This window comes from Stomoxys calcitrans, chromosome 1 (genome assembly GCF_963082655.1).
Source record: "Stomoxys calcitrans chromosome 1, idStoCalc2.1, whole genome shotgun sequence".
Lineage (NCBI taxonomy): Eukaryota > Metazoa > Arthropoda > Insecta > Diptera > Muscidae > Stomoxys > Stomoxys calcitrans.
Genome location: NC_081552.1, coordinates 263,403,044 through 263,547,222, shown reverse-complemented (window position 1 = coordinate 263,547,222; position 144,179 = coordinate 263,403,044). Strand labels below are relative to the sequence as shown.

The 144,179-nt window shown below is 38.0% G+C and overlaps 5 protein-coding genes and 2 long non-coding RNA genes across 11 annotated transcripts in view; 3 read left to right on the top strand and 4 right to left on the bottom strand.

Annotated features, from left to right (window-relative positions):
- LOC106085248 (phosphatase and actin regulator 1) overlaps positions 1 to 54,943 on the top strand; it is a 784,344-nt gene extending 729,401 nt beyond the window's left edge. For 4 of the 5 annotated variants that reach the window (XM_059360062.1, XM_059360063.1, XM_059360064.1 and 1 more), the window contains 7 exons: positions 2,564 to 2,818; positions 6,513 to 6,788; positions 12,578 to 12,935; positions 13,519 to 13,548; positions 47,283 to 47,632; positions 47,711 to 47,987; positions 54,041 to 54,943. In XM_059360062.1, the coding sequence (XP_059216045.1) occupies positions 2,564 to 2,818; positions 6,513 to 6,788; positions 12,578 to 12,935; positions 13,519 to 13,548; positions 47,283 to 47,632; positions 47,711 to 47,987; positions 54,041 to 54,056 (1,562 nt within the window). In that variant the 3' untranslated portion in view covers positions 54,057 to 54,943. The remainder of the gene's footprint in view (positions 1 to 2,563; positions 2,819 to 6,512; positions 6,789 to 12,577; positions 12,936 to 13,518; positions 13,549 to 47,282; positions 47,633 to 47,710; positions 47,988 to 54,040) is intronic. The other variant, XM_059360060.1, reaches the window with a different exon arrangement.
- An 18,241-nt stretch (positions 54,944 to 73,184) lies between these two features.
- On the top strand, positions 73,185 to 74,346 carry LOC106092340 (peptidoglycan-recognition protein SB1). The gene is made up of 3 exons (XM_013259172.2): positions 73,185 to 73,542; positions 73,658 to 73,999; positions 74,066 to 74,346. The coding sequence occupies exons 1-3, from the start codon at positions 73,503 to 73,505 to the stop codon at positions 74,245 to 74,247; spliced, it is 564 nt and encodes a 187-aa protein (XP_013114626.1). The 5' UTR covers positions 73,185 to 73,502; the 3' UTR covers positions 74,248 to 74,346.
- A 12,377-nt stretch (positions 74,347 to 86,723) lies between these two features.
- On the bottom strand, positions 86,724 to 89,911 carry LOC106092338 (uncharacterized). Its single transcript, XR_001222140.2, has 3 exons — positions 89,750 to 89,911; positions 88,660 to 88,840; positions 86,724 to 87,871 (listed from the first exon to the last, which is right to left on the bottom strand). It is a non-coding gene; the product is annotated as an uncharacterized LOC106092338 (long non-coding RNA).
- Positions 88,867 to 89,743, bottom strand: LOC106092337 (uncharacterized). Its single transcript, XM_013259170.2, has one exon. The coding sequence runs from the start codon at positions 89,649 to 89,651 to the stop codon at positions 89,052 to 89,054; it is 600 nt and encodes a 199-aa protein (XP_013114624.1). The 5' UTR covers positions 89,652 to 89,743; the 3' UTR covers positions 88,867 to 89,051.
- Positions 89,912 to 105,095: 15,184 nt separating the features above from the next.
- LOC106092334 (transient receptor potential channel pyrexia) lies at positions 105,096 to 128,919 on the top strand. The gene is made up of 8 exons (XM_059360065.1): positions 105,096 to 105,467; positions 113,134 to 113,914; positions 121,021 to 121,365; positions 121,422 to 121,657; positions 121,731 to 121,988; positions 122,040 to 122,123; positions 127,510 to 127,775; positions 127,841 to 128,919. The coding sequence occupies exons 1-8, from the start codon at positions 105,441 to 105,443 to the stop codon at positions 128,718 to 128,720; spliced, it is 2,877 nt and encodes a 958-aa protein (XP_059216048.1). The 5' UTR covers positions 105,096 to 105,440; the 3' UTR covers positions 128,721 to 128,919.
- On the bottom strand, positions 113,847 to 114,361 carry LOC106092341 (uncharacterized). Its single transcript, XR_001222141.2, has 3 exons — positions 114,229 to 114,361; positions 114,089 to 114,160; positions 113,847 to 113,902 (listed from the first exon to the last, which is right to left on the bottom strand). It is a non-coding gene; the product is annotated as an uncharacterized LOC106092341 (long non-coding RNA).
- A 3,485-nt stretch (positions 128,920 to 132,404) lies between the features above and the next one.
- LOC106092336 (uncharacterized) lies at positions 132,405 to 135,832 on the bottom strand. The gene is made up of 2 exons (XM_013259169.2): positions 135,695 to 135,832; positions 132,405 to 132,822 (listed from the first exon to the last, which is right to left on the bottom strand). Exons 1-2 carry the CDS (start codon positions 135,723 to 135,725, stop codon positions 132,509 to 132,511), a joined length of 345 nt encoding a protein of 114 aa, XP_013114623.2. The 5' UTR covers positions 135,726 to 135,832; the 3' UTR covers positions 132,405 to 132,508.
- Positions 135,833 to 144,179: the final 8,347 nt, after the last annotated feature.

The following is a 144,179-nucleotide window of genomic DNA, read 5'->3' as shown; positions in this document are numbered from 1 at the left end:
ATTTTTAATCCGATTTCACTGAAATTTGACACAGTAACTTATGTTAGGCTTTTCGACAGCCGTGACGTATATGGTTCAGATCGGTTTATATTTTGTTATACACAATTGAACAATGACTTGTTCTTATCACAATTTGCTCCAAATGGGAAAATTTTTCGATATAGCTGCTATGGGGCATAGGTATGCATTTTTCATTTTGACGATAGGTGGTTTACATATATACCCGAGGTGGTGGATATCCAAAGTTCGGCCTGGCCGAACTTAACGCCTTTTTACTTGTTCAGTTAGGACTTCCTCCATTTTTTATTTGGGCGTTAGTACCTAAAAAATTTGGGGCCTTATGACCGTTGTTTGGGCATTCATAACACCCAAATTTGATTTTGGGTGTTTTCACAGGTTGCCTAAAATATTCTTCTCTTAAATTTGTTGGGACTTTTCATGTACCGATGTAGAGGTACCGATTTTCCTTGTAGACCACTTTGAGGACGCTATTTCTTTCGAATTTCGTTAAAAATTCTTTTGTGTTTTTCACTTATAGGTCCATTACACGATATGGCGATTTGCCCTCCAACATTCCACAGCGACATTTCAATCTGCATGACATAAATGCAAATTTTGCCCATGAACATTCCACTAAGGAACAGGGGCAAACTTCTCACATATCTATGAGTGCAGTCCAATTCAAGTTTTTTTTAGCTCAATGATAAGGGGCCACCTTTTTATAGCCGAGTCCGAACCGCGTGCCGCAGTGCGACATCTCTTTGGATAGAAGTTTTACATGGCATAGTACCTCACAAATGTTGCCAGCATTAGGAGGGGAAATCCACCGTTGAGAATTTTTTCTGATGGTCTCGCCAGGATTCGAACCCAAGCGTTCAGCGTCATATGCGGACATGCTAACCTCTGCGCTATGGTGGCCTTCTGCATGACATAGTATCTCACAAATGTCGCCAGCTTGGGAGGATATCACCGCTGCTGAAAATTTTTTTCTGAAGTTCTCACCAGAAGTGGAATCTAAACCTTCAGCGTCATAGGCGGTCATGCTTATGACTGCATCACGGTAGTCACCATTACAAGATATTACCGTCATATAACCTGCAATGGAATCTCAATGCGATTTTTATTTATATACTAGCTGGACAGCTGGACCGCTCCGCTGCGCCTCTCTCACTCACTCTCTTAATTTATCTGAGCCCTATACTGGCATGGTCAGGGTTAAGTTCTGTTTTTGGGGTGCTGGTACGACCTTTCAGATATTTCGCCCCAATGTGGATATCATTTTCGTGTTCTATTCCCAAAAACCTTTCATTTGAGCCCCACACTGACCTGGTCGATAAGTATGTCCGATTAAGGCGTGTTTTGGGGAGTTGGGTGGTCCCCCAAACACTTAGCCCTGAAAATAAGTCAGCATCGTTCTCTACTCTCAAATATCATTTATTTGAACCCCATATTGCCATTGGCCTCGAAATTGGATATTAAATTCGTTTTCTAATCTCAAATACCTTTCATTACCTTAAACCTATAAATATCGAGCTCCACTCTGTTTAAAACCCAAATTGTCATGGCGAGCAAATACATATTATTTGGAGATTGTTATGGTGGTGGGACGTCCCCTAGACAGTTGGTGCCAAATATTGAGTTCAGATTCGTGGTCTACTTCCAAGTACCCTATACTTCCATATTCTGCAGACATGTTCGGTTTAAGGCTGTTTTGGGGTATGGCCGGCCACTCAGTGACTTGGCTCTGATTCGTGTTCTACTCTTAAATACCTCTTAATTGAGCCCAATATTGCAATTGTCAGCAAATACGTCCTATTTAGGTGGTGTTATGGGGGTGGGATGGCCCCATAGACACTTTTTCCTGAATATTCTTTCTAAGGGATAAAACCCGGTTATTTCAAATTATATATTGGATTGCCCAAAAAGTAATTGCGGATTTTTCATATATTCGGCGTTGACAAATTTTTTGTGACTCTGTAATTGCATTCTTTCTTCTGTCAGTTATCAGCTGTTACTTTTAGCTTGCTTTAGAAAAAAAGTGTAAAAAGTATATTTGATTAAAGTTCATTCTAAGTTTTATTAAAAATTCATTTACTTTCTTTTAAAAAATCCGCAATTACTTTTTGGGCAACCCAATAGGTGATGGCTCGCTCTTCGGACTTGGCATTTGCCATGTTCAATAATAGAATTTATAATGACAACTGAATCCCAATAGCAATTTGCCAACTCATTTTTACAAATACAATGGCAAAAAGTTTTAAAAAAAAAAAAAAAAAAATTTTATCTATATCTGGCATGACCCATGGATTTGGCGAAGAAATTCGTTTGTCGCAGCATAAAACAACACTTAATACATATTTTCAATTAGATGTTTTCGTAATGTCATACTCATAAAAACATATCCATCGCCCATTATTTGAGTTGTCACTTACAATTGAAATTGTTCACCCGTTTTTGTCACATTTGATGGCATTTATTTTTATGCGATGGCGCTCTTTTTTGGCTGCATTAACTAATGGCTCTCTTTCGTTTCGCTTTCTTTTTCAATTACGATTATTTGCAGAACCCAGAAAAGACAAGACTGATGCACAGCACGGTGGTAATGGTACCCTGTCCCCAAATACCGAACAGCCACCATGTCAGGGCTCCATGTTGCCTCCACCAGGGGGCGGCAGTGGAGGCTCTCAGCAGAATCACTCGCATATGGTTAGTGGCCGTGATCAACATGATTCCCATACACAAAATTCCAAAATGGAAAGACCCAATACACTGGGCACCAATAAATTAGCCAGGCGTGTCAACGTCTGCTATGAACACTGTAAGTACATACAAACGAATTTTCACCCATACCCAAATATTCTCTCCTGAAAAAAAAAACACTCACTCACACTCACTTATACATGGAGCCAAGGCAACAGAAAATGTATAGGAACAGCTGAAACAAGAAACAATCGCACACATGCATAAATATATGATAACAACATCCACACCACACCACACCACCACTAAAGCTCTGTGGTATGACATGGTTGGCAAGCATAAAGTTTTTAAGTAAAGGATCAAAAATTCTTTAAAATAACAAAAAAAAATTAAAAATAAAATGTTTGACTAAAAAATCGAAGTTTTTATTTTAATAAACAGAAAATCATTTTAGTTATACCAAACCTCTAAAATGGTATGTGAAGTTTAGCTCCCCGCTATAAAGCTATAATACTCTCCAGTTTTTGTTTTTGAGAAAGAAACTCATGTTTATGCCGCAAGGACGACGTGTTTATACCCTCCCCCATAGGATGGGGGGTATACTTATTTCGTCATTTCACTTGTAACACATCGAAAAATTCATCTGAGGTCAACAACGTATATATATTCTTGATCGCCTTGCCATTCTAAGTCGTTTTAGCCCTGTCCGTCCATCTGTCAAAAGCGCTCTAACTTTCGAAGAAATCTTGACCACCTTGCCATTCTGAGTCCTTGTAGCCCTGTCCCTCCGTCTGTCAAAAGCGCTCTAACTTTCGAAGGAATAAAGCTACCCATTGAAAATTTGCATGAATACTTCCTATTAGTGTAGAACGGTTGGGATTTGAAATGGGCTATATCGGACCATGTTTTGATATAGCTCCCATATAAACTGATCTCGCATCATGACTTCTTCAGCCGCTAGAGGGCACAATCCTTATCCAATCTAGCTGAAATTTTTCACAAAGTGATTTGTTGGGACTTCCAACAACTGTGCCTAGTATGGTCTAAATGGGTTCATAACCTGATATAGCTGCCATGTAAACCGATCATGCATTCGTGAGCCGCTAGAGGGCGCAGTTTTTTCCGGTTTGTCGGAAATTTTGCATGAAGTGGTTTATTTGAACTTCCCAAAGCTGTGCCAAGTATGGTCCAAATCGGTTCATAACCTGATATAGCAACCATATACACCGATCTACTGATTATGCTTGTTTAGCCCCTAGGGAGCGGAATTTATATCCGATTATATGGTATTAATCGATTCATAACCTCATATAGCTCCCATACAAACAGATCTCCAGATTTTTATAACCACCACCGAAGTATGGGGGTATATTCATTTTGTCATACCGTTTGCAACGCATCGAAATATCCATTTCCGACCCTAAAAAAAAATCTAAGACGATCTAGCCACGTCAGTCCGTCTGTCTGTTGATTTGGCCCAGATCGGTACAGATTTGGATATAGCTGCCATATAGACCGATCCGATTTTTGATTAAAGTTCATTCTAAGTTTTATAAAAAATGCATTTACTTTCTTTTAAAAAATCCGCAATTACTTTTTGGGTAACCCAATAGCTGCCATATAGACCGATCCGCTGATTGAGGGTCTTAGGCCCATAAAAGCCACATTTACTATCCGATTTTGCTGAAATTTGGAACAGTGAGTTGTGTTGTGGTCACTCGACATCTTTCTTCACATTGGCCCAGATCGGTCCAGACTTGGATATAGCTGCCATATGGACCAATCTCCCGATTTAAGGTTTTGCGGCCATAAAAGCCACATTTATTATCCGATTTTGCTGAAATTTGGAACAGTGAGTTGTGTTGTGGTCACTCGACATCTTTCTTCACATTGACCCAGATCGGTTCAGATTTAGATATAGCTGCCATATAGCCCAATCTTTCGATTTAAGGCTTTGGCCCATAAAAGGCGCATTTATTGTCTGATGTCGTCGAAATTTGGGACAGTGAGTTGTGTTAGGACCTTCGCCATCCCTCTTCAATTTGGCCCAGAACGGTTCAGATTTGAATATAGCTGCCATATAGACCGATCTCCAGATTTAAGGTTTTGGGCCAATAAAAACCGCATTTATTGTCCGATGTCGCCGAAATTAGGGACAGTGAGTTGTATTTAGCCCTTCGACATTCTTCTTCAATTTGGCTTAGATCGCTCCAGATTTGGATATAGCTGCCATATAGACCGATCTCTCGATTTGAGGCTTTGGTCTCATAAAAAGCGCTTTTAAGGTCCAATTTTGCCGAAATTTGGTACAGTGAATTGTGGCAGGCCCTTCGACATCCTTCTTTAATTTGGTCCAGATTTGAATATAGCTGTCATATAGACCGATCTCCAGATTTAAGGTTTTGGGGCAATAAAAGCCGCATTTATTGTCCGATGTCGCCGAATTTAGGGACAGTGAGTTGTATTTAGCCCTTCGACATTCTTCTTCAATTTGGCTTAGATCGCTCCAGATTTGGATATAGCTGCCATATAGACCGATCTCTCGATTTGAGCCTTTGGTCTCATAAAAGGCGCATTAAATGTCCGATTTCGCCGAAATTTGGGACAGTGAATTGTGTCAGGCCCTTCGACATCCTTCTTTAATTTGGCCCAGATCGGTCAGATTTGGATATAGCTGCGATATAGACCGATATCTCGATTACAAGTCTTGGCCCTATAAAAAGCGCATTTACTATCCGATTTCGTTGAAATTTGACGCAGTGACTTATGTAAGGCTTTTCGACATCGGTGTCCTATATGGTTCAAATCGGTTATATATAGCTGCCAAAAAGACCATTATTTTGTTCTTCAAAATTGAACAGTGACTGATACTTATTAGACCTCGCAATGTCTGTGCCAAATTTGGATGTTTAAGTTATCCAATGTTCACTGGATTCTGACGAAAGGGGGCTTACATGCCCGAGGTGGTGGGTATCCAAAGTTCGGCCCGGCCGAACTTAATGCCTTTTTACTTGTTTCAAATTACTTAAGAATGCTCCCACAATGCTCTCAATTTTATATAAACGAAATGTCCCCATAAAACGCTGTTTCGCTCCCAGTTGGCGAATGAACAAAAAATTGACAAAGAAGTCAAATAAATCAATAATGCAATTTCCTTCCGCTCCAGTGTTGAGTCAATAAACGGATATGGACACATGAATTAATGAGACCACTGCACACGTAGTCGATGTACTTGTATGTATACGTTTCAGCTTTTGTGGTTTGAGTGTTGTTTCGGTGGTAAAAAAAAAAAAATATTCACTGTAGTGAATTTTTTTATCTTAAAGTTGGCACATAAATTTTAAGACCTGTCATAAAAAGAATTAAAAACAATTCGTTGGTTTTTCTCTTTCTCGCATAAGTGAATCGTAGACAGCATTGAAGCATTTTCAAAGGCTCTCCTGCTGCAGCTCCCCTCCCTTGCCAGGAATGTGAATGTGATGATGTCAGTCCTTTGGTATCTTTTTTTGTTTTGTATTGCAATTCAGAGAATGTAAAAACTTTTTGCTAACGGAATGTTTGCCCTGCTACTGCTTCAGTCCTCTCTAGCCAGCATGCTGGTCGCATGCTTGTCATGCATACAGCCAGTGTCAGTGCTGGTGGAGGCAGTGGCAGTGGTTGGCAGCGCAACGTATTGGAGAAAAGTTTTTCCATGAAAATGCCTTTATAAACCAGCAATAAAATTGTGAAAATCAAATATGAAAGAAAGTCAGATTTATTTGTATACACTTTGGATTTACGTTGCTCTCTTTCGTCCTTCTTTTTCTTTGCAGATCCTGATGGTTCTTCGGGAAATTCCATGATGGGTGGGCCACCGGGCAGTACGCCACCCCCATACGCTGATGCATCGGGCCACCATCATCATGGCGGCAAAATGGTTGGCAATGTTATGCTATCCGAATTGCCGGAACCTCCTATACCGCTGTCAGAGATTGGCCCCATCCCACCGCCTCCCATGTTTTCGACGCCATCGCCAACATTGGTGGCTGGACGACCGCATGGCCCGGGCGCTGTCAATGATAAAGATTATCAGCCATATGATGATTATGGTAAGTTTTTAATTAGTTTCATCAGCTATGATGACATTGTAATGTCTTTCATATGCAAATTTGTAACAAGCCACAAAGTAACTTTAATCCATAAGGAAGATGTTACAAAAATCAAACAAATATTGTCATGGAAAGTCGCAATGCGAATAGAATATGGAAATATGGACAAACTTGAAAAACAGTCTTTTATAAAAAAAAAGAAAAATTTAACTTGTGCTTTGTTGCTTTCAAAGTTTAAAAGTAAGAAAAATCATTTGGCTGCCAGTTTATGTTGGAGAAAAACAACAAAACAAAGAATATTGAGTAAGAATATGCTATTGTGTAATATTTCAGTTCATTTGGATACGAATTGCGCCTTGTAGGGGCTCAAGAAGCAAAATCGGGAGATCGGTTTATATGGGAGCTGTATCAAGCCATCGATCGATTCAGACCATATTAGACCCGTATGTTGAAGGTTATGAGGGAAGCCGTTGTACAAAATTTCTTCCAAAACGGATGAGATTTGCGCCCTCTAGAGGCTCAAGAAGTCAAGATCCAAGATCGGTTTATATGGCAGCTATATCAAAACACGGACCGATTTGGCCCATTTACAATCCCAACCGATCTGCACTAATAAAAAGTATTTGTGCAAATTTTCAAGTGGCTAGCTTCATTTATACTAAACGATCGGCTCTGCCGTCGTCATTCGATGGTTCCCCAAAATCAATATTTTCCATACACCTACTACTAATGCATACAAATATTTCTTACATCCTAGTTCTTTGTATAAAATATGCATCTAGAGCATTTATGAAGTCCGTTTCTTTATAAGGTCAATGCCTTTGCATTTTCCCTAAAAGTGTATAAGAATTGTAGCAATGTCAGCGAAAGTGTTTAGCGGCCTTGACAATAAAAGGAGTTCGCTGGCCACCATGGTTGTGCATTTTCACATTGCTGCTTATGCTTAACTGTCGATTAAGCATTCGCTCATGTTGGCCGTTGCTTAGTGTAATTTGACACTCTCTTTGCTTATAGTTGATTGGTTGGCATGAATGCATGACTATGCTACATCTGACTGAGTATAAAAAGCAGTACACAAACTCGATGGTGTAGGGTATTATATAGTCGGCTCCGCCCGACTTTTGCTTTTCCTTGCCGGTTTTTCCTTCTCGCCGGGATTTGAACGCAAGCGTTTGGCGTCATAGACTAATATGCTAATCTCTGCGCAATGGTAGCTTTTATATATCATTTAATTCAATTAAAAAAAAAACTTTTGGCCTTCCCTTAAGTATACTTTTTCCCGCAGTACATCATATTTGCCTAAAAATATGCACTAAATTTAACCATCTTATCTATCGTTTGATACCAAAAAATTTTAAACAACTTTAGTCCATCCCAAAAGTATAATTTTCTCCCATATAAAATCATCATCTGCCTGAAAGTATGCAGTAAATTTTATATTTCGTTTTATATCCAATTTCAGATACGGTTTTCTATTAATCGTTTAATTAAATGTCATACCAAAGTCTAATTTTTCCTCCAGTACACCATCTTCGCCTGAAAGTATGCAGTAAATTTGTTGATTTTATCTATGTGCAATCTAAAAGGAAAAGGCAAAAAGCATTTCCTTGAAATAGGCAGCACTTTGTTGTTGTGATTTTACTTTTGAGCCATAATTCCTCTATTAAAAATGTTTATCTTCTTTTAATAGCTTTACACCTCAAAGTTTTTAATTTGTTCCAAATTTATTACAGCAAGCAATTTTATCAGTATCCAATAACAATTTATGGAGGCACGTTATTACCTTTCGGCATAATTTTTCATGCCTTTTTCCACAACTTGATCTATTTTGTGTGCCATAACTTTACGCCTATAGATTTGGCTCTTAATTCTGCGAATTTTAAAGCTTTATTTATGAAAGACATTCTCATTTGTGGCACATAGTATCAAATTTTGAGTTGCTTTGTTTTGTGGCGTAGAAACACAAGTGCCATATAAACTCTATTCTCTCTCTCCTCTTAACCTAAACAAACCAACAACTTAATTAATACATCATCCTTTTTGAGTTGTTGTTCATGCGCATCCTTTTGGTGATATGCCATTACGTTACAAGTCTCGTTTTTTGCCTTAGGCCTCAACATCATTTCAATTACTCGTGAAAACATTTCGCCCAAGCAAAGCTACCACCATCCTCAAAGTCCAGCATTCATTTTATTTATTACCGCGCGTATAATATTTAATTTTATGATTATTCACTCCCCTCTCGTACCACAAGAGAGCTTCAGTTAAGGAAAAGCTTAGCTGTTATCCTGCAATCTTCTTAAGATTTCTACAACAGACAAATTGCTTGAGTGGCAATGCTACAAATAGCAGATCCCTTCTGCCACTTGCAGCGGCATCTTCTTCAAACAGTTGATAGAAAAAATACGAAATGAGACCGTAGAGTTGGAGTGGACTCGCTGTGTGTTCCACCTTAAAACACAAACCTTCACCTACAAAGCAAATGGAACTTCTTTTTCTGCGAAAAAAAAAACTTTGATAAAGCAATAAAATTTGCAATTTTCTCAAGTTGAGATTTTTCAAAGATTTTCAAGTACACTTTTTTGGATTGTGATTGAAATTTGCTTGCTCGGCGGCATCCAGGCATAGAGACAAAGTTAGAACATTGACAGCACACGTTTTGTGGTTGCTTTTTTTTTTAAATTTTATAGCTCAGCCGCCTTAATTATGCTATGTCGACGAAAAAAGTGTAATTAAAAACTTTATTACTACAATTTCAAACATTTGAGCACTTTTTGGCGTTATTAAAACCGTTGGGAAACATCAAACAATTTTATAGATACATGTGTGTTCTTGTGATTTGCATTTTAGTTTAATTTTAATTAAAGTTAAGCAACAGTGTTTGTAGTTTCAAGGTTTTGTAAGGCCAAACCTTAGGATAACTCTTAGACTCATAGAAATTTGTTGGTGGAAACAGCAGAAAGTCTGCTAAAAATGCGGGACAGCAGTAATTTGTTGCTAAAACGGCAAACATTTTCTGCTGTTTGTTGTTGTTGTTGGTAGAAACAGCAGAAAGTCTGCTAAAAATGTGGGACAGGAGCAATTTGTTGCTAAAAACAGGTTCATAACCTGATATAGCTGTCATATAAACCGGTCTTGGGTCTTAACTTCTTGAGCTTTTAGAAGGCGCAATTCGTATCCGATTTGGCTGTAATTTTGCATGAGGTGTTTTGGTATCACTTCCAAAATTTATGCGAAGTATGCTCCATAACCTGGTATAGGTGCCATATAAACTGATCATGGATCTTGACTTCTTGAGCCGCTAGAGGGCACAATTCTCATCCAATTAGGCTAGGCTTTTGTGTGAGGTGTTTTGATATCACTTCTAACAACTGTGCTAAGTATGGTTCAAATTGGTTCATAACCTGATATAGCTGCTATCTAAACCGATCTGGGGTCTTGACTTCTTGAGCCACTAGAGGGCGCAATTCTTATTCGATTTGATTGTAATTTTGCATGAGGTTTTTTGGTATCACTTCCAAAATTTATGCGAAGTATGGTTCAAATCGGTTCATATCCTGGTATAGCTGCCATATAAACTGATCTTGGATCTTGACTTCTTGAGCCGCTAGAGGGCGCAATTCTCATCCGATTAGGCTAAAATTTTGCATAATTGTTTTGATATGACTTCCAAAAACTGTGATTAGTATGGCGTAAATCGGTACATAACCTGATATACTGTCATATAAAACGATCTGGGATCTTGACTTCTTGAGCTTTTAGAAGGCGCAATTCTTAACCGATTTAACTGTAATTTTGCATGAGGTGCTTTGGTAACACTTCCAAAATTTATGCGAAGTATGGTCCAAATCGGTCAATAACCTGGTATAGGTGCCATATAAACTGATCTTGGATTTTGACTTCTTAAGCCGCGCCGCTAGAGGGCGCAGTTCTCATCCAAAAACTGTTATTAGTATGGCGTAAATCGATACTTAACCTGATATAGCTTCCATATAAACCGATCTGGCATCTTGACGTCTTGAGCCTCTAGAGAAAGCAATTCTCAGCCGATTTAGCACAAATTTTGTACAACTGCATCTCCCATGGCCTTCAATATACGTGTGCAAATCGATCTATAGCTTGATACAGCTCCCATATAAACCGATCTCCCCATTTTGCTTCTTGAGCCCCTACAAGGCAGTTCTTATTCGAATTGACTGAAATGTTATACAATGACTAAAAAGTTCAGCATTCAATTCATTTATAGTACGAATCGGACTATAACTTGATATGGCTCCAATAGCATAACAATCCTTATTCATTATTCTTTGTTTGTTGTTGGTTTAACCAGCATAGACCAAGGCGTTTTTATTTCTTGTTTCTACTTCAAAACAAAACAACAAAAACACCTTAAAGAGTCTCAACATTTGTGGTGTGTTAAATGTATCAAGGGGCGGGCTGCAATAATCGCGATTTCGGCCTTTGCCAGGGGCCTCATCAGACTGCTATGCCATCACAAGATTACAAGCTTCCACCTACCCACTAATTAGTAAGCAGTGCAATGGTAGAAGCATGCCCACTGATTGAAATGTTGGGTCTTGTTATTCAACCTTTTCTTATAGCGCAGTAGGAGAAAGTTCGAATCGGACTATAGCTTGCTATAGCTCCAATAGCATAACAGTCCTTATTCATTATTCTTTGTTTGTTGTTGGTTTAACCAGCATAGACCAAGGTGTTTTTATTTCTTGTTTCTATTTTAAAACAAAACAACTAAAACACTTTAAAGAGTCTCAACATTTGTGGTGTGTTAAATGTATCAAGGGACGGACTACAATGATCGCGATTTCGGCCTTTGCCAGGGGCTCATCAGACTGCTATGCCATCAAAAGATTACATGCTTCCATCTACCCACTAATTACTGAGCAGTGCAATGGTAGAAGCATGCCCTCTGATTGAAATGTTGGTTCTTGTTATTCAACCTTTTCTTATAGCGTAGTAAGAGAAAGTTTAAATCTAACAGTCAACAGAGACATCTATCATCAACAACCCATACAAAGCTAAAGACTTGTTATCCAGACAAACTTCGCTTGCCATAGAATAACTTTTCAATATGTGCATATTAACTACATATTTCTCGACGAGCTGATCTTTGTTTGCCAAAAAGGAGATACTGCGCATAGAACTCGACAAATGCGATTCATGGTGGAGGGTATAAAAGATTCGGCCCGACCGATTTTAGCACGCTCTAACTTGTTTATAGGAATATTGTTAATCCCATCAATTCCAGAGACCTTCGAGATCTTGAGATAGGAAATAAGCAATTTGATTTCACCAGCAGATGTCTGAGGAAGAGATTCCTCATTCTTCTAATATTCTAACTGTAGAGTTGAGCCTGTGTTCCATTGGACTATACATGGCTGGCTGTGGTGGTCATGTGGAACCACTCAAACTGATCAGCAATAAGATTATCCTTTTCTTGATTACTGCAGACCTCTTTGCCATCTACGATCAAACTCCTCATTGCATTACTACCTCCTTTCAACCGCTTTGTTAGCTTCCAAAATTTCCTGCTCCCCACAGGCAGATTCTCATTTGTATCAAAGAAGCTTATTGAGTTCCCTTAAAATCGCCTTATATGTGACTCTGAACATCTCCGAAAAAGTCGCCTGCATCTATTCCTTGTTGAAATCACTAATGTATATTTCATAGAATTTTTTTTCAGAATACCAGTTTTGGGATGAACTTTTATTCAATAGCAATTCTTCATTATGGTTGCTCTTTATCATATTTTTTATTTTTTTGTATTGCAGATAATGATCACGATCACGATGATAACGATTCTGATATTGATTATAATTATCAACATTATCCAAATCATATCGATACACAACGCATTGAGGAAATTCCAGCCAAAGAGCCCAAACCAAATGCAGTTCCTCTCAAATCGGCCCTCAAAAAGAAGCCCGGCCACAATGTCAACTCATCGTCATCGCCGGCCACGCCCATACAGGATCACACAAATGCCAATGGCAGTTTGCCCCAGGGCATGGGTGGTGGCGGTGGCGGCGGCGGTGGGGGCAGCAGTGGCAACAATGCCTCACATACCTCGACCAGTCATCAGCGTCCATTGGTGGTGAGGCAGGATGCTACCAATAGTTATAATTTAAAGTAAGTATTGATGGAATGGATTGAATTTAAACATAAAGCCAGAGGAAACAACATTGCAAAAGCATTTAGCAAATATTTTAAATTTTAAAAATAATTTTTAACATTTTGGGTTTGAATGTTTCCATTTTTTTTTTTCAATTTAGAGAGTAGTTTTTTTTTCTTTCACAATGATAAAAGAATCAAACCAAATATGATTAAACAAAAACAAGTTTTGTTTAAGATTTTTTCCATAACAAAATTTGAAATAATGTTTCAACTCTAACTTTTAATTATACTTTTTTCTTTCTTTCTTCTTTCCCTCCTCACCCCACGGTATTTTATTGGAAATTTTGTAAACTTTCCCATATCGAAATGAAAACACACTCACCATGTGTATTATTATTCTTTTTTGGGTTTACAACCATTTTTTTTTGGGTTTATTTTGTTTCATTTTTGGAAAATATTTGAAACCTTTTTCCACTGTCGCCACCAACCACCATCACAACCGTCACCACTATAACGACAATGAATACCTTTATGTGTTCCTTCTGTGTATCCTTCCTTCTGGTTATCATTTTCTTTTTCTTCTTCCTTAATCAATTAGGCCCATACTACGACCACGGATTAGAATATGGTAATAATTTAGATTATGTTTTTCTATATATCCAAACCAAATCAATGAAAAAAAAATAAAGAATATATCTAAAGTATTTGGCAAGCCATATCAAAAAGAAAACACCCTATCTTTGTATTCTATGTGATGTTTATTTTCTTGTCTTTTGTTGCATTTTGGTTTTCTGGACTTTATTATTTTAAAAACCTTGAATACCAAACACCAGCCAACAACACCAAAAACCTTCATAACACCACCACTGCTCATAGATTACCCCAGAACAATCACTGGCACCAAGTCACCTTTGAGTTATACTCCAATATCCTGGTTATATCTGAAAAAAACCAATTTATGTTATACACTTGATTTGTTTTTCGTTTCGTTTTGATTTGTTTTATCTTCATTTTTAACACAAATTTTGCTATTGGAACTAATTACACAATGTCTCAACATAGATGTTAGTTTGCATGCAAATTGCTAGTTTAAGTCATATCAATACATATATCACATAATATATTAACGAGCTTATTTACACAACCTAATGAAGCCTTCACAAAACTTAATGCGGTAAGGTTTATTTGACAGATTTCCTTAATAGAACTGTCAAATAAACCTATTTTAAGTCAATATTAAGTTTTGTGAATACCAATGTAATTTAGATTTGTGTAGTAAAACACAGCTTGAAACATAATGGTGTTCAAACAGCTGTCAAGCTATTAGACAAGCGAAGATTCAAAATTCTGTAAAATATGAAAAAAAACATTTGTATACCCTGCCCCATAGGATGGGGGTAAACTAATTTCGTCATTCTGTTTGTAACACTTCGAAATATGCGAAATATGTCATGACAATTTAAGTCGATCTAGACATGGCCGTCCGTCCGTCTGTCTGTCGAAAGCAGACAGACGGACAGACAGTCTGCCCGTTGCTAACTTTCGAAGGAGTAAAGCTAGGTGCTTGAAATTTTGCAGAAATATTTTTTATAAGTGTAGGTCGGTTGGGATTGTAAATGGGCCAAATCGGTCCATGTTTTGGTATGGCTGCCATATAGACCGATATTGGGCCTTGACTTCTAGAGGGCGCAATTCTCATCCAATTCGACTGCAATTTTGCACGTGGTGTTTTGGTGTCACTTCCAACAACTGTGCTGAGTATGGTTCAAATCGGTTCATAACCTGATATAGCTGGCATATAAACCGATCTTGGGTCTTGACTTCTTCAGCCGCTAGAGGGCGCAATTCTCATTCGATTTGGCTGAAATTTAGCATGAGGTGTTTTGTTATGACTTCCCATAACTGTGCTTAGTATGGCGCAAATCAGTTCATAACCTGATATAGCTGCCATATAAACCGATCTGGGACCTTGACTTCTTGAGCCGGTAGAGGGCGCAATTCTCATCCGATTTGGCTGAAATTTTACATGAGGTGTTTTGTTATGACTTCAAACAACTGTGCTTAGTATGACCCAAATCAGTACATAACCTGATATAGCTGCCATATAAACCGATCTTGGATCTTGACTTTTAGGACGATTTGCATGTAATTTTGCACGTGGTGTTTTGGTATCACTTCCCACAACTGTGCTGAGTATGACGCAAATCGGTTCATAACCTGCATGAGGTGTTCCGTCATGACCTCCAACAACTGTGCTTAGTATGGTTCAAATCGGTTCATAACCTGGTATAGCTGCCGATCTGGGATCTTGACTTCTTGAGCCGCTAGAGGGCGCAATTCTCATCTGATTTGGCTGAAATTTTCTACAACGGCTTCTGCCATGACCTTCAACATACATGGGAAAACTGGTCTGAATCGATCTATAGCTTGATACCGTTCCCATAAAACCGATCTTGCGATTTTACTTCTTGAGCCCCTGCGAGGCGCAATTCTTATCCGTCCGTCTGTCGAAAGCAGACAGACGGACAGACAGTCTGTCTGTCGCTAACTTTCGAAGAAGTAAAGCTAGGCGCTTGGAATTATGCACGTTATACGTTTTATTAGAGTAGGTCGGTTGGGATTGTAAATGGGCCAAATCAGTCCATGTTTAGATATAGCTGCCATATAAACCGATCTTGGGTTTTGACTTCTAAAGCCACTAGAGGGCGTAATTCTCATCCGATTCGACTGAAATTTTGCATAAGGTGTTTTGTTATGATTTTCGACTACTGTGCTTAGTATAAACCGATCTTGGGTCTTGACTTCTTGAGCCGCTAGAGGGCGCAATTCTCATCTGATTTGACTGAAATTTTGCACGTGGTGTTTTGGTATCACTTCCAACAACCATGCTGAGTATGGTTCAAATCGGTTCATAACCTGGTATAGCTGTCATATAAACCGATCTGTGATCTTGACTTCTTGAGCCTCTAGAGGGCGCAATTCTCATCCGATTTGGCAGAAATTGTACAACGGCTTCTCCCATAACCTTCACCATACATGTGAAACATGATCTGAATCGATCTATAGCTTGATACAGTTCCCACAGAAACCGATCTTCCGATTTTGCTTCTTGAGTCCCTACAAGACGCAATTCTTATCCGAATGGACTGAAATATTACACAATGACTTCCACAATGTTTAGCATTCAATTCATTTATGGTACGAATTGGCTAAACTTATTATTAAATTATTCTTTGTTTGCCTAAAAAGAGCTACCGCGCAAAGAACTCGACAAATGCTTTCCATGGTGGAGGGTATATAAGATTCGGCCCGGCCGAACTAAGCACGCTCTTCCATGTTTGTTTTTCTTTTGTCTAATGTGTTTGTCTAGATCTTTAAAATCTTTTGGTGATTTTTCGAACACCTTCCATCTCGAGATCATGTTCAATGCTTTCTATTCAAAGAATAGCATAGCAAAGAACTTATAAAAGTTAAGCAAGTGTGTGTTGTTATTCAAAATACTTTAAATGGCTAGTGTATCATGATTTCTGTTAGACCATGCAACTTCATCAGCACCTTTGTCAAATTGATTAAGGTGCCCTGTTTCAAATGGCATATTTTTTACTATTTTTTTTTCGATTTTCTCCCACTTTGGTTCATATTTAGGTATAGCTCCCATATATATGTTCGTGCCAAAATTTGGCACAACTTCGACAACTACCAAATTATCTGAAGAGTTTGCTCGAAATCGGTTCAGTATAAGATATAGCTCCCATATATATGTTCGTCACATTTTGGGTAATTAGCAATAATGTTGTTATTTGTCAGCCGTATTACAGTTCGAACATATTTGCCCTTCCTCACTGGTTTTTTATTATTAAAGACCTTTTAATTACAAAGTCTTTAACTTATCTCAAATTGTGTTAATGGAAAACATTCTTTATTCTTCAAACTTTGGTTAATTGAAACGTATTTCAATTATCCGGACTTTGCATAATTGAAAACATCGGATAATTGAAACAAAGCGGATTCGAAGGTATATGCCTTTTTTTCATAAAATGTTTCTTATGGTTTATTTATTTAATATATATATTTTTTTTTGGGCTCATGCTTCGTTGGCAATTATTCTCTTTTTGATATTTGAAAAACAACAAGAACAAATAACAATATTGTAATTATAAAAAATAACACAGAAACAAATGAAAAATTAAAAAAAGGAAAGAAAAAAACTTAGCAGAAGGGAAGAAAAGCAAAGAGCTCTTGGTTTAATGTACTCGCAAGCACTCAGTTATGCATAAATGCGAATGCGGGCAAGTTTGCCATACAGCACAGCCTTTGAATTCGAATTCGAATTCAAATAAGCCAAGGAATACACCCACACACGCGCGCGCCAATAACAGCTCTACACACACACACACACAGAGTTGCATAAGCAGTTTCTGCGCTCTTCCGAGTTTACACAAGGCAAACAACAACAGCAACCAAACACATGGTTTCTGCCAAGTCTCCCCATACACTCGTACACACGCCCACCTTGGCTACACTTTAATTTCATCAAAAGAAGAAATTGTTAAATAAGAAAAACAAAACTGAAAAAAGCAAGATTTGATTGTTTTACTAAGTACGCCTGGTGTACGAGTGGGCGCTTTTTATATAGCCAGCCAGCCATCCAGCCAACTTTTCACACCGTGAGCTCAGCAGCTTAGACTTAAATGCAATGCCCACACAAAGGATCAACTATAATTGCGTATAAGAGTGAACTTATTTTGCACTTTCTTTCGCTTCTTTCCCCACCTGCAGACATTTGCCATATTATGGCGGAGGTTAATTTCCGAGTTGTTTTTTATATGGGGCGTACAAACTTGAGCACAATAACAATTAGTTTTGGTGGTGGCATACTTAAATATTCGAGAGTTTACTCTTGAAAAGCTTTGAGCAGTTTTCCGTGCAAACTCCCACACACCCGCTCTTTGAGGATAGCGGTGGATTACGGAAAGTATGTTAAATATTTAAACAATTAAAACAGGCATTAAGTTCGGCCGGGCCGAACTTTGGAGACCCACCACCTCGAGTATGTATGAAAACCCCCTTTCGTCACAATACGGTGAAAACTGGATAACTTATGCACCCAAATTCGTCACGGATATTGAGTGGTCTAATACACCGTAGCGCAGAGGTTAACATGCCCGCCTATGACGCTGAACGCCTGGGTTCGAATCCTGGCGAGATCATCAGAAAAAATTTTCAGCGGTGGTTTTCCCCTTCTAATGCTGGCGACATTTGTGAGGTACTATGCCATGTAAAACTTCTCTCCAAAGAGGTGTCGTACTGCGGCTCGCCGTTCGGACTCGGCTATAAAAATGAGGTCCCTTATCATTGAGCTTTAACTTGAATCGGACTGCACTCATTGATATGTGAGAAGTTTGCCCCTGTTCCTTAGTGGAATGTTCATGGGCAAAATTCTGCGCTACGGTGGCCTCCGACCTGAAACTACTTACTGTTTCAAATTTCAGCGAAATCAGTTCAAAAATAAAGCTTTTATGGGCTTTAGACCCTTAATCGGGAGATCGGTCTATATAGCAGCTCTACCTAAATATGGTCCAAGTTGATTCATATTTAGGTCAGATATCAGGAGGCTTAAGATAACTCTCTGCTTCAAGTTTCAGGGAAATCGGGTAACAAATAAAGCTTTTATGGGCTTTAGACCCTTAATCGGAAGATCGGTCTATATGGCAGCTATATCTAGTAATGGTCCGATCCTAACCATATTTAGGTCCTATATTAGGAGGCTTAAAACTAGTCACTGTTTCAAATTTCAGCGAAATCGGATGGAAAATAAAGGATTTATGGGCATTAGACCCTTAATCGGGAGATCGGTCTATATCGCAGCTATATCTAAATATAAACCGATCTGATCCATATTTAGGTCAGATATCAGGAGGCTTAAGATAACTCTCTGCTTCCAGTTTCAGCGAAATCGGGTAATAAATAAAGCTTTTAAGGGTCTAACCCTTAATCGGAAGATTTGTCTATATGGCAGCTATATCTAGCTATAGTCCTATCCTAACCATATTTAGCTCCTATATTAGGAAGCTTAAAACTAGTCACTGTTTAAAATTTCTGCGAAATCGGATGAAAAATAAAGCATTTATGGGCATTAGACCCTTTATCGGAAAATAGGTCTATATAGCAGCTATATCTAAATATAGTCCGATCTGAACCATATTTACGTCAGACATCAGGATGCTCAAGATAACTCACTGTTTCAAATTTCAGCGAAATCGGGTAATAACTAAAGCTTTTATGGGCTTTAGACCCTTAGTCGGAAGATCGGTCTATATGACAGCTATATCTAGATATAGTCCGATCTGAACCATATTTACATCCAACATCGGGAGGCTCAAGATAACTATAGTTTTCAAATTTCAACCAAATCGGGTAATAAATAAAGCTTTTATGGACTTCAAACCCTTTATCGGCAGATCCGTATATATAGCACCTATATCCAAATATGGACCGATTTGGCCCGTTCAAGAACTTAACTAGCGTGCATCAAAAAGACGTATCTGTGCCAAGTTTCAGCTCAATATCTCAGTTTTTGAATAGAGTGATTACAACAGACGGACGGACAGACGGATAGACGGACAGACACACGGACATCGTTAAATTGTCTTTGAATTTTACAACGATCCGAAATATATATACTTTGTGGGGTCGGAAATTGATATTTCGATGTGTTGCAAATGGAATGACTAAATGAATATACCCCCTATCATACGGTGGTGGGTATAAAAATGAACCTTAACATAAAATCCAAATTTTAAGATTTATTTGAATTAAACTCTCTTATGTTGTGAATAACTTTCATAGCCTTCTTCACTTTTGGGGAATACTATTTTCTGTTAAATCAGCTTTCCCAACATAATTAGTTTCTAATCATGCTCAATACATGTTCCTGGCAATTATTTATCTTTTGAATTGATAACAATTTCTATTTACCGATGATTCAAACTCCTGCTTCAGAATTTTTATTATTCCTTCCAATTAATAAAATGCCAAGGGAAATTAGTTTGACCCTTTCTCCCATTTGCTGTGGAAATGTTGTAGTGTCAACATTCTGGCTCAATATCAATTCCTTTCTTCATTACCAATCTAATTAAACTCAACAAATTACCTTATCTTCAAAGTTATTTACTTTTAAGAGGATACTTTAAAACCGTACCTCATCCACCACACAGACCAACTGCAATGCGGGCAAAAATTCAAGACAAATACGAGTAGCCTCCCAAGGGCCAATGAATAACAATGTGCCAGGATGTTACTTTCCATACAAAAATGAGCGTCTTGGGTTCCATTTCGTTAAGTTTGTTGCCTACTGCTACTGCCAGCTCGGTTTGATATTAATTTAATCAATAAATCTAATTAAACATTATTTGTTAAGAGAGAGAGGGGGGGACTTTGCGGGCACATGAACAGAATTTCTGACTAGCAAATGAATTTGTTTCCTGTTGACTACTTCCTGAGGGCAACTCCAATGTCCTCCCTTTGTCTTCTTAACTTGTTTTGTTACACAATTTGATCATTCCTTTTAGCAATTTGCCACTTAATTTAAGGTCATCTATTTATTTTGTTTTAATAAAAAAGTCAGAAAAAGGAAGGAGGAAGGAAGTATGAAGGAAGTATGAAGGAAGTATGAAGATTATAACGGGGATTGATAGGAATACAGTTTAATGGCTAATTTATCAAAAACGAAATAAATAATGCAATATGAAATGCAAATTATTCGGCGTTTGTCTTTTTAAGTATTTGGTGGTAATTTACGACTGTTTTCTTGTAGGCACAAAAATGTTTTTCTGAACAATAAACAAGTAAGAGCGGTTGACATTTGGCTGGGCCATATCTTATATACCCATAGGTCATAAAGTTTTCTTCAAACAAATGGGAACCTAAAGTGTCACTTCTTCATATATATAGTTTCTTCCTTGACGTTCTCAAGGATTTCAGCTGAAATCGGTACTTGAAACCTTACGTTTATTAAGTCGTCCTCCAATTAGACATTTATCTGTCATGCACGACATTATGAGTGAGACTTGAGTTTTAAGCAACGACAGGAAAGCAATAGATTTTTTCGAGTTTAGTTTTTGAATTCATCAATAAGCTCATGAGAGATTGCTCATAGAGAGGTTGCCTGGCTATATGAGATCCCCTTATTATCTCCCACTTCTTTTATTGCAAGGATCTCCGCTTGATACACACTACAGAGATCACACACCCAATTTTAGTTACTTGAAAGTCCTCATGGTCCTCATGGACTGGAACCATCCATGCAGACATTTTTATACCAGGCCTATTATTTGTATCGCCACCTCCGAAAGATGGGGGTATATTCATTTTGTCATTCCGTTTGCAACACATCGAAATATCCATTTCCAAACCTATAAAGTAGATATATTCTTGATCAGCACTAAAATCTAAGACGATCTAGCCATGTCCGTCCGTCTGTCTATCTGATGAAAGCACGCTACAGTCTTTAAAAATAGAGATATTGAGCTGAAACTTTGCACAGTTTCCTTTTTTTTTTTTGTTCATAAGCAGGTTAAGTTCGAAGATGGGCTATATCGGACTATATCTTGATATAGCCCCTATATAGAGCGATCCGCCGATTTAGGGTATTAGGATCATAAAAGTCACATTTATTACTCGATTTTGTTGAAGTTTGGGACAGTGAGTTGTGTTGAGCTCCTCGACAATTTGGCCCAGATCGGTCCAGATTTGGATATAGCTGTCATATAGACCGATCTCTCGATTTAAAGGCGCATTTATTGTCCGATTTCGATGAAATTTGGGACAGTGGGTTGTGTTAGGCCGCTCGACATCTTCCTGCAATATGGCCCAGATCGGTTCAGATATGAATATAGCTGTCATATAGACCGATCGCTAGATTTAAGGTTTTGAGCCTATAAAAGCCGTATTTATAGTCCGATGTTGCCGAAATTTGGGACAGTGAGTTCTGTTAGGCCGCTCGACATCTTCCTGCAATATGGCCCAAATCGGTCCAGATTTGAATATAGCTGCCTTATAGACCGATCTGTCGATTTAAGGTCTTGGGCCCATAAAAGGTGCATTTATTGTCCGATGTCGCCGAAATTTTGGACACTGAGTTGTGTTAGGACCTTCGACATACCTCTGCAATATGGCACAGATCGGTCCAGATTTGGATATAGCTGCCATATAGACCGATCTCTCGATTTAAGGTTTTGAGCCCATAACAGACGCATTTATTGTCCGATCTCGCCGAAATTTGGGACAGTGAGTTGCGTTAGGACCTTCGACATCCTTCTTCAATTTGGCCCAGATCGGTTCAGATATAAATATAGCTGTCATATAGACCGATCTCTCGATTTAAGGTTTTGGGCCCATAAAAGGCGCATTTATAGTCCGATATCGCCGAAATTTTGAACACTGAGTTGTGTTAGGACCTTCGACATACTTCTGCAATATGGCACAGATCGTTCCAGATTTGGATATAGCTGCCATATAGACCGATCTCTCGATTTAGGGTTTTAAGACCATAAAAGACGCATTTATAGTCCGATGTCGCCGAAATTTTGACCACTGAGTTGTGTTACGACCTTCGACATACTTCTGCAATATGGCACAGATCGGTCCAGATTTGGATATAGCTGCCATATATACTGATCTCTCGATTTAAGGTCTTGGGCGCATAACAGGCGCTTTTAATGTCCGATTTCGCCGAAATTTGGGATAGTGAGTTGTGTTAGGCCCTTCAACATCCTTCTTCAATTTGACTCACATCGGTTCATATTTTTAGCTGCCATATAAACCGAACTCTCGATTTAAGGTCGTATATGGTTGAGATCGGTCTATATTTAGTTATGGCTACCAAAAAGGCCAGTGGGTTGTGTTAGGCCGCTCGACATCTTCCTGCAATATGGCCCAGATCGGTTCAGATATGAATATAGCTGTCATATAGACCGATCGCTAGATTTAAGGTTTTGAGCCTATAAAAGCCGTATTTATAGTCCGATGTTGCCGAAATTTGGGACAGTGAGTTCTGTTAGGCCGCTCGACATCTTCCTGCAATATGGCCCAAATCGGTCCAGATTTGAATATAGCTGCCTTATAGACCGATCTGTCGATTTAAGGTCTTGGGCCCATAAAAGGTGCATTTATTGTCCGATGTCGCCGAAATTTTGGACACTGAGTTGTCTTAGGACCTTCGACATACCTCTGCAATATGGCACAGATCGGTCCAGATTTGGATATAGCTGCCATATAGACCGATCTCTCGATTTAAGGTTTTGAGCCCATAACAGACGCATTTATTGTCCGATCTCGCCGAAATTTGGGACAGTGAGTTGCGTTAGGACCTTCGACATCCTTCTTCAATTTGGCCCAGATCGGTTCAGATATGAATATAGCTGTCATATAGACCGATCTCTCGATTTAAGGTTTTGGGCCCATAAAAGGCGCATTTATAGTCCGATATCGCCGAAATTTTGAACACTGAGTTGTGTTAGGACCTTCGACATACTTCTGCAATATGGCACAGATCGTTCCAGATTTGGATATAGCTGCCATATAGACCGATCTCTCGATTTAGGGTTTTAAGACCATAAAAGACGCATTTATAGTCCGATGTCGCCGAAATTTTGACCACTGAGTTGTGTTACGACCTTCGACATACTTCTGCAATATGGCACAGATCGGTCCAGATTTGGATATAGCTGCCATATATACTGATCTCTCGATTTAAGGTCTTGGGCGCATAACAGGCGCTTTTAATGTCCGATTTCGCCGAAATTTGGGATAGTGAGTTGTGTTAGGCCCTTCAACATCCTTCTTCAATTTGACTCACATCGGTTCATATTTTTAGCTGGTTGAGATCGGTCTATATTTAGTTATGGCTACCAAAAAGGCCAATATTTGGTTCTACAAAAATTTAACAATGACTTGTACTTAATATACCACTCAATATCCGTGTCGAATTTGGGCCAAATTGGACCATATTTCGATAAAGCTGCTATGGGGGCATACATTATGCCTTTTTCATGGGATTATGACAAAAGGTGGTTTACATACAAATATACCCGAGGTGGTGGGTATCCAAAGTTCGGCCCGGCCGAACCTGGTAAAGTGAGGTTAGGAGGTTTCAAAGACTGTGATGAGTAGTACTTATATAGATGTTTCTGGGAAAATGCGGCTTAGAAACGAAAAGGACTAACCAAGTTCGTGTTTTTGTCACACTATAGTGTAAAAAAGATGCGCAGATCCTTAAACGTTCGCATTTAAGTGCGACATCGCCCACAAGAATTATGCACGCTGGAAGCAACTTTGTATGCTAATGTCACCACGGATATATAAGTTACGCTATTGCGTCCGGGGCTGCAATATTTTCTGCTGGGTAGTAGTCACTTTCCAAAGCATTCGCTATTAAAACATTGTACATGGTTGTGCTTGTAAGGCCAATAATCAAAAGAGCGGGCTGACAATGCATATACGAAAAATAATCAAAACCAATTAAAGTGTCCCGAGTTTAAACTAATTTCTAATTGAATTTAATGCTTTCAACTCAAGCTTATTTTCTCTCTGTGTATTTCTTTTGCTTTACTCCTTTACAACTTTAGCCTTTGTATTGTCAAAGGTTTCGGAAATACAAAAAGATTTTCAATATGTATGACTGTATGCAGCATTGCTATGCATGGTATGAATAAATGGAATAAATTTGAATAATATGATGGATTTGAAAGGAAGCACATCATCGTGGTGTGCATTGTGTGATTACTAAAGGATGAATCCTTTGTTATGCCCCAAATAAAATCCATGACATGCGTGTGTTACTAGGATGATGTGCTGTGAATAGTTTCCGCTCTCTGCCAGAGTGTCAAAGTCAAAATGTGTGGAAAAGTAATGTAGCGCATACGGATATAAATGTAAATTTTTTGTGGAAAGCAAATAATGCAGGGATTTAAAAATGAGAAAAAAAAATCGAAAGGAAAATGGTAGAAAACGATGGGTGAAGACTTTAGTATGAATATACCTTTTTGATATAGATGCCTCAACATTCCGGTTACTTGTGGTAAACCAATAAGTTCATATGGCTGCCTCTTCTCTTTCCACTTGCCATCACTGTCATATTTGCCGGGAAAATATTTTACTAATATGAAAACCTGTCAAACCCTTTCCTTTTGGGTGGGCCTGGTTTTAATCCGCAAGCCGGTTATCAAACCGGAATGTTGTTGTAACAGTGAGTTGTACTCTTAGACGGCAGCTCTTGCCGATGAAGGTCTCCGTCGGGTCAATCTGGTTCGTGCAACCGTCTGCCATGGAAACGGAAACTGCGACCTACCAAGAAAATTTGCCCTGTGATTTCTTGGGCAAATTTTCTTGGTTAATACTCGCATTTTAAAAACCAGTAAGGAAGGGCAAAAGTCGGGCAGTGCCGACTGTATAATACCCTACACCTACCATATAAGTACAATGTGGGAGATATATTCAATTCTGAACCAATGTTGATGGACTTCGGCGGATGTTTTCGGATGGGTTATTAAACAAACGAACTGTAATAAATACGGCTGACAAATAACAACATTATTGCAAATTGCTGACGAACTGACGAACATTTATATGGGAGCTATATATAATTCTGAACCGTTTTCGTGCAAGCTTCTCAGATAATGTGATAGTCGTCGCACAGTGGGCCAAATGGCAAAAAAATTGGAAATAAGTCTACAACTTTTTATCTGTTGATTTTAGCCATACAAAATGTTCTAGACATTTGTAGAGGAGGACATAGGCTTTCAGAAAAGTGCTGTTGTTGGTCCATATCTTTAATACAGGGTGAGCTACAGGGTGTCAAAGTTGACCACTTTTGACTTCTCCAAGCTTCTGGGGGCCATAACTTTTGATCTACTCAACCGATTTACATGATTTAGGACTCTAGAGAAAGAGCTTGACAAGATCTAAAAAACTTATGCATAAAGTACCATGCCATCGTGTACTGTTAAGGAGTTATGAATTGTTTAATTTTAAAATATGAAAATTTGGCCTTGGTTTTTTTCAGTGTTTTTTTAATAACTCCGTCAATTTTAAAGCTATAAACTTCATACTTCACACAAATTATGCCAGCATATGTGTGCATAAAATACAAAAGGAATCACGTGAATATCTTTGGCGGTTTAAAAATGGCATCGTTTTCAATATGAAAAATATTTTTTTTGTCAAAAAATTGCAAAATTTTTCAAAAAAGATACTCCCATTTCCTTTAAGTTTTCGCAAACTTTGGCCGTCAAAGCATTATCATTTCTTTCCATTTTCACAAAGTCGAGGTATTAAGAAAAGTTTTAAGTGCTAATTTGGCTAATTTCGATATCAAACAACACCGTTATCTTAAGACCAAAATGGCCAATTTTTTTACTAAACTTCAAAAGTTTCTCACTGGAAAAAAAGTTCCACGGGGATTTTTTCGCTTTTTTTGAACTTAAATGAAAGCTTAAAATGTTCCCAACATTTTAAGGTATGTCTCGCCATATCCTAGCCATAAATGAGATCGTAGCGATCAAAATACTGAAAAAAGTCAATTTTCAAGTAGTGCTATATTCATTGCTAAAAAACAAGTATTACGTCACATTTTATTGCAAAGATGTTAAATAAACTTTTATTTGGTAACACTTCTTCTACAAAACACAAAAAGAATCATGGAAATATCTCTATTCTATTCCATTTTATGGAACCGGCAATAAAAAAGTCAATTTTTCAAAAAAGTCGAATTTCCCAAATTTTGTTTTTGTTGTCCTAATTGCACATGACACACTATAGCCATATTTACGCAACATACCTTATCGTAAAGGAAATTTTCATACCTTTCCAACGATGTATAAAACATTTCTCAACTCGGATTCTATCTACTCTAAAATTCATTTACACTTCATTAAACTCTATATAAAAATGTCTATTTGTGAAATGGAACCTTATATGGGGCCTACACTAAAACATTGATAGATTTGCCCAGGGTTTACAATACAAATGTGTTAGAATAAAAAAAGGTCTCCTGCCAAAGTTTAAAAAAATTGGAATAAAAATATGTGTTTTAGAGCGAAAACACTTCGCATCGGCGTGCGTTTATATGTATATTAGCTACTCCCAAAATAAAAAAGCATTTTAGTTTTGTATTATTTGATTTTATTCTCTACCAAATAATCTAAGGTATCAAAATTTAAAAGCTCTTTAATTTGAATGGCATCGGGATCGTCCTTATCTATATCGTCACATATTTTTGGTAGCCATTTAGTTCTGATGCTGTATAGTACCGGATCAGACGATAACAATAAATATTGAAGTAAATCATAATTTTGGTTAAATTTGGTGCTCTTTCGGGTATTGAAAAGCCGGAACTGTTTAACATCTCTATTACGGGATTCCTGAGCTTCTTCTGTAAGTTCTCCTAACGGAAGTATGTTGTATTCCACAATTTCCTTGCCATGATGTAAGACTTTATGTACTGTCGGTGTTAAAGCTTTCCACGAATATAAATCAGATAAAATGTTTTTTGTGTCATTACTATAAGCTTCAAATTTGGTTGAATTTATCATCTTTTTGCTATTGATTACAGCCAAAATCACTTTGAATCGTCTTAGCAAGTGTTCATCAAGACCGGTTATTTTAGATGTCGATACGGGGTCCTCAAAAAACCGCCTTGCCGAGTTGCCATCATTTGTGCTTCCGTATCCGTAAAGAGGTTTATCTATTATAAGTCCCTTTTGTTTAAACTCCAACTGGATTCGATTCTTCTCTTCCTGCCTCATTTTGTGAAGATCTTGGTTGTTTCTAGCAGAGACATCGCGGTTTCCAGGGCTAGTCCGATATTTAAGGTCATACGATAAATGCAAACAATACTCCATGAATCGAATTCTACAGTGCAGGGGCGAAATACCGAAATTGAGCGCATTTTCGTTTACTAAATTTTCATCAGACTTGTCCTCGAATTGCCCATTCTTCTTGCCACAAATATTGCATCTCCAATTGGACATAACGCCAGTTAATGCGTTTGCCACCTTTCCATCGATCATAGTGAGTTGTAGTTGAAACGAAACTTTTATATTTCTTCCCAATTGGTTTATAACAATCATGGGTAATGCAGCAATTTCTTCCTTTATTTCGTTCACCAAAGATCGTGTTGTGTTCCGGTCTTCCTTTGTATACTCAAACCGAATTGGGCGACATAAATATTTTGACCCAGGTGTTCTATTTATCCATATATCTTGAAATGCATTTTCTTTCGATGATGAAGATTGGTCCTTGTACAATCTCATTCTCAATGGTACTAATGATGCCATGAAAATTGATGCGAAGTTGGTATCTATTTCTGTTTGTTGCTTATATTCGGAAAATCCAGATGATCCATCACAACCCCATTTGCTGATCAAAACCACTTCGGAATTATTACATGTGTTCAACTGTTCTTCAGTAAAATTAGAAATAATTCTAACAGCTGTATTTTCAACAAGATCAGCAAGTTTCACTCTTGCTTTTAATTCGTCCACGTATATATTTGATGGCACCATTTTCGTCCTGGTGTTGTACAATTTATGTTTTGAGGGTAAACAACCCCATCCTTTTTCACGAAGAGCCTTCCTCATTGTTGAGTATTTGTTTCTTGAGAGGCCTAGGTTCAAAATCAGGGCCAGTGCATCTTCCTCCGTGAATTCTGTAGTCGATTTTGGAGTTGGAATACTTTCTACCATTCTCTTTACCCTTTTCGGAGATGCTAATGGTAAAACATCGACAATTCGTCCAACATTTTTTGGTTGTGTTTTTAACAATGCTGTTTTGAACGTATCTTTTATTAAATTTGGCGGATGTGCCGCCAATAGTTCCTCTTGTTTTTTCTTTTTGGTTTTCTCCGTAACTTCGTCGTATGCTTTGCTAGGCCGGCCGGGAATCAGATACGGTGGATTTCCTGGGAATTCGACATAGCGAAACAGGTAACATTTGTCTGCATCAAATCTTAACACAAATATATATATATATGCAGGTATATTTCTAGGTTACTTTTTATTCAAAAATCATCAGCTTACATTAAAAATAGATGTAGGTACTATACAAACGCACGCCGATGCGAAGTGTTTTCGCTCTAAAACACATATTTTTATTCCAATTTTTTTAAACTTTGGCAGGAGACCTTTTTTTATTCTAACACATTTGTATTGTAAACCCTGGGCAAATCTATCAATGTTTTAGTGTAGGCCCCATATAAGGTTCCATTTCACAAATAGACATTTTTATATAGAGTTTAATGAAGTGTAAATGAATTTTAGAGTAGATAGAATCCGAGTTGAGAAATGTTTTATACATCGTTGGAAAGGTATGAAAATTTCCTTTACGATAAGGTATGTTGCGTAAATATGGCTATAGTGTGTCATGTGCAATTAGGACAACAAAAACAAAATTTGGGAAATTCGACTTTTTTGAAAAATTGACTTTTTTATTGCCGGTTCCATAAAATGGAATAGAATAGAGATATTTCCATGATTCTTTTTGTGTTTTGTAGAAGAAGTGTTACCAAATAAAAGTTTATTTAACATCTTTGCAATAAAATGTGACGTAATACTTGTTTTTTAGCAATGAATATAGCACTACTTGAAAATTGACTTTTTTCAGTATTTTGATCGCTACGATCTCATTTATGGCTAGGATATGGCGAGACATACCTTAAAATGTTGGGAACATTTTAAGCTTTCATTTAAGTTCAAAAAAAGCGAAAAAATCCCCGTGGAACTTTTTTTCCAGTGAGAAACTTTTGAAGTTTAGTAAAAAAATTGGCCATTTTGGTCTTAAGATAACGGTGTTGTTTGATATCGAAATTAGCCAAATTAGCACTTAAAACTTTTCTTAATACCTCGACTTTGTGAAAATGGAAAGAAATGATAATGCTTTGACGGCCAAAGTTTGCGAAAACTTAAAGGAAATGGGAGTATCTTTTTTGAAAAATTTTGCAATTTTTTGACAAAAAAAATATTTTTCATATTGAAAACGATGCCATTTTTAAACCGCCAAAGATATTCACGTGATTCCTTTTGTATTTTATGCACACATATGCTGGCATAATTTGTGTGAAGTATGAAGTTTATAGCTTTAAAATTGACGGAGTTATTAAAAAAACACTGAAAAAAACCAAGGCCAAATTTTCATATTTTAAAATTAAACAATTCATAACTCCTTAACAGTACACGATAGCATGGTACTTTATGCATAAGTTTTTTAGATCTTGTCAAGCTCTTTCTCTAGAGTCCTAAATCATGTAAATCGGTTGAGTAGATCAAAAGTTATGGCCCCCAGAAGCTTGGAGAAGTCAAAAGTGGTCAACTTTGACACCCTGTAGCTCACCCTGTATTAAAGATATGGACCAACAACAGCACTTTTCTGAAAGCCTATGTCCTCCTCTACAAATGTCTAGAACATTTTGTATGGCTAAAATCAACAGATAAAAAGTTGTAGACTTATTTCCAATTTTTTTGCCATTTGGCCCACTGTGCGTCGGGGAAAGCGTTATGCAAAATATTGGCAAGATGGATCAAAAAAGGCGCTTCCAGTGGCTCTTGGAGTGAAAATCGGGCCATATACATATATGACAGCTATATTTGAATCTGAGCCGATTTGTATGAAATTCACCGGTAATGTCGAGGGTCAAGAGAAAATCCTTCCTGCCAAATTTCAAGAGAATCGGTTAACAAATGACCTTTTAATTGCATTATAACAGCAAATCGGACGAACATATATATGGGAGCTATATCTAAGTCTGAACCGATGTCGGGCAAACTTTAAATACATTATGGAAGACGTCGAGGAAAGCGTTGTACACAATTTTGGGAAGATTGGTCAATAAATGCGCTTGCAGTGGCTCTAGGAGTGAAAATCGGGCGATATATATATATGGGAGCTATATTTAAATCTGAGACGATTTGCATGAAATTTACCAGTAATTTCGAGAGAATCGGTTAACAAATGACCATTTTATTGCATTATTACTACAAATGGGACGAACATATATATGGGAGCTATATCTAAATCTGAACCGATTTCGAGCAAACTTCTCAGATAATGTGATAGTCGCCGGGGAAGGCGTTGTGCAAAATATTGGCAAAATTGATCAAAACAGGCGCTTGCAGTGGCTCTTGGAGTGAAAATCGGGAGATGTATACATATGAGAGCTATATATAAATCTGAACCGATTTCTATAAAATTTTCCGGTAATGTTGAGAGTTGTGAGAAAATCTTTCGTGCCAAATTTCGAGAGAATCGGTTAACAAATGGCCATTTAATTGCATTATAACAGCAAATCGGACGAACATATATATGGGAGCTATATCTAAATCTGAACCGATTTCGACCAAACTTCACCGACATTATGGAAGTCGTCGAGAAAAGCGTTGTACAAAATTTTGGGAGGATTGGTCAATAAATGCGCTTGCAGTGGCTCTAGGAGTGAAAATCGGGCGATATATATATATACCCATATACATATATATATATATATATATGTATATGGGAGCTATATTTAAATCTGAGACGATTTGCGTGAAATTTACCAATTCACCAATGTCGGGAGTCATAAGAAAATCCTTCCTGCTAAATTTCGAGAGAATCGGTTAACAAATGACCATTTTATTGCATTATTACTACAAATCGGACGAACATATATATGAGAGCTATATCCAAATCTGAACCGATTTTTTCCAATTTCAATAGATTTCGTCTCTAGACCGAAAAATATGCCTGTACTAAATTTAAAGACGATTGGATGAAAATTACGACCAATACTTTGTACACAAATCAACATGGACAGACGGACAGACAGACAGCCCGACGGACATAGCTAAACCGAATCAGAATATGATTCTGAGTCGATCGGTATTCTTATCTCTCTTCCTTCTGGGCGTTACAATCAAATGCACAAAGTTATAATACAGTGTACAACAGTAGTGGTGTAGGGTATAAAAAATCGTCCTCAAAAAGTTCATATATCCAATTTTTAGACCCTCCACCATAGGATGGAGGTATACTAATTTCGTCATTCTGTTTGCAACACCTCGTAATATTCGTCTAAGACCACATAAAGTATATATGTTCTTGATCGTCATGACATTTTCAGTCGATCTAGCCATGTACATCCATCTGTCCGCCTGTCCTTCCGCCCGTCCGTCCACCCGTCCGTCTGTCTGTCGAAAGCACTCCAACTTTCGAAGGAGTAAAGCTATCCGCTTGAAATTTTGCACAAATACTTCTTATTTGTGTAGGTCGGTTGGGATTGCAAATGGGCGATATCGGCCCATGTTTTGATATAGCTGCCATATAAACCGATCTGGGATCTTGACTTCTTCAGCCTCTAGAGGGCAGGATTCCTATCCGATTTGGCTGAAATTTTACATGACGTGTTTCGCCATGACTTCCAACAACTGAGCCGAGTATGGTTTAAATCGGTCCATAACCTGTTATAGCTGCCATATAAACCGATCTTGAATCTTGACTTCTTGACCCACTAGAGGGCGCAATTCCGTACATCCGTCTGTCTGTCGAAAGCACGCTAACTTTCGAAGGAGTAAAGCTATCCGCTTGAAATCTTGCACAAATACTTCTAATTAGTGGAGGTCGGTTGGGATTGCAAAGGGGCCATACCGGTCCATGTTTTGATATAGCTGCCATATAAACCGATCTGGGGTCTTGACTTCTTGAGCCTCTAGAGGGCGCAATTATTATCCGATTTTGCTGAAATTTTGTGCAACGGCTTCTCTCATGACGTACAACATACGTGTCGAATATTGTCCGAATCGGGTTTTAGCTTGATACAGCTCCCCTATAAACCGATCTCCCTATTTTACTTCTTGAGCCCCTAAAATTTTTATTTGATTTGGCTGAAATTTTACACATGGGCTTCTACTGTGGTCTCTAATTCAATTAGCATATCAAATATTTTCTTTTATCCTTTTTTTGTCTAAAAAGAGATACCGCGCAAAGAACTCAACAAATGCGATCCATAGTGGAGGGTATATAAGATTCGGCCCGGCCGAACTTAGCACGCTTTAACTTGTTTCTTCTCACCCTGTATCAAAGCCTAATTTATTAAACATGATTTTGAAAAAAGTTGCACTTTCCCAAAATATCCTCAAATTCTGTTTGAATTTGTATGAATTTTAAATTTTCTAATTTAAAATCCAACAGACTATGGACCATTCAACGCCATATATCCAAGTATGGGTAATGAACATACCCCATATTATTATTATTCAAGCGACGTGACCATAAGGATCCCATGTTTGAGATTGTAAAACGAGGCAAACAAAAAATCTCATAACTTTTTTATAGAAAAAAAAAGAGAACACAACGAAAAACGTGTGCGACCTCCCAATTGTGTTTGACACCTTTGCAAAATGCAGAAAGAAAACGAAATAGGTATAATACGCTCTCTTAGTTTTGCATAAATTCTAATATCCCTATAAGGATTTCAGCTACGTGCAAAAAGCAGTCATCTAAAAAGCACATAAAGACAACCTAGACAACATATGGACTGCTACTCACTTGTATGGATTTTTAGTGTCATATTCACATATAAAAGATAACAAAAACGCAAAAACTTTCTTGCACAATGCTCAAATTTCATTTTTAGCCAACAAAAGAGAAATAAAACTATTTTGGGTTTTTTTTTTGTTCAACAAAAAAATGCTGTACAAAGAAATGGCAGTGTCTAATGCAGATTACTTTCGTTCTCGTTTCGTTCTATTACTAAATAAAATGGAAAGAGGCGAGACAGTCCTTGTAAGCCATATGCTTTTGTTGTTGTAGTCTTAATGCAACAGCAAGGCAGAAGTGCAGCATTTTATTGTGCTCGAACACGAGACGTGTATTACATTTGGAAAAATCTCAAGAATTTTCCAGCTAAACACAAGCTCTACGTAGTTTGGTTATATGTGATGTGTGGGTGTCAGCGAGCCAACTTTCATATGTGTGGTGCGATGCATTTTTTTTTTTGGTAGGGGGTTAATGCAACATCTGTAGTAATATTGCTACGTGACACTGCCGCTGACTTTGACAAGGCTACAAATATGTTAGCAGCGTTGCTAGTCACTTGCTGCTGACTGACATTCGAGAAATTGTTGAAAATTGTAAAACTTGTGAATTTGCAAACATTTTTTCCCTTCTTTTTGGGAACAATAAATGTAAATGGAAACTTTTATTGATATTGTTACGATGAGAATAGTCTTTAAATTGAGTTCAGTGGGAGTTGCACTGCATGACATGTAAAATATTTTGTGTAGCCCTGGGCGACCGACCCATTGAAATCTATTCGCAGAACTATTTTGAAACTCAATGAATAAATTTCAATTATCAAATCATGTTGAGCAACTACATAGCAGTTAGATAGAGGCCTGGTGTACATTTATAACAATTTGGGCCAAACAGGGAATGAAGAATAGACTCCATCCAATTTGTAGTTGGAAAGAAAAACTTCAATGGTTTTATAACAAAGTCTTATTTTAAGATTTTACAAATACTTTAGTTACTATTTTTATACCCACCACCGTAGGATAGGGGGTATATTCATTTAGTCATTGCGTTTACAAAACATCGAAATATCAATTTCCAACCCTACATAGTATATATATTTCGGATCGTCTTAAAATTCTAAGACGATTTAATGATGTACGTGTGTCTGTCCGTCCGTCAGTCAGTTGTAATCACTCTACAGGCTTCAAAAATTGAGATATTGAGCTTAAATTTGGCACAGATATGTCTTTTTGACGCACGCTTGTTAAGTTCGTGAAAGGGCCAAATCGGACCATATTTGGATATAGCTACTATATAGACCGATCTTCCGATAAAGGGTCTAAAGCCCATAAAAGCTTAATTTTTTAACCGATTTCGCTGAAATTTAACACAGTGAGTAGTTTTAGACCTCCCAACATCTGACCCAAATATAGCTGCTATATAGACCGATCTCCCTATAAAGGGTCGGAAGCCCATAAAACTTTATTTTTTAACCGATTTCACTAAAATTTAAAACAGTGGTTTATTTTAGGTCTCCCGCCATCTGATTTAAGTATAGTTCATATCGGACTATATTTAGATATAGCAGCCATATAGGCCGATCTCCCGATAAAGGGTCTGAAGCCCATAAAAGCTTTATTTTTTAACCGATTTTGCTAAAATTTGAAACAGGGAGTAGTTTTAGGCCTACCAACATCTGACCCAAATTAGGTTCAGATCGGCCTATATTTAGATATAGCTGCCATATAGACCGATCTCACGATAAAGGGTCTGAAGCCCATAAAAGCTTTATTTTTTATTCGATATCGCTGAAATTTGGAATAGTGCGCAGTTTTACGCCTCTCAACATCTGACCTTAGTATGGTTTAGATCGGCCTATATTTAGATATAGATGTCAAAGAGACCCATATGCCGGTTAAGGGTCTGAACCTCATAAAAGCTTTATTTATTACCCGATTTTGTTGAAATTTTAATTACAAAATTCAACAGTGACTTCTATTTATAAGACCACTCAATGTCCGTGCCGAATTTGGATGCATAAGTTATCCAATTTTAATCGGATTGTGACGAAAGGGGATTTACATGTATACCCGAGGTGGTGGGTATCCAGAGTTCGGCCCGGCCGAACTTAATGCCTTTCTACTTGTTAAAGTCTGTAGCGTGATTTAAACAGACAGATGGACAGATGGACGGACATGGCTAGATGGTCTTAGATTTTTACTTTGATCAAGAAAGTATATATATTTTATAGGGTCGGAAATGAATATTTCGATGTGTTGCAAATGGAATGACTAAATGAATATGCCTCCATCCTTCGGTGGTGGGTATAAAAAAACATAGTAATTTTTGATCTGTCTCTCTTGGGTATCTGACAGGATTTGATGTGATGCAAATTTCTGGTCTATGTTGAATTGGCCATGTCTTAAGCCGTCTTAATAAGGTCAGTTTATATTTAAGTTTCACTTTAAGTAGTGTCGCTCTGCAGCATGCTGTTCGGATTCGGCAATAAAAAGCAGGCTTAAACTTGAGTGCTGTCATACTCATTATATGAGATAAGCATACTGGCTGTCCCCTTTTGGAAAAATTTTAAATATTCATCCAGTATATCAATATTCCTAAAATTTATCCTAATAATAAATTTTCGATAATTTTTTATAATATAAAGAAAAACACCATCTCTGTTTTTGTTTGTATACTTTTGTTGATTTCAAACTGTGACAAAAGAAAACAATATTAATTTCTTTACCATCACCAAGGCTAGGAAATGACAATTTGTCACTTTCAAGGAAGTGCCTGCCTGCCAAAATAAACACATTGTTGTTTGTTTGCTAAAGATTTAAGGTTTCATTTTCATAAAAACCTACCTTAGCTTTGACCCAAATTTCTTTCTTTTTTCGCCTTAAATCTGTTGAATAAACAATTTTTGGTTTTCATATCCCAGGCACAAAATTTCTTTGAATCAACCTACCTCCCAAGAGGCAAAGGTGTTAATATCCGTTTTTTTTTTTTTTGGTGTCTGCGTGTGAAGTAAAAAACATCCTCAGAGTCCATATTTCAACGGCCTAATATGACTGACTGACTGAGCGAGTGAGCGAGTGACTCTTCATGACACCACACCTAATTGAAATTGTCCCAAAGCTGGATGGATGGCAACATATGTAGTCTTTGGCTCATTCATTTGCTACCAAAGGAAATGCTCAACATACCTCAAGGTTTGCAAATATTTGGGAACATTTTAAGGATTTAGGTCGTAAAAGAAAATCTCAACCATTTTAATATTTAAAGATTTTGAATTTCGTTTTCTTCATTTTTCCGCTCCACTTCTAAGGCCGAGGGCAACCTGCACTTTGTGCCCTTCCGTTCTGATGTGGTTGCTTGCTAGGTTTAAGGCACATCATAACATTTAATATTTAAAGTAAATTTCCTTTATCAACACCATAAGTGTAGGAGGGTGAGTTCGTTTTGGCGTAAAAACGACAACGAACGAAAGATATCCGCACATTACAATGTGGAAGCGCATAATGCTTTTGGTGTTTATCTTGGCGCTGGCAATGTTTGCGGTTGATCCTTTAGAGATTCTTGCTTTGGCATGTGTGTATGTGTATATGCGTGCACTACTCTACTCATGCACACACATATGCTACGTGCCATTCTAAGCCACATCATCTCCAACAACAAATATGACATTCAGGGTCACCCAAGGAAGCCATGTGACAACGCCACTAACACCCCCATTAAGGTGGTCACATGTACACCATTACAATGTGACGACTTAAATGTTCATTTAAGGATATGTGGGTTTCAATACCATTCGCTGCATTTGACTGTGGTCTCATTTAGGCATCAGAAAATGGAGAACATTGAAATTTTCTACAAAAACAAAATGTTAAAAGAATCCAATCTAAAACCGAAATTACAAAAAAAAATTTAACATCTAAATACCAAATTTCAATGAAATTTTCTTTAAAGGTGATGAATTTCAATGATATTTTCTCTAAAGAAAAAAATTTCAATGAAGTTTTCTCTAAAGACAAAATTTTCATGAAATTCACTCTAAAACCGAAACAAAAAACAAAAACAAAAGAAAAACAAGTAAAAAGGCATTAAGTTCGGCTGGGCCGAACTTTGGATACCTACGACCTCCGGTATATATGAAAACTCCCTTTCGTCACAATCCGGAGAAAATTTGATAACTTATGCGCCCACATTCGACACGGATATTGAGTGGTCTAATTCACTGTTGAATTTCGGATAAAAAATAAAGCTTTTATGGGCTTCAGACCCTTTATCGGGATATCGGTCTGTATGGTAGCTATATCTAAATATAGTCCGATCTGAACCATATTTACGTCAGACATCAGGAGGTTCAAGATAACCCGCTGTTTCAAATTTCAGCGAAATCGGGTAATGAATAAAGCTTTTATGGGCCTAAGACCCTTTATCGGCAGATCGGTCTATATGACAGCTAGATCTAAGTATAGTCCGATCTGAACCATATTTAGATCAGATGTTGGGAGGCTGAAAATAACCCACTGTTTAAAACTTCAGCGAAATCGGGTAATAAATAAAGAATTTATGGGCTTGAGACCCTTTATTTGGAGATTGATCTATATAGGAGCTATATATAAATATAGTCCGATATGGACCATATTTGGGTCAGATGTCGGGAGGCCTAAAACTACTCACTGTTTCAAATTTCAGAGAAATCGGTTAAAAAATAAAGCTTTTATGGGCTTCAGACCCTTAATCGGGAGATCGGTCTATATGGCAGCTATACCTAAATATAGTCCGATGTGATCCATATTTCCTATTTTCCTACTCACTGTTTCAAATTTAAACGAAATCGGATGAAAAATAAAGCATTTATGGGCATTAGACCCTTTATCGGAAAATCGGTCTATAAAGCAGCTATATCCAAATATGGTCCGATTTGGCCCGTTAAAGAACTTAATTAGCGTACATCAAAAAAACGTATCTTTGCCAAATTTCAGATCAATATCTCTATTTTTGAAGGATCTAGAGTGATTACAGACGGACGGACGGACAGACACACGAACATCGTTAAATCGTCTTAGAATTTTACGACGATCCGAAATATATATACTTCGTAGGGTCGGAAATTGATATTTCGATGTGTTGCAAACGGAATGACTAATGACTAATTTTATCTAAATATCAAATTTCAATAAAATGTTCTTTAATGGTGATGAATTTCAATGACATTTTTCCTAAAGACAAAATTTAAATTAAACTTTCTGAAACACAAATTTCAATAAAATTTTCTCTAAAAACAAAATTTGGTTTAATGTATCGTTCATTTACGGCTTTAAACACCATTCCAAACATTTTTCCCAATAACTTCGTTTGCCCACTGAATTTTCATCATTAGAATTTCATTAATCAAGATTTTGTTGTTTTTTGCTCTCAGAAAATATAAAACTGATTTCACTTTCCCATTGTAAGACTTAAAAAAATTGTTGTAGCAGCTGACACCTGGACATTAGCATTAATAATGTCCCTAAGCACAAGCAACAGCAAAAACGCAAAAGATATCTTAAATCGCCTTTTTTGTGTCGTGTCTGGTCCTCCATAGGGTCCATTTGGAACACCACTGTCCATTGTGTTGTAAAAGTACCACGCTATTCTTGGTGTTAACTTGGGACAAGCACACCAACTGTATCCTCGAAAATACACACCTAATTGTAAAACATTTGTCTTCCAGTCACTATATCCCTTGTCTTCTCCATACATTCTTCGCCATTTCATTCTTACAGTGGCCTTCGATTGAGGCCGCCTTCTTTCTTCATCACCCAACAACCCTACTTAATTTTTAAAATAACAAAGAAAATGCTGCTAAAATTATTTCAATATTTTACCAATGCCATCATCTGGAAAACATGCAGCATGAGACAAAAAAAGTTACGCTGCTGAGACGAAACAACAAAGGAACGAAAGACCGAACGAACGAATTTGTACGAGTATGTGCCAATTATTCGTAAAATTTCGAGTGAACCGAAACCAAGAACAATAAAAGCTACCACAGCAACAACACAGCAGCAGTAAGATGAGGAGAATGAGAAGAATGGGAAGAGAAACTATAGCGATATCCGAACATGATACGGCCATGTCCTTGTAAAGCTGATGATGCTTCAAAAAAATAAAGCCAACAATTTCCTTCACTGTTACTGCTGATGTCTCAGCACCTCCCGCCTCACTGCTATCCACTAAGGTCCAATGCCACATTTTCTGGCTGGCATAGCAAATGAAGTACAGCAATAACAACAAAGACAAAATCAGTTTCGGCTGGCACATCTGTTAAATTTGTAATGGTATTAGTTTTGTTATTCTTTTTTTTTATAAAGAGCAGCCAAGATTTGTGTACCCATTTGTCCCCTTTGGGTCCCTCCAGGCCCCACTCTCAACTCGCCTGCTGCCATCAACTATAACCCCCTTTTGAGTCCTTCACATTCGCATAACATTCTATCTACCGCCATGCTCTTCATTATTTTATTGTTAAAGAAGGACGTGCGTGATAAATTACAATCAAACGTTTTATTTTTTCGTATTTCAAGCATTGCTAGAAATCCGTGAATTCTCTCTCCGTTTTTTTTTTTTGTTTTTTGAAACAGTATTCGTTTAGTGGCCTCAAGTGCGTATGTGGATGGGTATGGGTATGGTTGGGTGAGGAAACCTTGAAAACTTTCTATTGGGCATCGCATTGAACATCAAGGTTTCATTGTAAAAAAATTTAAATTTTGGCAAATCGTTCAGTATTAGGACTTTAAAGCATACATTTTATGAAATATTTATTCCAATTCGTTATATAATAGCACCCACCATTGAGGGCAAGCTTTTAAAACTTACCAATGATTTTGGCCGGTAGGTATGTTAAGATAGTTAATGCTTAGTACCTTACAATGTTTTATGACTCATTACAATGCCTTACCATACCTTACCATTAGATTAGGTTAGGTTGAAAAGAGGGTGCAGATATTAATCTGCCTCATGCCACTATAGACATACACCTTAGCCAGTAATCGGCTTGTTGTGCGCTCTAAAAACTAAAACGTAACCTCAAAAAAGAAAATCTACGATAGGAATTCCTTGCTACTTACAAAATCCTTAATCGTTTTCCATGCCACGCCCCTATGTTGGTTCATGTCTGGTATTGTGTCCCCACCTAAGTGCCGGTATCTGCTAGACGCGAAAGCCGGGCAATGACGTCTCATCATCTTCCCCGCATGCCCTACACATGCTATCACTTGCCGCCCCGATTTTACATAGCTCGTAGTCCTGTGTGTCCCGCTATGATTTCAATAGCTATACTGACGTCCTTCTTACTTCCTTTTAGTATTAACCTCGTCTTCTCACGATCTGGATCCCCCCATAGGATTTTCGCCATCCTACCGACCATTTCACGGTTCCACAGGGTTGCAAGCGCATTCATCGCCCACGCTAACTTAACCTTACCCTACCATACCCAGCCCTACCTTACCATACCCTGCTCTATCTTACCATACATTACCTTACCAACCTGACCATATCTTAGCATACCATAACTTACTACACCTTACCATTCCTTACCATACCTTACCATACCTTACCATACCTTACCATACCTTACCATACCTTACCATACCTTACCATACCTTACCATACCTTACCATACCTTACCATACCTTACCATACCTTACCATACCTTACCATACCTTACCTTACCATACCTTACCATACCTTACCATACCTTACCATACCTTTCCATACCTTACCATACCTTACCATACCTTACCATACCTTACCATACCTGACCATACCTTAATACCTTACCATACCTTACCATACCTTACCATACCTTACCATACCTTACCATACCTTACCATACCTTACCATACCTGACCATGCCTTACCATGCCTTACCATACCTTAATACCTTACCATAACTTACCATAACTTACCATACCTTACCATACCTTACCATACCTTACCATACCTTACCATACCTTACCATACCTTACCATACCTTACCATACCTTACCATACCTTACCATACCTTACCATACCTTACCATACCTTACCATACCTTACCATACCTTACCATACCTTACCATACCTTACCATACCTTACCTTACCTTATCTTACCTTACCATACCTTACCATACCTTACCATACCTTACCATACCGTACCATACCGTACCATACCTTACCATACCTTACCATACCGTACCATATTTTACCATACCTTACCATACCTTACCATACCTTACCATACCTTACCATACCTTACCATACCTTACCATACCTTACCATACCTTACCATACCTTACCATACCTTACCATACCTTACCATTCCTTACCATACCTTACCGTACCTTACCATACCTTACCATACCTTACCATACCTTACCATACCTTACCATACCTTGCCATACCTTACCATACCATACCTTACCATACCTTACCATACATTACCATACCTTACCATACCTTGCCATACCTTACCATACCTTACCATACCTTACCATACCTTACCATACCTTACCATACCTTACCATACCTTACCATACCTTACCATACCTTACCATACCTTACCATACCTTACCATACCTTACCATACCTTACCTTACCTTACCTTACCATACCTTACCATACCTTACCATATCTTACCATACCTTACCATACCATACCATACCTTACCATACCTTACCATACCTTACCATACCTTACCATACCTTACCATACCTTACCATACCTTACCATACCTTACCATACCTTACCATACCTTACCATACCTTACCATACCTTACCATACCTTACCATACCTTACCATACCTTACCATACCTTACCATACCTTACCATACCTTACCTTACCATACCTTACCATACCCTACCATACCTTACCATACCTTACCATACCTTACCATACCTTACCATACCTTACCATACCTTTCCATACCTTACCATATCTTACCATACCTTACCATACCTTACCATACCTTACCATACCTTACCATACCTTACCATACCTTACCATACCTTACCATACCTTACCATACCTTACCATACCTTACCATACTTTACCATACCTTACCATACCTTACCATACCTTACCATACCTTACCATACCTTACCATACCTTAACATACCTTACCATACCTTACCATACCTTACCATACCTTACCATACCTTACCATACCTTACCATACCTTACCATACCTTACCATACCTTACCATACCTTACCATACCTTACCATACCTTACCATACCTTACCATACCTTACCATACCTTACCATACCTTACCATACCTTACCATACCTTACCTTACCATACCTTACCATATCTTACCATACCTTACCATACCTTTCCATACCTTATCATATTTTACCATACCTTACAATACCTTACCATACCTTACCATACCTTACCATACCTTACCATACCTTACCATACCTTACCATACCTTACCATACCTTACCATACCTTACCATACCTTACCATACCTTACCATACCTTACCATACCTTACCATACCTTACCATACCTTACCATACCTTACCATACCTTACCATACCTTACCATACCTTACCATACCTTTCCATACCTTACCATACCTTACCATACCTTACCATACCTTACTATACCTTACCATACCTTACCATACCTTACCGTACCTTACCATACCTTACCATACCTTACCATACCTTACCATACCTTACCATACCTTACCATACCTTACCATATCTTACCATACCTTACCATACCTTACCATACCTTACCATACCTTACCATACCTTACCAACCCTTACCTATCCTTACCATTTCTTACCATACCCTATCATTACTTGCCGCTCCCCAAAGTACCTTACCATACAATACCTTACCATAATTTTACATACGTTACTATGCCTTACCATTACTTACCGTTCCCTGAAGTACCATACCATACAATACTTTACCATACCTTATCAAAATTTACCATACCATATTGCTAGGACGATTCATGTTTCCATTACAAATGTTTCCATCATGTTTTCCACAAATTTCCATCGTTCGTTTTATATGTCCCAAATTCAGCGAAGCTCCAAGATATCAATTTATGTGAACTCTTCCAAGAATATATGCAACTCGTTTTGGAACTCTTAACCCTATTTTGAAATACGAAACCAATTGTTTATCGTATGTTATCAAAACAAACTATACTCGTATATAATTTACAATAACATTTTATAAAATACTAATCCCTAACGGCGCCCCGTTTGCCGAGTTGGTAGCGTGCTTGGATTAATAGTGCAGGGGTTGTGGTCTCGATTCCCGCCAGAAGCCTTGGTCTGTCGCTACTGTGGTATCACAATGGACTTAAAATTGTCTAAGTGAGTCTGTAAAGGACTGCCACTCTTACCTAACCTAATCCTTAACGGAATTTCTTTGCCTTTTTAATATACCATTACTTACCTTTTACTTTTAAAAGAAAGTTGAAGCATACTCTTAGGCTACCTCCCACTTTTCCTAACAATTCAAATCGTTTATTCAACAGCACACAACCCATTTGCGATTTTTCCGAAGTTTTTGAAATCACTTGAAGAATAAATTAACACCAATTTCGCTTTCTTTATTTTTTGTATTAATATTAAGCTTCTTTAATGGCGCTTGCCGAAATTTTTATTAAAAATTCCACTCAGCAAATACTTTTTATATTCGAAGGATATAATTTTTTGACTGGCATCAATTAAAGTCATTGTCACATCGAATAGATTAAATATCACTCTCTTCTACTTCCAAAGTTAATGGATTTCGAAAAAGTGAAAATTTCGTAATAGCTTTCACTCATTCTGCAGCACTTTACATCATTCAGTTGTCCGCTTTTCCCATAATCCAATCCAAGAAAGTGGTATCCTTCATCCGTTGCTGGCTTGCTGGGCTAGAATATTGGCGAAAACATGCCATCGTTGAAAAACAATTTCAATTATTTATTCATTATTGTTTCGACAAACTTTGAAATATGGCGATGATGAAGCCAATCACCATTATCATCATCATTGTCCCAGCGCCATCATCATCGTCATCATCACCATCTAAAATACATCACTTCCAAAGACACAGTTACTTGTACTAAGGTTCTCGTTGTATGTTCGTAAGATACAAAAGTGTAGATTCACTGTGAAATTGAAGGAGGACTCTTGATGATGAGAGTAGCATTAAAGAGGATTTAAAAGAAGAAAAAGGGTGCAATCTCAGTTTACCTTTTTCCTATGCCGGCAGAATTGACAGAAGTGTGTCATGAATTGTTTTTATTTCAGAGTGGTCCATAAAAAAAAAGCGACCGAGAGATAAAAGCAGTGTATAAAATGTTTAACACTTACTTTGTGTGTGTGCCGTTTTTTAGCCTTTTTTTCGTTTTTTGTTTACTCCATCCAAGAAGATAAGAAATGGGTTTTGGTTTAAGCATGTGGGTGGCAATGGCTTTACTTAACTGTTTTGTTTAGGCATCAAATAATTTATGCACACTGGCATTTGATAAATTAAATTTGTTGTTCACTACATGGCCCCTGTTATGTTGATTTTAAACTGAAGCCTTAAGTTATGCAATACCAAGAAAATTCTTTATATATAAACTCAAGGGAAAGAATCCAGTAAAGCAAAAGATTTTCATAGAAACTGGTTGAGTTCGACTTTAACACAGCAATTGTTGAAATAAATGAAATCATTATAATAGGTTTGTATTATTGTCCTTATTAGCGAATTTTCTCGTCCGTCTATTTCCTCGCCTATTTATCGCCGATTAATGACATTAGGTTTGTTTTATATACCCAATAATGGGATTTACTCGCTCATTTTGCATCGAAAAAAATTGCTTGCCTTAACCCCCTCTATTGATGACATTGTCGTAAACGTGTAAAATAGAAAACATATGGCGCCTTGTAGAGGCTCAAGAAGCAAATCCCAGATCGGTTTATATGGCAGCAATATCAGGTTATATACCGATATGCACCATTCCAATAACAGTTATTGGAAGTGATACTGAAACACTAGGTTTAAAATTTCAGTCCAATCGGATGAGAATTGCGCCCTCTAGAGGCTTAAGAAGTCAAGATCCAAGATCGGTTTATATGGCAGCTATACCAGGTTATGGACAGATTTGAACCATACTTAGTACAGTTGTTGGAAGTGATACTAAAACACCTCGTGCAAATTTACAGCCGAATCGGATAATAATTGCGCCCTCTAGCGGCTCAAGAAGTCAAGACCAAAGATCGGTTTATATTGCTTTTATACCAGGTTATGGACAAATTTGAACCATACTTAGCACAGTTGTTGGAAGTGATTCTAAAACACCTCATGCAAAATTTCAGCCAAATCGGAGGAGAATTGGGCCCTCTAGCGGCTCAAGAAGTCAAGCCCCAAGATCAGTTTATATGGCAGCTGTATCAAAACATGGACCGATTTGGACCATTTACAACCCCAACCGACCTACACTAATAGTGTTTGTGTAAAATTTCAAGTGCCTAGCTTTACTCCGTCGGAAGTTAATGTGCTTATGACAGGCGGACAGACGGACGGACATGGCTAGATCGACTTAAAATGTCATGACGATATTTTTTTTATTGGGACCTTAGAAGCATATGGTGGAGGATATAAAAACGTCATAACATAATTTTTTTTTTTTGGGTAAATATTCAAAATATAATTTTTAATAAAAATTTCGATCTTTTTTTCAAAAAAAAAATATTTTAAATATAATTTTCATACAAAATGTCTTCTAACCTTTTTTTGGAAACCTGCTAAAGGCTGCCCGCTGCTCTGTACCTTCTATTATATTGTGAATATCAATATCCCTTCCTTCCGTACTTCAAGAACTTGCACTGAAGTAACGTTTTGGGGCCCTTGTGTTCTTCGCTGGATTTATTATGTCCAAATGTATCCACTGAGCCCAATAATGTCCGCAACCGGTATCCGAGAGGATATTTTTAGTGGGGGGACCATCAGTAGGCCATTCTTTTCATTCGTTGTCTACTGTTCGAATTGATCTTCAAATTAGCTGGGATTATTTGGGGATGACCATATCTTGTAGTGATTGTTTTATGTTGACTGGAGTGTTTTTTGTGAGGTCCTTCAGACGGTCCCTTTCTTGCATGACAGATTCTTTTTCCAATTTCATTATCGGTATAGATGCCTACTTTGGGAGTGGTTCTATTCGACGCTTGGACCCAAATGTGAATGACCTCTTATATGAGTCCCAAATCGCGTTTATCGATTTCCTATTCGGGTTTTGTTTTTTTGGGCGAGCGGCCTTTCGAACACTTCTTCCAACATTGTATGGCCCAAAAGGAGGATTCAAACAAAGCTTGCTTAATTTGTCTTATTCATCTTGGTTTGGGTATGGGGGTGCGTCTTACCATGAAAATTTTCCTTTATAGAGACATGTAGGGTTTGCATAAAAATTCTCTGACATTAGATTGAAAATAGGTTCTTTAACAATTCGCAAAAAAAGTATATCAATTGAAATATATGTAATTTTTTGGCTGTAGTTTTAGAAGTGCTTTGTATTATATGTTCGTAAATTACATGTTGTTTAGAGTTAGGTCTACACTTTCTACAAATTACACTTGTGCTTGCTGTTAATATACAAATACCAACCACACTTTGCACTACACAACTTGTGCAATATGTATGTAATGTATAGCATATACAGACACTTTTATTATGTATATATATATAAATTTACATAAATCTAATAAATATCCTGCCTTTATATGTACTAATTATGCCATGCCTGTGTGCATGTGTTTTTTCTGTTCTTTTTTTTTGTCATTGCTCCTAACAGTAGGCAACAAATGTTTAATATTAATCTACCATGCACCATGGAGAACAAGGAGAACACACGGCCATTTGTGATACGTGAAAACAGTAGTGATAGCAGCGATGATGATGCTTCACGCATTCTTTATCGCGACGATGATACATCACGTCAGGCGAAAATTGCACGCAAGGAGTCCTTGTCGCTGAAGCTGCAATTGCGTCCCGACAAACAGGATCTGATCAATCGTAATATCTTGCATCCAGTTAACGATAATGATGTCAAAGAATCCAAGGAAGCCATAGGAGCTCGTTTAATACGACGTCTGTCGATGAGACCGACAGCCGATGAATTGGTGGAACGTAACATATTGAAGAGTGAGTTTTTTTTTTGTCATGGAAGGAGCAAGGACTTGTGAGGCATTTATAAATTTTAAAATCCTTTTTGTTTTGCAGCACAAACACCCGCCGAAGAGAAAAAACAAAAAGAAGAAAAGAAATCATATTTATTGCGTAAATTAAGTTTTCGACCCACCGTCGAGGAGCTTAAGGAAAAGAAAATTATCCGTTTCAATGATTATATTGAAGTGACTCAGGCCCACGACTATGATCGTCGAGCTGATAAGCCATGGACAAGACTGACACCAAAGGATAAGGCTGCCATACGCAAAGAATTGAATGAATTTAAATCATCCGAGATGGCAGTACACGAGGGTAGTCGGCATTTAACAAGGTAAGATATTAAACAAGTAAAAGCGTGCTAAGTTCGGCCGAGCCGAATCTTATATACCCTCCACCATGGACCGCATTTGTCGAGTTCTATGCGCGGTATCTCGTTTTAGGCAAACAAAGAATAATGAATAAGAACTCTTATTCTATTGAAGCTATATCAAGTTATAGTCCGATTCGGACTATAAATGAATGCTGAACATTGTAGAAGTCTTTGTGTAATATTTTAGTTCATTCGGATAAGAATTGCGCCTGATTTGGCAAAATCGGGAGATCGGTTTATATGGGAGCTGTATCAAGCTATTGATCGATTCAGACCATATTAGACACATATGCTGAAGGTCATGATAGAAGCTATTGCACAAAGTTTCTTTCAAAACGGATGAGAATTGCGCCCTCTAGAGGCTCAAGAAGTCAAGATCCCTCATCGGTTTATATAGCAGCTATATGAGGTTATGTACCGATTTGCGCCATGCTTAGCACAGTTATTAGAAGTCACAACAAAACACCTCATGCAAAATTTCTTGGTCTCAGAATCTATTTTTTTTTTTTTTGTGGTGGTTCTTTTTATAACCTCCACCATAGGATGGGGGTATACTAATTTCGTCATTCTGTTTGTAACTCCTCGAAATATTCGTCACAGACCCCATAAAGTATATATTGGGTTGCCCAAAAAGTAATTGCGGATTTTTTAAAAGAAAGTGAATGCATTTTTAATAAAACTTAGAATGAACTTTAATCAAATATACTTTTTTACACTTTTTTTCTAAAGCAAGCTAAAAGTAACAGCTGATAACTGACAGAAGAAAGAATGCAATTACAAAGTCACAAGCTGTGAAAAAATTTGTCAACGCCGACTATATGAAAAATCCGCAATATATTCTTGATCGTCATGACATTTTAAGTCGATCTAGCCAAGTCCGTCCGTCCGTCCGTCTGTCCGTCCGTCTGTGTGTTGAAAACACGCTAACTTTCGAAGGAGTAAAGCTAGCCGCTTGCAATTTTGCACAAATACTTCTTATTAGTGTAGGTCGGTTGGGGTTGTAAATGGGCTATATCGGTTCATGTTTTGATATAGCTGCCATATAAACCGATCTTGGAATTTGACTTATTGTGCCACTAGAGAGCACAATTCTTATCCGATTTGGCTGAAATTTTGCATGAAAGGTTTTATTATGAATGCCAACAACTGTGTTATGTATGGTTGAAATCGGTCCATAACTTGATATACCTGTCATATAACCTATCTGGGGTTTTGACTTCTTAGGCCGCCAGAGGGCGCAATTCCTATCCGATTTGGATGAAATTTTCAACGACGTGTAAAGTTATGACTTCCAACAACTGTGCTGAGTATGCTTTAAATCGGTCCATAACCTGATATAGTTGTCATATAAACTTATCTGGGGTCTTGGCTTCTTGAGCCGCTAGGGGGCGCAATTCCTCTCCGATTTGGCTGAAATTTTGAACGACGTGTAAAGTTATGACTTCCAACAACTGTGCTGAGTATGCTTTAAATCGGTCCATAACCTGATATAGCTGTCATATAAACTTATCTGGGATCTTGGCTTCTTGAGCCGCTAGGGGGCGCAATTCCTCTCCGATTTGGCTGAAATTTTGAAAGACGTGTAAAGTTATAACTTCCAACAACTGTGCTGAGTATGCTTTAAATCGGTTCATAACCTGATATAGCTGTCATATAAACCAATCTGGGGTCTTGACTTCTTGAGCCGCTAGAGGGCGCAATTCCTCTCCGATTTGGCTGAAATTTTTTACTTGTGACTTACAAGAACTGTGCTGAGTATGCTTTAAATCGGTCCATAACCTGATATAGCTGCCATATAAACCGATCTGGGATCTTGACTTCTTGAGCCTCCAAAGGGCGTAATTGTTATCCGATTTGGCTGAAATTTTGCTTGAGGTGTTTTTTTATGACTTCTAACAACTGTGTCAAATAAGGTTCCAATCGATCCATAGCCTGATATAGCTGCCATATATACCGATCTGGGATCTTGACTTCTTGAGCCTCCAGAGGGCGTAATTATTATCCGATTTGGCTGAAATTTCGTACAACGGCTTCTCCCATGACCTTCAACACATGTGTTAAATATGTTCCGAATTTGTGTATAGCCTGATACAGCTCCCATAAAAACCGATATCTCTATTTTATTTCTTGAGCCCCTAGAGGGCGCAATTCTTACTCGAATTGTTTGAAATTTTACACAATGACTTCTACTATGGTCTCCAACATTTAACTCAATTATGCTCCGAATCGGACTATAACTTGATATAGCTCCAATATAAAATCAATTCTTTTCTTTTATCCTTTGTTTGCCTAAAAAGAGATATGGGGAAAAGAACTCGACAAATGCGATCTATGCCGGAGGGTTTATAAGATTCGGCCCGGCCGAACTTGGCACGCTTTTACTTGTTTGTCATTTAAATAAATAAAAAAATAATCTCACACAAAAAGAATGTGGTCGCGTCACTTGTTAAAATTGTGTTAAATAAGTCCAATTGGGTAAGAAACAATACAGAAGTAACTCAGTCCCCAAAGTTTTCGGTTTTTATGTAACCCAGTGTAGCCATGATTCCAAAATTGTCTATATCCCATCAAATGTTGGCATTCTTCGTTTTGCCACTTCTTTCTCACTAATCCCTGGTGCTTGTCTTCTCGAAATGTACTCAAGTGAAAAATTACATTTTATTTCCGCTTCCTGCAACTAACAGTCTCACCCACCACACAGCAGACAAACTCAGCCACATACACATACACATGCACATACACTTCCATATTAATTTATAGTGCTTTGTCCAAGCGGTCCAACTGAATGAGTGACGTTTCAGTAATGCTCGTATAACATTGTGAACACATTTGTTTTCAATTTCCAAATAAATTTGCTGGCCAAATTGCTGTTGCCACTGCTGACTGGCTGACCGACCGACCGGCCGACTGAAATGATAATGCCGGGTGAAAGGAAAAAAGATTGATGGGAGTTAAAATGAAATGCAATCAAATGGGTCATGTCAAATTCATATTAGTATTTGTTACACTTTTTTAATTATTTATTTTAATTGCTTTTTGTTAAGGTCACACCATAGAAAAAAGGAGGGGCTTTGAGAGATTTAGGCTATACTATGGTAAAAGGGCAAAGGTAAAAGCATATAATTGAATTGAGCTATAACAATAGATAATTGAGTTTAGTTATAGCCTCTAAACTAATCAATCTATGCGGCCCATAAGTGTATCATATACCTAGTATTGATACAAACCTTATGTAGACACCAAATCAGGGACTTTATTAGGATGCTACTCATATCAATGTGCATTACGCGAGTCAATATTTTTTGCACCTCTTACCACTACGGTGGTACAGGGTATTATAACATGGGTCATTTGCTTGTAACACCCAGAAGGAAGAGAGGGAGTGTACCGATTGGCTCTGTGTCACTTTCTGATGCCTTCTGTCTGACCGCCCGTCGGTTTGTCCATATTAATTTGTGTACCAAGTGCAGGTGGGGCGGCCATCGTAGTGCAGAGGTTAGTGTGTCCCCACCTATGACCCTGAACGCCTATGTTCGAATGCTGGCAAGAACATCAGAAAATGTTTTAGCGTTTGTTATCCCCTCCTAATGCTGGCGACATTTGTGAGGAACTGTACCATTTGGCATGGCAGCCATGTAACAACTTCTCCACAGACAGGTGTCGCTCGGTTTTGGCATATATTTCAATAATGTAGTCATTTGTAAAACGATTCTCACGAAACCGATCTCTCTAATGAGCTTTAATATTAATGGTGAACTTCATCGAAATTGATTCAAATGAAGATATGGCTGCCATATATATGTATCGCCCGAAATTTGCCCATTAACATTCCACAAAGGGACTGGGGCAAACTTCACGCATATCAACGAGTATTGTCCGATTCAAGTTGTTGGGACTTTATGTAGCCGAGTCCTAACAAAGTGTCGCAGTGCGACACCTGTTTGGACGAAAGTTTTTAGATGACTTCTATCAAGACTACAGAGGCCTTCAAAAATCAGAACTCGAAACCAGGCTTTTAGCGTCATGGAAAGCGTCTTAGATATGCCAACTTGTACGCCTTTGTGGCGGTCCTGTGTCCAATAACTTTGTATACAGTGAGCGTTGAAGTAAAGCGTAAACAAGTAAAAGCTTGCTAAGTTCGGCCGGGCCAAATCTTGGATTCTTCTAAAATATGGGAGCTATATTTAGTTATAGACCGAAATGGACCGTACTTGGCACAGTTGTTGGAAGTCATAACAGAACACCATGTACAAAATTCCAGCCAAATCGGATGAAAATTGCGGCTTCCAGGGGCTCAAGAACCAAATTGAGAGATCGGTTTATAAGGGAGCTATATCAAGGTATACAGATTTAAACCGTACTTGGCACAGTTGTTGGAAGTCGTAACAGAACACCATGTACCAAATTTCAGCCAAATGGGATAAAAATTATGGCTTCCATGGGCTCAAGAGGTCAAATCAGTCGATCGGTTTATATGAGAGCTATATCAGGTTCTTGACCGATTTGAACCATACTTGGCACAGTTGTTGGAAGTCGTAACAGAACACCATGTACCAAAATTTAGCCAAATCGGATGAAAATTGAGGCTTACAGGGGCTAAAAAAGTCAAATCAGGAGATCGGTTTATATGGGAGCTATATCAGGTTCTTGATTGATTTGGACCGTACTTGGCACAGTTGTTGTAAATCATAACATAACACTATGTACAAAATTTCGGCCAAATCGAACAAAAATTGTGGCTTCCATGGGCTCAAGAAATCAAATCGGGAGATCGGTTTATATCGGAGCTATATCAGGTTATAGACCGATTCAGACCGAACTTGGCACAGTTATTGGAAGTAGTAACAGAACACTATGTGCAAAATTTCAGCCAAATCGAACAAAAATTGTGGCTTCCATGGGCTCACGAAATCAAATCGGGAGATCGGTTTATATGGGAGCTATGTCCAAATCTGAACCTATATGGCCCATATGCAATCCCCAACGACCTACATCAATATAAGGTATCTGCGCAAAATTTTAAGCGGCTAGCTCTACGCGTTCGACCGCTATCGTGATTTCGACAGACGGACGGACATGGCTAGTTCAAATCAGAATGCCGAACGATCAAGATCAACATTCATTATCTGATTTTGCTAAAATTTGGGACAGTGAGTTGTGTTAGGTCCTTTGACATCCTTCTTCAATTTGGCATAGATCGGTTCAGATTTGGGTATAGCTGCTATATTAATCGATCTCTCGATTTAAGATTTTGGGCCCATAAAAGCCACATTTAATATCCGATTTTGCTGAAATTTGGGACAGTGAGTTGTGTTAGGTCTTTTGACATCCTTCTTCAAGATGGCCTAGATCGGTCCAGATTTGGGTATAGCTGCCATATAGACCGATACGCCGATTTGGGGCCTTAGGCCCATAAAATCCACATTTATTATCCGATTTTGCCAAAATTTGGGACAGTGAGTTGTGTTAGATCCTTTGACATTTTTCTGCAACTTGGCCCAAATCGGTCTAGATTTGGCTATAGCTGCCATATAGACCGATCTCTCGATTTAAGGATTTAGGGCCATAAAAGGCGCATTTATTGTCCGATTTCGCCGAAATTTGGGACAGTGAGTTGTGTTAGGCCCTTTGACATTTTTCTGCAACTTGGCCCAAATCGGTCTAGATTTGGCTATAGCTGCCATATAGACCGACATCTCGATTTAAAGCCTTGGCTTCATAAAAGGCGCATTTATAATCCGATTTCACTGAAATTTGACACAGTGACTTATGTTAGGCTTCCCGACATCCGTGTCGTATATGGTTTAAATCGGTTTATTTTTAGATATAGCTACTAAAAATACCTATATTTTAAACAATGACTTGTACTTATGAGTATTTGGTCAAATCGGAACATAATCGTATGCATTTTTCACCGGATTTTGACGAAAGGTGGTTTACGTATACACGCCTTTTTTCTTTGTTAAAATGATATTGTGCTAAAGTATGTCTTTTTCTCTTTTCTACTCTTGCAGGTTCCATAGGCCATGACAATTGCAATGGCAGCAAAAAATTACGATTAAAACTCCATACCCAACAAAATTTTGTGCAACAAAATATAAAAAATTTTAAAGAAAACAAAAATCCATTAAACTTAAGAAAGTCAACAAAAACAAAAAAAGAAAAAAACTTATCAAAAAAAATTGTAAAATTTTGAAAAATTTAACAAAAAAAAAACAAACTCTGCGCATTCAACAGCGAAGGAAATAACAACTCAACATTGTTTAAAAAAAAAATGCTAAACCTTAAACAAAGAAAGAAATATTTAAGATAAACAAAACCAACAACAACAACATTTTGGGGTTTCAACAGCAACAACTCAGCAGCAGTAGCAAATGCAAAAGCAAAAGCAAAACAACAACAACCACATCAAACAACACTAGAAGACGTATTAAAGTGTAAAAAATGTTGTCCACCACGGTAGCAACGACGACAACGACGGCTTAGCAACAGGACCAAAGCAATTGGAATGGCTGCAACCCCACATCAGCTGTCAGTGTCAGCACCCTTTAAGGATCTTTGGAGGCGTTTTTATTAATAGGCATTGGGCAATACCAAGTGGATTTTGTATGATTACGATTATAGTACGATATGTATTTATTTAAAGCATAACAAAACAAAAAAAGTTTTATAAATATTCGATGTAATTGTTACAAAAAAAGAAGAGAATTTTTTTGCCAATAGTTTGTTTACGTTTACGGTTTTTTGTGCATTTTACCATTTTAGTTTGGTAATTGGATCGACAAAAAGGACATACCCACATGCATACATAATAACTTACATACCACACACATGCATACCTACATACATACATACATACATACATATATGTAATACCTTTGTTTGTGTATCAATAAAGCAATACAAGAAAAACAGAATTAGATTTATATTTTGGTATTTTGGAATGAATCAAAAGCATCATCCTTTTCTTAATGCTTTAACTTGTCTATAACCTCAAAGCAGAGTGCAAAAAGGCTTAAAAATGTATGAATTCAAAGAGAACCTTTCTCTATGTAGCATAGTTCAAAAAACAAAAAAAAAGAAATTGAAACACAAATATTATAATTTTTGTAAAACTTTGGTACTGAGTATTTAAAAATGTTGTAGACAGAGGAGAGGATATTTACTTTTCACAAAACTTGAGACAATTTTCATTGAAATTGAAAATAAAAAAATAATTGAGATGTAACCTTTAGAAAAAATTTCATTGAAATTTTGTCTTTAACAAAAAATTTCTTTGACATTTTGTACTCAGATAAATAATCATAAAAAATTCTTAGAGAATATTTCATTAATTTCTTAAGAGTTATAGTTTTAATACTATAGGTTAGCCTAACCTAACCTGACCAATAGATTTAATACCCTACACCACCACTGTAGTACAGGGTATAATAACTTTGTGCATTTGTTTGCAACGCTTAGAAGCAGAAGAGCTTGACCCATTGATAAGTATACCGATCGGCTTAGAATCACTTCTTGATTCGATTTAGCTATGTCCTACTGTCTGTCCATGTATTATTGTGATCAAGTTACAGGTCGCATTTATTGTACGATTGTCATGAAATGAAATTTGCACAAGTCTCTTTTTTGGTCCAAGGACGAACGCTATTGATTTTGAACGAAATCGGTTCAGATTTAGATATAGCTCCCATGTATATCTTTCATCCGATATGGCCTTTTAAGGCTGTAGAAGCCACAATTTTGGTCCGATCTTTGCAAAATTTGGCGTGAGGTGTTTTTTTCAATGTCCTCATATGTGTGCAAAATTTCATAGAAATCGGTTCAGATTTAGATATAGCTCCCATGTATATCTTTCATCCGATATGGCCTTTTAAGGCTATACAAAAGTCTCTTTTTTGGTCCAAGGACGAACGCTATTGATTTTGAACGAAATCGGTTCAGATTTAGATATAGCTCCCATGTATATCTTTCATCCGATATGGCCATTTAAGGCTGTAGAAGCCACAATTTTGGTCCGATCTTTACAAAATTTGGCATGGGGTGTTTTATTCATCGTCCTCATATGTGTGCAAACTTTTATAGAAATCGGTTCAGATTTAGATATAGCTCCCATGTATATTTTTCACCCGATATGGCCTTCTAAGGCTATACAAGCCACAATTTTCGTCCGATCTTTACAAAATTGTGCATGGGGTGTTTTTTCTAACTTCCCCATATGTGTGCAAAATTTCATAAAAATCGGTTCAGATTTAGATATAGCTCCCATGTATATCTTTCATCCGATATGACCCTTTAAGGCTGTAGAAGCCACAATTTTGACCCGATCTTTACAAAATTTGGCATGGGGTGTTTTATTCATCGTCCTCATATGTGTGCAAAATTTTATAGAAATCGATTCAGATTTAGATATAGCTCCCATATATATCCTTCATCCGATATAACCTTTTAAGGCTGTAGAAGCCACAATTTTGGTCAAATCTTTACAAAAATTGGCACGGGTAGTTTTATTCAATGTGCTCATATGTGTGCAAAATTTCATAAAAATCGGTTAAGATTTAGATTTAGCTCCCATATATATCTTTCATCCGATATGGCCTTTTAAGGCTGTAGAAGCCACAATTTTGGTCCGATCTTTGCAAAATTTGGCGTGAGGTGTTTTTTTTCAATGTCCTCATATGTGTGCAAAATTTCATAGAAATCGGTTCAGATTTAGATATAGCTCCCATGTATATCTTTCATCCGATATGGCCTTTTAAGGCTATACAAAAGTCTCTTTTTTGGTCCAAGGACGAACGCTATTGATTTTGAACGAAATCGGTTCAGATTTAGATATAGCTCCCATGTATATCTTTCATCCGATATAACCTTTTAAGGCTGTAGAAGCCACAATTTTGGTCAAATCTTTACAAAAATTGGCACGGGTAGTTTTATTCAATGTGCTCATATGTGTGCAAAATTTCATAAAAATCGGTTAAGATTTAGATTTAGCTCCCATATATATCTTTCATCCGATATGGCCTTTTAAGCCTGTGGAGGCCACAATTTTGGCCCGATCTTTACAAAATTTGGCATGAGGTGCTTTATTTGACGTCTTCAAAATTGTGGAAAATTTTATTAAAATCGGTTCAGATTTAGATAAATGTCCCATATATATCTTTCATCCGATATGGCTTTTAAGGCTGCAGAACCCACAATTTTGGTCCGATCTTTACAAAATTTGGCATGGGGTGTTTTATTAGACTTCCCCATATTTCATAAAAATCGGTTCAGATTTATATATAGCTCACATATATATATTTCATCCGATATGGACTTTTAAGACCATAGAAGCCACAATTTTCGTCCGATCTTTACAAAATTTGGCATGGGGTGTTTTTTTTTTAACTTCCCAATATGTGTGCAAAATTTCATAAAAATCGGTTCAGATTTAAATATAGCTCCCATATATACCTTTCAGCCGATTTGGCCTTTAAAGGCTGTAGAAACCACAATTTCCGTCCGATTTTGCATGAGACGTTTTTATTTGACGTTTCAATACGTGCGCAAAATTTCATTAAAGTCGATACCGATTTAGATAAAGTTCTAATGTATATATTTTATCCGATATGGACTTTAATGACAATAAAAGCCACAATTTTGGTCACATCTCTACGATATAGGGCGTGAGATCTTCTATTTAACGTCTCAGTATGTGTCATCAAAATTGCCACAGGTTTCGATATAACTCCCATATAATCTTTTATCCGATATGGCATTTGTATATGTAAATTCAAAATTTTGGCAAAATTGGTCAAAAACTGCTCTTGGAGAAGTGAAAATCGGTCGATATACATATATGACAGCTATATCTAAATCTGAACCGATTTCTATGAAATTCATCTATAATGTCGAGAAATAAGAGAAAATCTTTCCTGCCAAATTTCGAGAGAATCGGAAGTCATGGATGAAAGCGTTGTACAAAGTTTTGGGAAGATTGGTCAATAAATCCGCATGCGTCGCTCTAGGAAAGAAAATCGGGCAAGTATATACATATGGGAGCTATATCTAAATCTAACCATATTTCGAGAGAATCGGTTAACAAATGACCATTTTATTGCAATATTACTGCAAATCGAACGAACATATATATGGGAGCTATATCCAAATTTCAACCGATTTCGACGATATTTTGTAAATATTGTGGAAGTCATGGAGGAAAGCGTTGTACAAAGTTTTGGAAAGATTGGTTAAAAAATGCGCCAACAGTCGCTCTAGAAGTCAAAATCGGGCGATATATATATAAGGGAGCTATATCTAAATCTGAACCGATTTTTATGAAATTCGTTCCTGCCTTTCTTCCTGCCAAATCGGTTAACAAATGACCATTTTATTGCAATATTACTGCAAATCGAACGAACATATATATGGGAGCTATATCCAAATCTGAACCGATTTTTTCCAATTTCAATAGGCTTCATCTCTAGGCCGAAAAACATGTCCATATCAAATTTTAAGACGATCGGAGGAAAATTGCGACCTGTAGTTCTTGTCCTTATGGCAATTTTACTGTCGGTAAAAATGTTCACACTCGACGTCCTCGCGTTAGCACCACACCACTTCACGCATTTCGTGATCGCCCGGATCTGCGGCTGCAGGACCGTATTTTGGTCAGGCAGTCTAAAACAGATCTGTCCCTGGCTTCTCAATGTTAAACCCCCGGGGCCCACTCTGTCCTCTAGCATTGATCCATCCGTGTAACATGGTCTTCCAGATGACAATATTAGGGTTCCGTCAATCCAAGACTGTGCCGATGGCAGCAGGGCCTCGCACTCGACTTCAAGGTTCATCTCAGGTATCCGACCGGAAACCCCTTCCCTTCCTTCCAGGTAAGAGCTGCTCCCACCCTCAATCCATTCTCCCATCGCCTTAAGTCTCATAGCCGCAGCGGTTGCCTCACACTTAATCTGTATGTCAATGGGTCGGATATCTAGAATAGTTTCCAGTGACCTACTGGGCGTGGTCCTCATCGCTCCGCCTATGCCTAGACAACATGTACTCTGAACCTGTGGTATGGTCCTTATGTTGTTTTTGTTTTCCGGTAGGTAGGCAAAGGCATATTAAAAGACTTCAGTGCATCCGGCAGAATATTAAAAAGGCGTGCCACTTTCATCTGAAATGATTTATCCATGTATTGTGACAATCGGGGAATATTTAAATGTGTTGAACGGGTAGAGCGTGAGAAATGAAACAACCGAAGAAGCAACTTTGGGCATTGAAATTTACAAATTTTTATAAAAAAAAACATCGAAGGCACCTTAAGTTCACATAATCCACAAAGGAGTAGCCTAAAAAACTGTGAACATAAGGGGAAATATGAGAAAAACGATTAACGGGACAAAGATAACGCATTTACGTACTATTAAAGGCTTTGCGCACCCTGTCCATACCAGAATAATCAGTAAAGAATATTGGGCATTACCAGAGCATGAACCATTTACTCCTCATAGTTCTTGGTAGCAATAGGTCGCAATTATGTAGGCGGCGCAAAGAGCCATATGTACGCGATACAACCCGCTCTATACGAGGACCAAAATCCAACTTGTCATCTCATATGACACCTAAGCATTCCAGTTGATCTACCAATTGTATAGGGATGTCATTATAGGAAATATCGAAAGATGTTGGTTGAGAAGAAAATATAAGGGTCTTCTCAGGATTTACAATTAATTTATTCCGTGCATGGTGCCATGTATCTTATGTTGCATCATGTCCATGGAACTATGCTCTCCTGTAAATAAAATTTGCAGATCATCAGCAAATAAATACATAGAGCAATAATAACCAACACGACTTGAAAACAGATCATTTACATACAAAATGAAGAGCAATGGCCCTAAGACGCGGAACCCTGGGGAACTCCACTTCTAAATGGAAGGATTCCAGTTCCAACGCACTGATACTTATCCCAGAGATAGGACGGTATAAGTTGACATGCATTCAACCCAATACCATAAAGGTCACTCAGCTTTTGAAGAAGAATGGAATAATCCACCCTGTCGAACGCTTTCTCTAAATCCATGGACAGTAAAATAGAGAGTTGTTTGTCATAAAAATTTTGCCCCTAATTAAATCAGTCAATCCAAGTAGTAAACCCGTTGTATTTCTATTGTTAGTCGGTTCGGTCACAAGATATATAATTCAATGGATCGTTTTTTTCGGCATACTGATTTTCCACCATCAGTATGTCAGTCGGCGGACATGCTAACCACCGTAGCGCAGAGGTTAGCATGTCCGTTTATGAACTGAACGCCTGGGTTCGAATCCTGGCGAGACCAACATTTGTAAGGTACTATGCCATGTAAAATTCCTCTCCAAAGAGGTGTCGCATTGCGGCACGCCGTTCGGAATCGGCTATAAAAAGGTGGAGGCCCCTTATCATTGAACTTAAACTTGAATCGGACTGCACTCATTGATATGTGAGAAGTTGGCGCCTGTTCCTTAGTGAAATGTTTATGGGCAAAATTTGCAATTTTTGATTTTCGCAGTATTTATCTCGTCTTGTCACAGTTGGAAAGTTTAATTTTACAACTTTTCTGATAGAAAATGACTAAATGAAGTGGAAGTTTAGGCCATATATTATCTTAAGCGCACATATGTTGTTATTATACCCTCCACCATAGGATGGGGACATACTAGTTTCGTCATTCTCCTTGTAACGCCTCGAAATATGCGCCTGAGATCCCATAAAGAATATATATTCTTGATTGTCATGTCATTTTAAGTCGATCTGGCCATGTCCGTCCGTCAGCCCGTCTGTCTGCCGAAAGCACGCTAACTTCCGGAGGAGTTAAGCTAGCGGCTTGAAATTTTGCACAAATACTTTTTACTAGTGTAGGTCGGTTGAGATTGCAAATGGGCCAAGTTTTGATATAGCTGCCATATAAACCGATCTTGGGTCTTGACTTCTTGAGCCTCTAGAGGGAGCAATTCTCGTCCGATTCGACTGAAATTTTGCACGTATTGTTTCGGTATCACTTCCAACAACTGCGCTAAGTATGATTCAATTGGGTCCATGCTTTGATATAGCTGTCATATAAACCGATCGGGGTTTTTGACTTCTTGAGCCTCTAGAGGGCGCAATTTTTGTCCGATTTGACTGAAATTTTGCACGTAGTGTTTTGGTATCTCTTCCAATAACTGTGTTAAGTATGATTCAAATCGGGTCATAATCTGGTATAGCTGTCATATAAACCGTTCTTGGATCTTTACTTCTTGAGCCTCTAGAGGGCGCAATTCACATACGATATGGAAGAAATTTTGTACAACGGCTTCTCTCCTTCATCTTCAGCATACGTGTCTAATATAGTCTGAATAGCTTGATACAGCTCCCATATAAACCGATCTCCCGATTTTGCTTTTTGTGAGCCCCTACAAGGCGCAATTCTTATCCGAATGAACTGAAATATTACACAATAGCATATTCTTATTCAATATTCTTCGCTTGCCTAAAAATAGATACTGAGCATAGAACTCGACTCATGCGATCCATGGTGGAGGGTATATAAGATTCAATCCGGCCGAACTTTGCACGCTCTTACTTGTTTTTAAATCTTTTTTCTCGGAGTGTGTTGTTCTATTCACACTAATCTGAAAATGCATGTTCTATCTCTTGACGACCTTATTCACAAAACTTAATATAGACTTTGACCGATTTCCTATTTTCAGGTTTGTGAATAAGTCTTTAAGTGTTTACAAAATTTGAAAAATTCAGTACCATAAGCAAAACTTTGTAATATTTTGGTTTTTGAAAAAGTTTCTGTTAATATTCGACCCACTGTGCAGCATATTGTGAACATTACCTCAAATATTTGTTGTTTTTTTTTTTATTGGAAAAGGTTGCCTAAGCCAAAAAGATGTATACTTGACAAAAAAAAACAGGCAGATATTTTAGTTCTTCAGGGCAATACTCCAACTTTTAATACATTTGCTTTGCTACAAAAATAAATATAAAAACCCAAAAAAACTGTCCTTAAAGTCTACTTCTACTCTTCTAGAGCAGCAACATAAAACAAAAAAGTTGAAAATATGCAATACTAAGCTGATTTGTTCTTTTATTCTTTTAAGAACAGAAGAACAATTTTTCTAAACACAAAATTACACTTGGAAAAAAAGTGTTAAACAAGATTCCATTAATATTAAAAGAAAAAAAAACCATTAAAACACAAAAAAAAACTAATTTAAAAACAAAACAAAACCAGTTGCAAAAAAAAACACAGAATATATATATATGAAACAAAAGATAAGAAAAAAATATATTGTTAACAGGCAAACTTAATGTAGTGAGAAAACAATAATCAACCAATTTAAACTGAAGTCTTTTGAAAAGAAACATTAAACAAAGAAGAAAACAAAAACAAAAACAAAAAACAATACTGGAGAATAAATTATTAAAGAAAAAAATTTACCAAAATTTCATAAAAATAAAAACAAAAAATAAAATAATTTTCCAAAAATAAAAGAAATTAAATTCATACAGAGACAAACAAAAAGTAACTTGCATTGATTCCAAGTGAAAGTGAAAAAACAGTAAATTTTCAAAAACAAAAACAAAAAAAACCAAGTGTTTATATTCTTACAAGTACACAGAGAGAAAAGAAACACAAGCGAAAACAATGTAAATATTAATTTTTTTTCTTTACTTCTTTCTTACTTTCTTTTAGAATTTAATTTTAATAATTAATTTCTAACAACCATCACCACCACCACTACAATAACAAGAATAACATTTGTATTTATATATGTTGCAAGAGAAGGAGAGAAAAAACCTCCAAGTTAACAAGTTTTATAAAATAATTTAATAATCATTTTCTTTGTTTTTAATATGAAATTAAGAAGTTATCGCGCTTTTAACTAATACTAATTATTCTTTTTTTTATAAATCTGTTATATATAAATATTATTATTATAAAGAAATGCATACACAGAAATGATTCTCTATTACAACTAAATCATATTTAAAATTAAATTTTGTTAATATTATTTTTTTAAATTTTATGTTGCGTGCCTTGCATTGTATTTGTAATGATACAAAATTTTCTATTAAATTTAAATTTTGATATTATTCTTGGCTTGGCTGTCACACTAGCAGTCATATAGGTATGTTGTGCCAAAAAATTCAGTTTAAAGTAATAAGCTCAAATGTCATTAACTTCTTGTACTTTGGCAGAAATGTATTTAGAAAACATTTCCTTATAATTTTTTGGAGAAATTTTCTTTAAAATTTTGTGTCAGCAAGAAATTTCATTGAAATTTGGTCTTTAGAGAAAACTTTATTGAAATTTTATAATTATAGACATCTAGCCGAACCGCTCCGCTGCGCCTTCTTTAACTCTCTTATCTCTTTTAAGGGTTGGGCCACTTCGCCCTGAATGTGTATATCGTATTCATGCCACTGTAGCCTATATCCGCCTATAACGCTGAACGCCTGCTTTCAAATCCTGGCGATAACATTGGACAACATGTAAAGCGATGGTTATCCCCTCTACTGGCGACATTTGAAATGCATGGTCTTGTAAAAAATTCTCCCCAAAGAGGTGTCGCACTGTGGCACGTCATTCGGATTCGGCTCTAAAAAAAGTCATTGAGTGTAAACTTGAATCGGAAAGCTTTCATTGATGTGTGAGAAGTGTGCCCCTTCTTGGTTCCTGGGTAAATTTTTACTCCACTTCCAAATACCTTTCTTTTGAGTCCTATATTATCGTATTGATAAATATTTCCGGTTTAGAGAGACATTTGGCCCTTAATGTATTGTAACTATACGCTTGGTACTCTACTTTCAAATACATTTTATATGAGCCCCATAATGGCATGATAAGTAAATAAATTCTGTTTAAAGGTGGGGTGGACCCCAGGTGGACTTTGTCCCGAAAATGAGTATTAATTCCCGAAAATCAATCAATTTCCACATCAAATAGCTTTAATATCATGGGGAAGTATTTTCGGGTGGATTGGATATCAAATTCGTTTTTTTCTCTCAAGCACCCTTCGCTTGAGCTCTATTCGTGATTGGTGTATATACCCATTTGCCGGGCTTTGGGTAGCCCCCGATTTGGGTAATCAGAAGTGCTTTTTAGGGAAGGGATGATACTCAGACATTTCAACTCAAATATGGGTATCAACTTCGTGCCGCACTCCCAAATCCCCCCATATTGCCATGGTCCGTAAATATGAACTGTTTGTAGGGTGTTTTGGGGCTGGAACGGCCACCGGCACTTTGCCCTCATAATAGGTATCAAATTCGTTCTATACTCCCAAATACCGTTGATTTTAGCTTTATATTGCTATAATCGGAAACGAAGTTCAGTTTAGGGGGTGCTTTAGACCGTACCCCCAAACACTTGGCTCCAAAATTGGATATCAAATTAGTTTTCTACTCTGAAATAACTTTGATTTGAGTCCCATATTGTCATAATGGGTTAATGAAACTATTTGACTTATTTTTAGAAGAAAAAGTGCCACATAGACCTTAAAGCGAATTTTAATGTTATATTCGTAATCTACTCCCAAATAGCTTTCATTTGAGTCCCATATACACATGGTCGGCTAATATGTCCACTTGGGGGTCCTTAGGGGAGGGGCAACCTTCAATTACTTGGACCTAATTCTTTATGTCGAATACTTTTCATTTGAGGCCCATATTGGCATGAACGTCGAATACATGTGTTTAGAGGAGTTTTTGGGTTGGGTAGGCCTGCTGGATACTTAATATGATATTCGTTTTCTAGTCTTCAATACCTTTCATTTGATTCCGATATCTAAAAATTATATAGTCTATGTTTCCTTCCAGAAAAACTTACGCAATCTGTGAAAATTTTAAGAAAATCGGTTCAGCCGTTTTTGATTCTACGGAACAAACAAACCGAGTCCCATATATCCGTGATTGGTTAATGTGCCTATTTTGTGCGTTTTTGTGAGGGTGTGGTGGCCTCCTTTACTTCGACATGAATTTGTATGCATGATTCGTTATCTACTCTCGCATACTTTTCATTTGATATCCATATTGTCCTTATCGGTCCACTTTTGATTTTGAGTGGTGTTATTGGGGTAACGGTGACGGGTCCGCCCCCTTCCGAAATCAACAAATTATAAATCCTATTTCTCCTTTCTGACCATATTCGCAATCTACTCCCTAATATCTTATTGTCATAATCGTCATATTGTCACGAAAATCATATTTTAGGGGGTTTTTAGGGTTGGGGCGCCCATCAAAACACTTAAGAAACCGATAATTGCTCTTTTCTTGGTGTCTCGAAGGATACAATGTTTTAATTTAATCAAGATTTTCCAAATAATTCCGCAAATTTTGCACTTGCCGATTCCAGTAAAATGACAACTTCATTTATGGAGTTTTCTGTAACTGAACACTAGCTGCTGCCATGAATCTTCATTAAAAGTAAATAAAAATTAAACAAATTTAACAATTACCAATAAACAATATTTATCGTTTACTTACCTCTGCCTTTTTGATCCAATTTGCCGTTAGCTTTCCTATTTTCATATATCGGCTGCTTTTCATAAAACAGCTGACCTTTACAAAACATTTGTTCAAAGTTGCAAATTTCTGCTGGCAAAAAAAGACCCAGTAGAAATTTGCAGGTTCTCTATTTTTTAACTGTCGAAGTTTGCTCTCTCTTCTGCTGGCAAATAAAGTACGCGAACGCGAACGGAAAGGAACGAAATTTTGAGTTCCCGAACACAGCTAATATTATTGCCGTCACCTAGGAATGAGTTTATGCGACATCTGTGATATGTTCTACGAACATAATTCCCATCTGCTTTAGAAAGTGCTCATTATGCCGATGATTGCTTTGGTTTGTAACTTTTTACTATACTGACTTGTTCAGTGATGCTTAGCACTTACGGTAGCGTTGATGGCAAATCGCACGTATTCTTATTCTCTTTATTTCTGTTGTTGTTGGGACAATAACGGATGAACATGTGTAGGGGTAAAGCATAGTTTTTCTGTTTTTATTGATTAAATGCTTGGGAGTAAAAAGTTTTCATATTTTATGTTTATTTTTGCCAATCAGTCGGTTCAAAAAATCATCTTTTACATATTGAGAGAATTAAAAAATACTTAAAGAGAGTATTTCACACATACAGTCACATTTTCATTTTGGGCATCGCTGATCTTGTTGGTCTTCTCCTTAGTTCATAGTTGATGCAGTTTGTTTTGTTAACGGCGCTAGTAGAAGAAGAAAAAAATGGTTTCTATTTTTAAAAATTGAAAAAATTAAATAAAATCATATTTTTATAACAATAATTAAAAAACAACAAATTTCAATATGATATAATTACCATAATTCATTACAAATACCCTGCAACGCCAACATTCTTTTTACATAATAATTTAATTACTTTTTTTTGTTAGTATTACAAACAAAATAATGTGTTAATTGTATTTGTTTTGTTTTTGTGTGAGATAACGATGATCATGATGATGATATTGGATATTTTTTACGTTAATTAATGTATTAAAAATAAACATACATATACCTAAATACATATATATTTGTAATAAAAAAATTAAATAAAATAATAATTTTTACCACCACAATTTCCCCTCATAATATTTACATAAAAAGTGCATACACATACACACCTACAGATAACAGATACATATACATATATATATATATATACTTATATAGGTATATTATATTAATTAGAAAAACAAGAGAAAAAAACAAAATGTGAGCCAAGTGAAAAAATAAAGTCTTCATTTAATTAAAACTAAAATTTAATATTTTTTTATTGCAATATCGTTTAGCACAAACGAAAATAATAATAATAAAAAATCTTAGGAAAAAAATCAAACCTATAAACTACAGAGTTTCTTCACAATGTATAGAAGAAGATATAGTTAAAATATTAATCCAGGTTAGTACAATAATTTGGGAGAACGTTTAGGCTTTTTTGCTTTAAATTCATATTTCACTTGTTGAAAGTAAAAAATGAACTAAAACCAAGTTAAAACAATTAAGTGATTGCTAGGAAAGTGTTAAACTCATAAGGAGAAAATAATTCTTTAACGTTATATGAAGTTAAATTTTCCCCAAGTTTAGTTTATTTAAACTAGTGTTAAGATTTAACAAGTTTTGACTATAGGAATATACAGGACGACTTTTGACAACTGTTAAAACTTTAACTTGACACATTTTTATTATTTGTGGATTGAAGTTTCAAACCCTTCAAACGCCAGATACCTCAGCATTGTACTTGAGGTTGCTACCAACTCACAGATTTATGGCATATATGCCAACATACAAGTCTACATACATATACATACCCTCATAGTAAAAAGTTTGCTGAAAATAGCAAACACTGTCTGCTAAATATAAGAAGTTAGGTTAGGTTAAAGTGGCAGTGTGCCATCAGACTCACTTAGACGTTGTCGTCCATTGTAATACCACAGGAACAGAAGAAGGAAGATGACTTCTATTTCCTACCGTTGAACCATTCAGATCGCTTTAAAAAGCCCAATAACTTGAAATCAGACAGGTTATCAAAGAAATGAGAACCTAAAGTGCAACTCATTCTAACAGTTAGTACGGGACACACACACAGAAGGTGTTCTATAGTCTGTCTTCCTCGATGTCCCTATAGCTTCTGCAAAAATCGTTGCTGGCAACCTTCAGTCTGTCAGCATGTTTTCCGATTAGACAGTGACCTGTCGTGATGGACACAATGACTGAGACGTCTGTTCTAGCCAATGACAATAGGCAATAGACCTCTTCAAGTCAAGATGAGGCCACATAGTTTTGGAATGCTCACAGCCCTCTCTTTGTGACCATCTATCATTCGTTGTTCTTCGGGCCTTGTCCTGAATACTAAGCTAACATATCGCTTAAGGCATACCCACAGATTCCAGTGTCGCTGGAGTATGTAAGGTAGTTCCTAGTCTCGCAAGCTCTTCTGCTTTAGAATTCCCTGGGATACCTCTGTGGCCCGGCACCCAGAACAGGCGAATTTTGAACTGTTCAGCCATTACGTTGAGAGATCTGCGACAGTCGAGGGCGGTTTTTGCATTCAGAAACACGTTCTCCAGTGATTTAATGGCTGCCTGGCTGTCTAAGAAGATATTTATGCCAATCGTCGTAATGACATTATATATATTATATATATCCCGATTTGAAGCTCAATGATAAGGGGCCTCCTTTTTATAACCGAGTCCGAACGGCGTGCCGCAGTGCGACACCTCTTTGGAGAGAAGTTTTACATGGCACAGTATCTCACAAATGTTGCCAGCATTAGGGGGGAAAACCACCGCTGAAAATTTTTTCAATTCCCCAACTTTTGCCAGTGTATAGGGCAAGAGTGGCCTTTCTTGCCCTTTCCAAAATGTTGTATTTGAAGTTAAATTTCCTATCCAGCAAAACACCCAGGTATTTTGCGCTTCTGTAAATTTTCTCCACCCAAGGAGACAGGTTCCACTATATCTCCCGCTGAAAAAAACTACTTCTGTCTTGCACGGATTTCCAAACTACTGAAGTATATCTCTTAGAGTGCTGGGAAACTTTCCCCTAACCGCAATTGCCACGTCATCAGCATACGCGACCACTTTTACGCCCTTTTCTTCCAGAGACAATAATATATTGTTATTGGCTATATTCCAAATTAGAGGAGACACTACACCTCCTTGAGGTGTTGCTCTGCATCTTTTTAAATCCACAGATGCCAAGCCTGGCATAATGCATATTTTAGTAAGTAAGTTATTCATAAACTTTCTTACCGTAGAGTTGATGCCTAGAAACTCCTACTCCTACGTGATTGACGTCGGTTTTACATTATCGAAGCAACTTCAATGTCAAGAAATGTTACCATTGTATATTACTTGACAGCATGAGAACCCTCTGTGTAGCCGGCTAGGCCGTGAAGGATTGTTTCAGTGGATTTGCCTTTACTATATGCATGCTACTGCCGCCACAGGCGATCTCCAGGGATCTTTGCCCTAAGATATGTTTCTATCAACCTCTCAAGAGTCTTCAGCATAAAAGATGGCAGACTAATAGGACGAACATCTTTCGCCGTCGTTTGGTAGGGTTTTTCTGCTTTCGGAATGAAAATGACCTTCGTGTCCCTCCATCCCACAGGTATATATGACATTCTGATACAAGCAGAGTATATCTCCCTAAGCCAGGGAACCAGTCTATCAGACACAGCTTGTAATTCAACCGGAGATACATCATCAGGGCCTGGCGAGTTAAAGGAGTCGAAACTTCTTATCGCCCAAAGGATTTTTGGCTCAGACACAATTTCCATTAGGTACGAATCATATCAGTGACAACCTCTTCTGGCACTACGATGTCCGTTGGAGAATTTCCCGGGAAATGTGTATCAACTAGTGGTTCTAGTGTTTCCTCACTACCCATTGTCCATTGGATATACCCCACCGTAATGGGTCTCGAGGACAGTTGCCCAACAACAATCTATCTGTCAAAATCAGTGATTAGTGCCAACTCTGATTTGTGTATGTAACTAGTACGCGCCATTTTTCCGTTTGTGTGTGCTATGGTTCTTAACTATAATACACAACCAAAATTCGATGACAGATAGTGCACTTCGCGAGAAAGAATTGTACTCAGCTGTTGACGGTACACAACCTGGTATTTATGTCATGGGTCCAACCCACCTTCAAACACAACTTATTTACCGATCATGCCATTATGGGACTCATACGAAATGTTTCTGAAAGTAGAGCACAAATCTAATATTTACTTTTGTGGCCAAGTGACCACCCCCGAAATACCACCTAAACCCGAAATATTTACCAATACAGTAATATGGGGCTAAAAAGAAAGGCATTTGGGAGTAGACTAAAAATTTGCCCAGTAACGGAGCAGGGGCAAACTTTTCATACATCAATAAGTGCTTTCCGATTTAAGTTGAGTTTATCAACGATAAGGGACCTTCTTTATAGCCGAGTCCGTACGGTGTGCCGCAGTGCGACACCTCTTTGGGAAGAATTTTGTACACGACCATGCATGGTATGGTACCTCTCAAATGTCGCCAGCATTAAGAGGGGATAACCACCGCTTCAAAATTTGTCCAAAGTTCCGCCAGGATTCAATCGCAGGCGTTCAGCGTCATAGGCTACAGTTGCACCATATCCACATTCAGGGCGAAGTGTCCCCACCCTAAATAGATATTGGAGAGTTCAAGAAGGCGCAGCGGTGCGGGCCCTGTCCAGCTAGTTTTCTAAAAGAATAAATTTTTGAAAAAAATTTTCTAGATGAGGTGGTGGCCTTTGCAACCAATGATTGTCTCCTTTATTAACGATATTCTTGTATAAATTATAAGCTTAATATGAGTATAATAAATAATACAAATGTTTCTATGGCAACGGGGGTCACAGGAAAAGTCGAAAGGTATGTACATGTATTCAGAAGTTCAAATTGCCTCTGCAGTCGCTCAGTAAAGCTTCTACTACACGATCAGACATGTCATATGAGCTGACTTTTCTGTATTCATAATAGCTGTGTTCGGGAACTCAAAAATTTGTGCAAATTTGCACCAATGAAAGTCGTTCGCGTACTTTATTTGCCAACAGAGAAGAGCGCGAGAGAGAGCAAATTTTGACAGTTCAAAAATACAGAACCTGCAAATTTCTACTGGGACTTTTTCTGCCAGCAGAAATTTGCAACTTTGAACAGATGTTTTGTAAAGGTCAGCTGTTTTATGAAAAGCTAATGCCCAAATGCATCAAAAAGGCAGAGGTAAGTAAGAAATATAAATAATGGGTTGCCCAAAAAGTAATTGCGGATTTTTTAAAAGAAAGTAAATGCATTTTTAATAAAACTTAGAATGAACTTTAATCAAATATACTTTTTTACACTTTTTTTCTAAAGCAAACTAAAAGTAACAGCTGATAACTGACAGAAGAAAGAATGCAATAACATAGTCACAAGCTGTGAAAAAATTTGTCAACGCCGACTATATGAAAAATCCGCAATTACTTTTTGGGCAACCCAATACTTTTTATTGGTAATTATTAAATTTGTTTCATTATTATTTACTTTTAGTTAAGATTCATGACAGCAGGTCCAGAACTCGACAAATGAAGTTGTAATTTTACCTCAAGTCGGGTGTTCTACATTAGAAGGTAAGTGCAAAATTTGTGGAATTATTTGGAAAATCTTGACAAATTCAAACATTGTATCCTTCCAGACAACAAAAAAATAGCAATGATCATTTTCTTACGTGTTTTGATGGAATCATCTTCATCAGAGTTACGATGAAACCAACACCGTTCCTTTGAATTTGTTAAGGAGGGAAGTTGCTGCCATGGTATTTAGTGGGTCTGGCTGGGCAGTTAAAAGTTACGCACAGTGAGATTGGAAAAAATTAGTACAAATTGGTCTGCTAATTGTGAACGAATACAGGTATCTTCAATGATAACACAGTGTTCGTAGTCGCCACATGACCAAATTGAAAGCTCCCTTAGCCTCACATCAGTGGTCGTAGCAATTTATCTAGCCACAATATCCAAAAGCATTAGATTCAAGGTATCTTTGCCAGCACAACAAGTGTACTTTTGTATACGGCGATGACATGTAAAGCAGTTGTAGTCCTATGCAGCCTTCGAAATGCATGCTGATGCTCGTCGAATGGAAACTGTCCAACGATAGGAGCGGGAGGAGTAGTCCCTCATGCGTCTTGGCTACTGATGAGAGAAGGGAGATCGGTCTGTACGACTCTCCCTTGCTCGTGTCCTTTTCAGGTTTCAGTTGCGGGATCAGACTGCCCATCTTCTAAACATCGGGTACTATAAAAGTGTTCAGATAGGCTGAGGACAGTTGTAAGGTAATCGACTCCAGGCAGATACAGATTCGTCAGCATCAGAGTAGAGATTCTGTCTGGAACCAGCGCTTTGCGCAACTTGGCGCCACGAATGAAGCACGATTGTTGTTGTTGTTGTAGCAGTATGTTGTACACTGAAAGACTCCACCGGCCCAATGCGGTGCATTCAACCAACCGGCTGCCATGGGATTGCACGGTAATTTGTGATGGCTGTCCAGCGGCACGGAGTTCATGGATATACGAATAGCTCCCCTTCTATCCTTCTCACTCTCGGGTCAATAAATTGACGTTTATCTAACGAACCAGCGCTTTGCGCAACTTGGCGCCACGGATGAAGCACGATTGTTGTTGTTGTTGCAGTGTGTTGTATACTGAAAGACTCCATTAGGCCAAGGAAAGACTCCACCGGCCCAATGCGGTACATACAACCGGCTGCCATGGGATTGCACGGTAATTTGTGATGGCTGTCTAGCGGCACGGAGATCATGGATATACGAACAGCTCCCCTTCTAGCCTTCTCACTCTCGGGTCAATAAATTGACGTTTATCTAAGGAAAATACCTCACAAGTATCGCCAGCATTCTTTATTTAAAAAAATTATTTTCCTAGCAAGCAAATAAAAAATCAACCAATCAACGGTTGATCAAATTTTCACTGGAAGTCGTTTGCGTACTTTTGCTTGCATATTTTTTAAAGAGAGTACAATGGCTCTTACTCTCCTGGAAAAGTACGTGAACAGACCTAATACTTGTCTTATGTACGTCATGTACGAAAAGAGCGTGCTCTAATCGGCAAGTATTCTCATAGTTAAATGTTTACCCAAAATAAAACAGCTGTTTTCGAAAACTCGGAATTCCCTCTACCCAATTTTTTCTCCACCCATTCAGTCAGAATAGAAGGATTTTATTCGAGGGAGAAATTAATGCCTGGAAGTTTTGGGCGGTATGTCAATTTGGCCCAACTAGGTTAATAAAAAGTTGTAGGCCGACTATTATGTATATCATAAGCCCCTAGAAACTTGACTCAAAGACTCACTTGTCAACCGAGTTAGTTTTAACAGAATCAATTGGTGTGGGAAACCGAAGATTGGACATGCGAACACGGCGTTTGTTATAAAATTACCTGAAGCTGGACTTTTTTGTAAACCGCTGTGATTGAATAAATGAGACATGATGTGTTCTTTTGTATGTGAATCCCCCATCTAAACATATAAACATCATCATTATCTTCTGGACAAATGAATTGCCTGCGAGTTTGAACTTGACTCAAAGATTTCTTAAAAATTACTCACCTGTCAACCGGGTTGAAAGTTTTAGCTGAATCAATTAGTGTTGGTAACTGTTTGGACAAGCGAACCCGGCGTTTGTTTACTTGTTTCTCATAAAATTACCTGAAGCTGGACTTTTTTGTAAACCACTGTGAATGAATAAATGAGGCATGATGTGTTCTTTTGTATGTGAATCCCCACATCTAAAAATATGAACTTTCATTATCTGCGTCTGATAAGTGGTGAGGTGAACCAAAAGATCATTAGGCAGATGCTGTAGTTTGCATTTATAAAACCACAATGCTGACTGATTACTGGGCACATTCAAGAAAATCATTTCGAGAAGAGAACATCAACCAAGAAGACTGATAATGGCAAATTTAGTAACAATCGTGTGTTTACTTATTGTGGGTATGTGCAAAAACTTTACGATAAGAGTCAAGAGGCAGAGCGTCTTAAGATTTTTTAAATTTCTGCCCTTAGAAGCTTATTTCCAAAATAATTTTTCTGTTTCGTTTTCTTTCAGCAACGTTCCCTTGTTGCCTATCCATCAACATTAAACCACGCAGCAGCTGGGGAGCAGTTGCGGCTAGATCCCCAGTACGTATTAACGGCGCTGTCGATTTTGTTATAATTCATCATTCGGATAATCCCAATGGCTGCAGTTCGGAGGCGGCCTGTCAGCGACTCATCAAGAATATACAAAGCGATCACAAGGGTCGCAGGAATTTCAGTGATATTGGTTATAATTTCATAATTGCCGGTGATGGAAACGTTTACGAAGGTCGCGGCTGGGGCTATCAGGGGTCACATGCACCACGCTATAACAACAAAAGTATTGGCATTGTATTCTTGGGTAATTTTGAAAGTAAGTTTCTAAGATTGGCTTCTGCTCTATGTAAGCAAATATGACTTAAATTCACTTTTTTTCTAGGTTCAAAGCCTTCAGATGAAATGCTACAAAATGCCAAGGATTTAATAGCACAGGCAGTTAGTAGTGGTTATTTGAAAGAGAATTATACCTTGTTGGGGCATCGTCAAACAAAAGCCACTTCATGTCCCGGCACAGCCCTGTACAATGAAATTAAGACGTGGCCTCACTGGAAGGAGATTTAGTTTTGAAAAATATCCTTACTCTTTCTTAACAACTAAATGCAGTACCAAGGATTTAGATCCCTGTTTGTTATTTAAATTTAAATAAAGTTGTAAATTACATTTAATGCCTAACTTAAAAAAGAATAGAAATATGATATAATCTTAAGTTTGTTATACTTAAGGGATATACCAATTTCATCGTTTCACTTTTATCCTCCCGAAATATCGATTGGCGACCGTACATACTTTCTTGACCATCTTACTATTCTCAGTAAAGGGCCCCGGTAGACGAGTCGGTAGCGTGCTTCGATTACCAGTGCGGGGGTCGTGGGTTCGATTCCCACCAGAGGCCTTGGTCTGTCGCTACTGTGGTACCACAATGGACTTACAATTGTCTATGTGAGTCTGTAAAAGACTGCCACTCTAATCGAACCTAACCTACTATTAAAATCTTATTATTCAAGCGGGTCATATCGGTTTGGTTATACAATCACTCTTAATCCGTTTGTCAAAGGCAAAAACCGACAGAAGTCTTGGTATTCTGTAACTTATTTTCCTTCGACAACTTGGTAATGGAAATATATTTTTATACCCACCACCGTAGGATGTGGGTATATTCATTTTGTCATTCCGTTTGCAACACATCGAAATATCCATTTCAGACCCTAAAGAGTATATATATTCTTGATCAACGTAAAAATCTAAGACGATATAGCCATGTCCGTCCGTCTGTCTGTTGAAATCACGCTACAGTCTTTAAAAATTGAGATATTGAGCTGAAACTTTGCACAGATTCTTTTTTTTTGTCTATAAGCAGGTTATGTTCGAAGATGGGCTATATTGGACTATATCTTGATATAGCCCCCATATAGACCGATCCGCCGATTTAAGGTCTTAGGCTCTTAAAAAGCACATTTATTATCCGATTTTGCTAAAATTTTGGAGTTGTGTTAGGCCCTTCTTCAATTTGGCCCAGATCGGTCCAGATTTGGATATAGCTGCCATATAGACCGATATCTCGGTTTAAGGTCTTGCGCCCATAAAAGGCGCATTTATTGTGCGATTTTACCATTTGGGACAGTGAGTGGGTGTTAGGCCTCTTGACATATTTTTGCAATTTGGCCCAGATCGGTTCAGATTTGGATGTAGCTCCCTTATAGGCCGATTTCTCAATTTAAGGTATTGGGCCCATAAAAGTCGCATTTATTGTCCGATTTTGTCGAAATTCGGGGCAGGGAGTTGGCACTTGAATTTTTTTTTCAATTTGGCCAAGATCGGTTCAGATTTCGATATAGCTGCCATATAGACCGATCTCTCGATATAAGGTTTTGGGGCCCATAACAGACACATTTATTATCCGATTTTGCTGAAATTTGGGGCAGTGAGTTGTGTTAGGCCAGTCGACATCCCACTTCAATTTGGCCCAGATCCGTCCAGATTAGCATGTAGGTGGTATATAGACCGATTTCTCGCTTTAAGTCTTGAGCCCATAAAAGGCGGATTAATTGTCCGATTTTGCCTAAATTTGGGGCAGGAAGTTGTGTTAGGCCCTTGAACATTCATTTCATTCATCGGTTGGATTTGGGTATAGCCGCCATATAGACCGATCTCTCGATATAAGGTTTTGGGCCCATAAAAGGCGCATTTATTGTCCGATGTCACCGAAATTTGGGATCGGTCTATATGGGGGCTATATCAAGATTTAGTCCGATATAGCCCATCTTCGAACTTAACCTGCCTATGGACAAAAAAAAATCTGTGCAAAGTTTCAGCTCAATATCTCTAGTTTTAAAGACTGTAGCGTGATTTCACCAGACAGACGGACGGACATGTCTAGATCGTCTTAGATTTTTTCGCTGATCAAAAGTATATATACTTTATAGGGTCGGAAATGGATATTGCGATGTGTTGCAAACGGAATGACAAAATGAATATACCCCCGTCCTTCGGTGGTGGGTATAAAAATGAATGAAATATTCAATTTGAGATATCCTGCAAATGAAAGCAACTTTTTTGTATACGTTGGGCAGCACTTAAACAGTTCAAAATCGGACCACAAATGAAACCTTCGCTAACAAAAAAAAAAAACACTCCTTACATATTGGTCTTGACTGAGCACATACCTAAACCCTATCCACTCCAAATTTCACAAAAATGTCTTAAAAATTGCACTTCCATTTTTATACCCACCACCGGAGGATAGAGGGTATATTCCGACCCTACAAAGTACATATATTTCGGATCGTCGTAAAATTCTAAGTCCTCTGTCCTTCCGTCTGTTGTAATCACTCAACAGGCTTCAAAAATTGAGATATTGAGCTGAAATTTGGCACAGATACGCCTTTTTGATGCACGATGGATAAGTTCTTCAACGGGCGAAACCGAACCATATTTGGATATAGCCGCTATGTAGACCGATTTTCCGATAAAGGGTCTAATGCCCATTAAAACTTAATTTTTCATCCGATTTTGCTGAAATTTCAAACACTGAGTAGTTTAAGGCTTCTCAACAACTGACCCAAATATGGTTCAGATCGGACTATATTTGGATATAGCTACCACATATAAACCGATCTCCCATTAAAGGGTCTGAAGGCCATAAAAACTTTATTTATTGACCAATTTCGCTGAAATTTGAAACAGTGGTTTATTTTAAGCCTGCCGCCTTTGATCTAAGTATAGGTTATATCGGACTATATTTAGATATAGCTGCCATATAGACCGATCTGCCGATAATGGGTCTGAAGCCCATAAAACCCATTTATTACCCGATTTCGCTGAAATTTTAAACAGTGGGTAGTTTTAGGTCTCCTGACATTCGCCCCAAATATGGTTTGGATCGGACTATATTTAGATATTGCTGTCATATAGACCGATATGCCAGTCAAGGGTCTGAAGCTCATAAAAGCTTTACTTATTACCCGATTTTGTTGAAATTTGAAATACAAAATTCAAGTGCCTTCTATTGGGTTGCCCAAAAAGTAATTGCGGATTTTTTAAAAGAAAGTAAATGCATTTTTAATAAAACTTAGAATGAACTTTAATCAATCAATAATCAATATTTTTTTTACACTTTTTTTCTAAAGCAAGCTAAAGTAACAGCTGATAACTGACAGAAGAAAGAATGCAATTACAGAGTCACAAGCTGTTAAAAAATTTGTCAACGCCGACTATATGAAAAATTCGCAATTACTTTTTGGGCAACCCAATATTTATAAGACCAATCAATGTCCGTGCCAAATTTGGGTGCATAAGTTATCCAATTTTCATCGGATGGTAACGAAAGGCGGTTTACCCGAGGTGGTGGGTATCCAAAGTTCTGCCCGGCCGAACTTAATGCCTTTTTACTTGTTTTGACGAAAACTTTATTCCACATTCTGGTGTATTCTAGCATTCAGTCTCCATTTAAACCATAGTTCTACCGCCATATAAATCTATCACACACATTAGTTTCCTTTGGTTATTTTGCTTTTTAGAGACCACAGAAGCTGTATTTTTTAATCTATTTGGTACTTACCTAGATGTTGGGTTGCCAATTGAATGAACATACCCTGTTCCACTCTTGGTGAATTGTTGGCTCTTCCTTACAAGAATGTCGTTAGGAAAAGATAGAAAACATATTCTCATTTCTCCCACCCCCATTAAAAGAAATGTTATCATCCCAACCCTTTCTTCCAGCCTTTCTAAATGAGAACACTTGAGAAATTTTAGGTTTTAAAATAAAAACAAAATTTTATTCCATTTAATTCTTATTATTTTTATTTAATAAAACTCTTTTTTTTTTAATCATTTTTTCAAAATACTTTCTTTTGAACAACAATTTATTCAAATTAGTTCTAGAACAAAACAATGAGAAATGAGAATGAAACATTCATGTCTTGAGAAATGAGTTCAATAAAAGGAAAATACAAATTCTACACAATCTCTCATATTCCTCAACTACATTTAAGCAATGCGCCAAACCATCTACGAACAAACAGTGCGATGAAAAAAAACCACCCTAACCAATTTGAGTAAAGCGAAATGGTACCTAAAACAGAGGAGGGTGGAAAAAAAAAGCAAAAGAAAAACAATCCCACGTCGTCGCCAACAATCCCTCCTGGGGGGTCCCACGCCGCCGTCAATCCTTGGAGTCCCACGCCGCCGTCAATCCTTGGAGTCCCACGCTGCCGTCAATCCTTGGAGTCCCACGATGCCGTCCATCCTTGGAGTCCCACGATGCCGTCCATCCTTGGAGTCCCACGCTGCCGTCCATCCTTGGAGTCCCACGATGCCGTCCATCCTTGGAGTCCCACGATGCCGTCCATCCTTGGAGTCCCACGATGCCGTCAATCCTTGGAGTCCCACGATGCCGTCCATCCTTGGAGTCCCACGCTGCCGTCAATCCTTGGAGTCCCACGCCGCCGTCATCCGTTGGAAATCCCACGCTGCCGTCAACTCTTGGCATCCCACGCCGCCGTCAATCCTTGGCATCCCACGCCGCCGTCAATCCTTGGAGTCCCACGCTGCCGTCAACTCTTGGAGTCCCACGCTGCCGTCAATTCTTGGATCCCACGCCGCCGTCTATTCTTGGATCCCACGCTGCCGTCAATCCTTGGAGTCCCACGCTGCCGTCAATCCTTGGAGTCCCACGCTGCCGTCAATCCTTGGAGTCCCACGCTGCCGTCAATCCTTGGAGTCCCACGCTGCCGTCAATTCTTGGATCCCACGCTGCCGTCAATACGTTGTTTCCTTGATGTTATGTTGATGTTGTCAATTCCATTTGCTGAAGACAAATTGATATTCTTCCCAGTATAGAACAAGATTAAATTCGAGAATTTGGGCCAACTGGAGGCTATACGCTAAGCAAATTCGTCACACAACAAAGTACGAAGATTGCTCCCCATTATATTCCATAAACAAAGAAAATTTGTTGAATCAGGACCAAAGCATAGAAACTCCTCACATGTCGAACAAGGTAATTATTCTTGAAGACTACTTCGCATTGCATACAGCTGATACATACATTTCTCAGACAAGAAATTGCATTTCAAACATCTCTGGATTATAACGCCGCAATTATTACCGCTCATTGATAGCAGAGTGTAGCTAACCATCACTAGATGGCAATGTTGCTTGATTCAAAGCGGAAACTTTATAAATTTTAGAATTCTTTTAAATTGCCTCTGTGTGTTCTTATGTCGTTCTTAGCTTGCGTCTTGCAGATACCAAGATTTACAGCACCAGAACGTATGGACTAAGCTCGCACAGTGTAAGAGTTGCAGCAAGGCAAAGATGTAATTTGGACATACCGCCTGCCTGCCTGACTGCCATGCTCATCGCAGAAACAGAAATCTTTCAGATGATTTCAGATGTAAGATAGGGCTTGCTGATAATGTACAGGATACGGAAAAGACAACACTTCTCCGGCAATCGATGGGGCATCAAATGCGCCATGATGTGAAACAAAAAGCCCACTTTTCGCCTGCATATATACGAGGAGGACCAAAGAAACATGCATTTTTGCTGATTCGAGAGATGCACATTTCTGATTTGAGACATTGCATGCTGATTATTGACAGGATACGGAGGCAAGACTAGAAAGGCCTTCTCCAGTGTCATGGCCGAGAAGGGCTTTGGAACTTCGTGTTGTTAGAGTGTGCGTGTGAGTAGTAGTGTACGTGCATTATAAATTCAAATTGGAAAAAAAAAGCGTTACTATGATGATGATGTTTGTTGATTTTTCAGTGATTCATTGAGGGCTGCATTTTGAAGTGTAATCTCTCAAATCAGTCTAATTGCAAACGAATTCTGATGATTTTACAACATTCAGAAGCAGCTTTCGGCGCATAGCTTGTTGATGGAAGAACACACACACACACACACATAGCAGATTGAAGAAAGTAGATAGGTGGGTGTCATTCATTTACATCGGTGGTCGAAGGCTTCGACTTTGATTTTGTCACAACTCAGAAAACCCCTTTGTACAGAATAGATGTGATCGTCTGGATGGTTCAAGATGATGAAAGTCAGGCAAGTCATTGTAAATTAACATACAGCAAAAAAGGCAAACACCGTCAGCGTCGTCTTAAGCGGAGAAACTCAAAAGGTGCAAAGTCCTCGGGGCATATCCCACTGATGCTTAATAGTAGTGTAACAGAAATCTCAAAGGATAGTTGCTAAGCTGTGAGGTAGACATTTGCACAGGCGAATTGTAATAGGGAATACAGCAGTTGTGCTGCTTTGACGATGTCTTGCCAAGTCTTGAGTCTTGATATGATGTTTAAGTGTTGTTGCTCATACGAGGATTAAGTCAAAGTTAAAGAAACATGAAAGTTAGATGTAGTATTAGGTTTCATATCCCCAACAGGCAATACTAAATTCTTCTCTCGCTCTCTCTTTTAAAACGGAATACGGAATTCGGAATTTCGGATAGCTAGTTGCATCTCCCTCGCTTTCAATACAAGTCACGGCATTTGATCTCCCTCTCTTTCTGTCTGTCATTTACTCTAACTGCTGATTGGATGATGTGATTCCCTTGAACTCTTGCAGCCGCAGTTGAACTCTTTCGCTCTATCTCTAAAGGGGGGGCAATTGTCGTGTAATTCCATAGCATCGCTTCGCTTCACAAAATAGGGGGGGTTATTCTCTCCATTTAAAAGTTAAAAATTATATCAAACATTTACATATGTAACGTAACAGTATGAACTCATTTACAATGTCAAACAATTTACAAATTCTAGGTTGGTGGGGGGTACAGCAAATAAATTTAAAAATATCGTTAAGTTTAAAATCTAAACAATTCGCAACTATGGAATTAACATTACAAGATTTGATATCGTTTGCTTGAAACAAATTTGTCAATGGCATTTTTCTTCAGTTACATTCTAAAATTATTACGATGTTTCTTTTGTCTTTAGTTTCTTTTCGTTTCATTTCGTTTATAGTACATAATTTTCTCTAGAAATTTTCTTTTGTTTTCCATTTCTTAGATCTGTGGCATTTTCTTCGATTCTTTGGGTATGTATTACTACAACAAGGATCTCTTACGAGTTCTCAATTTTACAAGAGAGGTAGTGATGGTGGATTACAACAATATTCTTGTTCGCTTTGTCAAAACGTGGTAGTTAATTTTACAACAAACAATTGATGGTGTGGAAAAAGGAAACATAGAAAAGTTTTGAAACGAAAAATATTATAGCAGGAAAAATAGAGGTTACAGGTGCCGTGTTTCTTGGATTCCCTTTAAGAAACATTTGGTAAAGTAGATTTAGCGGTTTGTAGGGCCTGCTGAGTTGTTGTATCGTATGGATTCCCTTTAACGATATTTGTAGTGTAGAATTGAGCGGGAAAGGAGAAAACATTTTCAAGTTTATTTTTTCCCTCAGAGAGTCGAGGAAGTAGTAGTGGACACGGAAACAAGGATGCGCTGCCTGCAAATGGTATCATTAGCGAAGGGAAATGCAATGTATACAATAACCTGTGGCGGCTGTCGAGAGTCAACAATGGATGTAGTCAAACTCTGGCAGTGTCAGTCAGTAATCAACGGCCACGACAATTCACCAATATCAATAGGTTCGGCGCAGCAAAGAAAACTATCTTCGGCTGGCTTCGTTGTCATCATCACCATCATCCATCACCATCACCCCTATGGTAGATGTTGCGAGTTATGTACAGGCACCGATCAACTGTACCATAACGATGCTAAAAATTCTTATTCAAAAAGCAAGAAAAGCAAAGAGAGAACTACTAGCTGCACATTCAAGCTCCGCGTAGCGATACAGAAAAAAAAGAAGAGGAAAAAAAAAACACACGGTGGCAGTGGGGGCTAGTCTCCCTACAGTTTCCCATGTCTGTCTGTCTTCTTCATGATCATCTTTCTCTAAGTGGATTATGCACAGGCACCGATCAACTGTGTCATAATAAAAAAAAAATGCTACAAAACGTAAAAAAGAAACAAAAACAAAACGGAAAAAGAATCTTCTCCAGCAGGTACCGTCCGCCGTTACGACCGATCATTCGATGGCCACATCATCCGAGCATATATATGTATATATATACCCCTTATGCACAGGAACCGATCAACTGTACATAACTGTAAAATATCCATAAGAAAAGAACGAAGAACAAGAAAAAGAAAAAGAGACGACAGGCCAGTGACCGACCAGTCACTGGGTGACTTCTTCCCACCATAATACCCATGTCAGAATTTCTATCGCTTTAGCCAAGATATCCCAGACATGCACACAGGCACCGATCAACTGTGGCATAGAAAAGAAAAAGCTAAAAAAAAAAAACGATAGAACGAAGAAAGGAGAACGAAAACGAAAAAGATCCACGGATCGATCCACTTCTTCGAATCTCTTTGCATGGAGGAATAGGAGGAGGAGGACGACGACGACGATGACCTTCTTAAAATCTCCCAAACGAAAACTATGCACAGGTACCGATCAACTGTGACATAGAAGAAAAAAAGCTATGGAAAAAGTATAAAAAGAAAAAGAAGGCAGGAAAGGGAAAAGGATGTTCCAGCAGCAACGAGAGGAAAACTAGATTTTTTATTTTCATACAACGCAGTCGCTCATTTGCTCTTTGTTTCTCTAGCAATTTAAAGTTACTTTTTTTGTTGTCTTGTTAGGCCTTAGGCAAGAAACCTTCATCCGCATCGCTTCTCAGTTTGCTTTCTCAATTCGTATTGCGATGGGTGTTGCCTTGCGTAATGTACTCATTTTACTTTGGATGGAGGGTTGGAGGATGTGTCTCAATTTCGATCGTAGATCGTTTGTAAATGATCAGGACAAAATTCTACATTATATTAATCATAAGGCATACATGGATTTACCTATGCTGGAGATGAGATCACGTGGGAAGTGATCGGGATTAATTTAAATGCTTGCGATTCCCTTAGCAATATTTAAGTTTGGATTTTGGACAATCTGTAAGAATTTTGTTAGTTTCTTTTTGGATTCTTCCATCAGTGTTCAACTGTTATGCTGTTTTTGGTAATCAGTAGTAGTAGTAGTAGTAGTAGTAGTAGTATAGGCCATACTTTTCAAACGAAATGAATGCAACAATGGACTATGTATGCACTTCATGCATAGCTGTTTACAGAGAAAAGATATCTTATCTTATCTTATACTTATAATTGCGATTCCCTTAGCAATATTGAGCTTCACTTGATGTTCTGTAAAGAATTGATTAGTAGTATTAAGAATGTTTGGCGGCGGAAGCTTACACAACAGGGCGCGCACGGAAGGCGCCTTCTTTGCAACAGTTCTTAATGTGTGCGCATTTCACGGGGTGCCGCAATAACATTAACGACACGCACGCGTTGTTATTGGGCATTCAAAAAATATTAGCGATTCCCTTAGCTATATTTTTTCGAGGGTGCCAAGTCATGTCTTCCTCGTTATCGCGCACAGTCAGTCGATAGACGACTGACTCTCTCTTGAGCTCAAAGGATACAGCATCGCATCAAGAGGTAATGGCATGAAGGAACGTGAAATACCTTTTCAAATGGCCTTGGCGAGCTCAGCCGGCTCAAACGCGCGCGCCAGAGCCGCGCTTTCAAATAATAACGCCCGATCAGATGGTGAAGTGCATAAACAATATGTGTGAGTGCAGCATGAGGGCCTGGGAGAAAGCAATAGCGGCGATGCAACAACTATGTGCACACCCATATGCGTATACTGTTACGTTATTCCAATTTCATGAACTCATCACAGGGGGTGGAGCGATTAACTCTCCCTCCTCTCCTTCACTCTGTCTCATCTTCTTTATCAACATCATCGTCATACAACACAACATATTATTAGCGATTCCCTTAGCTTACTGGTTATTTTTTCTCATGTGATGAATTTCTCTGTAAAGCAAATGGATTAAATGCTTCTTTGGAGTATCGAGTACATTTTACCAGAATAATTATGTCAGCGAACGGGATGATATTGATTTTGTTAGGCATTAGTTTAAGCGGCCCTGCTGAACTCAGATCAGGATTGGACATGGCACATTTTAAAGTTGCACGCACATTTTCTAAAAGTACTTTGGAAACGGAAACAAAGAGAAAGAGCACAGTTGGATTTCTGTTGACAACGTAGAACAAGGAAGCAGAACTGAAGATCACAAGTTGGTTGGTTGCTGGGTTGGCTTGCGTGGATTTTACATCCTTGCCTACAGTTTGTCCTTCTGTTATGCACAGGTACCGTTCAACTGTGCTATAACGCTAAAATTTATTGAAAAAAAAAAAACACGTTCGCAGCATGATGAGTCAAAACGAAATGTCTTGCCTGTTGTTTTCTCAGTCAAATCAATCAGTTTTTAGGTCGCCACCTCTCACTCATTAGGACGTTTCCAGCAAATAATAATACGTAAAATAGAGCACAAACATCGCTTCTATAATTCTATATATCCTTCTGTTACGCACAGGCACGGTTCAACTGTGTCATAACGCTAAAATGCATTCAAAAAAACGCTTCTTTTTGTTTTTTTTTAGAAAGAAACAAAGCTTGCCTGCATTGTTGTATAATACACCCATTTCCATCGTATGTAGGTAGACGTGAAGTGTCCCTTACAGTGAACTTTCTTTCATCATGTTACTCACAGGCACTTTCAACTGTGACATAACGCTAAAAAACATGCAAAAACGCGTTCGCTTGTCAAGTAAAGAAATGTTAAATCTTGCCTGTTTACATTCATCACTTAGGGACGAATTGTTCAAAACTTCCACGAGCTTTAGCCTCCTGAATGGTGTGTAATTTGATGGCTGTATGGTTATGCACAGGGACGCTCAACTGTGACACAACGCTAAAAGCATTTAAAAAACTAGTTTTTATGAAGAGGGATAGACCAAGGCTTGCCTGTTGGTGTTCGATCTCTAGTGATAGGTTGTTTTAACGGACCAAGTCATACGAGTTGTGTTACTCTATAACCTTTCAAATGAACTCATCTGCAAAAATCGGGTTAGTTTGATAAGAAAATAGCAACAAATCCTTACAAAACTGGTAAGCGCTATAGGTCGGTTGGGTCGATATATTGTCTGCAGATACGATAGTTGATAGTTTCACATATGCATCATCTCTATGTTGAGAAAGAAATGTTAACATTTTGAAAAAGACATCCGCCTTAATCCTGCAATGTACAATTGATTAGAAAACAAACTTTATGTTTTCTTACGCTTGCTACGCAGAAGAAAGCTCGAAAGGCTTTATATATGTATATGTTCGGGTCTGCAGTAACGCATGAGGATAATTTTAGTATTTCTCATTTCTCGACTTGAAGTTTTGTAATTGTAGCTGCATTTACGACATTAGCTCCACAAAAATGTAGTTCTATGATCTTAGGGTCTGTCTGCAAGTATGCAATTAAAAGAAAAAACAATTCCATTGTTTTCTTACACGTTACACGTTTTCGGCCGCTGATGACAGACAGCATTACGCGCTATTCTATGGCATAAACAAACATTCCTATTATGCTCAGGCACAGGTCTACTGAGTGATAATGATAAAAATCGTAAAAAACTTGGATATGCTTGGACAATTTAAGTTACTGCATATATGGTGTGGCCCAAATTAGATTATGTTCCTCGTATTAACATCTCTGCAAAAAACGTATTAGTTTGGGGACTTGTTTTCGCATTCTTACAGTTTTCTTTTTTAATAAAGGTATGAAGTGAACCGTCTATAGTGGCTCTGATTGTGGTTGAAACAGGCAATGATTTACAGTTGCCAGGTTATTGGACTGCATAGCTTTCTTTGTATTAAAATGTCCTTCCATGGACACAATCCTCATATAAAATTGTGATCTGCAAATATCTTATTAACACTGACGATAATCTCAACACTTTCTTACGCCTTAAACTTAAAGGGTGGCCCAAACCTCCTTCCTATTTCATTTCTGTATAGGCCATGGCCATGTAATTATCTCCAATTACCATGGATGTCTGTAAAAGTTTGCATTAGGTTGAAAACAATTTCATTGTTGCTTACGTCCTTGAAATTCAATTATTATCTCCCCCACTCGAATTGGAAATAAGCTCGCTAATTATGCCCAGGCACCGATCAACTGAGTCATAATGCTAAAAATCACATCAATCGTATATGTTAGGACAAAACGTAACACCTGCCTGTAAAGTATTCTTTTTTATGTGAGGAAGCGAGGGGGGTCCATGGTTTCTTATCTCGCGGTCACCACTCAATCATTAATCATCATCACATTGCATATGTGTAGATATTCAAACCTGTGTTCTAGGTCGTCCAATAATTATGCCCAGGAACCGATCAACTGAGTCATAATGCTAAAAATCACAACAATCGTACAAGTTAGGGGAAAACAAACCACCTGCCTTTGTTTGGTCTCAACAGGGTCCATACTCCAATACTTTTGGGTCAATATTTGCATGTTAACAGAGAGAACCAACACATGAGAATATTATGCCCAGGTACAGATCAACTGGGTCACAATGCTAAAATCACAATTGTTTACGTTAGGTAAAACACCTGCCTGTAGAATATTCAGTTGCATGAAGTCGAATAAGTAGCCGAATTTGTGCCGCCCTCATTTTAATTTCGTAGGCTGAACACCAAATAAACAATAAAGTGGATACTAGAAATGGGGAAATCACTTCTGCCGCCGAGATAACTCCTACTTTTACTCCGCCTTTCTTCAGCCAGCAGTAAGCAACAATGGATTTAGTTGCATTGGGATAAAAATCTTCGGAGTTTGATTGCAGAACAAAATATGAGCAAATCGTTTTCTGGGAACATTTATCGCCTCTAGCACGGACAGAAGTATTCAAGGAGTACAAGTCCTAAAATAATAAAGTTATTGGAAATGTATATCTCATGATACCGCTTACGCGTTTCAGCATCGAACTTGTAGCAGGCATTGAGGATCAGCTTACACCTTAGCCGTAGAAATTCAGAGAAAGACGGAACAAGTGCTCCACAGTTGAAAAATTTTAGGATGTCAGTCAGCATGCCTTTTGCAAGGGATGAGATGGAAATTGTTGGATTTTTTCTATTCGGCTACTCTTTTTTTCGGCTTACTGAAAATTTGGGAAAGGGTGATTTAGAGGAAACGATTTCATAAATACCATCATCCCCAATTGTGCGAAAGTCTGCATACGACGTTGGTGGTGTTGATGGAAGAATGAAGTCACGCCATATGTAAGTGTGAAGAGACGATACTCCGGACGACAGCAACTTTGTTAGCCAACAACGCGTTGTTGAAGCCAGATACTCTTCTTCGCAGCATGCATTTTGGTGACAACTTTACTTTTCCCCATAACCAGTATTTTTCATTATAAGATTTTGATGAATGGAAGGTTGTATGGAAGTATGGTCGACCTTTCTAATTTCAAGTTATTCCACTACTCATTGAGATTTGTATGATACGCATAGAATTGTGTAGAATTTGCAGTATATGGGGGGGTCAACACCCGAGTAACATAGTAGGTGTGCGCAGGTTGATTCCTAAAAAAGATGCATGGATCGTGGTTCAAACTCACTCTGGTCACGTTGTCATCTTTACATGCTCTCTAGCGCATTCAGAGCATATTTCTTCATCGCAAGTAAGTGTTCATTCGTTGAAATGTTTTTCTTTTTGGGGCAATCTACACCATTAGTCGAGCACATGGATGGGTGGCGAGGTGAAGGGGGCTTAACGAAAGCTGTAAAATAAAATGATTATTTAGGCTGGATTTGCTTGTTTCAATAAAAAAATAAATAGACATACACGAGTTTTGTTTGTTTTTAAATAATCATTCAAAATGGAATACTTTTATTTTTCAAAATTCTTTGAACTTTTCTTTTTAGGTTATTTACAAAAAAAAAAAAAGTAACTAATTCTTACGATTACGATTTTTGGGAAATTTACATTTACATAAATCAACAATTCAATATGAATCACGGTATCTCATTTTGTTTTTGTGTTTCCTTCTAAGTATATAACATAAACGGTATATATATATATCATATACAACTACTACGACAAGATCTTCGGACAAAGGGAAACAACACAAAAATGATTACTCATTCGAAGGCAAGAAACGAAGAAAAGAAACATGCACACGTCTTCGAAACAAAGCAAGAGAGAAGTAAACATACTCACGCATACATATGCATATGTATCTCTCTTTCTCTCACACTTCCTCTTTATGAATGTTAGCAGTCAGCTTGTTTTCTTTGTTTTGGTTTTGTTTGTATACGTGCAAGATTTCGAAAATGTTCCATTTTGCTTTTCCGTTAGTATTGGTACGTGATTATGGATACATACCAACGACCGACAAGTAGACAGTTTTTCTTGTTTCTTCAAAATGGCGTCACAACAACAGCAACTAAACTACAATAGATGGCCCTGAGTAATCATTTCTGGGTAATTTCACAAGATATTAAGTTTCGTTGTTTTATAAAAGGGATTGTGTTATTAGCATAAAATAATTAAATGAAAATTACAAACCGATTGTTTTGGTTTAACTTTTCCACTCAGTCGTTGACTTTCTATTGAGCTGAAGACCCTGTCATGTTATCTGCCCAGTTTCAGAAGTATCATACCACACATTGTGTAACTTCTTCTAGATCATCCATTTTCACATGCTAGTTGGGGTTTTTTTGTAGCTTCAGACAAAGGTCCCAACGGACTGTAAATGGAAAAACTGGCATAATAAAACTTTCGAAACAAAATTCTTTACAGGAGAGAGAGAATAGCAAAACAAACAAAATGATACAAAATATTGCAATATGTATAGTATATAAGATAATAGGATAGATCTATATCACATTTCAAGTCGCTCTCGCAGAAGAACGGGAGGAGCAACTCATTCCTTCTTTCCTGCTCTTAAAAATTAAGCATTAACTGGAAACTTCAATCGGCTGATGATGTGATGTTAGAGGAGGCTGCTGGTGGTAAGGATTAAGGCTTTCACTTTGGTGGTGGTGGCCTCCTCCACCAACACTGTTATTGATTTCTTTTGCTGCAGTTGGTTCGTTTATGCTATGTCTACAACTACCACTACTACTAATACTGCGCATAAAATTATCTAATTCACTGAGTTCTTCTTTCCACAATTGGGTTATCTCTTCACTTTGTTTGGAGCCTTTTCCTTCATTTTCATCACTGGTCACCAGAACCATTTCCTCATCCACTTGGCTACTTCGATGATTTTTCAGCATTTCATTTCTTTCTCGTCGAGTCTGGAGTTCGTGGTTTTTATTGATTTTGGTTTGAAATTCTAGCCACTTTTGAAAACGTTCTTGTTGTTTACGACGTAGCTCTAGTTCGGCCGTCATCAAGGCAGTCGACAAAATGGCGCAGACTCTTAGCTCACCGCCCGAAGAGGAGCGTAATTTACGCTTCATTTGTATTCTTTTTAAGCGAAAATTCTTAACCCAATCCCCCAAGGTCTTGGGATTTTGGCCGTAATCGTCTTCAACGTTATAAAGAGCAACCATTTTGTCTTTATTTATAATTTCCCTTAACTTGAGTCTTAATTTAAATCTATTGAGTGGGTACTGACTGGTTCTTCACAGTTTCACAAACACACACACACCTTTGTCTGGTACTTCAGCTAGCTCTTCTATTGCACATCAATAACAATTAAGGTTAAGTTGCCCGTTTTCTTTGCTTCGCCTTGTAAATTGTTCAACTGGAACTTTCACTTTGTTAAAACACACTAAACGACTGCTTGCCAACGACTGTGAATTTTCCAACTTTGCAGTGGCCTTTTATAGCTGTTCGCTGAACTTCGAATGTATTCCACCCCAAAATGTTCGCAGGTATACACACATCTCACGACCTATTTCATCCCTAATCTTTACCCAGCTGTTGAGAATTTTCCACAAGGTTAGCTACCTGGAACTAATGAATTTTTTTCTTAATCCCTGTTTTTGAAATTTCTGCTGAATTTTCTATAATTATCATCAAATTAAAATAAACTACATTTTACCATTTGTGCGGACACTTTTTCGTATTTTCTTTTCATTTGTCCTTCTTCGAATTTGTAAATGAGCTGTATATGTGTTGTCTTCTTCTAAACAGAGATGAAATATGTGTAGACAGAGATGTACACACAGCTCAGGGTAAGCATTTTTCCAATGCTTAAAGTGAATTTCTGAATACATAAACAGCTAATAATCCGATTATGGCTACCTATCTAATTTTAAACATTTTAATAAACTTTTGACTATTAAAATCATTTTAAATAAATCTTTATTTTTGAAAATTCAGATTCCTTTAATTTTGTAATTATTATCAAATAGAAATACAGCGGTCAAAAAAAGTATTCATCATTCAATGTTTTTTTTTTAATAAGTCTACAAAAGACAATTGGAATAAAAACATATTAAACTAATGATGCAGTAGTGCTTGTGTGATATATATGTACACAATTTCATTGTTTTTAAAGAAAAAAATAGTATTTATTGGAACAAAAAGGGCCATTTTACAGCTGAACACAAAAAATTAAACAAAAAAAGTATTCATCATTGCAAAAAAACAAAAAAATAAATAACATAATTTAAAAAAATTAATACTTTTTTATTCGACCACCGCGTCTTATAACTTCTTTTAAACGGTTTGACATCGATTGGACTAATTTAGCGGTTATATTTTGGTCTATATTAGTCCATTCCTCCATTATCACCTGTTGCATTTGACTCTTGCTCGAAAAATTGCGCGTTCTCAATTTGCGTTCGAGATGTTCCCAAAGATGTTCAATTGGGTTCAAGTCGGGACTTTGAGGAGGAGTTTTAATGACTTTGGGGCAGTTATACAGCATCCACATCTTGGTATTTAAAGCAGAATGTTTGGGGTCATTATCTTGATAATATTGAAAGTTATTACCAAGCCCAAGTTTTACAGCACTATCTTTTAAATTCCTCTTTAAAATGTCAATGTAATACTTATGATCCATTACTCCATTAATAATTTCAAGATTTCCCGCTCCTGAAGCCGCCATACACCCCCAAACCATTAAACCACCTCCACCATGTTTTACAGTAGCAACTGTGTTTCGTTCTTCAAGCTCTGTATTTGGTTTTCTGTACACTATGACCTTTCCATCGCACCCAAAAAGATTAAACTTGCTCTCGTCTGCAAAAATGACTGTTTTCCAAAATGATTCGGGCTGTTTTACATACATTTTTGCGAAGTTTAGCCTTTTCACTCGGTTTATTTTATTTATAAAGGGCTTCTTACGTGCAGTTCTTCCTCTGTAACTATGCCTTTTGAGTGTATTTCGAATTGTTTGTGTAGTAACTTCCTTCCCTAAATATTCCATAGTGTTTTTACGAAGAATGGTCGCATTTGTCTTCGGAGTTTTCTGAACTTGCCGCACTAGCCAACGCACATCTCCAACTGAAAGTGCTTTTGGTCGACCAGATCTTGGTTTATTGTCAACAGTTTTCGTTTCTGTCCACTTTCTGATGATTGATTGTATAGTAGATCGTGGTCTATTTAATATTTCACTGATAGTTTTTTGAGTTAAACCATTCCTGTGGTGTTTTATTATCAAAACTTTTACTTCATCAGAAACCTCGTTTTGCTTACGACCCATTTTGACAAAAACTATATTTTCAATGAAATTAAATATTTGCTGTCAAGGGCAAAGCCTCCTTTACTAAATAAAACAGAAAAGGGGGATTCCCAAATAATATTTGAATTTGACTTTGATGATAGCACATCAATGATGAATACTTTTTTTGTTCTGTTTTTGGTGTTATTATATAAAATTGCATTTTTTGCGCTAATTAAATTTATTTTTTGAATTTATTTTAAAACATATTACGAAAAATAAACTATTGCATAAAATTGCATTATTTGTTTACTTTAAATTTTCTTCAATTACTTAAAATAAGTGAATTTATTATCAATTTTGCTAATGATGAATACTTTTTTTGACTGCTGTAATTGTTACAAAACTTTCCAAAAAAAGGCATTTTGGATGCCCGAAATTCTGCTTGTAGCAACAAAAAATCAAGCGAGTCTAGACAACATTCATGCAGATACGGTAGCAGATGCGGTAAATAGCTACCGGGTGAATGTAGTCCTTGAAGAACGACCGCCTCCAGTAGCACCTGAAGAAATTGACCTCAAAACACTTTAAAAAGTCGGATAAACTATTTTCCTGAAAATACAAAAGTTTTAGAATTTTCTATTCTTTTTTTATTAAACAAAATTGATTTTTTTTATTTTTTTCTGTATCTAAGTATTCTATTTTTTTTAACGAGTACATGCCAATTTTGTACTTTTTTTTAACATATTATGAATAATCTTTGTATACCATTGTAACTTCGCATACTGTAATTATTAAATTAGTGTAATCTTGATGCATGTGAAAACAAACAAATCAAATCCAAAGTTATGACTCCCACTGCAGTCGGGTTTATACCCCGGTATCGATTAAGTATCACAAATAAGAAAGGTTACGGGTACCTGAGACAGCGCCCAGTAGCGCGGTCTTGGTTTGACAGAACTCTGGTATTGTCATCTGGTTCTTCATGATACACGGACGGCTCAAGGAGGGGAGAACAGGTCTAAGGACCCAAAGATCGAGTTGTTTAGGGCTGCAGATGGCCGGCATACAGAAATCCGGTCGATGACGGAATGCAGGAGAGAGTGAACATCATTACCCACAGTAATTTGGTCATTAGGCCAACGATAAGGTTGCGTCTTGGAGTGCTAGCCTTTTCCGAGGGTTGCAAAATCTGCATCACCTGGGTGACGAGTAATTGCGGAGTAAAATTGAATGATTGGACAGGCGATTTGACTGTAATGACCAGTCCAAATTACTAGTATGGGCGAAGAACTTAGGGTTTAGCACTGTCAAAAAGACGACAAAAATCCTATGGGTTGATCTTAACAAAACGAGCTAAATGATAGGAGGTTGGACGAAGAAGATCAAGGGCCTAATTTTCGCGCAAACGTATACGAATGAGTTTTTGTACGAAAATAATTTACGAGTATATAAGACGCAGGCGTCGTCTGCTGTCAAAGTCATTAACACAACTTCCAAAAGATGCACAGATAACATGCATATAATACTAACTAAACTTCCCATCAACATTTCATTAAGGAACAGGGGATACTTCTTTCTTATCAATGAGTGCAGTTCGATTAAAGTTTAAGCTCAATGACAAGGGGCCTTTTTTGTATGCCGAATCCGAACGGCGTGCCGCATAGCGACACCAATTAATAGAGAAGTTTTAACATGGCAGGATACCTCACAAATGTTGCCAGCATTATTAAGGGGATAGCCACCGCTAAAAATGTTTATGTTCACGCCGTGGTTTGAAACCAGGCGTTCGGCGTCATAGGTGGACATGCTAACCTTTGCGCTACGGTGGCCTCCGATTGAGCTCTAATCACAACCTTCCTATTTGAGACAATAGTTAGCATTCACGTAGACCTTTTCGTCCATTGTGATACCACAGGAACAGAAGAAGGAAGACGCCTTCTAGTTCTTAACGTTGAACCATCCAGATCGCTTTTAAATGCCCAATAACTTGCGAATGTTCACATCCGCTAAATCAGACAGGTTCTCAATGAAATGAGAGTCTAAAGTGGAACTCGTTATAAATGCTAGTGCGGGACACATTCTTCGATGTCCTCACAGATTCTGCAAACGTCGTTGCTGACAACTTTCAGTCTGTCAGCATGTTTTCCGATTAGACAGTGACCTGTCATGACGGACACAATGACTGAGACGTCTGTTCTAGCCAATGACATCAAAGCAGTAGACCTCTTCAAGTCTAGATTAGGCCAAAGTTTTGGAATGCTCACAGCCCCCTCGTTGTCCTTCGGGCCTGGTCCTGAAAACTTAGCTTACATGTCGCTAGAGACATACCCACAGATTCCAGTATCCCTGAAATGTATAGGATAGTTCCTAGTCGCGCAAGCTTATCCGCTTTACAATTCCCTGAGATATTTCTGTGGCCTAGCATCCAGAACAGGTGAATTTTGAACTGTTCAGCCATCTCGTTGAGAGATCTGCGACAGTCGAGGGCGGTTTTTGTGTTCAGAAATACGTTCTCCAGGGATTTAATGCTTGTCTGGCTGCCTAAGAAGATATTAATGCCAACCGTCGTAATGACATTATATCTTAGCCATTCCACCACTTCCTTAATTGCAAGGATTTTCGCTTGATACACACTGCAGTGGTCACTTGGTCGTTTAATTTGGAACCATCCGCATAGAAGTCTATGTAACTTCTGTTACCAGGGATATCGTAGTTCCAATAGGTTCTATCAGTTATAGTGGTACAGTAAATTTTATCAAAAACCTTATGAAAACTATTTAAACCTGCCATCATCGTGGTTTTGTGGTTGTTGTTGTAGTTACATTTTTCATGTGGAGGTGGCGCTCCTCGTCAGGCTCCTATAGGAGAGCAAGCTCGCAGGTTGCGAGGTCGCAGTTAAGTTTCTCGTGACAGCAATGAACACTACACAGATCGGACCTCAATGTTCCAGCCAGGTTTGTGGGTTAAGCCTCTGTAGCTAATGCACATTATGCCCAGTACAGCTTCGGCATCATTACTGGACACAAAGAACTGCGAGGCAATTTATGCAGAATTGGCATGTGGGAAATACGACGAGTCGTTGGATCATTTACTATGCCTTTGCCCGGCTTACCGACCTAACAGTCACCTACTTTTAGGTGTTGATATGATACCAGACTAGAGCCGATTCAGAGGCATAGATTGGATAATGGTTGGGGATTTTTGAGTAGCACGGAGTCCTTACTTCCTTCCCATCAAATCAAATCGGATTTTTAGAATTTTCAAAAGAATGTTTTCTTCCAGTGTGATTAGTATATCATAACTGTTATACATATTATCTTCGTTGTCGCGTACATTGAAATTCCACATCTTGTTTTGTTTTTCTCTTAGATCACAAACATGTTTTTTCTACCTACCTACGTCACTAATGTGTAATTAAGTAGTTTCTTCTCCTAAGAAAAATGTGACGTCTACCTAAGATGGAGGTAAATAACTCAACGATATGACCTTCAACATATGCCAAACCAAACATCCCTAAAGATTTTCTCATGACCTTATAGGCAGTCTACAATATTTGCTAACCCCCCATTTTAAATAAACACAGAGGAAAAATGTGAAGTATTCTAATTGTTATTTTTATCCATGGCATGAAGTTATTTCACCCTTTTCCAGTTGGTTCGACAATTTTACAAAATAGAATACGAAGACGAAGATTCGTTTACATTTTTGGAATCACCTAAAACAAATGCAAATTTGACCCATGAATATTCCCCTAGGGAACAGGGGTAAGCTTCTCACATATCAATGTGTGCTGTCCGATTCCATGTCCGAACGGCGGGCGGTAGAGTAATACTTCTTTGCGGTGAAGTTTTTACATGGTTAAAAATGGGCGATGGGTAAATACCCGGTGAATTGGGTAAATACCCCGGTACTTACCCATTTATACCGAAAAGCTGGATATTTATAACTTGGCAGATATCTTGGGTATAAAAACATTTTTCAAAAATTTGTATATAAACCTGACCTTGTGATCTCATAAATTCGGATTTTAGTTATATATAACTGCTATATAGACCGATCTGCAGACTTAAAGTCTTGAGGCAATAAATTGGTAATTTTTCATCCGCTTTCAATAAAATTTGGCACAGTGAGTTCTGGTAGACCCCTATTCATTTCTGTGAAGTGCGGTTCAAATTAGACTATATTTGGATGTAGCTGCCCTTAGACCGACCACCCGATCTCCCGATATAGGGTATTGCGGCCATAAAAGATCCGTTTATTACCCGAATTCGTTGAAATTTGGTACAGTGTGTTCTGGTAGACCCGTACCCACTCCTTTCAAATGTGGTTCATATCGGACCATATTTGAATATATCTGCCATATAGGCCGATCTCCTGATATAGAGTATTGAGCTCATAAAAGGAGCATTTTTCATCAGATTTCGGTTAAATTTGAAATAGTGAGTTTGATAGTCCTCTAACACCTGCTTTTTGAATATCGTCCAGATCCCGATATGGAGTATTGAGCCCATAAAACGAGCATTTTTTATCCGATTTTGATGAAATTTAAAACAGTGTGATTTGGCATCCTCTAAACCTTTTTGTTGAATATCGTCCAGATTAGGCCATATAGAGAATGTGGACCATATACTCAACACAATATTCTATACAATACTCTATATTGGGAAATCGGTCTATATGGCAGCTTTATCCCAATATGGTCCGATCTGGAAGATATTCAAAAAAAGGTGTAGAGGTCTACCAAATCGCACTGTTTCAAATTTCATCCAAATCGGACGAAAAAGCTTCTCTTATGGGCTCAATACACTAAATCGGGATATCGATCGATACCGATCTGGACGATATTCAACAAAAGGGTTTTACAGGGAAATCAGAATTCGCTGTGCCAAATTTCATCTAAATCTGATGAAAAATGCTTCTTTTATGAGCTCAATACTCTTTATCGCGAGATAGGCCTATATGGCAGATATATCCAAATATGGTCCAATCTGGACGATATTCAACAAAAGGGTTTTACAGGGAATCAAAACTCGCTGTAACCAAACCAAATTCATCGAAATCTGATGAAAAATTGTCCTTTTATGAGCTCAATACACTTTATCGGGAGATCGGCCTACATGGGATATATATCCAAATATGGTCCCATGTGAACCACATTTGAAAGAAATGGGTAGGGGTCTACCAGAACAAACTGTGCCAAATTTCATTAAATTCGGGTAATAAATGGATCTTTTATACCCTCAATACCTTACACGGGAGATCGGGTGGTTGGTCTAAGGGCAGCTGTATCCAAATATAGTCCAATCGGAACCGCACTTCACAGGGATCTACCAGAACTCACTGCCCCAAATTTCATGGAAAGCGGATGAAAAATTACCAATTTATTGCCTTAAGACTTAAAGTCTAGAGATCGGTCTATATAGCGGCTATATATAACTAAAATCCGACTTTATGAGATCAGAAGTTCAGGTTTATATACAAAAAAAAAGATACGAAATCATCAAAAAATTTTTGAAAAATGTTTTTATATCCAATATATCTGCAAAATTATAAATACCCAAAAAAGGTATTTATTGGGTATTTACCCAATAAATACCCAAGCGTTGGGTATTTACCCGCTAGATACTCATCTCCATACATGGCTCGTATGCATGGTATAATAGCTAACAAATGTTGCCAGCGTAAGGAGGGGGAACCTTTTTCTAATGTCCTCGCTAAGATTCAAACCCAGGCGTTCGTCGTCATAGACGGATTTGTTGACCTCTTAGCTACGGTGGTTTCTGGAAGTCAAATACGACAGTCAAATTTCCTGAAAACGAATAGTCTATAAGATGTTGTTGTAACAGTGTATTGTACTCTGAGACAGCAGCATATTTTAATCTAATTTTTATATAGAGAGGGGAACCTCAGCTAATATAAGCGCCTATAACATCCCAGCATGGGATGACTATGATCACCACTCGGGTTGGAACTCTGAGCTCCGAAATGGGTGGTGTTCATCGTCATCATGAGTAGCTCAGCTGAAAACTACGGGGTGCATCCACAGGTTGCGGATAGGGGAAGTAGCTGCAACTGCAGACGCGGAAAATCAGCGGTATAGAGTGGAGAATCTCTAGCGCTGAATCAATCGCTCTAACTCATAAAGATCCAACCCGACGTTAGTGGGCAAAAGTTGCATATCCACCATGCGGTAATTTCGATGGCTTCTGCGACAGCCCATTAACTACTACGTATTTTGAGGAAGACATTCCTTGGAACCTAACGAGGCGGCCAGTCGAAGTTGATGAACCACTAATGTTGGCTTGATCGGTTTAGAATATCACGACGATCGGAAAGTCATAGGATGTATACATTCTATTGCTGTGTTTATTTTGTTGTTACATCCACATTTCCATGTAGAGGTAGTGATCCACGCCAATGAATGAATGAGCAAAGCTCGTTCTGTCTCATTGGACCGATCGCCGCGGAAACGTTATGACCATTGGTTATTTAAAGGCGCCAATAACTTGTCCTTTAATATCGAGTATCATAGGAACTCTGTATTTAAATAAGAGACTGTGCCGCCCGCCCTCATACTCTCCACTTGCTACCGCTCATTGTGAAGGGATGACAGGACCTCAGTCACTTTTGGCGAAATAACCGTGACTGATCCAAAGAGATGTGCCAAGTTGTTTAACCGTCAATCCCGAGAGTGACAGGGCAAGGAGGCGAGCCATTCAGCGTATTCGTGGTCTCCGAGCCATCACAATTTACCGTGGGTGAAGCTACGATTGTCATTCGTGGCGCCAAATCATCAAAAGCATTGGGCCCCGACGGAATCTCTACATTGATGTTAAAGAATCTGAATTCACCTGGACTTGAGTACCTTACTACTGTCCTCAACCTGTATTTGAACATTCTTATAGTTCCCGATGTCTGGAAAATGGACAGTGTGATCCCGCTACTGAAACCTGGAAAGGACCCGAGTTGGGGAGAGTCGTGCAGACCGATCTCCGTTCTCTCACCAGTAGCAAATACGCGTGAGGCATTACTCCTCCCGAGCCTCGTAGGAAAATTTCCATTCGCCGAGCATCAACATGGATTTCGAAGACTGCATAGCACAACAACAGCTTTGCATGCCATCACCGCACACATTTGCCGTCGCTTCAATCAGCCCAGGCCATGTGATAGGACGGTCCTCGTGGCACTGGACCTATCGAAGGCATTCGACACGGTCAGCCATGCCAAATTATTTGAGGATAGCGTTTCAGCCCGGCCTGAAACGCTGGGTCGCGAAATATCTGTGTGGTCGCCAGTCATTTGTGGAATTTACGGATAAGAAGTCGAAGCACCGTAGAGTGAAACAGGGAGCCCCCCAAGGAGGGGTGATATTTCCGGCACTGTTTAACCTCTACCTATCCTCCATTCCTTGCTGCGACGCGATGTCCCCTCAGTTATCATATGGACTACCTCCATCAGGAGATAAAGATCCTACCCTGGCAAAGACATAACTACACACTATCTAAGCAATACCTTTTGGGCTGTTATCGCAGAGACCATCAAAATCACCATCTTGTGCATAGGTATCCACTGACCAGAAGCCTTAAGGTAGATCTAAATGATCTAGAGCGTGATGTTTAGCGCTACAAGTGAGAACCTATAAAACAAGCGGCATATCAAGTGGGTCTAGACAAAATGCATGCAGACACGGTAGCAGATGCGGCGAATAGCTGCCGGGTGAATGTAGTCCTTGGAGAACGTTCGCCTCCCATTGCACCTGAAGAAATTGACCTCCCCCGGCAAACCAAAGTAGTTCTGGCTCAATTAGCGTTTATCCATCCAACTACTGCAAGAAAACCACTTGGAACTTTTGTTCTTTTCAAAGTTTACCCAAATAGGGAAGACTGCTTCACTTGCCCAGCCCTGTACTAATTGCGGAAGCGTTAAATCCCGGGAACTCCGCAGGCAAAATATTTCTAAGTTAGGCAAATGTTATTTTTTTTTTTGGAAGCCACAGTTCAAGCTCGACTATAAAAAGGAGGTCCCCTATCATTAGTCATATCTAATCCCAGCTGGTTGTACGTACCGGATTGGCCCGACGGAGTCTTTCATCGGCAAAGGCTGCCGCCTCAGTGCACAACACGAGAACATTAACCAATAAACTGAATACCTTGGCAGTATGTGAGTCTGTTGACTCCGCCAACTAATCAATAGTTCAAAACGAAAAAAATACCACATAAAATAAAAAAACAACGAATGGTATAACAAACCTTGAGAGCACATGTAGCTTTTATTCTGTTCTTAACCTTCAAAAGGATTTCTACAACGCTAAAGAAAATATTGGTAGAAATTTCGTGTACGCCTTTTAAAAACCATTATAATAAACGAAGAGAATAAAAAAAAACATGAAAAACTGCGATGGCAAATGACAACTCGAATAGTTGGTCTACTCACCGCAGATGTCGCTTTACATTAGGTACATGTCTCGGAAACACGATTGGATTGCATCTTCAATAAAATTGTACGATAAAATAATTGATATTGTTTGAGTAATGGAAATCTCTACCGTACCGCTTTTGAGGTACGGACCTCAAACGAAATTTTCATTTCAATTAAGGGCGAAACAGAAGAGCGCGTTGAGCTTTGTTTTTAAACGTCGCGTTACAAAAATGCAACTCTGTGAACAAAATGACGCTTGAAAACGAGCGAGTTTAAATTTGTCTAACCTTTGCAATTTTATATTTTGGCATTAGTTTGCAGAGTTACTTTATCTACGCGACGCTCCTCAACGTGCTGATTCTGTTGAGGCCTTAAGAAATTCATTGACATATTCTAAGCAAAATTTTCGGTTACGGTTATTAGCCAACAAAAATTATTAAAAATCAGTAAAATCAACTCTGATTTTGAGTATGTTACTATTGTTACAATAGTTTGCGCCATTTTTCGTTGGGTGGGTATGTTATGTTTTATGCCCAACAACAAAATATTGAGTGCACTATCTCTTAAAATCAGAATTCAGTGCAACTTTGATTTTTGACTGTGTGACCAGTTCGCGCCATTTTTCGTTGGTTGTGTGTGTTATGGTTCTTAACTATTGGGTTTCCCAAAAAGTAATTGCGGATTTTTTAAAAGAAAGTAAATGCATTTTTAATAAAACTTAGAATGAACTTTAATCAAATATACTTTTTTAACACTTTTTTTCTAAAGCAGGCTAAAAGTAACAGCTGTTAACTGACAGAAGAAAGAATGCAATTACAGAGTCACAAGCTGTGAAAAAATTTGTCAACGCCGACTATATGAAAAATCCGCAATTGCTTTTTGGGCAACCCAATATAATGCACACACAACCAATATTCGTCCATATATTGTGTACTTCACGAGAAAAAATTGTACTCAGCTGTTTGCTGCACACCACCTAAGTTAATCGGCTGGTATAGTACTGAGCCAAGGCGGATTTAAAAAGGTCAGATTTTTGTTTGCATTCTCTTTGTTGTCATCTTTTTTCCCGCAAATTCTCTTCTTATGTACGCACACGCACATTAATTTTTACTTTGTGTATTGGCAAAACGTCTATCAGCCTGACGGCAAGATGGCGGATTGAACCATATGATTTGTGGTTGTTGTACAGATGACCACCTTTAATTATTTCGCCATGGTACTCAGCATGACATAATTAACAGGTAGTGTACCGTAAACAGCTGAATACAATTTTTTCTCGTGAAGGGCACTATCTGTCAACGAGTTTTTGTTGTGTGTGTGTATTATAGTTAAAAACCGTGACACACACAAACAACGAAAACTGGAGCGAACTAGTAACATACCAGGATGCACTTTTAAGGTGAGGTCATGCGAACAGCTGAGTACTATTTTTATTTTTGTTTTGATTTTACACTAAATCTTAATGTCAAATCCTTGATAACACAGCTGTGATTTTTTCTTAAATTTTAAAAAAGAGTTTCTACTTGATCCGATATGCCACACATAATCAAAAAATCAGTGTTATAATGGAGAAAATACAAATATAAAACACTCAAGGTAGTTGCGTTGGGGTAGGATTTTTGTTGTTGTGCTAATGAAACTACCTCTTAATTGTACCATGGTACATACATAAAATCAGAGTTGCACTAATCACTGATTTTGACAGATAGTGCACTCAATATTTTGTTATGGGGCAACTGCCTTTACCCGTAAATTAATATATCTATATACAAGAGGCTATAAAAAAGAGAGCCTTTATCGTTTAGCTTAAACTTGAATCGGAAAGCACTAATTGATATGTGAGAAGCTTGGGAGCGTTCCTTCATGGAATGTCTATGGACAAATTTGCATTTGGTTACGGACGACAGACGTTCGGCAATCGTTTGCTGCTGACCCGTTCTTCTACATTTACAGTTTATTTACAAGAGCATAAGCAGGCCTTTATGGAAACTAAAATTGAGGTGCATACGGTCCTTTAAATAAAAGTTAATGAAATTTGTCAAGATATATTCATTTACAGGTAGTGGCAGTTGCCCAACAAAAAAATATTGAGTACACTATCTAAAATAAAATATTTATATATTTCGTAACTTGTGGCATTAGCACAGTGGCGCACAAAATGAACATTTCCTTTAGGCTTGTGTTCATGCCCAACGCACACCTACGCGTATGCTCTTTATTTCAGTCGATGTTGAGACTGCAACGAAAATGTAAACGTGCGTACGTACGAAGCTTTTTATACCCACCACCGAAGGATGGGGATACATTCATTTTGTCATTCCGTTTGCAACACATCAAAATATCCACTCTCGACCCTATAAAGTATATATATTCTTGATCAGCGTAAAAATCTAAGACGATCTAGCCATGTCCGTCAGTCTGTCTGCTGAAATCACGCTACAGTCTTTAAAAATAGAGATATTCAGTTGAAACTTTGCACAGATTCTTTTTTTGTCCATAAGCAGGTTAAGTTCGAAGATGGACTATATCGGACTATATCTTGATATAGACCGATCCGCCGATTTAGGGTCTTAGGCCCATAAAAGCCACATTTATTATTCGATTTTGCTGAAATTTGGGACAGTGAGTTGTGTTAGACTCTTTGATATCCTTCTGCAATTTGGCCCAGATGGGTCCAGATTTGAATATAGCTGCCATATAGACCGATCCTCCGATTTAGGGTCTTAGGCCCATAAAAGCCACATTTATTATCCGATTTTGCTGAAATTTGGGACAATGAGTTATGTTAGGCTCTTCGACATCCTTCTTCAATTTGCCCCAGATCGGTCCAGATTTGGATATAGCTACCATACAGACCGATCTCCCGATTTATGGTTTTGGGCCCATTAAAGGCGCATTTATTGTCCGATTTTGCTGAAATTTGAGACAGTGAGTTGTGTTGGGCTCTTCGACATTTTTCTGCAAGTTGGCCCAAATCGGTCCAGATTTTGATATAGCTGCCATATAGACCGATCTCTCGATTTAGGGTTTTCGGCCCATAAAAGGCGCATTTATTATCCTATTTGGCTAAAATTTGGGACAGTGAGATGTGTTAGGCCCTTCGACATCCTTCTTCAATTTGGCTTAGATCGCTCCAGATTTGGATATAGCTGTCATATAGACCGATCACTCGATTTAAAGTTTTGGGTTCATAAAAGGCGCATTTATTATCCGATGTCGCCGAAATTTGGGACGATGAGTTGTGTTAGACTCTTCAACATTTTTCTGTAACTTGGCCCAAATCGGTCAAGATTCGGATATAGCTGCCATATATACCGATATCTCGGTTCAAAGTCTTGGCCCCATGAAAGGCGCATTTATAATCCGATTTCAATTGAAATTTGACGCAGTGACTTACATTAGGCTTTTCGCCATCCGTATCGTATGTGGTTCCGATGGGTTTATTTTTAGATATATTTTGTTATACACAATTGAACAATGACTTGTACTTATTAATATTTGGTACAAATCGGAACATATAGTTGCTATTAGGCATAAGATATAAATTTTTCCCTGGATTTTGACGAAAGGTGGTTTACATATATACCCGAGGTGGTGGGTATCCAAAATTCGGCCCGGCCGTACTTAACGCCTTTTTTACTTGTTTCTGTTAAAAGGAAAGGAAATCTGTAAAATTTTCCGAAATATTATGTTTACGATTAAAAAACGTCAAGCTTTTAGGTGGTTAAACTAATTTTTACTGATAGAGAGAATTATACAAATTTTTAGAGAGCATCTCACACATACAGTCTCATTTTCATTTTGTGCACCACTGTATAAGAACACAACCATCCACCATTTTAATGATGGTGATGATTGAACAAACGAACTTTCATATTTCTTATAGGTATAAGGTGGCGTATTATTGTTTTTACAGCAATCATCATACGCTACATAGACCAAGAGAGGGGGTATTTTCATTGAGTTATCAATTTTGGCAAAACGTCGTTTTTCATTGAGTTATCAATTTTGGCAAAACGTTGCATTGTGTATGTGAGATAAAACACTAGGTGGCTCTTACTTACCAATAAAGGACACCATCCTACATATAAAGGATTACTCATATTGTAAAAATAGTTTTTTTTTATTAGCTGGAATAACCCATTATTGTATTTTAGCAAATGTCTGCAAATCTTCCAAAATTTGTATGTGGTTTATATTATGACAAATGTCAGCGCCACATGTCCAACAAATTTCATTCCTAGACATAAGAATGTCGAAATTCCAATGTTTTTTAGGATTTCCCAGTAGGCATTAATCTCATAGAAATGAAATGATAAGCGGGAGAGAGAGAGAGACAGAGTTGAGCACAACAGAAATAAAATCTCAAAAATAATGCAATTAACATGTTAATTTGTTTTCTCAAACATTTAGAGAATACCTGTGTACTCCAATTGTTTTCTTTCTGCCACTTTCTCATTTGTTAGAGGCAACCGATTTTTCAATCTTGTAGACTAAATAAATAAATTGAGAAATAGAACAGGAAAAACAGCAGCAGCAGCAACAATAACAAGAATAGCCGCAATTGCCCAAAGAGATGTGAAAATTTTCACACATTTTCATTGATAACTCAAGTGCTGATATGGTTGTTGTTTTTATATTTCTGTTTGTGAGAATCTAATTTACACATAAGCCTTCTCGTTTCACACAGCGCTAGAAGACCCCTCCCCCCATCACCCCTAGCTCTCACCTCTCTCAAGATTATCCAAAAACAATGCAATTATCCCACAGAGCCAACAAACAAACAAAAAATGGTCAAGTGCTTTGGCCAATTGTTCGCCACAAAAAGGAACAACAGCAACAACAGCAGAAATAAAAGAATGAAATGTTCCGTTCATCTGTGACAAGATCATGATCATTGATTTTTGTATTCCTCTTGGCTTGTTGGCTTTTTTTGGCCAGTCGATGGATAACTACTGAACGGTTTAGAGCTCCGAGAACGCAACGGATTTAAAGAATCGGATCAAACGGACGTTCTGCCCGTGTATCTTCTCTCTATGTGAACGTGTGTGAGCGTGTGTGCGTGTGGCCGTATTGGTTTTGGAATTCAATAATTTCAGTTAAAATAAACAAATGTTGAAATTTTCAATATTTATTCAAAGATAATTGGAAATGATGAGTGTCGGTTTTTATTTGTGGTTTATGATGATTTAATTGTGGCGCATATACAACACAGCCCGCAGCCAAATTTTCATGGATTTATGTTTTCTTCTACATATGAAATACAAACAATTTTCGTTCAAACGAAGGATATCTGTCACTTGATATAATGGAAAACGTGCGATTTTCAATCATAGTAAGTATTATTAAGATACATTTTTAAACTTATCATCACATTGTGAGCTTATATTTTAATAAGACTTTGAGGCCCTACATCAGGTTTTAGGAAATGTTTTTAGTGGTCTGTACTTAAATCTAGCTAAAAAAATTCTCACCTCTAAAGGTGTGAAGCCCTACGGTATTATAGTGGACTAAAATGTCATTTGAATCTGTTTGTAAACTGTCTTCAGCTGACTTAAGGCAGAAAGACATGCACGGGAAGCTAGTTTATTATACCCACCACCGAAGGATGGGGGTATCTTCATTTTGTCATTCCGTTTGCAACACATCGAAATACCCATTTCCGACCCTATCTTGTCTTGTATATAAAAATCAATTTGTGTTTGTTTGTTTGTGTGTTCCTTATAGACTCAGAAACGGCTGAACCGATTTTCTTGAAATTTTCACAGATTGTGTATAATGATCCCGTGATACTACGGTTGATGGTCAAACCAAAACACTTTATGCAACATTTCAGTCAAATCGGATATTAATTGCGCCCTCTAGCGGCTCAAGAAGTCAAGATCCGAAATCGGTTTATATGGGAGCTATATCAGGTTTTTAACCAATCTGGACCGAATTTGGCGCTGTTGTTGAAAAAATGCGAGATCAGTTTATATGCTAGTTATATCAGGTTATAAACCTATTTGGATCATACTTTGCACAGTTGTTGGAAGCCGAAATAGAAGCTCAAGAAGTCATGGTCCAGGATGGGTTTATATGACAGCTATATTAAAACATGGACCTATATAGCCCATTTACAATCCCAACCAACTCACACTAATAGAAAGTAGTGGTGCAAAATTTCAAGCGCCTAGTTTGTTTGCTTTCGACAAACGACCAAGAATATATATACTTTGTTGAGTCTCAGTTCAATATTTCGATGTGTTACAAATGGAATGACGAAATTAGTATACCCCCAAACTATGGTGGAGGGTATGAAAAAAAAGGAATTGAAAACGGCTGAACCAATTTCAATGAAATGATGCATGGTGAAAATAGGGTACTACATGCTTTGATATCTGAATGGGGGGCGGACCCTCTCCCTTACCCTAATTTTTAGAAACGCCAGATTTCTGTGATGGGTGGTGCGATTTAAATGTATGCTCCCATTTAGTACCCTAAAAATAAAAATTTGGTATCCAAATATCGGATGGGGTACCTAGGGGGGCCGCTCCACCCTTAAACCTACCAAATATATATATTGGGTTGCCCAAAAAGTAATTGCGGATTTTTTAAAAGAATGTAAATGCATTTTTAATTAAACTTAGAATGAACTTTAATCAAATATACTTTTTTTACACTTTTTTTCTAAAGCAAGCTAAAAGTCACAGCTGATAACTGACAGAAGAAAGAATGCAATTACAGAGTCACAAGATGTGAAAACAATTTGTCAACGCCGACTATATGAAAAATCCGCAATTACTTTTTGGGCAACCCAATATATACACCAATCACGACAATATGGGACTCAAATGAAAGGTAATGACGATAAGAAAACGTATCTGATATCCAATTGTCGGACCAAGTGTTAGGGGGACCACCCCAACCCCCAAAACACCTCTAAATCGGATATATTTACCGACCTCGGCAATATGGGACTCAAATGAAAGGTATTCGCGAGTAGAATACGAATCTAATATTAAAATGTGGGACCACGTTTCTGGGGGTCCACCCCTTCTCCAAAATACCCCCCAAACAGGACTTATTTACTGACCATGGGATTTGGGTGTAGAAACGTTGCACAGATTCTTTTTTTGTCTGTAAGCAGGTTAAGTTCGAGGATTGGCTATATCCGACTATATCTTGATATAGCCCCCATATAGACCGATCCTCCGATTTAGGGTCTTAGGTCCATAAAATTCACATTTATTAACCTATTTGGTTGAAATTTGGGATAGTGAGTTGTGTTAGGCCCTTCAACATCCTTCGTCAATTTGGCTCAGATCTGTTCAGATTTGGATATAGCTGCCATATAGACCGATCTTCCGATTTAAGGTCTTAGGCCCATAAAAGCCACATTTATTATCCAATTTTGCTGAAAGTGAGTTGTGTTAGGCCCTTCGACAACCTTCGTACATTTGGCTCAGACAGGTCATGATTTGGATATAATGTTTTGGGCCTATGAAAGGCGCATTTATTGTTCGATGTCGCCGAAATTTGGGACAGTGAGTTAAGTTAGGCCCCTTGACATACTTCTGCAATATGGCACAGATCGGTCCAGATTTGGATATAGCTTCCATATAGACCGAACTCTCGATTTAAAGTCTTGGCCCCGTAAAAGGCGCATTTATAATCCGATGTCACTGAAATTTGACACAATGACTTATGTTAAGCTTTTCGACATTCGTGTCGTATGTGGTTCAGATCGGTTTATTTTTAGATATAGCTGTACTATACTTATTAGTATTTGGTCCAAGTCGGAACATGTTTCGATATAACTGCTATGGAACATAAGGTATGCAATTTTCACCGGATTTTGATGAAAGGTGGTTTACATATATACCCGAGGTGATGGGTATCCAAAGTTCGGCCCGCCTTAACTTAAAGCCTTTTTACTTGTTTTTTCAAAACATCTACATATATTCGATATCTATTGGTGTAACTGACTTCTTGCCTATGAAATGGTCCTATAAAAAAGATGAATTCATTTCAAATTTGACGTTGTCAACAATTAGAAGTAAGGGTTGTGTCTATTAAACATAGCGATTTAGGTTAAGTCTTGCTTCATATTCTCGATATCATTCCCAAATTCTGGATCAAGGATACAATTTTAAGTTTTTTGTAGTCTTTTTATTCGTGTAAGCATTGAACTGACTTGAGCTGACACTTCAAGGACGTTTTAACATGAAACTATGTATATCGATTAAAAGATGCTACACAGCTCTTGCTTTTGTTAGGCATGTCTCTGTGTGTAATAAATCATTTTGGTGGCAACAATCGACGCATTATAAACATTTGCAATTTGGATACCATAATGCTAAGAAAATGGTCATTGTCGTCATAACCCTTCTGGATTATCTCACAAAAATATAAGTTTTATTGGTATATACGTTTCTGACACTCTGTATTTCCGTCTGTTCATTATTTCTAACTACGCCCAGCCTTTAACAGGAATCATTTTTTGGCCCATACACATGTTTAGTTTTTCGCAATTTGATATCCCAATCCAAGGGGTGTTCATTGTGCTCTAGATTATAGTGACACTACTGTGATTGATTGATCATTGGATATGAAAACATTTTTATATACAGTGGAAGACATCAGTCTACATACGACCTTAAATTTTAGTAAATATCTACTTCTGTATTATAAAATGAAAAAGTGGGGATACAGATTTCTTGTACTACTACTTTTATTCCCACCACCATAAGATTGAGGTATATAATGTCATTTCCTTTGTAGTATATCGAAATATTCATTTCTGACCCAATATTATGGATCGTTGTAACATTCTACGACGATTTGACAATGTCCGCATCTATCTGCCGGCCCGTTAGTTGTAATAAAGCTATAGATTCCTATTTTTTAACTACAGGTAAAGTTGATTGATTGGAGGCCATCGTGAGCATATCCACCTATGACGCCGAACGCCTGAATTCAAATCCCATCGTGAACACAAAAACCAGTAAGGAAAGCCAAAAGTCGGGCGGAGCCGACTATATAATACCCTACACCTATCCTACAATTATAAATTCGGGCAATATATTGGGTTGCCCAAAAAGTAAATGCGGATTTTTCATATAGTCGGCGTTGACAAATTTTTTCACAGCTTGTGACTCTGTAATTGCATTCTTTCTTTTGTCAGTTATCAACTGTCACTTTTAGCTTGCTTTAGAAAAAAAAGTGTAAAAAAAATATATTTGATCAAAGTTCATTCTAAGTTTTATTAAAAATGCATTTACTTTCTTTTAAAAAATCCGCAATTACTTTTTGGGCAACCCAATACAAATATATACGTAAATGAGATCTATATATGATAAAAATGTATGGGTGCTACATCCGATTTTCGTACATGTATTTTTTGCAGATCGGTTGAAAATTGTACCTACTACGGCCATTTAAGTGCAAATCGGGCGATACATATATATGGGAGCAATATCTAAATCTGAACCGATTTCGATGAAATTAAGAAGTTATGTTAAGATTAGTAACAGAATAATTCTTACCAAATTTTGTGCAGATCGGTTGAAAATTGTAGCTGTTACGGCCATTTAAGTGCAAGTCGGACGATACATATATATGGGAGCTATATTTAAATCTGAACCGATTTTGATAACATTTTGCAGATATGTTAGGATCAGCAATAGAACAATTCGTGCCAAATTTTGTACAGATCGGTTGAAAATTGTAGTTACTACGGCCATTTAAGTGCAAATCGGGCGATATATATATTTGAGAGCTATATCTAAATCTGTACGGATTTTTACCAAAATTAATAGCGTTATTCCTTGGGCCAAAAAAGTGATATGTGCAAAATTTCGTGATGATTGGACAACAAATACGACCTGAACTTTGATTGTAAGAATACATGGACTCACAGACGGACAGGCGGACATGACTAAATGGAATCAGAAAGTGATTCGATCGGTATATTTATCAATGTGTAGGTGTAGCTCTTGTCCTTCTTAGCGTTGCAAACAAATGCACAAACTTATAATACCCTGTACCACAGTGGTAGTGTAGGGTATAAAAATTGCGGTGGTTTTCCCCTTACTAATGCTGGCTTCATTTGTGAGGTATACTGCCATACTGAAGCTTCTCTATCGTGTGGTATAACTAAGCGGCACGCCGTTCGGACACGACCTAAAAAAGCAGACCTCTTATTACAATGTGTTGCACCAGGCCCGCCGAAAGACGAACCATAGAACTGCAAGCCGTGGTAATTTTCTGGTTTGTGGTATACTTATAAAAATGCGTTGTTTGTATCTATTGCCACCGCAATCGATGTGGTGTTATACTCAGCACACTGTTATGAGTGGCGATCGTATGAATACTCGTACATTCATTTCCATACCTAGCGTACCACCGCTTTTAACATCGTCTTTTTCCATGGCTGAGCGGTTATGAGCGAATGTAAGACGATAATGGAAACACCGCATCAACACAACATATTGACTTAAAACATAAAACCTGTGTAGCTTTTGCTTTTGGAGGTCATGGTAGCGCAGAGGTAAGCATGCTCGCATGTGACGCTGAACGCCTGGATTCATATTCTGGCAAGAACATCAGAAAAAATGTTCAGCGGTGGTTTTCTCCTCCTAATGCTGGCAACATTTGTGAGCTACTTTGCTATGTAAAATCTTCTCCCAAAGAGGTGTCACACTGCGGCACGCCTTTCAAACTCGGCTATAACAAGGGCTTAAACTTGAATCCGAGAGCACTCATTGATATATGAGAAGTTTACCCCTGTTCCTTAATGGAATGTATATGGGCAGATTTGCACTATTTAATTTCGATACTTAATACTCATTTTCATAATTTTTTTTGGATTTCAAACTTTTTTTTGATGATAACAAAAATTGTTTTGTTTGCGTTGTTTTTGGCAAACACTCAAAATACCACCGCATATTTGCGGCGGTAGTTTAAATCCAGGCGTCACTAGTTTCCTTCAAAGAGGTTCACATCAGCTTTGATTGGAGTTGACTGGTTGCGTTGATTCAAAAAAACAGGATTTTCAGATCTCTGGTCCGAACCGAATATGGTTCATATCGAAACATATTCGGATATAGCTTCCATTTAAACCTATCTTTCGGTTTAGGGTCTTAAACCCATAAAAGCTAAATTTTTTATCCGATTTCGCAGAGATTTGGTACACTGATTTGCACTTTGCCCCCCGATGTGCGAACCTAATACCGACCGATCTTCAGATTTAGGGTCTTAAGTCCATGAAAGCCAAGTGTCAGTTATTGTCATATTCCACAAATTAAAATCATCTCTTCCAACTAAAGTTCTCAAGGAAATTCTAAAAAAATGCCTAAAGTTATCAAAACAAGTAACAGGCAACCATAAAAAGTAGCATACAATATGTACTCAAAACCACAGATTTTGTTCGTTGAAATAGCAGTAAGAAATGTTTGCTAATACAGCAACCCTATGTTTGCTGAAACACCAGTAATACCTGCTTTCCCATTTTCAGCAGACAAAAACCATTTTCAGCAGTATATATATTTCGGATCGTCGAAAAATTCTAAGACGATTTAACGATGTCCGGGTGTCTGTCCGACCGTCTGATGTAATCACTCTAGAGCCTTTAAAAATTGAGATATTAATCTGTAATTTGGCATAGATACGTTTTTTTGGATGGACTCTGGTTAAGTTCTTGAACGGGCCAAATCGGACCATATTTGGATATAGCTGCTATATAGACCGATTTTCCGATTAAGGGTCTAATGCCCATAAAAACTTTATTTTTCATCCGATGCTGAAATTTGAAACAGTGAGTATATAAAGGCTTTCCGATAACTGACCCAAATATGGATCAGATCGGACTATATTTAGATTTAGCTACCATATAGACCGATCTCCCGATAAAGGGTCTGAAGACCATAAAAGCTTTAATTATTACCCGATTTCGCTGAAATTTAAACCAGTGGGTTATTTTAAGTTTCCCGACAACTGACTTAAATATGGTTCAGATTGGACTATATTTAGATATAGCTGCCATATAGACCGATCTCCCTATAAAAGGTCTGAAGGCCATTAAAGCTTAATTTTTTATCCGATTTCGCTGAAATTTGGAATAGTGAGTTATCTTTAGCATTAAGTTCGGCCCGGCCTTTTTACTTGTTCTTGTTTGGCACTAGGTGCAGAAGGGACGGCATATCCGTTTTTTGGGGGTTTTGGGTGGGGTACTGTGGCTTGCCCCGGTCCTCAAATTCGGATATCAGATTCATTTTATTACTTCTGCATTAGCGTGTGTGGGACAGTTAGAGGATCTCACATACATGGCCCCTAATACTCGTACTCAGCAAATCGGGTAAAAAGGAGCTTTCTATGGGCTCAATGAGCAGATCGGTTTATAAATAAATGTGGCTAATAAATATAGCTGTTGTGGGTTTAAGTCCTTAACTCGGCAGATCGGTCCATATGGCAGCTATATCCAAATATAGTTCGAATTGGCCCATTCAAGAACTAAACCTGCATATGTAAAAAATAAAGATCTTTCCTAAATTTCAGCCAACATTAAAATTGTTTAAGGCTGAAACGACGTGATTACAACAGACAGACGGACATCGTGTAATCGTTTTAGGCAATATATCATATATTTTAAAGGGTCAGCAATGGATATTTCGATACCTTTCGGTTCGATTTCATATTCTATGGTTATGGGCATAAAAAATTTACCTAATTGGAAATGGGCCATTCATCTGACCTAACCCTTAAAACTGAAAGTCTATCCTACTGAATTTGGTAGAAAAAAACCCAAAACGGCAACATTGTCCAAAATCTGTATAAGCATAAGAAAGTATACCTGATGTAGGGTGCTTTAAATTCTTGTGGTGTTTTGTTTTATTTTAAACTTTTTTTTTTTTTGCTATCCACATTGCACATTTATTGTGTGACAATTCATAGAAATACCATGCATTCTTTATTATTATTCTTGATGTTGTTGTTTGTTGTTTCATTTCACACTTATCAAGGAAAACGATTTGAAGCGAAATTCCGATGGCGGCGTTGACAATGAGGTATTCTATCAACGGAGCATTTCCAGCGAAAGTAACAGTGATACCATTTTTAGTGACGAAGCCCACGAGATCCTATTGCTGCAACAACAGCATCAGGTGCTGTGGGAAAACAAAGAGATCGAGGAAACGCTCGGACAGCTAAACAATGCCGCAGCTGTTGCTCATATGGTCAAGACTGGCACTTTTACAGACCTAATACCTGCATCCAATGATGCTCAATTGGCGCTGCTCTACTGCTCCGTTTCTGGTTGTGTGGAAAATGTCAGCTATTTGCTGGATCATTGTGGTAGTGACCCCAAGTGCTGTGATCCCCTGGGCAGAACCCCTCTGCATTTTGCCTGTTGCAGAGGCAATGCCCATATTGCAAAAGTGCTACTGGACCGAGGAGCTGATCCCAATCGCTGGGATGCCAAGAAAGAAGTTACACCTCTGCACTGTGCCTCCAGTGCGAAAAGCGTTGAGTGTATTTTACTGCTGCTGAAGCGTAAAGCCCACATAAATATTGGTCTCGAGAAGCGATCGGCTTTGCACTTTGCCATTGATCGGAATGCCGTAGATTGTGTGGAGACTCTACTGAAATATGGGGCTGATCCGAATACGCCGCAAGTCTATACGGAAACTCCTTTGCACACAGCATGTGCTTTGGGTTTTACCAAATGTGTGGAATTGTTGTTGAACTACGGCGCAGATGTGCGTTCACAATTTGGAGAAGGCAAATTGACGGCTTTGCATTTGGGTAAGAAAAACAAATGGAAATGAGAAAGTGTAATTTTGTTATTGTGGTCATAGTGTGTATGGGTGTATGATGTGGCCTAAACATAGCAACATACAAATAGGTAAAGAGTATTAGGGTGGTTATGCTATTTTATAGCCAGATGTTATACTTTTAAATGGGAAAAGAAGGACTTACCTCTTACCGAGTTTCCTGATTCAACATAGTCGTATCCGCACGACTGTTCATGTATTCTTGTAATTGATGTACCTGTTTTTCAAAAGACTCGAATAAAAAAATATTGATTATGGTGAAAATCGGTCCAGATTTACACATACCCGCTGGTGCAGGAAACTAGTTTTGTGCTAGAATTGCTACAATCTTGAAGTAAGCAGTACTAGTTCCACATCTGTATACTTCCAATATGTTTGAGTAGCGAATTTAAAATGGGGTTGGCCGCTTTTGTAGTGGATTGACAATACTAGTGGTTTGGGTATTTGACCTATTCTGCCACCAATCGAACTATGCTAATTCTAGTTTTGAAGTAAGCGATTCCTGACAGATTACTGTGTAATAAGCGGAGATCATATTGCTAAAATAATCCCAATGCAAAATACATCGAAAAAAATATTTTTTGTTTAAATTGGTTTTATTTCTTTTTTAATATTATAATATACAAATTGCATACGGCAAAAAATCTGGAAAAAAAACATTAAAAAAACATTAAAATTAGTCAATATTCACCAAAAATATTTAACTTTTTGAACTTCCGATTTTTTGTGTTGTATGGCTTTGCGCAGTCGTGCCTCTGTTAAACCCGAAACATCTGTCACTGGAATGGAATCTAAAAACAAAATATACATATACGATTAAAAACAAAATTATATAGGGGTATACTAATTTCGTCATTCTGTTTGTAACTCCTCGAAATATTTATCTAAGACCCCATAAAGTATACAACCACAATGGGACGCGTTTCGTCTTTGGTTAGAAGACTTTTCAACCATATGAGTGTGATGGCTTCAAGGGCCGTGCGTTGGTATGTTGTATTTGAATCGTATTAATAGCGAAAACGCATCTATGATACAATTACCACATTAACCACACTCGACAACTATTATCTGTACTTTTCCTTATGCATGTATTTTTGTGTAATGACAGACATTCTTTCTGTGACAAATTACACTTCTTCCGTACTACACATGATTTTGTGCATCTGTTGGAAGTTGTATTGATGGCTTCGAATGCTAAGACAACGGCTGTTGTTCCGTGTGCCCAGATTCGAATCCTGGCCGGGCTCTGCCGAATTTTACATTTTTCAAGTTTTTTGCCTGTTAGGGCGAAGATCATTTAATTTTACAATCTTTGTTTGTCTCCCTTTCGAGACGAGCTCAATGGTCGGAAAAGCAAATGGAAAAGGAAAGCCAAAGATAGCAACACACACCAACTACTAATGGCGACAATATATTAAGTATAGGGTGATTTTTTTGAGGTTAGGATTTTCATGCATTAGTATTTGACAGATCACGTGGGATTTCAGACATGGTGTCAAAGAGAAAGATGCTCAGTATGCTTTGACATTTCATCATGAATAGACTTACTAACGAGCAACGCTTGCAAATCATTGAATTTTATTACCAAAATCAGTGTTCGGTTCGAAATGTGTTCATTCACCGTTCAGCGATGAGGCTCATTTCTGGTTGAATGGCTACGTAAATAAGCAAAATTGCCGCATTTGGAGTGAAGAGCAACCAGAAGCCGTTCAAGAACTGCCCATGCATCCCGAAAAATGCACTGTTTGGTGTGGTTTGTACGCTGGTGGAATCATTGGACCGTATTTTTTCAAAGATGCTGTTGGACGCAACGTTACGGTGAATGAACACATTTCGAACCGAACACTGATTTTGGTAATAAAATTCAATGATTTGCAAGCGTTGCTCGTTAGTAAGTCTATTCATGATGAAATGTCAAAGCATACTGAGCATCTTTCTCTTTGACACCATGTCTGAAATCCCACGTGATCTGTCAAATACTAATGCATGAAAATCCTAACCTCAAAAAAATCACCCTATATTTTATGGTCGTATTTAGTGCTGTTATTGGAGATTTCAACCCATTTGGACTAAAATGAGGCTTTTTACGGGTGAGGAAGACAATTATACGGTCACGGTTTTATATGAAAACTATACGTAGTGGAAGTCAAATGGTTTCTGGCGCCTTCTTATTTTCTACTGCACCATTATACTTTTATTATTTATTCACAATGTGTGTCTGTATGCATACATATGTAGCGAATGTAAATGTATTCGTATACATGGTACATCGTCATATAAACATATGTTTCTTATTCCGGTATTTCAGGGATCCGTTTTGTTTTGTTTACATTCGGTTCGATTAAAAATGTTTTCGTTCATTGTTAAGAGCACTTGGCGGTGGCTACGCAAACATGTGGGCCATAGGAAATGCCCCATAAAAATGCACCAAAATACTACATCTGGTAAAATCACCAAAGAACATTGGTTTTCTATCAAAATTGAACTTAACTCAAGCATGAATTCACCATTAGATTTATTATGCGAAAATAAAATTTCATTTAAAGCATAGGGGTATAAAATAAAAGTATTTAAAATTATAGTATACTAGCTGGAAAGGGCCCGCTCCGCTGCGCCTTCTTTCACTCTCTCTTTTCGCGCCAATATGGATACTAAATATATAGGTGCTCTTCTCCCAAATACCTTTCATTGGAGACTTATATTGTTATGGTCGGTCAATATGTGCGGTATGGAGGTTTCAATATGTGCGGTTTGGAGGTGGTATGGAGGTGTTTTTGGGGGTGAGGCGGATCCCCATATATCAGATTCGTGCTATGGTCTCAAATACCTTTCATTTGAGTTCCATTTTGTTATTATTGGTTTATATTCCATTTGGTTGGTTTTGGAGGGGGGCGGCCTCTAGATATGCCACCCTTAATAAGGATATAAATTTCTGTATTTAAGTTATTAAATCGCCCTATTTTCAAAAACGCCACTCATTTCCGAGATTTGGCGTTTTTAAAAAAAGAATAAAAGGGTCCGCCCATTAAAGTTTTGATGTTAGATCTACTTCATTCTCCTGGATTTGGCGGTGGATTGGAGTAGTCAAACTCTTTGCCCCGAAAGTGGATATCAGATTCATACTCCACTCGCAAAAACCACATAGGAGCTATATATTGCTATAGTCCCTGCGGCGTTCCTGAAACACTTGGCCATGAAACATATACAGATTTTAGCCCCTTTTTGCGATAATCCACAAAATTTGTCCAGTTTGAGTGGTATGCAGGGTGGGGCGGCCACCCACGTACTTAGCCCTGAAAAAATATCAGCATTGTGCTCTACTCTCAAATTTCTTTTATTTAGGCCCCAATTGCCATTGGTTTAGGGGGAGTTTATGGAATATCAAATTCGTTTTCTTCTATCAAATACCTATTATTTATCGCCATAGTAGGCAATCATGACCGATTTTAAGGGAGTTTAGAGGGGGACACTGAAGTAATATTAGCATCGTGCTAATGCACGATTTTGTATGAGCTCCATAATGTCAAGCATTTTGAAGGAGGCTATAAAAATATTCAGGGCTAGAGGGTCTCATTCAGATGCACACTAATTTATTTTTTGTATTGGTTATCTACATTCAAAATTATATTGGGTTGCCCAAAAAGTATTTGCGGATTTTTCAGATAGTCGGCGTTGACAAATTTTTCACAGCTTGTGACTCTGTAGTTGCATTCTTTCTTCTGTCAGTTATCAGCTGTTATTTTTAGCTTGCTTTAGAAAAAAAGTGTGAAAAAGTATATTTGATTAAAGTTCATTCAAAGTTTTATTAAAAATGCATTTACTTTCTTTTAAAAAATCCGCAATTACTTTTTGGGTAACCCAATATTTCAAAGCGACCACTAGGGATACAACATTCTTAAAGATGCGCGGGTCCTCCTGTGTCCCTGTTTGAGGGTAAAAAGTGTACTCTACTACCAAAGGCCTTTTATTTCTGTCCCATTCTATCCTGATCGGCCTTCAAATTATAATTCATATATTATTCTTAATTCCTTTTTCTTGCGTAGAATAGGGGGAGGGGATTGCCCTCTGGCACGTCCTTTCATTTGAGTATAATATATTCTCGGTCATTCTACATGACAGTTTGGCGTTGCATTTATTGGAAGTAGAGGCTCGGTCTCCCCGACGCTAAGAACCAAACGACAATTTATTTGAGTCTTTTATTGTTGCGATCTACTGATCTGCGGAACGGTAGGACGTGACCCAGATACTTGAATCCTTATACTAACATTAGATTCGAAATATACTGTCATAGACCTTTCTTTGAATTGACATATTATCCCGATCGAACTACACGTCCTATTGAAGGGTATTTAGTGGGTGGATCGGTCCCAGACTCTGTCCCAATTGTGCATGCCAGATTCGTAGTCAAGTCCCAAAGACCTTTTATTCGATATCCATTTTGTGTAGTTGGACATTTATGCCCGTTTTAGGGGTTTTTCGGATTGGGGAGGCCCCCTAGACACCTTGGGCCAAATTCTTATAACAGATGTGTACACAGTTTCCAAATATCTTTCGTTTGATACCCATATTATCCCAATCGGTAAGAATGTCCCGTTGAGGGGTTTTGAGGGTGGGGAAGGCCCTCAAACACCAAAAAATATTTTTTGTCTCAGATTTGCATTCTTCTTGTAAATACCTTTTATTTGCTACCCATATTAATCAAAGCGGTTAAACTGTTCTGTTGGGTGGTGTTTTTGGGGGGTGGGGGCCCCCCAAAACTTAGGAAAACATTTTAATGCCAAGTTCGTACTCTACTCTCAAATACCTTTCATTTGATACCCATATTGCCCAAAGCGGTGAAAGTGTCCTCTTGGGGCTTTGTGGGAGTGGGGGAGCCCCCGAAACTTAAGAGTGAAATTTGTATACCAAATTCCTACTCTACTCTTAAATACCTTTCATTTGATACCCATATTGTCCCAGTCGATGCACATGTCCGTTCGGGTGGGTTTTGGGATGGGGCGTCCCCCCATATGATTTGACACCAAATTTTTTTACCAATTTCGTGTTTTTGGGGTACCATAAGGTGACATACAAATAATTCGGTGCACGCATCTCCGAGATCTGGCTTTTTTGAAAAATGGAGTATGGGGGAGGATCCTCCGGGAGGGCATATTCATTTTGTCATTCCGTTCGCAACACATCGAAATATCCATTTCCGACCCTATAAAGTATATATATTCTTGATCAGTGTAAAAATCCAAGACGATCTAGCCATGTCCGTCCGTCTGTCCATAAATCTGTTGAAATCACGCTACAGTCTTTAAAAATAGAGATATTGAGCTGAAACTTTGCACAGAGAACCTGTTTTTTGTTCATAAACAGGTTAAGTTCAAAGATGGGCTATATCGGACTATATATTGATATAGCCCCCATATAGACCGATCCGCCGATTTAGGGTCTTAGGCCTAGGATTTTGCTGAAATTTGAGACAGTGAGTTGTGTTAGTTCCTTCGACATCCTTCGTCAATTTCGCCCAGATCGGTCTAGATTTTGATATAGCTGCCATATAGACCGATCCTCCGATTTAGGGTCTTAGGCCCATAAAAGCCATAAAAGTCGCATTTATTATCCGATTTCGCCGAAATTTGGGACAGTGAGTTGCGTTAGGCCCTTCGACATCCTTCTTCAATTTGGCCCAAATCGGTCCACATTTTGATATAGCTGCCATATAGACCGATCTCTCGATTTAAGATCTAGCACCCATAAAAGCCACATTTATTATCCGATTTTGCTGAAATTTGGGACAGTGAGTTGTGTTAGGCTCTTTGACATTCTTCTTCAATATGGCCCAGATCGGTTCGGATTTGGATATAGCTGCCATATAGACTGATCTCTCGATTTAAGGCTTTGGGCCCATAAAAGGCGCATTTATTATCCGATTTTGCTGAAATTGGAACAGTGAGTTGTGTTAGGCCCTTCGACATCCTTCTTCAATTTGGCCCAAATCGGTCCACATTTTGATATAGCTGCCATATAGACCGATCCTCCGATTTAGGGTCTTAGGCCCATAAAAGCCACATTTATTATCTGATTTTGCCGAAATTTGGGACAGTGAGTTGTGTTAGGCCCTTCGATATTCTTCTTTAATTTGGCCCACATCGGTCTAGATTTGGATATAGCTGCCATATAGACTGATCTCTCGATTTAAGGCTTTGGGCCCATAAAAGTCGCATTTATTATCCGATTTCGTCGAAATTTGGGACAGTGAGTTGTGTTAGGCCTTTCAATATTCTTCTTCAATAGGACCCAGATCGGTCCAGATTTGGATATAGCTGTTATATAGACCGATCTCTCGATTTAAGATCTTGCGCCCATAAAAGGCGCATTTTTGACCGATTTTGCAAAAAATTGGGACAGTGAGTTGTGTTAGGCCCTTCGACATTCTTCTTCAATTTGGCCCAAATCGGTCCAGATTTGGATATATTGGGTTGCCCAAAAAGTAATTGCGGATTTTTTAAAAGAAAGTAAATGCATTTTTAATAAAGCTTAGACTTTTTTTCTAACAGTAACAGCTTATAACTGACAGAAGAAAGAATGCAAATACAGAGTCACAAGCCGTTGAAAAAATTTTTCAACGCCGACTATATGAAAAATCTGCAATTATTTTTTGGGCAACCCAATAGCTGCCATATAGACTGATCATATAAATGTGGATATAGCTGTCATATAAACCGATCTCTCGATTTTAACATAACTACAAGATTTCATCAAAATCGATTAAGATTCAGATATAGCTCCCATATATATGTATCACCCGATTTGCACTTATAAGGCTGTAAAAAACACAATATGTAACCGATCTACACAAAATTTGGCACGGATTGTTTTGTTACTGTTCTGAACATATTTGCGAGATTTCATCAAAATTGGCTCAAATTTGGATGTAGCACCCATACATATTTATCGCCGGATTTGCATAAAGCCCTCATATATTGCCCGAATTAATAATTGTAGGGTAGGTGTAGGCTATTATATAGTCGGCTCCGCCCGACTTTTGCCTTTCCTTACTGGTTAAATGTTGTATTCCTTAATTTGTAGCTGCCGAAAATGATTATGTGGATTGTGTCCGTTTACTGTTGGAACACAAAGCGGATGTTAATTGCAGAAATGCTAGCCACCAAACTCCGTTGCATTTGGCCTGTCTTTCACAGTCCATAGAAACCGTGGAGTTGCTTATCAAACATGGGGCGAATGTTAATGCCGTTTATCGTGATGGCAGGACAGCATTACATGCAGCAATAGTGAAACAGTCACGATGTCTTGATTGTTGTACTGCTCTGCTGAAGGCTGGCGCTAATGTCAATAAAGCGGACAATTATGGATATACACCACTGCATATAGCCGCACTGAATGAATTCAGCAATTGTGTCTATGCATTCATAGGTAAGGAGAGAAAAACAACCATACGAATATGCCAATAATATATCAAACATTTATAGAACATGGAGCTGATATAACAGCGCGGACCGATGGCAACGTTTCAGCCTTGTCGTTCATAGTTCGACGCACACCAGAAGTTATACCAAAGCTAATGCTTAAGTTCGATGGTTCTATAAAAGTAAACGATCATGAGATAGGCGATGTAGACTGTGAGATTAAATTGGATTTTCGATGGCTAGTGCCACCAGGAGCTCTGGAACGTGGGGAAACGGAGCTATTGCTATCGCTCATTGAGGTAGGTGGAGTTATATGAAAATTGCATGTTTTTATATATATATTCATTTTCTTTCATATTGTTTCTCTTTCAGGTGGGCCAAAAACGAGTTTTAATGCATCCCTTGTGTGAAACTTTTCTCTTCCTTAAATGGCGCCGAATACGTAAATTCTTTCTAATGTCCTTGCTCTACCATGCCATATATGTTATGCTCTTCACCATGTACATAGTGGGTGTTTACGTACACAGCTGCGAAAAGGGTATAGAGTGTCGAGCTCCTGGTTATATACTAACAGTGGGCTATTTTGTTATCATTCTAAATTTACTGCTATTAGGCAAAGAACTCTTCCAGGTAGGATTTAAGAAAACCTACAGTTATTTTAAATAAAATTTTCTCTTTTAGATGGCTCATGGCCTGCAGGGCTATGCGAAGTACTGGGAAAATTGGTTACAGTGGGCAATTATTTTTGGTGTTTTATTGTGTGTGGTAAGTTCTTTAAATGTATGTTGTATGTATATATTTTTGCACACCCTCCATCAGAAGGGGCGTATACTAATCTCCTTATTCCGTTTGTAATATCAATCAAAAATATGATTGATCGTTTTAACGTACTAAGTAGACATGTTTGCCTATCCGAACGTCAGTCTGCCGAAATCAAAGATGCAGACACATCAGTCTTCAAGGTACAGCTGGCAATCTATCGATAATCGCAACATTCGATATGTTCGATAGTTTTAATAATAACCAGTAAGGAAGGGCAAATGTCGGACGGTGTCGACTGTAAAATACCCTACACCTACCCTATAAATACAATGTGGGAAGTATATCCAATTCTGAACCAATTTTTGATGGACCTTTGCGAGCAAATAGGTTGACAAATGACAACATTATGGGAAATTACCCAAAATCTGAGCTATATCTAATTCAGAACCGATTCCGAGCAAACTTCTCAAATAATGTGGTAGTCGTCGAGGAAAGCGTTATGCAAAATTTTGGCAATATTGGTCAAACAATGCGCTTGCAGTGGCTCTTGCGGTGAAAATCTGGCGATATACATTTATGACAGCTATATAAATCTGGGCCGATTTCTATAAAATTCACCAGTAATATTGTGAGTCATAAGAAAACCCTTCCTGCAAAATTTCGACACAATCGGATAACAAATGATCGCATTAATGCAATATTTCTCAAAATCGGACGAACATATCTATGAGAGCTATATCTAAATCTGAACCGATTTCGAGCAAACTCTTCACATACTGTGGCAGTCGTCGAGGAAAGCGTTGTGCAAAATTTTGGCAAGATGGATCAATAAATGCGCTTGCTGTGGCTCTAGAAGTTAAAATCGGGCTATATCTAAATCTAAACCGATTTCCATGAAATTCACCAGTAATATTGAGAGTCAAGAGAAAATCCCTCTTGCCAAATTTCGAGAGAATCGGTAAACAAAAGACCATTTTATTGCAATATTACTGGAAATCAGACGAACATATATATGGGAGATATATCTAAACCTGAACTGATTTTGACCAAACTCTATATATATTGTGGTAGTGGTCGGAGAAAGCGTTGTGCAATATTTTGGCATGATTGGTCAATAAATGTGCTTGTAGTGGCTCTAGGAGTGAAAATCGGGCGATACATATATATGAGAGCTATATCTAAATCTGAACCGATTTCCATTAAATACACCAGTAATGTCGAGAGTTGTAAAAAAATCCTTTCTGCCAAATTTCGAGAGAATCGGTTAACAAATGACCATTTTATTGCATTATTACTGAAAATCGGACGAACATATATATGAAAGCTATATTCAGATCTGGACCGAAATCATCTGAATCTCCTGAAAAATCAGGAGACCGATTTATATAGCAATATCAACGCACAGACCAAATTAAACTAAAAAAACTATGAGAGAAATCATTTAACCTAATCGGATGACAATTGCGCCCTCTATAGGCGCAATGCATCTTTAAAGATATACATAGTGTCGCATAGTTTATTTTTGTTTAATTTTGCCATAAATTTAACTTTCCCGATATTATCCATCGGAAAAATTCCAATCGATATATAGTCATATAGTTAAATATCGATAGTATCGATAGTGCCATCTATATTTTGCCAGCTCTACTTCAAAGGCATGACCTCAACTGCTCGAATGACCTCAACTGCTTTAAAAAAAACACTCATTGTCAATATTACAACGCAATGGCAAAGCAGAGCCCATTCTAAAGAAGACCATCCAAATGTGAATTCTTCCATGCCAAAAGCTTCCATCAAACAATCGATGGTTGGAGTGGAGCATACAGTGAACTCCTTTAGCCATTGCGTTATATAATGGACAGATATCCGGAGAAATGGATATATGAGAAACGAAAGAACATCTGCGAATTTTGGTATGAGATTTATGAGATGACGAGAATACCTATAAGTAAATTCCTGTCAACTGTTTTAGTATACCTTCAACCAAATAGCAGTAACTCGACCAAAGAATAATAAGGCAGCTAGAGTCGATGAGTTGCTGAGCTTTTTAAAACGAAGGCGTCACGCTGCGTTATGAATATCAGCTTGATTGGAAGGAAGACAAAACAGTTTGTTGCAATTGCAGAGGAATAAATCTTTTTATTCTCGAATACAAAAGATTATGAAGCATCATGTGGAAAGATTGAAATCTAAAGTAAATGAGATAATTGAGCACTTATAGTGTGGATTTAATTCTGGCATATCAATTATCGAACAGATCAATACACCAGGTCCTGGTAAAGACCCAAAAGCATACCCAGAAAAAATTAAAAACTAGGTTAGGTTGAAAAAAGGGTACAGATATTAACCCGCCCCATGCCACCATGGACATAGACCAAAGTCAGTAATCGGCTTGTTGTGCGCTCTAAATACAAAAAAAGTAATGCACATTTTGCCCATGAACATTCCACTAAGGAACAGGGCCAAACTTCTCACATATCAATGAGTGCAGTCCGATTCAAGTTTTAAGCTCAATGATAAGGGGCCTCCTTTTTATAGCCGAGTCCTAACGGTGTGGCGCAGTGCGACACCTCTTTGGAGAGTTTTTACATGGCATAGTACCTCACAAATGTTGCCAGCATTAGGAGGGAAAAACCACAGTTGAAAATTATTTCTACTCTCGCCAGGATTCGAACCCAAGCGTTCAGCGTCATAGGCGGACATGCTAATCTCTGCGCTAGGGTAGCCTCATACAAAAAAAGTAACCTCGAAAAAGAAAATCTATGTTAGGAATTCCGTGGTACTTACAAAATCCTTCATTGTTTTCCATGCCACTTCCCTAAGTTGGTTCATGTCTGGTATAGTGTCCCCACCTATGTGCCGGTATCTGTTAGACGCGAAACCCGTGCAATGAAAAAGGAAATGCTTCAACTTTTCATCATCTTCCCCGCATGCCCTACACATACTACGACTTGCCGCAACGATTTAACATAAGTGTGCTCATAGTCCTGTGTGTCCCGTTATGATACCAATAGCTATACTGACCTACTTCTTACTTTCTTTCAGTAATCGCCTTGACTTCTCACGATCTAGATTCCCCCATAGGATTATCGCCGTCCCACCGACCGTTTCGCTGTTTCACAGTGTTGCATGCGCATTTGTCGCCCATCTCTTAACTCGGACTGCGTCGACCCGAAAGGCTTAGGGTTAGCCAAGTTTATTTACGGCAGTCCTGTGGCCTTCACCGCCAAATCGTCTGCCCTTTCATTTTCCCTTACTCCGTTATGGCCCGGCACCCAAACGATACGGATTTTGCCATCCTAAGAGAAGGCGTTAATCTCCTTCTTACACTGCAAGACTGTTCGTGACCTTACCGTCCTGGTTGTTACTGCCCTTATGGCAATTTTACTTACTTTACTTTACTTTAATTGGCTATGACAGAATATTTGTTCCACTAGCCGAACGTAGAATAGCGTTCCAAGCGTCCCGATCTTCTGCGCTCCTTCTAAAATCTCTGACACCAAGTTTCGATCTTTCCATCGGGCTTTTTGCCTTCCCGGTTTGCATGTACCACCGTGTTTGCTGGAGCTTCTTCATCCATTCTGACAACATTATCTAGCCAACGTAGTCGTCGTCATACAGCTCATACAGCTCGAGGTTAATACGTCGCCTATATTCTCCGTTAACGCAAACTGGTCCATAAATTTTACGAAGAATCTTTCTCTCAAATACCCCAAGCACTGCCTCATCTGCTTTCACAAGTACCCATCAGAACCATATAACAGCACGGGTAGTATCAGTGTCTTGTATAGTGTAATCTTTGTCTGTCGAGAGGTGGCCTTGTTTCCAAACTGCTTACTTAGTCCAAAGTAGCATCTGTTTGCCAGTATTATTCTTCGCTTAATCTCAAAACTGGTGTCATTCGTTTCGATTACGGCGGCGCCGAGGTAGATAAAGTTACTGACTGTCTCAACGTTGTGGTTCCCAACTTTCTCCATTTTCTTTATCTGCTCGATTGTGCAAGGCTCGACGTCCTTGCGTTAGCACCACACCACATCACGCATTCAGTGATGGCCCGGATCTTCGAATGCAGAACCGTATTATGGTGAGGCAGTCTAAAACAGATCTCAGTTCCTGGGTTCTCAATGTAAACCCCCAGGCCCACTCTGTCCTCTGGCTTTGATCCATCCGTGTAACATGATCTTCCAGATGGCAATACTAGGGTTCCGTCAATCCAAGACTGTGCCGATGGCAGAAGTGCCTCGCACTCGACTTCAAGGTTCACCTCGGGTATCCGATCGGAAACCTCTTCCCTTCCTTCCAGGTTTCCTATCGTCGCCTCGATTATACCGCGATGGTATGTGCTGCTCCCATCCTCAATCCATTCTCCCTCGCCTTAAGTCTCATAGCCGCAGTGGCTGTCTCACACATAATCTGTATGTCAATAGGTCGGATATCTAGAATAGTCTCCAGTGCCCTAGTGGGCGTGGTCCTCGTCGTTCCGCCTATGCCAAGACAACATGTTCTCTAAACCTGTTGTATGGCCCGTATATTGACTATTTTTCTCCATAGCAGTCCCCCAAACTACTGAGGCGTAAGTAAATATTGGTCTAATCACGCTCCTGTAGAGCCAGTGGACTATCCTCGGATTCAGGCCCCATTTCGAGCCTACGGCCCGTCTACATAGTGCCCAAAATCTGTGAGCCTTCTCAGTACGCTCTTAAATTTGACACTTTAAATTCAGTTTTTTGTCCAAGATCACACCTAAGTATTTGACCTTGTCAGATATCGAAATTGTCTTATTGAGGAAACGTGGTGCTTTAAATTGGCCCACCTTCGTCTTCCTCGTGAATAGGCATATTTCAGTCTTCTCTGGGTTAACATTGAGACCTCTGGGTCTAGCCCTGTCATATGCCATATGCAAGACCCTTTCGGCCCTTCTGCATAGTTCATTCGGATCCTTACCCCTTAGAAGTATTATAATATCATCGTCTGCGTAACAGACGGGTTCAAATCCCTCCTCAGTCAGCATCAGTAATAGGTCATTTATGGTGGTCACCCATGGGAGTGACGATAAAATTCGAGTGAGCTATGTAAAACTCTTCAAACCCTCCCCGAGTATGGTGCTCGGAATGGATGATATTTGGATATAGCTGCTTTTTATTTTGATCTCCCGATTAACAGCATTGAACCTGTATTTGACTCATTTGTTACCCGATTTTGCTGAAATACTTTGCAATGGATTGTGACGAGTTTTGTCCAGATCGATTGATATTTCAATCTAGCTTCTGTAGGCTAAAAATATCTAAATATTATACACAAGGTTGTGAGCCCGGCCGAACTTAATGCTTTTCCACTTGTTTTAGTTTACCTTTAAACTTTTTTTCTAACTTCCACTTTCTCTTTTTAGACACCGGAAATTTTGAGCGTTGATGAATTGGAAAAAGTGCCGATATGGCAACATCATGTGGCTGCTGTTGTCGTATTATTGGTATGGGTGGAACTGATGATGCTGGTTGGCCGTTTTCCCATATTCGGCGTTTATGTTCAAATGTTCACCAAAGTGGCAGTCAATTTTGGAAAGTTTCTTTTGGCCTACATTTGCCTATTGATTGCCTTTGGTTTAAGTTTCTCCGTTCTATTTAATGACTACAAAGCCTTTAAGAATATCACTTGGTAAGCGGAAAACTTAGGTAGACAAGCATAGAGTTTCAAATGTTGTAGCATTTTTTATTCAACAGGTCCCTATTGAAATCAATAACCATGATGTCGGGTGAATTAGAATTCGAGGATATTTTCTATGGGGATGTTGTAGTAAAATATCCTGTAACAGCACATTTCATATTTCTTAGTTTTGTTCTGCTGGTAACAGTGATTTTGACCAATCTTATGGTCGGTTTGGCGGTTAGCGATATACAAGGCCTTCAAGTCTCTGCTTCTCTTGATCGATTGGTGCGCCAAGCTGAGCTGGTATCACGTCTGGAAAGTTTATTCTTTTCTCGCCTACTGAGAGGAGCCCCAACAAGACTTTTAAAATTGTGCAAAAGAAGTGCCTTACTGCGAACATCTCGCAATAAGCTGCTCTTTGTCATCAGACCCAATGATCCTCGTGACACTCAATTGCCGGAGGATATTAAGCTGAACATTTATAAACTGGTTGCCGAGAGAAGAGATCGCAACCTGAGTATACGAAGACGCAAATTGGAGTCGAACTATTCAATGTTTCAAAGATCCTTGCAAAGACAAAACTCCAACTCCAATAAACAAAAGGATCGTAGTCCCATTCGCAACAACGTCGACGATTGTTGTACGAACAAAGCGCCCACAAGAACAGACCATGACACTTTGCTAAGACCACGCTCGGCTACCAATGTGCCCAACGTCATGATGGGTGAGACAGATTTGGCCACCAAACTAAAGAACTATGTCAACAGTATTTCCGATGTGAGGTCTGAGATACAAATGCTTAAGGCGCAGGTCAACGAACTGGGGGCAAAGATTGACAAGTTCAACGACAGCTGTGGCAAGAAACTGAATTTCACCGTTGAGGAGTTGTGTCGCATTAAAATGGTGTTGGATCAAAAATCGGCCATGCGATCGGAGAGAACATTCAAGGTATGAATGGATGAGTGGATGGACGAGCCAGTATTATTTCACAACTATCATACTTCAAGAAACTTGGTGCTTTAACATACATATACACATATACATACAAAAGGGACTTATAAACAATGATTTTATATTTGTACTTATATAGCAATAATGAACATTTTAATAATAACAAATATTAATAAAATATTATATAATTTTTTCAAGCATACTAATGTTATCGTATGAAGTCCACCAGCAGCTAAAGCAATCAAATTGTTCAAGAATAATGATCAAGGGATCTAAAAGTAATATGGAAGGTAGGCTTAAGTACTTTGAAGTTAAAACTATTGGGAAATAGTTTTCGTCCTAGTGAAATTGTTAAGTAGGTCACTTACTTAGGTGACCAAACCAGAATCTGTGATTCCATGGCCGAACGAAATTCAACATTCCACAAATCGCCTAGGCCTTGTGTGTTTCTTCTCCACTTTCTCACACCAAATTTCGACATTCCTTCGGTTACAAGGATGTTTATTCAAGAGTGTTTCTTGCTGGAGCCTTCTGCTTAACTATGTTAAAAAAAATCGGATGGAGAGTAAATGATAGCTCTTTTCAAACATCAGACAATTTTAATTGCATATGGGGTGCTGCATGTTTATGCATAACACAAGTCACTATACCAAATTTCAGCAAAATCGGATACCCAACGCGGCCTACTATGAAAAAAAGGCATGCAATACATGATATTTCAAGTACCAAATAAATGGTTCAAATAAATTGGTCTGAACCATATACGACACGGATGTCGAAAAGCCTGGCTTAAGTCACTGTGTCAAATTTCAGTGAAATCAGACAATAAATGGCATTTTTATGGCGCCAAGACTTTAAATCGAGATATCGGTCTATATGGCAACTATATCCAAATCTGAACCGATTTCGGGTAAGTGACAGAAAAATGTTGAAGAGATTAACATAAATCACTGCCCCAAATTTCGGTGAAATCGGACGATAAATGCTCCTTTTATGGACCAAAAACTTTAAATCGAGAGATCGGTCTATATGGCAGTTATATCTAAATCTGAACCGATCTGGGCCAAATTTAAGAAAGGTGTCGAGGGGCTTAATTTAAATTACTGTCCTAAATTTCGGCAAAATCCTTAAATAAATGTGGCTTCTATACGCCTAAGACCCTAAATCGGAGGATCGGTCTATATGGCAGCCAAATCTGGATCGATCTGGGCCAAATTGAAGAAGTATGTCGAAGGGCATAACACAACTCACTGTCCCAAATTTCGGCAAAATCCGTTAATAAATTTGGCTTTTATGGGCCTAAGACCCTAAATCGGCGGATCGATGTATATGGCAGCTATATCCAAATCAAAACCGATCTGAGACAAATTGAACAGGAATGTCGAAGGTCCTAACACATTTCACCGTCCAAAATTTCGGCGATATCGGACAATAAACGCGCCTTTTATGGACCAACAACTTTTAGTCTGCGGAACGGTCTATATGGCAGCTATATCCAAAACTAGACCGATTTGTGGCCCTAAATAGGCGGATCGGTCTATGTGGCTGCTATATCCAAATCTGGACCGATCAGGGCCAAATTGAAGAAGGATATCGAAGACCCTAACACAACGCACTGACCAAAAATTGAACAAAATCGGATTATAAATGTGGGCTTTTTGGGCCTAAGACCGCAAATAGGCGGATCGGTCTATATGGGGGCTATATCAAAACATAGCCCAATATAGCCCATCTTCGAACGTAACCTGCTTATGGACAAAAAAGAATCTGTGCAAAGTTTCAGCTCAATATCTTTATTTTTGAAGACTGTAGCGTGATTTTAACAGACAGACCGCCGGACATGTTTAAATCGTCTTAGATTTTTACGCTGATCAAGAATATATATACTTTATAGGGTCGGATATGGATATTTCGATGTGTTGCAAACGGAATGACAAAATGAATCTACCCCTATCCGTCAGTGGTGGGTATAAAAATGGCTGAACCAAATTTCTTGAAATTTTCACAGATGGTGCATAATGATCCCGTGGTGAAAAAAGGGTACTAAATTTTTTTATATCTAAAGGGGGGACGGACCCTCCCCCTTACCCTAATGTTCAGAAACGTCAGATCTCGGAGATGAGTGGTGCGATATTTGCGAAACTTTGTGTCCAATCACGAGAATATGGAACTCAAATGAATGGTATTTAAGAGTAGAAAATGTATCTGATATCCATTGTCGGACCAAGTGTTTGGGGGGCCACCCCAACACCCAAAATATCCCTAAATTGGTCATATTTACCGACAATGGCAATATGGGACTCAAATGAAAGGTATTTGCGAGTAGATTACGAATTTGATATCCAAATGTGGGAGCAAGTTTCTGTGGATCCACACCTTCCCCAAATTACACCCCAAACAGGACTTATTTACTAATCATTGCAATATGGGGCTCACATAAAAGGTATTTGAGTATAGAATACGAATCGGATATCCAAATGTTGGACCAAGTCGTTGGTTGGGAACAAATTTACAACCATAGCAATATGGGGCTCAAATGAACAGTCTTTGGGAGTAAATCACGAATCTGATATCAATATTCGGGAAAAAGTGTTTATGGGCCACCTCACCCCCATAAAACCACTCAAATAGGACATATTTGCTGACCATTCCAATAGGGGGCTGTAATAAGCAGTATTTTAGAGTAGAATACGAATCTGATATATATTTTCAGGGCCAAGTCACCAAAACACCCCCAAAACGGTCATGTTTACTGGCTATGAAAAACTGGGGCTCAAATGAAAGGTATTTGGGTACTCCCAAATACCATGAATTTGATATCAATATTCGGGACCAATTGTCTAGGTTGTTCCACCATCATAAAAACCCCCAAATAGGACAGTGGACAGTCGAGACAGTGGAGCTCGATATTCATAGTTTTTAGGGTCCATGCCCCAAACCGGACATATTTGCTGGCTTATGCAATAAGGGGTTTAAATGAATGGTATTTGAGATTAGAAAACGAATTTGATATCCAATTTTGAGGCCAATGGTCAATATGGGGTTCAAATAAATGACATATGGGAATATGAGAATAGAGCACGTTGCTGATATATTTTCAGGGCTTAGTGTTTAGGGGACCATCCCACTCCCCAAAACACCCCTTAACAGGGCATATTTACCGACAATGACAATGTGGGGCTTAAATGAAAGGTATTGGGGGGTAACAAGAATTGATACCCATTTTCGGAACCAATTTTTTGGGGGTTTACTCCTTTCCCAAAATACCACAAACAGCAATTTTTTAGTGAACATCGCAATATGGGGCTCAAATAAAGGTATTTGGGAGTAGAATACGAATTTGATATCCAAATGTAGGACCATGTATTTAGAGCATCACCGCTCAAAATACACCCCCAAAGGGAAACATTTTTCGACCATGCCAATATGTGGCCCAAATGAAAGGTATTTGAGATTAGAAAACGAATTTGATAACTTATTTTGGGACCATGCGTTTGGGGGCGCCTCATCCTGTAAACTCCTCTTATACCAATGGCAATGTGGGGTTTAAATAAATGGTATATGAAAGAAGAGAACGATGCTGATATTTTTTCAGGGCCAAGTATCTGGGGGACCACCTCTCCCCGGAAAACACCACTAAATCAGACACCATGAGAATATCGGGCTGAAATGAAGTATTTCAGCTAGTTATGTGTATAAATAGTAATAAGGATATTTTTTATTGTTGAGTATTAGTATAATCCTTATAGAAACAGTTTAAGCTTAATAATCATTATCATACAGTAATTTGATTATGCGCGTGGTATCATGGTCAACCATTTGTCATTGCTTTGGTTCCAAACAAAAGCATCTTCAGCTGGCGGTGGAGCATTTTTCTTGACCTGCGTCCATGAGTTCGATATCGGATCGTAAACAAAACTCTTAGAATCTGCCGATGGTGGAGGTGGAGTATTAATGGGCACCGAACGTTGAGTAGTCGTTGGTATGGCTTCCAATACAGGCTTATTGTTTATTTGAGGTGCTCTGGGGTTAATGATTTCGTATTCCAAATTTGGATTTCGGGAATCGGGAAATGCTTCAACATAGCAAAAAATCATTAAAAGTCCTGAAATGCCAAAAAAAGACTCAAATTATTATCTAACAATGTAATAATAGCTGCATTTAAAAAATATATTATACTATACTAGCCCGGTGTGCTTCGCTACACCCATAAGTGTTTGCGGCATCCTTTTGACATGGTCCAAATTTGAAAATTATTTATATTCGTATTTAGCACCCAAATAACTGTCATAGAATCCCACATTGCCCCTTTGGTATACAAGTACATTTGGGGCCTAATTTTGGAGTGGGGCGACTCCCCGGGAATTGCCTCAAATCTTTATATAATGTTGATACTCTACTCTCAAAATTCGCTTCCATCCCCCCATATAGACCGATCCGACGATTTAGGGTCTTAGGCCCATAAAAGCCACATTTATTATCCGATTTTGCTGAAATATGGGACAGTGAGTTGTGTTAGGTCCTTCGACATTCTTCTTCAATTTGGCCCAGATCGGTCCAGATTTGGATATAGCTGCCATATAGACCTATCTCTCGATTTAAGGTTTTGGACCCATTAAAGGCGCATTTATTGTCCGATTTAGCCAAAATTTTGGGACAGTGAGTTGTGTTAGGCCCTTCGACATCCTTTTTCAATTTGGCCCATATAGGTCCAGATTTGGATACAGGTGCCATATTACCGATCTCTTGATTTAAGGTTTTTGGGCCATAAAAGGCGCATTTATTGTCCGATGTCGCCGAAATTTGGGACGGTGTGTTGTGTTAGGCTCTTCGAAATCCTTTTTCAATTTGGCCCATATCGGTCCAGATTTGGATATAGCTGCCATATAGACCGATGTCGCCGAAATTTGGGACAGTGAGTTGTGTTAGGCTCTACGACATTCCTCTTCAATTTGACCCAGATCGGTTCAAATTTGGATATATCTGCCATATAGACCGATATCTCGATTTAAGGTTTCTGGCTCATAAAAGGAGCATTTACTGTCCGATGTCGCCGAAATTTGGGACAGCGATTTGTGTTAGGCCCTTCGACATTCCTCTTCAAATTGGCTCAGATCGGTTTAGATTTGGATATAACTGTCATATAGACCGATCTCTTGATTTAAGGTTTTGCTCCATAAAAGGTGCATTAATTTTCCGATTTCGCCGAAGTTTGGGACAGTGAGTTGTGTTAGGCTATACGACATTCCTCTTCAATTTGACCCAGATCGGTTTAGATTTGGATATAGCTGCCATATAGACCGATCTCTTGATTTTAGGTTTTGCTCCATAAAAGCCACATTTATTATCCGATTTCGCTGAAGTTTGGGAGAGTGAGTTGTGTTAGGCGCTTCGACACCTTTCTTCAATTTGGCCCAGATCGGTCCAGAGTTGAATATAGCTTCCATATTGACCGATCTCTCGATTTAAGGTCTTGAGCCCATAAAAGACGCATTTATTGTCCGATGTCGCCGAAATTTGGGACAGTGAGTTGTGTTAATCCCCTCAACATACTTTTGCAAAATGGCCTAGATCGATCAAGATTTGCATATAGCTGCTATATAGACCGATCTCTCGATTTAAGGTCTTGCGCCCATAAAAGGCGCGTTTATTGTGCGATTTCGCCGAAATTTGGGGCAGTGAGTTGTGTTAGGCCCTTTGATATTCCACTTCAATTTGGCCCAGATCGGTTCAGATTTGAATATAGCTGCCATATAGACAGATCTCTCGATTTGAGGTCTTGGGCCAATAAAAAGCGCATTTATTTTCCGATTTCGCCACAATTTGGAACAGTGCTTTGTGTTAGGTTCTTCAACATTTTTCTGCAACTTTGCTCAAATCGGTCCAGATTTGGATATAGCTGCCATGTAGACTGATATCTCGATTTAAAGTATTGGCCCTATAAAAGGCGCATTTATAATCCGATTTCACTGAAATTTGACACAGTGACTTATGTTAGGCTTTTCTATGAATTTTTTTTCCGAATTTTGATGAAAAGTGGTTTACATATATACCCGAGGTGGTGGCTATCCAAAGTTCGGCTCGGCCGAACTTAACTCTTTTTTACTTGTTTTTTGCTATATATTCGAAATTTGTTATGAAATACCATTCGTTAATGTATCATAAAATGAATTGGCCTCCCATACCATTAGGCATTTGTTTGGCAAACAACATAAGACGATTTACGAAATGACAATTTCGTACTCTACTCCCATTCGTATGTCGCATTTTGAGAACTTTTATGTCCTAATATTTCTTCCAGACCATGCTACACATTCTATGAAAGCTTTTAGAAAATTGGATCAGCAAGTTTTGAACCTATACGGAACAAACAATCAAAACATACATTACCATTATTACGAGTATATAATATTTTAATCGACAACAAATCTTTTTTAACCTTTGTGTAAAGGGCCCAAAAGACAACCACAATGAGTCCCATGACGTTTAAAATTTTACAAAAAATCTTTCTAGTAGCATTATCAGTAATATTGCTGAAGACATAATGTATCTAAAATGCATGGATTACAAGAAATCCTTAGCCGAATATTTACAAAAACATCCAAAACACCAAACCTCGTAAATGCAAATGCTTATCTGATTTTGTCTCATTGCATTTCACTAACAAATTCAATAATTCTCAAATGATATCAAATGATGGTGTCACGAAAATTAAAGAATCATCTCAGCTCCAGATAATATATTATACCCCAAGGTTTTGGATCTGTGGGGTTTGCTGCTAAAGTTGAAATATGGGTCAATTAGAAAGTTTGCATGCTAACATCCATATTCACAAAATTTAAAACAGCTTTATAATAGGATTATTTGACAGTTCTATAAAGGAAATCTGTCAAAAAGTCTACTTTAAGTTTTATGAATATGGGCCTAAGACTTTATTTTACTGATTTAATTTTTTTTCACAAATTAATCATACATACCAAGTGCTAAGAAGAAATTCAAACGATACATATTGATTTTGATAATCTAATTATTTTTTTGCAAAAACACTCGTTCAACCGCCAACACTGGAACTGAATGGTTCAATAAATGATTCAGTACTAAATTAACGCTATGATCATTTCCAAGAATTTTTCGTTTGGTTTTTTGAGTCTTGATTGCGAAATCTCAAAGTCACAACTATGAGATAATCCTCAATTTCATTCAAATGATTGTTTCTCTGCTCTTCTCATCTTCAAGTTGTATACATTCGATACGTTTTATTCTCAAGCATACAAATCACATTCATGAAAAAGTGGCGTTGTTTACGAAAACAAAAAGTAGCGTCTCAATTTTGTTATTGTTTTCTTTCTATAACATTCATATTTCTCTTTTTCTGGTTGAGTGCAGATCTCAGAGACTAGCATCTTTAGATGTTTTGGTTATACAAACCTACAGATATTGAGTATCGTTTGCTCTCTGTTGTTTTATTAATTCTGAGTAATCTTGTCCGTAAAAAATCGGATCTTGACTTATCAACCTGTTTTTGTTGCAATGACAGATAACTGTACATGTGTTATGATTACATACAAGAACATATTCAAGTGTTAAGGTGGGTCGAGCACAATTTTCTTAACACAAAAATATTGAAGAACAAATAAATGACAAGTAACAGGTTTCAGAGTTCTAACGCAATGCAGAACCCTCAACGGCTTGATTCAAATCCCGACGAAAATATAAAAAAATTAAACACTCTTCAGCGACGTACAATTTGGGTATTTCAGTGTTTAACAAGTAAAAAGGCAATAAGTTCGGCCGGGCCGAACTCTGGATATCCACCACCTCGGATATATATGCAAACCACCTTTAGTAAAAATCTGGTGAAAAATCTGAAAAAAAATATGTTCCTATTTGGACCAAATACTAATAAGTACAATTCAATTGTTCAATTATGTATAACAAAATATTGATCCTTTTAGTAGCTATATCTAAAAATAAACCGATTTGAACCATATACGACACGGATGTCGAGAAGCCTAACATAAGTCAAAAAATCTGAAAAAAATATGTTCCTATTTGGACCAAATACTAATAAGTACAATTCAATTGTTCAATTATGTATAACAAAATATTGATCCTTTTAGTAGCTATATCTAAAAATAAACCGATTTGAACCATATACGACACGGATGTCGAGAAGCCTAACATAAGTCACTGCGTCAAATTTCAATGAAATCGGATTATAAATGCGTATTTTATGGGGCCAAGACTTTAAATCGAGATATCGATCTATATGGCAACTATATCCAAATCTGAACCGATTTCGGCCAAGTTACAGAAAAATGTCGAAGAGATTAACAAACAAGAGACAAAAAACGCGCCTTTAATGAACCAAAAACTTAAAATCGAGAGATCGGTCTATATGGCAGCTATATCCAAATCTGGACCGATCTGGGCCAAATTGACGAAGTATGTCAAAGGGGCCTAACACAACTCACTGTCCCAAATTTCGTCGACATCGTACAATAAATGCGCCTCTTATGGGCCCGAATCCTTTAATCGAGAGATCGGTCTGCATGGCAGCTATATTCAAATCTGGACCGATATGGATCTTTTTAGTAGTTACATCTTAAAATAAACCGATCTGAACCATATACGACACGGATGTCGAGAAGTCAGTGAAATCGGATTATAAATGCACCTTTTATGGGCTCAAAATCTTAAATCGAGAGATCGGTCTATATGGCAGCTATATTCAAATCTGGACCGATCTGAGCCAAATTGAAGTCAAACGTTGCAGGGCTTAACACAACTCACAATCACAAATTTCAGCGACATCGGACAATAAATGCGTCTTCTATGGGAGTAATGCCTTAAATCGAGAGATCGGCCTATATGGCGACTATATCCAAATCTGAACCGGTTTGGGCCATATTGCAAAAAGATGTCGAGGGGCCTAACACAACTCACTATCCCAAATTTCGGCGACATCGGACAATAAATGCGCCTTTAATGGGAGCAAGAGCTTAAATCGAGTGATCTGTCTATATGTAGAAAAATGTCGAAGAGCCTAACACAAGTCTCTGTCTTAAATTTCAGCAAAATCGGATAATTAATGTGGCTTTTATGGGCCTAAGACCTTAAATCGGAGGATCAGGCTATATGGCAGCTATAACCAAATCTGACCCGATCCTGGCCAAATTGACGAGGGATGTCGAAGGACCTAACACAACTCATTGTCCCAAATTTCATCAAAATCGGATACTAAATCTGGCTTTTATGGACCTAAGACCCTAAATCGGAGGATCGGTCTATATGCCAGATATAACCAAATCTGGACCGATCTGGTCCAAATTAACGAAGAAAACCGAAGGACCTAACACAACTCACTGTCCCCGGACGGACACGTCTAGATCGTCTTAGATTTTAACGCTGATCAACAATACATATACTTCATAGGGTCGGAAATGGATATTTCGATGTGTTGCCAACGGAATGACAAAATGAATATACCCCCATCCTTCGGAGGTGTGTATAAAAATCATTTATAAGTGATATCATTATATTATATTATAATAGAGCTAGTACTTGAGTTCGGCTATGAGAAGGGCGTTTCCTTTGATCCTTAATGGGATGTTTGTGGAAAGGAATAAACGTAAATTCCTTTCCGCTGCGAACAACGGAGGGACTTCTCTCATATGAATAAGGACTGTTCAAGTAAAGATTAAGCTCAGTGATACGGTATGTCTTTTTTATAGCCGAAAACGAACAATAAATGTGAGCGGACCACACCACGCCCAGGGCAATAAAATATTACTGATTTTGCTCGACTGTAGCACTTTTTGAACATTGATAAGTTGTTTGAACTTACACCACATAAGAAAATAAAATTTGATACTCGATAATTTTTTGAAAATTACAACCAATTATTTTGGTATTCCAGACCCCATCTAATAAAGTAAAAGTGTAATTTATGTGTGTTTTACTCGTAAGTAATTACAATTAATTAACTAATTACACCCGATTAGGCTTTTTTTCATGCGGGTTTCCTTTTTTACCCTTCGCCATAGGATTATTTATTTCAGTCTATGGAAGTACAATCTTTACAGACTACGATTGATTTGAGAAAGATAGGGAAAATAACGAAAACAGCATAATATTGATTCCACGCAATGTCGTATACAATAACTTACGAGTGTAGGGGCTTGAGACTTCCTTACAATTTCGTCTTTTAAAAGCCAAAGAAGTATATGTCTTAGGCAAAATATAATCTAAATGATACTTGAAGGAGGGCATACTAATCTAGTCATTCCGTTTGCAACGCCTCGAAATATTAATATACAACCCCATAAAGTACGTATATTCTTGATCGTCTTGACATTCTAAGTCGATCTGGCCATGTTCATCCATCCGTGGAAATAGCGGTCGAACGCGTAAAGCCAGCTGTTTAAAATTTTGCACATACACTTCTATACTATACTCCGACTTTATAATACCCTACACCTACCCTATAAGTACCATGTGGAGCTATATTCAATTCTGAACCAATTGTGATGGGCCTCTGTGACCAAATATGTTCAAACTGTAATTACTACGGTGGACAAATGACAACATTATTGCAAATTAGCCAAAATCTGACGAACATATGTATGGGAGCTAATCTAATTCTGAACCGATTTCGAGCAAACTTCTCAGATAATGTGGTAGTCCTCGAGGAAAGCGTTGTGCAAAATATTGGCAAGATTGGTTAAATAATGCACTATGAAATGAAATTCGCCAGTAATATCGAGAGTCATAAGAAAATTTTTCCTGCAAAATTTCGAAAGAATCGGTTAAAAAATGAGCACTTTCATGCAATATTTCTCAAAATCAGACGAATATTCTAAAACGATTTAACGATGTCCGTGCGTCTGTCCGTCCGTCTGTTGTAAGTATTATACAGCCCTCAAAAATTGAGGTATTGAGCTGAAATTTGGCACAGATATGTACGTCTTTTAAGTGCTCGCTGGTTAAGTTCTTGAAAGGGTTAAATCGGACCATATTTGGATATAGCTGCTATAAAGACCAATCTGCCGATAACGGATCTAATGCCCATAAATGCTTTATTTTTTTCCGATTTCGCTGAAATTTGAAACAGTGAGTAGGTTAAGGCTTTCTGACATCTGACCCAAATAAAGATCAGATCGGACTATATTTAGATATAGCTGCCATATTGACCGATCTACCGATCTGAAGCCCATAAAAGCTTTATTTATTAACCGATTTCGCTCACATTTGAATCAGTGAGTTAATTCAAGTCTCCCAATTAAGTGTCTGAAGCCCATTAAAGCTTTATTTTTTAACCGATTTCGCTGAAATTTGAAACGGTGAGCAGCTTTGGATTTCCCGATATCTGAACTAAGTATGGATTAAATTGGACTATATTTAGATATAGCTGATATATAGACCGATCTCTAAATAAAGGATCTGAAGCCCATAAAACCATTATTTTTTAACCGATTTCGCTGAAATTTTAAGCGGTGAGTTGTTTTACGCCTTCTAACATAGGACACAAATATGGTTCAGATTGGACATTTAGATATAGCTGCCATATAAACCGATCTCCCGATAAAGGGTCTAAAGCCGATAAAAGCTTTATTTATTACCCGATTTCGCTGAAATTTGAAACAGCGGGTTATTTTAAGCCTACCGACATCTGACCTTAATATGTTTCAGATCGGACTATATTTATAAATAGCTGCCATATAGACCGATCTGTCGATTAAGGGTCTGAAGCCCACAAAAGCTTTATTTATTACCCGAATTCGCTGAAATTTGAAACAGTGAGTTGGTTCGAACCTCCCAACATAGGACCCAAATATGGGTGAGGTCGGACTATATTTAGATATAGCTGCCATACAAACCGATCTCCTGATTAAGAATATGAAGCCCATAAAAGCTTTATTTTTCATCCGATTTTGCTGAAATTCGAAACAGTGAGTAGTTTTAGGCCACCCGCCATCTGACTCAAGTATGGTAAAGATCTAACTGTATTTAGATATAGCTGTCATATAGACCGATCTGCCGATAATGGGTCTGAAGCTCATAAAAGCTTTATTTATTATCCGATTTCGTTGAAATTTTAAATCCAAAATTCAACAGTGACTTATATTTATTAGACCATTCAAGTTTCGTGCCGAATTTGGGTGCATAAGTTATCCAATTTTCACCGGATTTTTACGATAGGTGGTTTACATACATACCCAAAGTGGTGGGTATCCAAAGTTCGGCCCGGCCGAACTTAACGCCTTTTTACTTGTTTTTTGTTGTGCATAAAGGACAAGTTTTGTATTTGTGAGATATCTAAAAGATGTCCTTGATTACATTTCGATTGCCATACTTCTACAGTACGTAAATAGGTGTATGAACTGTTAGTCCAGTTCTGTCTTTGTTCATTTGAATCTAATTTGTAAATATGAAATATTGGCATGGGATAACACTCATGAAGTTTATTATTCTATGTATACAGTTCAAGGACAGCTAAGTGCTAAAAAAAATATTTTTATCTATAGAATATAAAATGTATCATTTGAGGTTTGTAAGAATTGGCCGCAATAATGGACACTTGAACTGAAATATGCTGTTCTAAAGCTACAGTTTTATTTGAAGGCCAAGTAGAGTATATTGTTTGCCTTATAATTGTGGTCTATGTACTCAACAAGCCTGCGGTGGGTCAAGCAGTATGTGTTGCCTTAACACTTGTTCGGCAAACCACTGAGACCTTAAATAAATGTGAAATTAATCACCACGTATACAAAAAGAACATGGCCAAAAAAATGTACTCCATTCCATTCAGCTATAAATAGCAAAAATACTCACTTTAATCTCTCATTAAAAGTTACGATCAGTTTTGAACAATGATGTTTTATTCGTGACATCTGTTAACAGATGACAAGGGTATGCAATTGCAGGTAGTGTACCGCAAACAGCTGACTACAATATTTTTTCGCCAAGTGCACTATCTGTCAACTAGTTTTTGTTGTGTGTATGTATTCTAGTTAAGAACCATAACACACTCAAACAATGAAGAATGGCACGAACTAGTAAAATACACAAAATCAGAGTTGCACTAATCACTGATTTTGACAGATAGTGCACTCAATATTTTGTTGTTGGGCAACTGCCACTACCTGTAAATGAATACATCTTGGCTGCTACTAATCTGCTCTTAATAGTTGGTTAGTACGTTAGGGCTATGGTAGTGCATACGTTGTCGAAACACGTGGGTACAAATGTCGAAGTTCTCATCTTGCAGGATTTTTGACGCCGGATAGTGCATTGCCGTATATTGCAGCAGTAATTCATAACAAATTTGGAACAGTGAAGTATTAAGGATATGTCGTAACATTGCCTATATCGGATGATAAAAAAAAACAAATAAATATCCAAATTCAAAAAAGGAAAATTTGTTGCCGGTTTTTGATTAAATTTTGTAGAGTCCTATTGGTCTTTTCGACTTACGATTAAAAGTCTTGAACTAATTAAAGGTATATTGAAACCCCGATATCGCTGAAAATTTATTAAGTATTTTGTATGAGACCCCTTGAAATTCGGGATTAGACGAACCATATTTGGATGTAGTAGCTAATGGACCGATTTCCCTATTTAAGGTGTTGAAACTATAAAACTATCCGATTTCGTTGAAAATTGAAACAGTGAGATTCAAATTGGATCCTATTTGGATATAGCTGCCATATATTTATCTCCCGATATTATAACTTGAGCTTACAAAAGACGAATTTGGAACAGTTATTGTAGTAGGTCAAGATCAGACCTATTTTGATACAAATGTTGAATAGATCCATCTCCCAAAAAAGGTTTTGAGCCTACAAAAGGTGAAGTTTTCATCTGAATCAATAAAATTATCCTAAAAACAATCAAGACTAAAGGTATTTGGAGATGGATAACGATTATCTATATGAAAATAAAAAGTTGGACATCCGAATTGCTCAGATACAAGCAGCATAGATGGAAACCGTTCCGGATGAGGTCGTGCATTTAATGGAACAATCCTTTAACGCCAAGATTTACACCAGAAGTGCACAAAATTTAAATGAGATTGTATGAGCGATTTACGCCCTTTAAATTTTTTAAGAACGAATGCAGTTTTTTTAATGTAGACATAACAATAAGAACAATTAAAAAAGGTGTTAAGTTCGGCCGGGGCGAACTTTGGAAATGTGTAAACCACTTTTCTTCAAAATCCGGCGAAAAATTTATAATTTATGCCCCCATAGCAGCTATACCGAAAAATGGTCCGATTTGGATCAAATTCGACGCGAACGTTGAATGGTCCTATAAGTACAAGTCATTGTTCAATTTTGTAGAACAAAATATTGGCCTTTTTGGTAGCCATATCCAAATATAGACCGATGTGAACCACAAACGACACAGATGTGTCAAATTGCACCGAAATCGGAATCTAGATGTGTCTTTTATGGGGCCAAAACCTTAAATCGAGAGATCGGTCTATATGGCAGCTATATCCAAATCTTGATCGATCTAGGCCAAATTGCAGAAGGTTTTTGAAGAGCCTAACGCAACTCACTGCGTTAGGTCTATATGGCAGCTATATCCAAATCTGGACCGATATGTGCCATATTGCAGAAAGATGCCGCAGGGAATAACACAATTCAAAGTCCCAAATTTCGGCGACATCGGACAATAAATGTGCCTTTTATGGGCCCAAAATCTTTAACCAAGAGATCGGTCTATATGGCAGCTAGATCCAAATCTGGACCGATCTGTGCCATATTACATAATGATGTTGAGGGGCCTTACATAACTCACAATCCCAAATTTCGGTGACATCGGATAATAAATGCACCTTTTATGGGCCCAAAATCTTAAATCAAGAGATCGGTCTATATGGCAGCTAGATCCAAATCTGGACCGATCTGTGCCATATTACAGAAAGATGTTGAGGGGCCTTACATAACTCACTGTCCCAAATTTTGGCGACATCGGACAATAAATGCGCCTTCTATGGGCCCAAAATCTTAAATCAAGAGATCGGTTTATATGGCAGCTATATCCAAATCTGAACCGATCTAGACCAAATCGAAGAAGGATTTCGAAGAGCCAAACACAACCCACTGTCCCAAATTTTGGCTAAATCGGACAATAAATGCGCCTTTTATGGACCCAAGACCTTAAATCGAGAAATCGGTCCATATGGCAGCTATATCCAAATCTGGACCGATATGTGGTATATTGCAGTAAGATATCAAGGGGCCTTACATAACTCACTGTCCCAAATTTCAGCGACATGGGACAATAAATGCGCCTTTTATGGGCCCAAATTCTTCAATCAAGAGATCGGTCTATATGGCAGTTATATCCAAATCTGGACCGATCTGGGCCAAAATAAAGACGAATGTTAAAGGGCCTAACGCAACTCACTGTCCCAAATTTTGGCGAAATCGGACAATAAAAGCGCCTTTTATG

Excerpts from the sequence above, each read along its gene's own strand:
- LOC106092334 (XM_059360065.1), top strand. The coding sequence starts at position 105,441 with ATGGAAAACGTGCGATTTTCAATCATA. Across the intron at positions 105,468-113,133 it reads ACGTGCGATTTTCAATCATA|GAAAACGATTTGAAGCGAAA; the intron begins GTAAGTATTATT and ends ACACTTATCAAG. Across the intron at positions 121,658-121,730 it reads TATTGCTATCGCTCATTGAG|GTGGGCCAAAAACGAGTTTT; the intron begins GTAGGTGGAGTT and ends TTTCTCTTTCAG.
- LOC106092340 (XM_013259172.2), top strand. The coding sequence starts at position 73,503 with ATGGCAAATTTAGTAACAATCGTGTGTTTACTTATTGTGG. Across the intron at positions 73,543-73,657 it reads CGTGTGTTTACTTATTGTGG|CAACGTTCCCTTGTTGCCTA; the intron begins GTATGTGCAAAA and ends GTTTTCTTTCAG. Across the intron at positions 74,000-74,065 it reads ATTCTTGGGTAATTTTGAAA|GTTCAAAGCCTTCAGATGAA; the intron begins GTAAGTTTCTAA and ends CTTTTTTTCTAG.
- LOC106092336 (XM_013259169.2), bottom strand. The coding sequence starts at position 135,725 with ATGTATCGTTTGAATTTCTTCTTAGCACTTG. Across the intron at positions 132,823-135,694 it reads GAATTTCTTCTTAGCACTTG|GACTTTTAATGATTTTTTGC; the intron begins GTATGTATGATT and ends TTGGCATTTCAG.
- LOC106092337 (XM_013259170.2), bottom strand. The coding sequence starts at position 89,651 with ATGGTTGCTCTTTATAACGTTGAAGACGATTACGGCCAAAATCCCAAG.